At 36.8% G+C, this 144,179-nt stretch overlaps 2 protein-coding genes, 3 long non-coding RNA genes and 2 pseudogenes across 5 annotated transcripts; 4 read left to right on the forward strand and 3 right to left on the reverse strand.

Annotated features, from left to right (window-relative positions):
- Positions 1-18,086: 18,086 nt before the first annotated feature.
- On the reverse strand, positions 18,087-56,171 carry LOC109100932 (matrix metalloproteinase-15-like). Its single transcript, XM_042761033.1, is given in 11 exon segments — positions 18,087-19,508; positions 20,987-21,105; positions 21,994-22,144; positions 24,988-25,123; positions 27,469-27,629; positions 27,632-27,694; positions 29,340-29,501; positions 41,359-41,666; positions 41,765-41,887; positions 44,222-44,370; positions 55,097-56,171. Coding segments are annotated over 11 exon segments (1,974 nt in total). The 5' UTR covers positions 55,229-56,171; the 3' UTR covers positions 18,087-19,038.
- A 4,883-nt stretch (positions 56,172-61,054) lies between these two features.
- On the forward strand, positions 61,055-67,789 carry LOC109107194 (adhesion G-protein coupled receptor G1-like). Its single transcript, XM_042761034.1, has 11 exons — positions 61,055-61,169; positions 62,221-62,365; positions 62,450-62,588; positions 62,796-62,912; positions 63,016-63,138; positions 63,224-63,263; positions 63,666-63,766; positions 63,901-64,409; positions 66,065-66,173; positions 66,267-66,544; positions 66,675-67,789. Exons 1-8 carry the CDS (start codon positions 61,097-61,099, stop codon positions 64,042-64,044), a joined length of 882 nt encoding a protein of 293 aa, XP_042616968.1. The 5' UTR covers positions 61,055-61,096; the 3' UTR covers positions 64,045-64,409; positions 66,065-66,173; positions 66,267-66,544; positions 66,675-67,789.
- Positions 67,790-79,043: 11,254 nt separating this feature from the next.
- LOC122145478 lies at positions 79,044-79,516 on the forward strand. The gene is made up of 3 exons (XR_006160363.1): positions 79,044-79,074; positions 79,171-79,207; positions 79,304-79,516. It is a non-coding gene; the product is annotated as an uncharacterized LOC122145478 (long non-coding RNA).
- A 5,063-nt stretch (positions 79,517-84,579) lies between these two features.
- Positions 84,580-85,396, forward strand: LOC122145479. The gene is made up of 4 exons (XR_006160364.1): positions 84,580-84,644; positions 84,796-84,954; positions 85,111-85,241; positions 85,356-85,396. It is a non-coding gene; the product is annotated as an uncharacterized LOC122145479 (long non-coding RNA).
- A 1,686-nt stretch (positions 85,397-87,082) lies between these two features.
- LOC122145480 lies at positions 87,083-87,514 on the forward strand. Its single transcript, XR_006160365.1, has 3 exons — positions 87,083-87,124; positions 87,253-87,367; positions 87,473-87,514. It is a non-coding gene; the product is annotated as an uncharacterized LOC122145480 (long non-coding RNA).
- An 11,248-nt stretch (positions 87,515-98,762) lies between these two features.
- Positions 98,763-100,494, reverse strand: LOC122145481 (annotated as a pseudogene).
- A 5,065-nt stretch (positions 100,495-105,559) lies between these two features.
- LOC109086979 overlaps positions 105,560-144,179 on the reverse strand; it is a 48,282-nt pseudogene continuing 9,662 nt past the window's right edge.

A 144,179-nucleotide genomic window follows, 5' to 3' on the forward strand; every position in this document is an offset into this window, starting at 1 on the left:
TGATAAGCCTGCTTGCAGACATAGCACGTCTTAAGAAGTGTAAATGTCTTAAGAACAGAAACAGACCTCTTTTGTCTTACTTTTGTCCCTCCATGCTGAAAAGATTATGTTTTGGATGCTGGTCTCCAATGTGGCTGATGCTGGGTGTTTCTACAATCAGGGGTGAAGTGGGGGTAACAGATAAACCTGATGTTTTAGGCATTTGCAACCTCTTGACCAGACAAGTGGGAGAGACTAGAAAGTGTTGGGTGATCGGTAATATCTGGAAAACACATTTTATTGCAAAACTATATATATATATATATATATATATTTTTTTTTTTTTTTTTTTTTTTAAATTAGCCACCACATGTGCCACAAAAGAAGTCAGGAAAGTGTAATAGACCTGTTGCCAAAGTCTGTATCTTAACTATTGAAACGTTTTAAATCAGGTTGTAGACAGGAACATTCAAAATTGAATTTGCTGTATATCCCATGAAAAAAATGTTGAACCTGATTTGAGCGAAACACACCAAGAGTTCCTGTTTGATAAACAAAAATGAAGCTGTAATAGACTGAATAAATTATATTAAGTATTCCACTTTGTCCCATTGCTTTTGTACTCTGTGTTTGTATTCACTGTCATAGGCCTTACCCAAATGCACCCCCAAGCTTTCACGAGTCCCAACAATTGAGCGCTCTTTAGAACTTTCGCATAAAGAAAAGCCAGCTCGTAATCTTCTGGTGAAGCTCATTTGATGTTGTGGTAGGCTATATACAGGTCCTTCTCAAAAAATTAGCATATTGTAAAAAAGTTCATTATTTTCCATAATGTAATGATAAAAATTAAACTTTCATATATTTTAAATTCATTGCACACCAACTGAAATATTTCTGGTCTTTTATTGTTTTAATACTGATGATTTTGGCATACAGCTCATGAAAACCCAAAATTCCTATCTCAAAAAATTAGCATATCATGAAAAGGTTCTCTAAACGAGCTATTAACCTAATCATCTGAATCAACTAATTAACTCTAAACACCTGCAAAAAGATTCCTGAGGCTTTTAAAAACTCCCAGCCTGGTTCATTACTCAAAACCGCAATCATGGGTAAGACTGCCGACCTGACTGCTGTCCAGAAGGCCATCATTGACACCCTCAAGCGATAGGGTAAGACACAGAAAGAAATTTCTGACCGAATAGGCTGGTCCCAGAGTGCCGTATCAAGGCACCTCAGTGGAAAGTCTGTGGGAAGGAAAAGTGTGGCAAAAAAAACGCTGCACAACGAGAAGAGGTGACCAGACCCTGAGGAAGATTGTGAGAAGGACCCGATTCCAGACCTTGGGGGACCTGCGGAAACAATGGACTGAGTCTGGAGTAGAAACATCCAGAGCCACCGTGCACAGGCGTGTGCTTTTTGAACCAGAAACAGCGGCAGAAGCGCCTGACCTGGGCTACAGAGAAGCAGCACTGGACTGTTCAAGGTGCATAGAGTACTCACAGATGTCAATGCCCCTCTAAACTAATTAGCCATGCTTAGCAAGTATCACTATTACAATTGCTAATATTTAGGTTTAGAGGTAAAGTTTTTGGTTTGCAACTAATCCTGCAACATTTGTGCTACCAACTTGAATTTTGATCTCTTAGATCATCTCAAATCTTGCTGTTTTGAGTAGAGGTGTGCTATGGCTTTTTTTATAAGCAAGCAGATTTACAATTTCAGCCTAGTGATAAAATAGACATTCCTTAGACTTGCATGAAAAAAAAAAATTCCAAGAAAACAACATTTTAGTTGATGGTTTTCTAGGTTTCTCAGCCTGTTGTCATATTTGAAGTAGCATGCATAGTGATATACTGTATAGAGTACATAGAGATTGTGGTATTTTATAGTCTTGAACTATTTATAGTCTTTTGTTTTATTTGGCACTGTGACAGCTTTTGATTCTTAAACATATGTCTTTTGATTCACACAATATGCCGTTTTGCGGATCCTGAATCTGTAAAGGATATGTGAAGTCCATTAAAGTTTTTTCTTTCTTTTGAAAATACATTATGATCAAAAGGTTCTGTCTCTCAGGACTATCTTGCTCCACTCTATAGTCATAAAGAGTGATCCACATAAATCAAGACCTTTAGTGAATATAATCACAGAGTGTTTTTGCATCCTGTGTCATGGGAGATGGAAATTCGATAACGAAACCAAGGCCACGACACGTTAGCAAGGAACAGCTACTAACATACTGGCCACTGCATATAGTCAAGTCCCATTTATTTATATAGTGCTTTATACTATACAAAGGTTTCAGAATACTTCCCAGATTACACAGAAATATGTTCTAAGAATGTTTTGCTACTGTATGAAAACATTTCTAAATGTACTCTAAACATTCAAAATGCTTTTTTTTAAATGTTTTAAAATATTTTTAAACTTACTTATGCAAAACTCTAAGGGAACATTCAATTCTCATGTTGGAAACAATCTGAGAATGTTACTTTTAAGTGTTCTATTAAATTCGGTGACATTAAAAAACAATGTTATGAATGAATGCAAATACTCTAAGGTTTCAGGAGGAAAAAAACCTTAAGTGAATGATGTTAAAAATAAGTTTTGTGCTAATAATATTTCAGAAAATCATTGAAGATAGAGAATTTTGAACAAATTTGCCATGAAAAGTACTGGAAATACCATTTGTCTTTAACTGTGAGAGAACCTTCCCAGAACGTTACCTAAAGTTATGAGATTGTTCCCTGTTCACATTAAACAGTAAAGAAACTTTTATCTGCTGGGTGTCAATGTTAGAGGAGTATTACTGTTAGAAAAGTATAAATGGCTTTCGAAATTTTATGTTTATTTTGAAATTTTTTTTTTTGTGTTTTTCTTAAAAACAATAACGCAATATGCAATATGAGCTGGTATGAAGACAAAAAAAATAAACACAGAAAAAGGACAAAGTGTAGAACACTGAGCTTGGTCTTTGAGGATGGTAAGCATGTGATGAGATGTGTGTGTGTGTATCTCCAGGGTGCTACTGCCTCAAATGTCTCAGACACAGGGAGGTTCTGGAACTAAACCAGTAGAATAAGAAGCTGTGGTGAGCAAAGACCTCGACCTACTTCAAGACTTTTTCTCAGGAAACCGATTGACTACAAAGGACAACTGGACCTGTCAGTCCCGACTTCCCTCTGACCTCTGCTAGCACAACACCACCACATACTTATATGTCCGTATGAGGTGATGCAATCCTCACCCATGATGCTCTTCTTCGGTTCAAACCTCCAGGACAAAACACAAACACATCTACTGGTTTGATTTTTTTTTTTTTCAACGACGAGGAAAATGCCTTTCAAAATAAGCAGATGGAAGACGAGAAGGCAATACTGCAACTACAGGTGATGCCTTTAGCTTATAATTTAAAACTGTAATATTGTTGAAATTAACATGCAATTATGTGTCTGAAACAGCCCATTCACATTCAGTAACATATTATACTTATGTATTTTCTATTAAATTATAATAATTTTTCCGTACTTTTTAAAAAAAAGGATTTTTCTATTCTTTATAGTGCTTGTACTATTTTTTTCAGAAGATTTTTTATCTTTCACAAGATAGAAATAATATTTTCCCCTAGCTATTTCTGTTAATGTTGCTTTCCACATCCTATGGCTACTACCATTTAGCAGATGCTCTGTGAGAAAAGCATGGCTTTACTGGCAATTCTGAAGGCTTCCCTGCATTACAGCTCTACCGGAAGGTCATTACAAGCAAGAATCTCATTAGTTGATCACCTACAATGATAATTTCCACTAATGTGTAACATATGGATGTCTTCAGCAGCCATTACACCACCAGCCATTAACCAACTGCCTAAATGACCTCAGATGTGGCTTTTTCAAGACTTGAAACTCATTAAAGCCTACTTGTCACTTCTTACTTGAAAGAGATTTTAATTCTTCAGAAAAGCCAAAAACTGCTGAATCATTACTTCTGCAGAGCTTCTGCACCTTCAGATTCTGTCTTTGCAGATATGTGTAGATTCAACATGGAAACATGTGAAAGGTTCTGTACCTTTTCAAATAAAGACAATTGCTGTTATCCTTTTTTTTTTTTTTTTTACTGTGCACATTTGATTAAGATTAGCTGTTTTGTGAAATAAACACTATGTTCAAAAAACTACCCTCTAAGCATTACTGCACAGTGGATGTGATATATTGTCTACTTTTTTATTATTGTTGTGTTGTACATGCGTATGCATAGATTACTTTTTGAAGAAAAAAAAAAAAAGCTGTATGCTACAGCACATTATTGTCTTAAAACTACTGTACTTTTTAAAAAGCAGTTGCTTCATTCCACAGTTCATTTATTACAATGGAAAAGGAAAGTTGAGTAGGGCTCATTGCATTATGGGATACAGTGTCCAGCACAGTGTTTTCAGAAACTTATATTAAATGCAATTACGCTGTAAAAAAAAAAAAATTGAGATTTTGCAATTTCAAAAAACTTTTTGTTTGTAGACATAACTATTTTTTTTTTATAAATTGAAATTTAAGTTCCCTTTCGATACTTCACTCATACTGCGTATGGGGAAAAGCTCCTTTTTCCTCGATACTGAAGCCTTTTTTCAATAACGCAGTGCAACTGCACTGCCATGTTTTAATATGTAAATTTTTTTAAACCAATGACAGCGCTGCGTAGCTGCGCGAGCCTGTGGCGATGCAGCGCGTTTGCCCAAAGCCCGCCAAAATGGGCGGGGGGAATGGCTATATAAGCAGGCAAATCGCCAGAGGAAATCAGATCTTACTCCTTCAGCGACGACTTCACTTCGTTGGATCTTTGCTGAACGCCTTCGCCTGGAACGAGCTCTCGCTGTCGAAAAGGCACCGCAGCGGACCAGCTGAGACCGCCTGCAGCGCCGGCGTTCTTGCAGACAGCTGCTCTTAGCTCCGTTCTCGGGCCGCCCGCTTCCCGCTTCCGGCCGCTTCTCAGCGATCTCCTGCCGCCATCCGGCGATCACAAAAATAACTTTTTCCAGCGGTTTTCACCGCTCTAAAAGAGCGTTTCCAACGAGCCCCTCTGCATGATGATGACGGCCATGGTGAGTGTGTTTTCTGCCTGGGTAAATCCCACGCTGAGGCTGCACTCACTGAGACCTCATGCTGCTTTTGTGAGAGCATGAGTCTCGCTTCTCTGCGCTCGCGGATCGCTTTCTGAAAGCGATCCCGCCCCTCACGCCCCCCCCCCTGTCTTTTTCCTCCACGAGCCGACGGCCAGGAAAAGACAGCGGGGAAGAGAGGGGATCAGCAGCCCGGATTTGGGTGAGCTCACGCCGGCTCAGCACCCGCGTGCCTCACCCTCTCCAATGAGAGAGCCGTCCCCTGTCCTTTTCTCACGCCCAGAGCAGCGTCCCTCGGCTGAAGCGAGCGACCTTGTCTCTTTTGGCGGATCGGAGGACAAGCTGCTTGATGACTCCATGTCACTCGTGGCTTCTGAAACGGAAGATTGGGCCGGTGATTCTGACCCCGCCCACTTGCCGTCACTAGAGCCCATCGACGCCAAAGCTGGGATGGATGCCGAGCTTCTCCGCATCCTCTCCAAGGCCGTTGAGGAACTCCATCTGGAGTGGGCCCCTCCTGAAGAGCTGACACGCGGCAGGCTGGACGAGTGGTACCTGCCAGGACCCCGCCAGCACTCTGCCCCGTTCTTTCCTGAGGTTCATGATGAGCTGACGAAGTCGTGGCACGCCCCCTACTCGGCCCGCCTACGCACTTCCTCTGCAGCTCTCAGCTCAGTAGACGACTCTCAGGAGAAGGGCTGTGAGCAATTGCCGCCCCTGGACAAGGCCGTGGCTGCTCACCTCTGCCCCCCCGCAGCTGTGGGGTGGAAAAGCAAGAGAGCCCTTCCTTCCAAGCCCTGCAGGACGACCTCTGCCATGGCTGGCAGAGCCTACACCTTCTGCGGCCCAAGCCGCTTCAGCACTACACACCATGGCCATATTGCAAGTGTTCCAGGCAAAGCTTCTCCGTTTGCCTGGATGACTAGCCCTAAGTGAACCTGCTTTTCGCGACCTCCGCAGCACCACAGATTTGGCCCTGCAGGCCACGAAAGCCATGGCCCTGACCATTGGACGATCCATGGCCAACCTGGTTGTGCTGGAGCGCCACCTCTGGCTCAACCTAACAGAGATTAAGGAGAGCGACAAAGTGGCCTTTCCGATGCCCCAGTCTCTCCATCCGGTCTCTTCGGGCCAGCGTAGAAGGGGTTTAGAGAGCGCTTCACTGCAGCACAGAAGTCGTCCCAGGCCATGCGACACTTCCTGCCCAAGCGCTCCACCTCTGCCCTGAGTCGCCCCAGGACTGCGCCGACTCAGCACCAGAGCAAACCTGTCCCTTCTACCCCCCAGGCAAAAAAAAAAAACGGCGCCCCCTAAGGAGCAGCACCCAGCTCGCCCCACTAAGCGCGCTAAACCGCCTAGACGTCAGGGCCCCGGCAAAGGATTGTGCTGGACCCGACGCCCTCTAAATCCTCCTGATCGTTGGGGAAGAAAGAGGGAAGGGGCAAAAGTCCCGCCACGGCCGGACCACCCCAGAAGCTCTCTCGCCTGACTGCTATGCGACCCTGGCCCCCACCGTTGTTGCGTCCACGCAAAAAGCGACATTGTTATGGCAAACACAATAAATATTTCACATTTTCAAAAAGAGAGCAGTTTTCCTCTTCCACACTCGTCAGTGTTCAGGCCCCTAATCAGCGGCCTGCCATCTGACACTATCCAGCCTCTTGTCACGCGGGCCGAGGCCTGGCAGGCCATCCCCGGAGTGTCCAAGTGGGTGTTGGGGATAATAAAACACGGCTACTCACTGCAGTTCACCCGAAGACCCCCGCGTTTTCGTGGGATGATTCCCACCTTGGTAGAGCCGGATGATGCTCAGGTCCTCCGCACCGAAGTGATGACGCTGTTAAGAAAGGGAGCCATAGAGATGGTTCCACCCTCAGAAAGCGGATCGGGGTTCTACAGCCGTTATTTCCTTGTCCCCAAGAAAGATGGCGGTCTTTAGACCCATCTAGACCTCAGACACCTGAACCTCTCCCTCATGAAACGGAAGTTCAGGATGTTGACATTGAAGCAGATCCTCACGCAGATTTGCCCCGAGGACTGGTTCTTCTCGCTGGACCTGAAAGATGCTTACTTTCACATCCAGATAGGCCCCCCATCACAGACGATTCTTGAGATTCGAGTTCGAGGGTGTGGCTTACCAATATACAGTCCTTCCCCTTGGGCTGTCTCTAGCTCCCCGCACTTTCACGAGAAGTGCCCATGAACGAGGCGCTTTCCCTCTGAGACAGATGGGAATCCGCATTCTGAACGCCCAGTCACGAACGAGCTAGAACACACAACAGATCCGTGCTCCTGAGCCACTTAGAGTGCCTAGGACTCAGGGTCAATTTCGCCAAGAGCTCACTGCTCCCCAGCCAACGTATTACGTTCCTGGGAGCGGTTTTCAACTCAGCCAATATGAGGGCGGTCATATCACCAGAGCGCGCTCTGGTACTTCAGCAGCTCACGGCCTCCGTCAGGAACAAAGCCTGTTTCCCTCTGAAGTTCTTTTTTAGAGGATGCTAGGGCTGATGGCTTCTGCCTCCCCAGTTTTACAGCTCGGCCTCCTACGAATGCGGCACCTGCAATACTGGCTGAAACTCCGGGTCCCACCTCATGCTTGGCGGCACGGCCCCGCTTTGCATCAGGGTCAACCACGGCCTGTCTAGCAGCCCTGGAGCCTTGGATGAACCCTGTTTGGTTCAGTCGTGGAGTACCCCTACAGGCGGTTTCCAGAAGGACGGTGGCTCTCACAGATGCGTCAAACCTGGGTTGGGGTGTTCTGTGCGAGGGCAGACCAGCCTTCGGCTCGTGGTCGCACGAGGAAAGCCATCTCCATATCAACTGCCTCGAGATGCTGGCAGTAGAAAGCCTTCAATCCTTTCAGGCGATCCTGGAAGGGCGCCACATCCTAGTCCAGTTGGACAGCATGACAGTGGTGTCCTACATAAATCACCAAGGCGGCCTTTCGTCCAGCCGCCTCTGCACACTGGCAAAGCGCCTCTTGGAATGGGCATTACCCAGGTTGCGATCGCTCAAGGCAACACACATACCTGGCAAGACGAATCTGGGAGCAGACATGCTTTCACGGAAGCAATGTCCCCTCGGACGAGTAGATGCTCCACCCCAGACGGTTCTCATAATCTGGGAGATTTTCGGGAAGGCAGAGGTCGACCTCTTCGCCTCAGAAAACAACTCTCATTGCCCAACTTATTTCTCAAAGGACACAGATGCGCTGGCCCACGACTGGCCCAGCCTCCTTCTTTATGCTTTTCCCCCGATCGCTCTGATCCCTCAAGTCATCAGACGAGTCAGGGAAGACAGGCACAGAGTCCTCCTGGTGGCCCCACTCTGGAGGAGCCAAGTTTGGTCCTCAGAGCTATTCAGGCTTTCCATGAAAGCCCCATGGCCGATCCCCCTGAGGCGGGACCGCCTCTCTCAGGCGAACAGGACAATCTGGCATCCACAGCCAGAACACTGGGCTCTGCATGTATGGTCCCTCGATGGGAGCCTCTGAGCCTCCCCGGGGACGTACTACACACCATTGCTCAGGCAAGAGCCCCGTCTACAAGAAGCCTCTACGCCCAGAAATGGTCAGTCTTCGTTGACTGGTGCTCAGCACAAAACGAAGACCCTGTTGAGTATGACGTATCTCCGATACTATCATTTCTCCAAGAGCATCTAGAGAGCATACGCAGTACTCGTTCCGTATCTCAGGGAACCGAGGTTACGTTCGTAACCGAATACGTTTATTGGTTTAAGCTGAAGATGAACTTTGAATTTGAATGAAACTAGTATAACTGCCATCAGTGATTCAACCATAACGTTATGAAGCGACGAGAATACTTTTTGTATGTGAATAAATAATGACTTTATTCAACAAATGGTCTCCTCTGTGTCACTCCACATCAGCGTAGCACCATTTTGGTGAATCTGAGCTGTACGCAGGCAGCTTACCACTCTTCTGTATCAAAAAGTATTGTCATTGCTTCATAACGTTACGGTTTAACCACTGATTGCAGATGGACTATTCTGACAATGTCTTTCATACCTTTCTGGTGCTTGACACTGTTATTTACTTGGCAGTCAATGGGACAGTCACAAGCTTCCCGGTTTTCATCCAAAATATCTTAAATTGTGTTCGGAAGACGAACTAAGCTTTTACAGGTTTGGAATGACATGGGGTTAAGTGATTAATGATAAAATTTTGATTATAAGGTGGAGTATCCCTTTAAGTATATTCATGAGTGTTAAAAAACAGCCATGAAAGTGCATAAGTGGCCTTTTACTTCATTAAAATTATATTATCTGAAAGTACAGTTTTTAAAAAATATATATATATTAAAATTTTAGTACACTACACACACTTAAATCACCCTTAGATTCCATATTGATCTTGAATTTCCTCTTCCTGTATGACTTTTGTTTGAGTGCTAATGCCTTCAGTGTGACATACACTAAGTGGACTTTGTTGACAACATAACTGAACAGGAAACAGTTTGAAGACCCTTAAAGGAATAAAGTTTCCAAAACATCCTAATTGCCACCTTGTGCTTAGCCATTGTGTCACTGTTACTTTAACTCATTGTGTACCTTCAGAGGTGCCAATCAGTCTTTCAGCTGGCCTTGGGCAGAGAAGCTGACGAAGCATTTAGTGCCTTCTAGGGTTACATGCAGTACATGTGGTCATAAGTGTGTCAGGTTAGAAAAACAGGCATGTCATCGGAGGGTTCATTTTAAAGGAAACACCTCAGAGCTGCAGGTGTTCGTCTGTGTTGTGAAATTAGTTCGCTTTCGACATTCAGGCAAAGTACACCCATGGCTCGCATTAGACATGAATATGCAGTGTGCAATTAAGGTGTGTTAAGCTGTTTTTGACCGTGATGTTTACAAGTTAGCAAAGGAAAACTCTAAGCTGTTCGTAAAGGAAACCATATGAATACTAAAAGAATGTGCTTGCTGGATCTTGTTAGAGTCCAAAAAGGTTTTATGGAGAGATGTTATAGTGTGCGATAGTTGCCCACCCTAATCCTTCTACAAATAAACACCCCACACCACATGCTTTCTGCTAAAAACACTGACCTCATTCCCCAGCAGGGACAAAGACAGATGGAACAGAGTAGGGGATGGTGTCAAAAAGAAACAAGGTATATAAGCGACAGTACCAGACCCACCTGTTTTCTTCAAGATGATCTGTTAGGAAATAGCAGGTGCCTGAAGGAGGAGTGAGTGTTAAGTGCATTTCTTTAAAAACCACCAGCTGGGGATCTGAAAGTAATTAACTCAGGATTTAGCTGAATCTTATGGCAGAAATAATAAGAATAGTAGACTAGTATGTTATGAATTCAAGCCTACGTGTGGAGTGCAGTTTCAGTTATTTTCTAAAACATAAAATTGGTAATTTTTTATTTTAAAAATAACAGTTCCAAAAAGCAATGAAAGAAAAAGGCCAGGACTGACACATGGCTACATGCGAATGCTTAACCAGATAGCACACGCACATCTGCAAGATGTCTGTTAAAGTTCACTTCATCTGGAAAGCATCTGCTGTGTACAAACATCTGATAGACATCTTTAAGATGTCAGTTTTACATACATTCTAAATAATAAACATCTTAAAGACATCTTCTAAACGTCTATTTGACATCCTATAGACGTATTGCAGATGAGCAAACACTCACATCAGATGTAAATGCATATGTCAAACAGACGTCTCTGAGATGTACGTTTGCTATCAGGATCCCAAAACTGATTTAAGACAGACTTCTGAGACAGCGTAATAGTTTAATGACCTACAGTATGTCAAAACAGAGAGAGCTTTGATGATAACTAAGCACATATTTAATTACTACAAAAACTAATTTCTTGCTAAAATGGCATCAAAAGTGGAAAAGGTTGGTGAAATACGTACATTTACACACAACTGACCATCAACCACAACTTGTGGTCAGGAAGTGACACTGTGGCTGCGTCCGAAATCACATACTCTCTTGAGAAAGTAACGCAAAAAGAGTATGTTCTATTTAGTATGACTGTGTATTATTATAAATGTAATCTAGATGTACTATATTTGCCATGGTGACATTATCATGTGACCTACCAGCATCAATTGTGTCGCATCATAAATATAATTTATATATATATAAACTTTTAGTGGAAGTACAGGGCAAATTTTGGAATGGGAGTTTTGTAAAAACTTTTTTTTTTTTGAGAACTCAAGTCACAAATCTGACCTAAACTTTCATCATTTAAACATGCAACACACTATATTTATGAAGTGTAATGGTAGAAATAATGTTTCTCTGAGAAACAGAGTTGCTATTCAGGCCAGAGAGTTGTTGAAAAACGTTTTGTAATCAAACTGTACTATTGTGAAGTGCCATTGGTTTACCATTTAGTTGCCAGAAAGTAAAACTGGCAGTGATCCATAAAGCTTCCTTTACAGATGATAATAATTAAAACTGTATAAAAAATTAACAGCACACTCAGGATATACTGTTTCCACTTGGATTCCTGCAATCCGCTTTGTGCCACCTGTTCTTCATGCTTCGATCACTTGTTTCTCTTCTTTTCTCTTTGTGTTTCAGCAGACCTCTATAAATATTCCACCCACTCTCCCATGGCCCATACGGCCCTAATCTTTCCTGAGGGAGAGGAAATGTAGGCTGATTCAGGGACCCGATCTTTCTCCTGGGAGAGAGGAGAGTCCAGCATTGGAGGTTAGGAAGGATATGGCTTGTTTACAGTGGAGATCCCTGGAGGTTTGCACTGTACAGTTCAGTGTGGACAAAACATTCAACCATGAAAGGTAAGCACCATCAATGAACATCAGATAAAAGCGAAACAACACTTTTTTTCACGCATACTCAAAAGTGATTAGCTAATGATATTAGGTCAGTTCTGAAATTCACGTTAAAGGGATTCTTCATACCCAAAAATGAAAATTTGATTGTTTATCTGCTCACCCAGGGCATCCAAGATGTAGGTGACTTTGTTTTCTTCAGCAGAACACAAACAAAGATTTTTAACATAAACCATTGCAGTCTGTCAGTCTTATAATGGAAGTGGATGGGAATCATGGCTAAAAAAAAACACACAAGCAAAACCAAATTAAACCCTGCGGCTCGTGATGATACATTGATGTTTAAAGACACAAAACGATTGGTCTGTGCAAGAAACTGAACAGTATTTCTATTGTTTTTTACCTCTGATTCACACAATGTCCGAACTTTTAGAAATCTCCTGAGCGTGTTCTCCTGAGCGCATCCTCCTGAGCGTGTGTGAGGCATCTTCTTCTTCTTGCTTTATGGCCAGATCGCAGATTTATAAGTGCATTACTTCCACCTATCTCTCAAGTTGACCATTGACACTCTATCCAAGTCTCAGCCTGCTGCTGAGAACGCACTCAGGAGAGTTCTAACAGTTCGGACATTGTATCAGAGGGTAAAAAAAACGATATAAAACTGTTTCAGTTTCTTGCACAGACCGATCGTTTTGTGTCTTTACACATCATGTATCATCACGACCACAGGGTTTAATTTGGTTTGTGTGGAAGGTTTTTTTTTTTTTTTTTTTAGTTTTAGCCGTGATTCCCATCCACTTCCATTAGGGCCGCGAAAGACTGACAGACTGCAGTGGTTTGTGTTAAAAATCTTGGTTTGGTGTTTTACTGAAGAAACAAAGTCACCTACATCTTGGATGCCCTGGGGTATGCAGATAAACATCAAATTTTCATTTTGGGGAAACTATCCCTTAAACTTTGAAGAGCCATGTTGGCATGTCTGTTAAAAAAGGCCTATATTCTTGATTCAACAGAAAATAGGAGACTTAATTCTTTAACATCTTTTTTTTTCTTTTATTACTGTTTACATGTCCAGCATGGATTGTTAAACACACTCAGAAGATGTGAACAAACACAAATGTATAAAATCCTCAGTTTTCTACATAAGAAAAAAATCAAAAACACAAATCGGAATGTTATTAACAAGGTAAAAATCTAAAAACCACAAAAGAAAAAATATTGAAAAGGTACTATTTACAATTTTAAAATGACCAAATTTAAGACAATATTAAGAAAAAAAATATTAACTGAAAATACAATTAAACTAAATTTAATTTTACCATCATTAATGAAGATGAGTAGGTTTTTAAGAAAACACTGCAGCACAACTTTGTGCACATTAACAGCATTGCTTTAAATGTTAGTGATTTGCTACAATATTTTGTCTGTAAATGCTTTGTCTAGTTTTAAACAGCATGTTTTTTGTAAGGCTCATTAAGATTCCCTTCAAGACAGTGTGCATGGCTAGATGCATTGTTGCACAACAGGCCGATTTGATACTGAATCTGCCCTTGACACAGAACAATGCAGACAAAAGCAAATACACGGTCTCATTCTACTCAGCTGATTCCACAAATGTGAAGACAACATATTGTCCCAACCTTTTTTGGCTACTTATTTAGTAAATCAAACAATGATTGCAGTCGAATAACTGCAACTGGTTAACAAATGGTGTGGACGGATGTTCCTAGAGGCACCTCTGATCAGAACTCAAGTTTATATCAGGAGAATATACATACACACAGAAGTCACCCTCTGCATATGTAGCATCACTGTACGGTCCACTTGGGTGGTCAGACAAAGTAGCAGTGGTCCTGAGCTGCGTTTATTAGCAACGGTGTGACCAAAACTGTCAATGTCCATGATTCACACCGAAAGCCTTCTGAGCGGAGGCTGTTAGTATGCAATGCTAGTGTGAGGGCTGGTGGGAGGAAGCTTTCTAGCCCTGGCTGAGAGCCCAGTCTATCTTCCTGTTGGCCAGAAGCAGTGTGCAGGACAATATGAAGCAAGAGAGAGGGGCCATTGTTATAAGAGCCAGTCAAAAAACTTGGCCAAGAGTTGATTTGAGATGGCAGAGGAAAATGGTTAGACTTATAAATCTACAGAATCACATACCAACAGATAAACAAACTGTTTTGATTATTCATCAGTCACTGTCTACCACAGTTTTGTTTAGTCACCCTTATCATCTCTGAAAATCAAAGAAATCTGTGTAGAAGCAAACATACCAAGTAATACTCTTATTCATACTAAACTAAGTCCCTTACCACCTTATTGTGATGGTACACTGAATGTATCCAATATATATATATATTACACGGCTCTGTGGAATACTTGATTCTGATTGGTCAGTTGCGACATTTCGAGGCATGTTATCCCTCGATAACAACCGGAAAATGCTAATAACACAGGCTCATCTGGGTAACAGCAGTCAGTGCTGTACTCTTGCTTGAACTATTTTTTCTTGGTGGAAGCTTTGCGTTTGTTTAGCTATAAAGTATTAAAACTTGATTCAAAATGGTTTACAATTATTTAATTATGTCATCCTGGTATCGCGGACCGCTCTTGTTTCATAAAAACGCAGATGCTGCCATTTTGCTAAGATTATATAGAGAAACTAACACAAACTGGTAAACCTTTAAAACATTTTTTTTGTCTTAAATCTTTTATTGCCTTAATAATTTTTGTGGTGAAATGTTGTGTAATAAGTGGTTTGACTCCACCGTTTCCCCTAAATGTCCGTCTAGTTTGAATTTGCCGCTTGCTCACAACTGCTGTCTTCATGGAAGCTTTGCGTTCAAATATTTTAACTCAAATCAATATTTCACGTCTATAATATTTACTTATGTGGCAAGTAGCCGTGTAATAAGCGGTATTTACTTATGTGGCAAGTAGCCGTGTAATAAGCGGGTCCCCTTCAGGCCTGATACAAGAGCCCTCTGCTTCGCGTCGGGGTCCTGATCACCCTGTCGGGGTTTATTCTGAGATAATAACTGGCTGGATGTACATTATCTGTTACATATACCCCAGGACTGGATTATGGACTGGGCCAGTTCCCAGGGCCCTTAGACTGCCATGGCCATCAAAGCCTAAGACCATGCCAAATACTGCCTAAAGGACTGCCTATGATACTTAACATAGCTCGAGCTGACTACTAGGGCACCAGGCCCCCTGGGTGCACACAATTGGACATGACCACTAGGTGCCTGGGCCCTCCCAATTGCATACAGTGGGACATAACCACTGGGGTAATGACCTGCCCAGCATATACAGTGAGGCATTACCAACAGGGCCCCAGTCTACAGTGGAATATATTACCACTATTTTCATTGGGACCATCCAGCACATACTGTACAGTGGGACATGAGCACTAGAGCCCCAGCCCCCCCTTGGTGCAGGGGATCTACGGCCTTGACCCACCCAGCCCATACATTGCAAAATGTGATTGTTGGGGAACAGGTTCCATTGTTGATTAAGTTGGGTTGAAACAATTGGGGCAAAGCGTGTGCGGGACATACACTGGGACATGACCAGTTCTAGGCATCTCCAGGCACATGCAATGAGACATTATCACTAGGGCCCTGGGCCGCTCAGTACATTAGTGGGGACATGACCACTAGAGCACCCAGGTGCTTACAGTGGGACACTGCAGCCCCTAGCCCCTTGACGAATACAGACCAAGCTGACTACTAGAGTCCCAGTCCCCTCACTGCATACAGAATACAATGACCACTATGTCCACTCAGTGGCTAGGGCTACTGTTGTTTGTCTCACCTAAAATTATCCTAGCAAAACATGTTCCCTAATTTTTGTTGCATAATGCAGGATAAGAGGTCCACTACTAGAGGTGGAACTAGGAGGGATGGGGCTCCAAAGATGCTTGCCCAGGGGCCTCAAGGAACCATGATCTGGCCCTGAATGCAATGCTGCATGATGCTGTACTGTAGATGATTTTAACTATAAGGTACTTCAAAGAATACCACTGAATTTGGTTTTGTCCAAAAAATGGTATTACCATGGTACTACAGTATGTCCAAAATACTAGGCAAATACCATGTAAAAAGTTGTGATTATGGACAAAAAGGCCATAAAGGTGTGTGAAAATCAGACAAAGAATGGGCTATGGTGGGAACCAAGATAAGGCCTGGGTGAGCCCCTGAGAGTGAGTGTTTCAGATATCCTTCAAGCTTGTTTATGTATTCCTCATTGATCTGGGCGACTGGAGGAGAAGGTAGAGGGCATTGGGGGAGGGACGGAAGAGCTTTTATGTTTGATTAACTCTCCTCCAAATCTCCTCAGGAGCACTGTGAGGAGGGGCAGATCGCCTGGCAATGATTTTCGGTGAGATTCATCAGTTACAGCATTCCGATCATGACTGTCCTGTGTCTCCCTTACTCTTCCAATAATATTTATCAAAGTGCTTTCTGCTCTACCTTGTCTGACAGGACAATATTTATAATACCACTCACTTTCGTTCTCTCCTCTATGTCTGCCTCTCCCACTGTGAAAGGAGAAATTCTCTCACTGATTGTGAAGAATAAATGATTGAGTTTTTGTCAGAGGCACTTTAAAAAGTGGCGGCAGTTTGTTTCTTAATGCTTTCCGTGTCTGAGTATACTAGCTGAGTTTATGTAGGTTAGACACTAGACTAAGCAAACACCACAGAAAGCAAACACAGACCTACCTGACAGCAGTAATATCTTACAATATTAGGAAACTTGCCTAATTTGTCTACTTTGCCTAGTAGATAACATCAGCATGAATAAGTCGTGAATGAAACAGGGATCCTGTTTCCACTTCTGGTCAAGAAAATGCGCTCCAAAAATAACTGGCAGTGGATCCTGGCAATGTGGGCCATGGGACTGTGTGCCAGCAAGCTCTCATATAGGGATGATATTGCTACATACACTATCTACCAAGCATCTCAAGCTTGGGCCAAATATATACTCTACGCAAGTATGTTTACACAAATGTGAATGCTAGGCCAATGCACTGCAAGTGGACTGTCTCTTCAGACATACTTAATGTGCATTCAAATTCAAACCTCAGTACTTAAGGTAAGGTGGATTTATCTTAAAACGTCAAGTATCAGTGAAAGTTTTATTCAGGTAGCTCGCTAGAAACATGTTGACAGTTTAACTAACCTAAACTTGCTCAGCAAGATTCTCTTTTGCTGCCTAACAGTAATAGACTTGGAAAAAACACACAAAAAAAATCAACATCTATCCCTAGAAGAAATTCATTCCTGTTTGGAAATGAATTCACTTTTATGTTTATGCTAATATATGCTATAGCACTCCTTGTGGCAATGCTGAGAATGCAACATAAAATTGAGGTAACTAAATAAACATGTCCACATACTTGCGTATGAGTATGTTTCAGCCCGAGAGGGAGCTTGCTGTGGGTTTATCCCACTCCTGCTTGTTTATTACAACCCCACCTATAAATTATCCCCATCACTGTAATACAATCCAGTTCATACTCTTACCAACACACCATAAGCCCTTTCACAAAGACTTAAGATATAAGGTTTCTGCATCTAAACCCTTTTCATTTGAACTCACAGTTGTCCCTGATTCTTTCCCTCTTTTCTCAACCGACTTCGTTCAATGCGAGTAGTATTTCTTAGAAAGGGAGAGCTTTGGGTTGGGGTAGAAAGAGGTTAGCAATGGCTTTCACCCCCTGCTGTTTTTAAAATTAGACTATTACCTAACATTCCCTACAACAGTGGGCCCCTACTAAGGCTTTTATTTATAATTGGGCCTGAGAAGCTTTCTCAAGTGTATTTTACTGAGTTTTAAATTGGTATACACTAGTGGTATTCATTTTATAGCTCTTTTGTTCAATCAAATGAAAATATGAAAATGCTATTATATAAATATACACTCAGCAAATGCTATTATATAAATATACACTCAGCAAATGCCTTCAGCACCAGCAAAGTAAGATCTTACTCAATGCCTTAGATTTTTTTCAAACCCGTTAAATGAAAGCAGCCTAAGTGTTGTGTTCCTCAGACAATAAAATGTATAATTGCCACAGTGTCACGGGACTTTTGGGAGATAAAAACACAACTTGCAAGAAAGAAATCAGTAGGGCTCTACAAATGTAGACAGAACCACATAAAACATGTTTGGCTGGCACGACCAAGGCACAGCTGATAAAACAGGCGGGCAATAAAATCGGACTTTTTTGCTATGATCGCACTAGGTAAGCAAATTTTAGAGAAAAGTCCCTATTTTATGACATCAAAACAAATAGCAGGTAAAATTCAGTGAAATGCAACTGGACATAGTTAATGATTGAATAACCAGGTCCAGTTGTTTGTGAATTAACTGCAAAAAGGAGGTTCGAAAAGTCGGAGACATGTAGTTGAAAAGGTTAATGTAATGGTTATTTTTTTTTATGCAATAAATGCTTTCTTAAATTAAAATATTATTAGCATAATAGTTTGAGCTGAAAAATTAACATGAATTTCTTCACGCAAGCTGCATGATCAAATATATATTAAATGATTTTAAAACTTCCTATTTATTTTTAGGTTTCAATTAGATTTTGAATCCCAGACTTTCAATGTGTTCTCAGACGTTTGTACCTCACTGTATATCAACATATTATCAACAAGTTATGATTCAAGTGGCCACAGTCCTTACAGTTTTAATGATGATACATAATGACTTGCCTGGTCAGTTGGAAAACCACAGCTGAGAGTCCTGAGAAAAGGAGAACAGATGCAGAAATATTCCTAAGATATTTTCCTTTCTCCACTTTCCTATTCCTCTCTTTTTGCTCTGCAAGACTTCCCGTTATCATTAAGCTGTGATTGCAGATGACTAATTGTGACATACTAAATATAGAAATTAAGAAAAACCCACAAACAACTGATTCAATAGAAAATAAAATTATGAAAAGAAAAACCAAACACCAAAATCAATGTGCAAACTTTCTGATATAAATAGACTAGTCAACATGTTAGGAGAGCACCATGGGAAAGGAAAAAAAAGGGTGAACATGAATGTGTGTGTCAGTATCCGTAAGCATGTTTATGGTGGTGTTTTGTGTGTGCAAAGTTTTTGGACGTGTGAAATGAAAGGGCAGAACAGGGATCGAGGGTCATTCTGAAAGGTTAAACCCAGTCCTGCATTGACCGTCTACAGTGAACTAAATACTTGGGTGCTCCTTTCCTCTGTAATGTGTTAATGATTGCGTAGATCAATCCCAAGATGCACAGCACCAGGACCAGGGGTACCGTCACCATGATGATGTTCATGGTACGCTCGGTCTCGTCTACCTTCAGAACCACATCCACCTCATTTGTTTTCTCTTCCTTCTCCTCTTTAGAGTCAACATCATTGGTTTTATCTTTCTCTTTGTCCTTTTCCTTGTCTTTGTCTTTGTCTCGGCCAGCATCCGGGTTGAAGGGTGGCCTATCAGGCCACTTGCGTCCCGGATCCACATCGGTGTCTCTGTCAGGATTGAGGTCCACGTTACAGCCCATGAAGTCTCTAAGAATGGACTTTGGGTAGCCCGGCTCGCTCTTCATTCTGTGGTTGTCAAATTTCCAGTACTTTGTACCTTTGTAGAAGTATGTATAAGCTGTATGAGAGACAAACAAGATTGGAAAGGGGGGGAAAAAATGTGTTAAAGTGGATCACTGACATTACATAATAACTAAAGATTATCTACCAGATAGCTTATCTGGTCAATATTTGCTGACTGAAATAACAGCAAACTATAAAAAATAATAATAATAATCTGGCCAAAAATATATTTTAATTATAGGCTAAATATATGTTGTAAACAGTGAAGCTGAATAAAATCCACTTTTGAAATTGAAAATATAGTTGGTTTCAACCTTAATATACCAAAATATATTTCAAAATGTATTTCAGGGGCCAAAAAAATAAAAATAAATTATATATACATTGAAATGCTGCACTTTTTTGGAACATTGTGAAGTATGTTCCTTGCTGATTTTTATTTAAATGTGTTATATGTTTACACGTTATATAGACAACAAATTAATTTGTTCTTCAATTGTGACAATAATGTATTTTCTTGGATTGAAATATATGGAGGAAAAATATATTTGTAAATGTATATATATATATATATATACACATTTACAAATATATTTTCCTCCATATAATGAATGTGTATACACATTTATTTTTAAAAATTAAAAAAATAAATAAAAAAATTAAATAGACAAGAAATAACCAAAAAATATCTTGATTTCCATTAATATATTTTGAAACATATATATTTTTTTAAATATATTGGCGTATAGGTTGAGGTTAAGTGAACATGAAGCTCAACTGTAAATGTTTATAATTATAATGGACATCTATGGGATGAACGTTAAAATACACACTTGGACTATTTACATTAGTCATCTCATGCTTCTCGATCAAACAGACTGCCATCTCAGGTTAAATTTACAGCTGACCATGTAAATATGTACAGTATAAACAAATATAAACCCAAACTACTATTTTTGTGGTATATGCAACAGATTTAACTTTCATGCAATGGCAGACAGCTGAGGTAGTCCTGAGATGGTCTGAATAATCTGATAGCTTGCGGTCTCAAATTTTGTCATGAAACTCCATACCTTTTGCGCATTACCTACAAGAATACCAGAATGGGACCAATTACATAAACAAATCCAGCCACTCGAATTACATTGGTAACAAATAATTTAATCTAAAACAAAGACAATTTAGACAGGAATTTACAGCTCAAACAACATTAAATAACACATTTTTGCTTTAACAAAACTACAAGCTGAACATTTCTGCTTTTAAAATTCGATGGCCATTTACATCTATTCATTTAGCAGACGCTTTTATCCAAAGCGACTTACAGCTGAGGAACATAAGCAATTCATAATAGTAAAAGTGTTTCCCAATAATATCACATTATTTCCACAAATCATACATTTCATACATTACATTCTCTCACTTCCTTTGTTTCACCGCCTGATTGATTTGATTGTTCTGCATCCATCCTGTACATTAAGGTGACAGGCACTGGATGACCCCTCAACCTCACACAGCATTTCACTCACTCACCTCCATCATCGCTGAGGAAGGCCCCCTTGGGGGATGACGGCACAGAAGTGTCCCACACACTAATTGGCTTAGGGTAGTCCTGATCAGCAGCTCTGGAGTGCTCATTAAAGCGCCAGTACCTGTAGTTTATCAAACACACCTCAATGAGAATCATTTTGCCTTTTCTTGCAGTTATTTCAGCAACAACACAGTGATCCCATTTACACATGCTATTAACATTCATCACAGATGATCTGATCACAAGGGCACAGTGCAGAAACCGCTAACCATATTCAATGTTGTCACTTATCATAAATGCTGATGCAAAACAAACACTTAAAAATCCTACTTATGTAGCACTTTATCATTGTGCCAAATCAAAGGATTCAAACTTTGTCAGATATGTATGGCTTTAAAAATAAACAATTAAATAAAAAAATAAAAAAACATATGAAAAAGTTTGACATTGTCTGTTTATAAAATTTTCATCAACTTTTTAAATTTAATTACATGTGTTGCAACCAAGTATAAAGTAATGACATTTTCTGAAAACCTTGAATACATCTGAGCACACACATATTAACTATTTTCTAAAAATTTTTTATAAAAATATTATTAAATTATAAAATAATAAAAGTATAAATTATTATTACAATTTTTTAATGATTTTTTTTTTTTTGGGGGGGGGGGATAACACCATGTCTTTTTACAATATAAATAAATACTACTGTCACAAATGTGTAATTATCAGATTTTTTAAAGAGAGTTGTTGACATTAACACTGGGTGTGCAAGGCTTCTCTCTATGAAATAATTTCCTGTTTTTCTAAATGAATTTAATTTTGCAGAAAGGTAACAAGACATGCTAATAGCATGAGTAAACTTCAGTCTGTCTCGTCTGATCACTTGTGATCAGGTAACCCGAGACTGATGTTAATACCAGGTGTAAACCACTCAAGGGAATGATTAGACAATAAACATTAGAGGTAGTATTATTTGTGGAACAAAAAAATAAGACTATCCTCTCACCAGTCTCCTTTGAAGAAGTAAGTGAAGCCAGAAGGTTCCCACCAGATGGCTGTCTCTATCTTGTCATATGGGATGTCTCTGCCATAGTCCATCAGTTCTTGAGGGTAGCCGGGCTCCAGGTTGGCTTCTCTGAACAACCAATACTGACTTCCTACAAGTGGAAGGACATGAGAGAGAGAGGCGGAAGTAGTGATAATCTGACACTTTTTCATAACGTATATATTATTTCAGCCATTCTATGTTTAGCTGAGTCCCAATTCAGAGGCTGCATTCCAAGACTGCATGCGTCACAGCGGCGCAGCATAAGGCTGTCCCAGTTCAAATACTCCTTCAAATGCGGTCTTTGTTTCCCGGGTCATGAAGGAAACAAAGAATGGATCCTTTTCAGCCCAGACTGTCTCAAGATTCATTGATGACGACAGGATTTTTTTGGGGGGGGTGGGTCAGGGGTGCTGGATCATACTTTTAAATGCAAGTTTCAGCTCTCTCAAATATTTAATGTAACAAATGTTTTAAGACAAAAAAAAAAAAAATCTTGTCTTACCAAGATGTGATTTTATAGATTATTTTATTATGTACATAAATGGGGAAATGGGGGAAATATTATGTACATATTTTATTATATACATAAATGGGGAAGTCGTGGCCTAGTGGTTAGAGAGTTTGACTCCTAACCCTAAAGTTGTGGGTTCGAGTCTCGGGCTGGCGATACCACAATTTATGTGCCCTTAAGCAAGGCACTGAGCCCCCAACTGCTCCCTGGGTACTGCAGTATAAATGGCTGCCCACTGCTCCGGGTGTGTGTTCACGGTGTGTGTGTGCACTTTGGATGGGTTAAATGCAGAGCACGAATTCTGAGTATGGGTCAGCATACTTGGCTGTATGTCACGTCACTTTAATTTCAATTTCAAATGGACCAAGGTGAACACACTGGCCACTTTATTAGGTACACTTTGCTAAGTACTGGGTTGGACCTCTTTTGCCTTCAGAACTGCCTTAATTCTTTGTGGCATACATTCAACAAGGTGCTCCAAACATTCCTCAGAGATTTTGGTTCATATTGACATGATGGCATCATGCAGTTGCTGCAGATTTGTCGGCTGCACATCCATGATGCGAATCTCCCGTTCCACCAAACCCTAAAGATGCTCTACTGGATGGAGATCTGGTGACTGTGGAGGCCATTTGATTATAGACAACTCATTGTCATGTTCAAGAAACCAGTTTGAGATGATTTGAGCTTTGTGCATTATCCATTTAACAATGCTTGGTTCAACTTCTCCGACTTAAAGGTGTGGCCTTCGAAGTCTACATCCTTTGAAGGATATGACCCCTGAATTGAGACACAGCTTTTGTCTCATTTGAGGGCATACAGGTTTATATATCGGCCATCCGTTGAAAACAACATATTGGCTAACCACTAGTTCAAAAGTTCAAAAATGGACATCAAGAGAGAGAAGAGAGGTTGAAAACAATGGCAAGGAAACAGAAAAGACAAGAAAGTGGAGGCAGCAACACTCAACTGGTAACAGGATTTCATGGTGCATGTAGAGGGACTTTCCGACCTTTGGCACAGTAATATAAACTACAAAACTCACCCACAGATTTGTGTTTACTCTCTACTATAACACAAATAACTGCATTATAACACAGCAAAAGATGCACCAACAATGTGGGTTTGGTTTGAATCCCACATTTTAGCGGTTTACAGAAACACTGGGATAACGCTTGTATTTTCTTATTTGACAGTATGGCAGACACTGAGGCACCATCATCATGGACCCGTTTGATTCAGTGGGACCATATCCAAGTCCAACCGTTGCTGTCAGCATCTGGTAGAACCGCTAGCTGACGCAATGGCCTCACCTCACTAAGAACAGATGTTGCTCCCCAAAATTTCTGGTCTCCCGGGTTCCTCCAAAGGCAGAAATCCAAATTTTAAAGGGCCTTGCCACTGACATCACTTGCTCTACGCGGTTTCCTTATGGGAGCCAGCTTTCCTCAAGTCTTACAAATTTACATTCATCTTCACAGAAATCCTCACCAGAAAGTTATTAGATGTCTGTTTCAGGGGTGTTGATATGTAGAACTAATGTAGGAAACATCACTGTGGTTTGAGCAGGCTTTTTCTTTTTTTTTTAAGGTAAAGTTATCTACCTGGATGTTAGTATGGATGTTGTTGAAACTGAAAATATTACCTTTAAAGTTTCTGGAAGCTCCAGTAACAATGGATTAGGCAAAAAGCAAAGTATGTTTATGCATGTATAGGTGTAATGGAGTTACATTATTGTGCTTTTAAAAAATCATTAAACAAAAAAAATAATTGTTTTACATTTTTGAATGAAAAAATATATATTTTTACAAATCTGGCAAGTACAAAAATAAAATACTAAATACTAGAATAACTTAATTTTGATAATAGGACAGTTTTTATTGAGAAACTTTTAATGAAAAAAAAAAATAATGACAAATTTAAATGCTAAAAAAACTATTTTCAGTAGCTGAAAATAAGAAGTAAAATATATATACTATATATAATATATACATATATATATATATAATATATTATATCATATATATATAGTATATATATATATATATCTATATAGAGAAACTTTTAATGAAAAAAAAAAATAATGACAAATTTAAATGCTAAAAAACAATTTTCAGTAGCTGTATATATATATATATATACATACTGAGTTTTGCATCCTTTGCTAAATTTATGGCCAAAAAGTCATGTCTACCTGTAAAATCCATCAGACTAAACACATAAGTGGTTGATGGAAACTAAGGGCACTTCCTGTACTAAATAGGACAAACGTCAAAAATGGTTGTGGTTGTTATAATGTAAAAAAAACACTACAATGTGATGTAATTCTACCAGCCTGGGTAATAATTTCTCTCACAAATATAACATTTTTATGGTCTATATTAACTTTTAAGAGCACAGAGCTATATCAGTTTTCAAGTGCATTTGGAAAGAGAAAATACCTTTGAAAAACACAAATCTCCCAATCATGTTTTCATATGCAGCATCAATGTCTCCCGGCAGACCCCTCCAGAAGTGTATAGGCATTGGGTAGTTATCCAGCACTCTGTTCCTTCTCACTCTCCAGAACCAGCGGCCCTGAGGAGGCAATAAGAGATGAATCAGAGACCACATGATATAATGGTTGTGTATTTCTGTCCTAATGGTGGTCAGGTTTATTAGTGGCCCAGAACCCTCAGTTGCCAAGCACACTGCTTAGAATAGGAGGGTTTCTGGTTCTCCTCCAGACCAAGAGGTCTTCTCACACTTCTAGGCCTACAGCCTGCCTTGTGCATTCTCCAAACCATTTTCCCTTAAAGGGATTGTTCACGTATGAACTATATAAAAAAAAACATTGTATAGTTTATATAAACAATAAAATGAAGTTTCTGTCATCATTTACCTACTTTCCAGTTGTTCCAAACCTTTATTAGTTTCTTTCTTTTATTTAGCACAAAAAAAGAGAAGATATTTTAAAGAATGTTGGCAATCAAACAGCTGATGGTAGCCACTGACTTCCATAGTATGGAAAAAAATACTATGGAAGTCAATGGATACCAGCAACTTCAAAATATCTTCTTTTATGTTCAACAGAAGAAAGAAATGCATACATGTGAATGAGCAAATGATGACTTTCATTTTTGGGTGAACTTTCCCTTTAAATGTGTAACAGAAAGAGAATCAGGCAACAACAAGGGACCAAAAAGATAGAAACTTTCAGATTTTAGACTACTTAGATTATCAGTGTAAATGTGTCTCCTTTTTTGCTCGGCAAAAATTGTACACCTTAATACAGATTGTTAACAACAATCTGACATATCATTCAAGAGGTGCAGGAAGAGTTATGCACTGAAGATTAATATTTAGGACACCAGACCCTTAATATAAGCTGCCCTAGTAGTAATGCTTGCAAATGCAAACAAATCATGTACACACTCTATACAGGTAAAGACAAACACATCAGGTACATTCACTCAATGTATCATTTACACCAGGACTTTCAGTACGCTCCAAACCAAGCCCAGATTAAAACCAGAGCCGACTCTGCGGCCAACACATTATTAGCTTTCTCTCTACACACTCCTCAACCGTACACCTCATCACAAACACACACACACACATACACCTTGTTCTCGCATGGGGGAACACAATCCTGTATGAGGAAATTTGTAGGGCTGTGTTACATGGGGAATGGCCTTATTTCAGAAACCTGCCTTTTTAAGCATGGGAAATGCAGATTACTGTTGGGTGGTCCTTCACTCAAGGGCATCTGATTGTTGTCCAATGGATAAACTTAACTACTGTGGTCAGTTAAACAGTAACACCTGTAACAAAAACGCATGAATATTTGCCAACAAACTGTGATCGTCCAGTAAGTTCTGCCTCTGGCTCATCACATCTACAAATAAGATGGCTAAAAATAATTTGAACTGAATAAGAATGTTTTTTTAATGTTGTTTATTATAATATTGTTGTATTATGAGTGTAAAAATATATATATATAAAATATATATATATATAAATTTTGTGCAAATTATATATATAATAAAAATAAAATAATTATTATTATATGAAAAACTATTTTAGAATAAAAAATAAAAAAAACACATGTAAAATTCACAATTTATTCATTAGTCAAAATAAGCCACTCCCAAGTGTCCATGCTATGTTGGTCCCTAAATATCTATCTGCAGTAAAGTTAACTATGGCTGTTCAATGACATCATGAGGATTTTTTTTCAAAATAACCTAGTGTAGTATGTTTTGTCAAGCATTTCCAAGTACAAATATCTTTTCATTATTTAAGATACTGTATACATTCCTTCTAATTTCTCCAACAGCAAGACTAAAGCATTTTTCATGTAATGGAAAGAAAGTGAAAGATCACATGATGCGGTCAGTGTTTTTCCAGATAAGAAGAGAGAGGAATTAAAGATACTCTGCCATAGACAGTACTTCTTCCATGCAGGAACAAATCACATGACATGACCACAAAACCACAACTCCAGCAAAACGGGGCAAAGCAGATGAAGTCTGATGCATCTGCTGATCAACTCCAGACTTTAAATATAGACGACTCCTTTCCTCTTTATGGAGCTCTGCCCCATAACAAAGACCAGCACTGGGTTTTTTTTATGGCCCATTGCCTAACAAAGCTGATTGAGAGCAGCCCGACCTCAGCAGGACTCCACCTGCATGTCAGGGCTTTGACCTGGAAACACTGAATGTTATGTTTCGCACTTGACCTGATCTGATTCAGAAAGCTGAGTGAATCTCACGAAAGCCTGTCAAAAACATGCCTGGGACATATATAATCCAATGGGGGAGGTTTTTTTTGTTGTTGTGGTTTAGTTTTTAGTGGTTTTATCACTATAAAGATACCATAACACACACACACACACACACACACACACACACACACACACACACACACAAAAAGCTTACCTTAAAAACAAACATTTCTCCCCTAAGCATGGTGACTGTGTCAAAATTGCCCTCGCAGATGTTGGGGCCATAGTGATCTGGGCGATCGGTAGTGCGAGGCCTGTCCGGCCGGCGAGGGGGCGCTCCGGGAGGGTTCTTAGGAGGATGGGGTGCCCTGGGGTATGGAGGGGTGGTCGCCGGGGGGTCACAGTGGGGAGAGCCTGAGTGGGAGAACTGCTAGGGGGTCCTACAAGAAACCAACAAATACAAATTACTTACAGAATTTGTACAAAGAAAAAAAAAAAAGGATAGCATTGTGGCAACCTCTTAGTTCAGTCTATGATAAATATAATATGGAGAACTAAATTTTATGTGAATTTTACAAAACAAGTCCAGGTCATATTTCATCTCATAAAATAAGAAAATATATTTTAAGTAAAATAAATAAAGCCTAATTTATATAATAATTTATATAATATTTATATAATAATTTATATATAATTATATAATAATAATTTGTTACATTATTTCCTATTACAATTGTCTTATATATATTAATTAATTGTATTATTTGTTATTTTCTTTTTTTAACTTTTTTGTAGTATTTGTTGTTATTTGTTTTTGTGTATTTATGTAGATTTAAATAAAATAAAAATATTATAGTATTACAGTCATTAGATTATGCAATGCGTAATGATAATATAGAGAGACACCACTTGAGAATTAAAGAAAAAAAAAGGAACCATTACGATAATGAGAATTTGGGGAAAAATTTTGCTTATTTGCCATGAAAACAAATGTCACAAAACTTTAAATCCTATTGGCCCAAAAACTAGGCTTCATTTTCTGCATGCAAAATAGAAAATATTTTCTTCTATTTTTAATGTATGAGCAACAAGTGATGCAGGCCTTCGCAAACTCCAAAAATAACTGAAATGATTAATGAATTTGCCATGACATAACCAGAATAACTTTCTTCTAAAGTGGGAGTGATTGCATGCATGTTGTTCTCACAGCTGTTTTTTCTTCATGATGAAATAATAAAAACATTTATTTATGTAGTCAAAGAAGAAAGTATTTTTTAGAAGAATGGCCTGGTCAAATGCAAAGTAAAACAACTTAATGCAAAAAAACAAATATTAGAAACTTTACACCATATGCCTGAATACCACTTAAACTACTTATTGTAAACAAGCAAACAAACAAACAAACAAAAACTTTTACAACACCATGTTTATAATAACTCTGTTCCAGACTGAACCAGGAAACTAACAGCTAACAAAACTTAATCGAAAGCTGTAAAATCTATAAAGTGCCTACAAACATTTTCTGCACTTCTTCCTCATAGGAGAACAACAGATAACAGGATCTGGAAATGAAATACATCAGACCTGAACAAATGTTGCACATTGTCTCAATGCACTAACAGCTATACAATAACTTCAACTTAACACTTGTTCTGTTTTAAACTGCACACTTAATGAGTATGGAAGCTTATTTCCACCATGGAACAAAATAAATAAACACAAATGATTTTGCAATTCTGAAAAAAGCTTGAAAATTTACTTTGTTCCCCCCTCTCATTTTTTTTTTTAAGATCTCACAATTCTGTTTATATCTTCCAGATTTTCAAGAAAAAAAATTGTGGGATAAAAAGTTGCAATTAATTATGCAATTAATTATATATATAATTATATATATATACTATATATATATATATATATTAATATATATATAATATAAACCTATTATATATATATTTTTTCTTCCGTTTTTTTTTTTTAATTATTATTATTTTTTTCTGTGATGGAAATCTGCCTCCATAGATCAGAAGTAATATGCTGCAAAATCCATGCTTCCATGCCATGTTTGACACACAGGTGTCAGGTTACCGTAAATCTGCTGGACCCCACGGAGATCATCCTCAGGCAGCTCAAAGTTTTCTGTGTCCATCCACTGATAGAAAGGAGCCATAATAGCCAAAGGATTATTGGAGTGTTCCAGTCCAAGGGCATGGCCCAGCTCATGTACGGCTACCAGGAACAGATCATTACCTACGGGGAGACACATATTAAATATCACATGCTGTGGAATAAGAGAGATCTGATGGTCAGCAATGAGGATAAGAACTGATTTACTGAGGTCACTAGTAAAGAATGTCTGATACAACAGTTTATTAATCTTCATTCGCTCTGGGAGATCACAGATGCATTTTATGGGCACTCTGACTTAAGGACACATGATATACTGCGAATCAACTAGAACATTACATTTGCTGCAGTTAAGTGTGCACATTTAAAAACACCGCTACTAGTCTTGCAGAAGATATAGAAGGGCAGCTATATTTAATTGACTGTAAATAAGACATGAGTGAAGAGAAAAGTGTGGAGCATTTAAGGGGAAGTTGGGAAAGGGTTCCCTCTGTTAGTTCTTGCTCAGTGCTGAGAAGATGTGCACTTTAAAGGGTCATGAAATAAAAATGGACTCTCCTTATCTTAATACATCTTCCTGACCTAAACAGTTCATTGGTGCACGCTATTCCAAAGAAAATGTCTGTCTTTGTGATCTCTCCAAATGAGATTGAAATTACTTTCCTTCTTGGTTGACGTCACTAAAACTGCTTACGTTTTAACCTGTGAGTGCTGGCAGGTATTTCAGGAAAGGAAATAGTCCCAAAATTGATTGCATAATCTAGTATGGATCATGTATGGTAGTATGGAACACTTACAAAAATCCAGTCAAGTTCTGCACTATCATTTTTCTCACTGAAGTTTCACTAAATACATCACTGTACAGAAGTAAAATGTGTTTGCAAATGATGCTTCTCTTTGAGTTTAAAGTAATTTTGACGCTTGGGTTGTTTGGTACACAACAGAGTTTGATCCCCACAGATCCATCTCTCCCCATTATGTCCACCGAAGGCAACAATGGGAAATGTGTTATTACACTATAAAAGGCAAATAGTTTATCAATATTGGTTAACAAACTAGGCTGGATTGCTTTCATGCCAACAATGAACCATGACTACATGAACTGTACCCCAGACCTCCACTTTCTAGTGCACACAAGTTTCTCAAAACCACTTTTAAACAAATCAAACTGAAGTCTGACATCAAACTGACTGTAGCCCAGACCAAACGTGTGAAAACAGCCTCAATTTGAACTTGGTTTGTAATATTACCCTTGTGAAAAATAAGTACACTGTAGCACAGTTTTAAACAGGGTTATTATAGTTAACTAAAACTGAAACTACAACCAACCAACCAAAAAAATAAAAAATTGTTACTGAAAGTTAAATAAACGATACCTATATATATACATATACAGTACAGGTCAAAAGTTTGGAAACATTACTATTTTTAATGTTTTTGAAAGAAGTCTCTTCTGCTCATCAAGCCTGCATTTATTTGATCAAAAATACAGAAAAAAAAAGTAATATTGTGATATATTATTACAATTTAAAATAATTGTTTTTAAAATTATTATACTTTAAATTATCATTTATTTCTGTGATGCAAAGCTGAATTTTTAGGATCATTATGACATGATCCTTTAGAAATCATTCTAATATGATGATTCATTATCAAAGTTGGAAACAGTTCTGCTGCTTAATATTTTTTCAGAACATGTGATACTTTTTTTAGGATACTTTGATGAATAAAAAGTATAAAAAAAAAAAAAAAGATGAAGCTATGTTTTTAAAATATAAATATTTTGTAATAACAATATACACTACTGGTCAGTAATTTGGGGTCAGTGATTTTTTTTTCTTTCTTTTTTTTAAATAAAATCAATACTTTTATTCAGCAAGGATGTGTTAAATTGATTAAAAGTGATAGTAAAGAAAATATATTATTAGAATATATATTATTAGATTTTAGAATTTTTATTTTGAAAAAATGCAGTTCTTTTTAACCTTTTATTCATCAAATATATTAGACAGCAGAACTGTTTCCAACACTCATAATAAATCAGAATATTAGAATGATTTCTAAATGATCATGTGATAGACTGGATGTTACATGTGACACTGAAGGCTGGAGTAATGATGCTGAAAATTCAGTTTTGCATCACAGGAATAAATTATTTTTTTAAAGTATATTCAAATAGAAAACTATTATTTTAAGTTGTAATAATATTTCACAATATTACTGTTTTTTCTGTATTTTTGATCAAATAAATGCAGGCTTGATGGGCAGAAGAGACTTCTTTCAAAAACATTAAAAATAGTAATGTCTCCAAACTTTTGACCTGTATTGTATATATTTGGATAAAGGCATTTTACTTCATTTTTTTTCACCTCTGATTCACGCAATGTCCGAGCTGTTAGAACTCTTGTGAAGTAACAGCTAACAGCTCGGACACTGTGTGAATCAGAGGTGAAAAAATAAATACTGTTCAGTTTCTTGCACAGACCGATCGTTTTGTGTCTTTACACATCAATGTATCGTCACGAGCTGCAGGGTTTAATTTGGATTTTTCTGTGCATGTTTTTTTTTTCCTCTCATAGATTCTGTGACCATTGACAAGCATTGTAGACTGAGAGACTGCAACGGGTGAAGTTAAATAATCATAATTTGTGTTCTACTGAAGAAGCAAAGTCACCTACATCTTGGATGCCCTGGGGGTAAGCAGATAAACATCAAATTTTCATTTTTGGGTGAACTATCCCTTCAAGCACGTAGAATAACATAATTGGCCTTTGAACGATTAATTGCCACTTTGAATGATTACGTAATTGAGGCATCCATAATTGTAATCGCGATTAGAAATTCGATTAATTGTGCAGCCCTACCTGACAGTATTTTTTTTTAACAGCAAAGATTGTTTGCGCTGGTGCAAGTTGCTAATAAATCTGGCCCTTACTGTAAGCAGCCTTTCATTTAATTAATATTACATTATCTGCAGTACATTTAAAGAAAAATACTGCAAGTGCACATTCAATACATATTCATATGAAAGTAGGTTTTGGATCAGTGACAGTGCAGAACATTTGCAATTATCTGCACACTACAGAGATTTATTGAAACGCTCACAGTGACAGTGCACTCAGTCTGTGAAAAATTTTAATCATGTTCTGTCTCAGTTTTCCAGCTGTCACAATGATCTGTGACTCTGCAGGTGTAAATGGCTCAATGCAATTCTTAAATCCTGATTTCAGGGGGGAAAAATTATTGACTGCTTCCTTTTAATACTGACGATATCCATTATTATCTAGTGTGGACAATCCAAACCATCTATGCAGGACGTCTGAAGCCATCAGACAGAAATGTTGCTTGTTCAGAGTTTTTTTTCAGAGAGGCAACATCATTAGGGCTAATAACTGTGCAGAAAAGAGAAGTACTAAACTTGCTGTCCTAATGCATTCCGACAGTTCAATCAATGACGGCTTTCACAGACAAACGCACTCATCATTCAAAGCTGCTCTAGTGTGAAAGCCACGACTGTTAAAAGATGCAACTTCAGGGCAATAGGAGACATCTCTCCTCACAGCTGTGTCATTGTGACCGAGACTTCAACTGTTGCTAACAATGATGATCCTGTAGCCAGACATTAGAAACCTATGGAAATAGGTTCTGGAAAATCCTAGAGATTTCTTTTGAAGTTGCATTATGCACGTCCTCTATGAATGCTGCAGTCAGTGTGTCGGTAATTAATCAAATGTGTCACAATGTAATGATTCATTAAAGCATTTGAAAAACTAGACATCCCCTGATTAACTTTTGATGCTTTTATAGACTGAGAGGCCTTTCCAAGATACTTTAAAAATCAGGAGCCGTATTACTGCATCTTCCCGCCTTAAGGCCGTGACACACCAAGCTGACTTTGGGGAATTGTCCAGGGGGATATACCCCAGCGACTTAAGACTGGTTTTGTGCTTCAGAGTCACATATGACTTACAAACGGAGATGTTAGGCAGAATTATGTAATTCAGTTACTTTTTCACATGTCTGTCTGTCATCTCATTTTGTGTGCCAAATATTTTTATTTTCTATTTATTATTTGTAATTTATTGTATAATAATTGTAATTACATAAAATGATTTGCAAAAGCTGAAGTGATTACCTTTATTTATTTGTTAGAATATATATATAGCTCAATATTTTAAATAATCGCAAAAGGTGAATAATCAAAGTCTCCTGATTAATCAGTGAAATAATCAATGTTTTGTTGATTAATCATTGTAATAATCATTAGATTAATTGATTATCAAAATAATCATTTGTTGCAGCCCTCTTCAAAACCATCAGTACTAGTTGGACAGCTTTGAATGTTGAAACGGCATTCTGTTTATTATAAGCATGCAGCTTTACATTTACATTTAGTCATTTAGCAGACGCTTTTATCCAAAGCAACTTACAAATGAGGACAATGGAAGCAATCAAAATCAACAAAAGAGCAATGATATACAAGTGCTATAACAAGTCTCAGTTAGCTTAAATGCAGTACACGTAACAAGGGCTTTTAAATAATATAATAAATAAAAAGAAAACAAATAAAATAGAAAAAGAATAGATCAAGCTAATGTTAGAGGTCTTTTTTTGTTGCCTTTGTTAATTGTATAATAAACGAAAAGAAAACAGATAGAATACAAAAAGATAAGAAAGCTAAGTAGATTTTTTTTTTTTTTTTTGAAAGATTAGAATTAGAATAGTGAGTGCTAAAGTTAGAGGGTCAAATAGAGAAGGAAGAGATGTGTTTTAAGCCGATTCTTGAAGATAGCTAAGAACTCAGCTGCTCGGATTGAGTTGGGCAGGTCATTCCACCAGGAGGGAACATTTCATTTAAAAGTCCGTTAAAGTGACTTTGTGCTTCTTTGGGATGGCACAATGAAGGTTCACTTGCAGAACGCAAGATTCTAGAGGGCACATAAGTCTGAAGTAATGAATTTAGGTAAAGAGGTGCAGAGCCAGTGGTGGTTTTGTATGCAAACATTAATGCCTTGAATTTTATGCGAGCAGCTATTTGTAGCCAGTGTAAATTGATAAATAGAGGTGTAACGTGTATTCTTTTTGGCTCATTAAAAATTAATCTTGCTGCTGCGTTCTGGATTAATTGTAAAGGTTTGATTGAACTGGCTGGAAGACCTGCCAAGAGAGCGTTGCAATAGTCCAGCCTGGACAGAACAAGAGCTTGAACAAGGAGTTGTGCAGCATGTTCCGAAAGAAAGGGCCTGATCTTCTTGATGTTGAATAAAGGAAAACTGCAGGACCGGACAGTTTTAGCAATGTGGGCTGAGAAAGTTAGCTGATCATCAATCACAACTCCAAGGTTTCTGGCTGTTTTTGAAGGAGTTATGGTTGATGTGCCTAACTGGATGGTGAATTTGTGATGAAACGATGGGTTTGCTGGAACCACAAGCAGTTCTGTCTTGGCAAGGTTGAGTTGAAAGTAATGGTCTTCATTCAGCAAGAAATGTCTGTTAGACAAGCTGAGATGTGACTAGCTACCGTCGGATCATCAGGATGGAATGAGAGGTAGAGTTGAATGTCATCAACATGGCAGTGGTATGAAACGCCATGTTTCTGAATGACAGATCCTAATGATGCCATGTAGACAGAGAAGAGAAGTGGTGCAAGAACTGAGCCCTGAGGCACCCCAGTAGTTAGATGTTGTGACTTGGACACCTCACCTCTCCAAGATACTTTGAAGGACCTATCTGATAGGTAAGACTCAAACCACTAGAAGTTCCTGAGATGCCCTTTGCCAGTTGACAGAAGGATCTGGTGGTTAACAGTGTCAAAAGCAGCAGACAGATCAAGCAAGATAAGTACTGAAGATTTGGATTTCACTCTTGCCAGTCTTAGGGCTTCAACAACTGAGAGCAAGGCAGTCTCAGTTGAATGTCCACTTCTGAAGCCAGACTGATTGCTGTCAAGGAGGTTGTTCTGTGTGAGAAAGGCAGAGACTTGGTTGAACACAGCTGGTTCAAGTGTTTTTTGCAATGAAAGGAAGAAGGGAAACTGGTCTGTAGTTCTCTAAAAGAGTTGGGTTGAGGGTGGGTTTCTTAAGTAGTGGAGTTATACGAGCTTGTCTAAATGTTGAGGGAAAAACACCAGTGTGGAGGGATATGTTAATGATGTGAGTGAGTGCAGGTACAACTGCAGGAGAAATGGCCTGAAGGGGATGAGATGTAATAGGATCAAACGGACAAGTAGTAGGATGATTAGAAAGGATGAGTTTGGAGACTTCTGCCTCAAAAAAAGTGAAGAGAAGGATGTGAATTAGTGTATGTTTGTTGGTGAGATGTGCTTGACGGATTGTGGTGTGGAAAATTGTGCACCGATGTTTTTAATTTTATTAATGAAAAACGTGGCAAAGTCGTCAGCTATTAGAGTTGATGCAGAAGGGGGAGGAGGAGGACAAAGGAGCGAGGAAAATGTTTTAAAAAGCATGCGAGAGTTAGACGAATTGTTAATTTTGTTATGGTAGTATGTCCTTTTAGCAGTGGAGACATTAGCAGAGAAGGAAGAGAGGAGTGACTGATACACATTAAGATCAGTAGTATTTTTGGATTAGCTTTAAGTGGATTCTGATTGGCTGTCACTGTTAGAACTTGAGTTAAGATGAAAGTCCCTTTAAGACAAGTCATTTCACTCTGCGGCCATCTTTAAAAATGCCTCTTGGGCATGCAAGTGCAGCTCCTGTCTCTTTGAATGAGAAAACATCAAATTCTCCAAAACTGTTCACCAAGAGTATGATTCATATTTCATATTTGAAATCACCGATGAAATCTTACAACAACTGTCTCATAAATGTTGTTTATTTTGCTCAAATAGCGTCTCCGAATGCTAACTGTTTGTATAGAGACCAGGACTTCTAACTGCAGCTGCAGTGACGTGAGGACTTTACAGATTGGGTCTTTTACTCAGAAGGCTTTGTTCAATAGAGCGGCCATATTGAGTGTTGCATTTTTCCCCCATACAAAACTATTCGAGTGACATGTCTTGGGTATTCTAAGGTCTTCGGTTAAGATCTAAGAAGGTAATGTTCTAAATCAGATCCTATACTGAAATCAACATGGTTACTAAACAGACATGCTAAGTTAGGATATTTCTGTAATATGGCCCCAGGTTTTAAACTTCTGACCTTTTGTACAGTACATAGCTTCAAATCTCTATATCTATATCTATATCTATATCTATATCACAAAGTTTCCTTTCCATGTTTTTCAGAATCCTAAATCATCAGGTCTGTGTTTTAAGACTTTGGACCCCACTGTACATTATTGTTTATCACATACTTCAAAGTACTCTACTGCAAAAGAGTCTCTAGGAATGTCTGACCTTCTAAATACATCAACATGCTGCTCACTGGCTCACATAGTCACTCATCTGTCTCAAATGATGTCACCCGCCTCCACAGGACCATGAAAACCTCACAATAGCAAATACAAAACAGCTATTAAGTATTTAGAGTGAACACAAAAATGTAGGCTTGCAAATGTGACCTTTTCTTTTTGTTTGCTGTTGATTTTGCAGAATAACTTGGGTCGACACAGGTTTGATCATTAGACTCTACAGTAAGTAAATATGGTTGTTTTATGATGGGTTTATGAAACAGTGAGATAGAGATGCTGCAAGTCATTTAAAAAAAATTACAGTACAACTCTTAACATTGAAAAGAAGAAGAAATGTTTGAATGCTAAATCTGCTTAACAGAATGATTTCTGAAAGATCATGTGACACTGAAGACTGGAGTAATACCTGCTGAAAATTCAGTTCCCTTTCAAGGGAACTTCGAACTGCGTCCTCTAGGGGTCGCTCTCCTCTTCTTCCCCCATAGCGACCCCTAGAGAACTGCGTCCTCTAGGGGTCGCTATGGGGGAACACCTCGTCGTGACCCGTGTCTGAAGCATACAAATGAAAAAACACCAACAACGAGTTGGCCGGCGACAGCCTCTGACGTCACTACCGGTGCGACTATAAAACAGGCATCGGGAAAACACGTCATTCTCTTCTTCGTCTTCAATGACTGTTTTGTTTGAAGCGTGCATCTGAAAGAACCGGTAAGAGCGCTCTTTCTCTGTCTATCATGGCGACTACTAGCAAGCGTTTAGACAATGTATGCATCCGTGTCGGCGTTATTTGACACCTGATGACACACACGATCTTTACGTGATTTGTTTGGGTAAAGAGCATGCACGCGATGTCTTTGAGGAGGCAATCTGCGTGCATTGCGAGCATTTTTTCAAGAAAAAAGCTCCGCTCTCGTTTGTCTCTCTTTCCGAAAAAAAAAAAAAAAAAAAAAAAAAGCCATCTTCTTCCCGCGGTTCAGGACCCGCCGTTGCTGAGGCACGGAGGAGAATGAGCTCGTGAGAATTTCAGGTGGATCTGTCTGAATGGTTAAAAAAAAAAAAAAAAAAAAGGGACTTTCCCTTTCGCGCTCAAAATGGCGGCGGACGAGAGAGAGCCTCGGGAGGATGATGTTATATCTTTAACACTTTCTGATACTGAGGTTAGTGCTCTGCTGGGTTTTTACCCAGGAAAAGCAGGAGATATTTGAGGATGGTGAAGAAGCTGAGGCTGAGCCTTCTCAATTCTCCTGCCCTGCGTATGTAGAGCTGTTGGAGTTTATGGATCGCGCCTCAATGAGCGTTATCTTTCTTTCCATAGCCCTCCAGCTCAGGTGAGCCTTCCCTTTCTGCCTGATCTCCATACAGAGATCGAAAGGAAATGAAAGAGGCCGTTTTTTCTTCTCGCATCCATCGATTTCAGCATAAGAGTTTTGCCGACATCGAGGCGATGCGCGAAAACGGCTATGAGAGGATGCCCCCTGCAGAAAGAGCTTTCATTCTGCGGGGGAGACATCCTCTCTTAATCTCCCTCCTTGCCATCTAAGCCCCTTCAAGCAATGCATCTTGCTTAAATGGCAAGGCATACGCAGCAGCAGGTCAGGCTGTGGCTTTATTACAAAATAAATGCTTCAAGCATATCAGACTGATCTGCTGAGAGACCTGGATAGAGGCGAAGGCCTTTTTCCTGATCAGGTAGCCGAGCTGCGCCGCACCACAGGCCTCTCTCCGGGCTACCAAGCAGGCCGCCTCTGCCAAGCGCAGGACTATGGCGGCCATGGTGGTGGCGGAGAGACATCTGTGGATGAACCTGGCAGACATCGGGAGGAAAGAAAAGGCTTTCTTCTCGATGCTCAGGTTTCGCCTTCTGAACTTTTCGGTATTTCCGTTGAGACGGTGATCGAGAAGTTCGGGGAGACGAAGGCGCACTCCGCTGCTTTCAGATCCTTCGTTCCACGAAGGTCCAGGTCTGAGCCCGAACAACATAGGAGTCCTGGCCTGTCTCGATCTGAGGATCAAAGACGGGCACAGAAGGCTAGTGTCGCGACTCACGCTCCTCCCCCACCTGCGGGCAGTGTTAAGAGGAATTGTGGGTCACAAGGGGGTAAGCAGAACCTAAGGGATGTGATCCAGACGAGGCAGCGTTCTCGTCTGAGTCAGAGTGATACTGAGGTATGTACTCGTTCCCTTTAGGGATTTTTAACTTCTGCTTTTATCCTCCCCTTCCTAATTCCCCTGTAACCACCAGCTCTCCACCTGATCGAGGTTAGGTGGAAACCTCTAACGCATAACAGTCTCCTATGCTGGACCTATAATGTTTTTGACTGGTTCTATGTTCATAGCAACCACCTTACTGATGGTCCGGACTAAAAGGAGGCGCCCCTTGAGCGGGGCTCCAGTGCAGGAGGGTGGGATATAAAAATAACCCTTTCTGTATATACTTATGTGTAAATTGCTGGTGGTTATGTGTCTACTAATAAACTCTGTGAGTTTCCTTTGCAGTGCTCAGTTACAGTGTTTACTAAACACTCGTCAGCACCAGCCATCCGGCTTCATGTTCCGGTATTAGGCGGCTGAGATCACAGGTTTCTGCGGGAGCCTCCTTGATCATCAGGCCTGGCACAGCACTGCAGGGAATTTCATGGATGTCCGGCCAGGTCACCCTGAGGGGTCTCCTGGCCGCTTAGGTGCTGTCGCATCCAGCGGGAAGTGAAGGTGGCAGTTACAGAAGTCTTCTTGTATATGCTGCCTCAGGTGATGCTCCTCTCGCTAGAGGTTTATAAAATTTGAGCTTGCCTCTCCCGTGCGGTTCAGCGCCTCTGCGATGCTTAGGAACCTTTAGGTACACACGCTAAGCTCTGTGTACTTTCTGAAAGCCACATGGTGGTCAGTGTGCACGTGAACACTTTGCGCACTTTCTAAAAATCCACGTATTGGTAAGTGTGCACGCAAGACTCTGCGCACTTTCTGAAATCCTGTATGGTAAGGGTTACGCGCTCCGCCTCGTTCCCTTTCTTGAGATGATTAGAGCTTGGTTCCTTTGGCTCCATTCAGCCAGTGTGTATTTGTTTATACACCTCAAGCATCGCTTCCCTCAACATGAGGGGCTATTCGGGCGATTCTCGTGGTAGTTTAGCAGCGCTCCCCTTTTCGAAGAAGGGTCGCCTATGAGCGTGCTTCTCTGTATTCAGGAGTTCTCCTCTCATATGAGACTGAGTTCACTGTTTTTCCCAGAGCGCTCCAGCATTATTTCCACAGATCGAGTTGATGACTCTCAAACATACTTTTTTGAGATGCACCATTCCATCTATGAGCTGCTCTATCAGAGTGCCACGAGAGCCCTTCCTTAGAACAGTATTTGAAAATCCATGATATGGTAAGTGTGCACGTGAAGTCTTTGCACACTTTCTGAAATCCACACTGTGGTAAGTTCGCACGCTAGTACTCTGCGTTCTTTATAAAATCCTATATGGTGAGGGCTTCGCGCGGTTGCTTCGTGCCCTTTCTTGAGCTGGTAAAAGCCCCGTTCATCTTGGGCGCCACTCCACCCATGTATCCTCGGATACCTATCTAAACAGGGTGTTGCTAGTGGAGATCTGTTGAGACAGCTCCTTCAGCAAGCTTTTGCGGAAGCAAGCTGTAGCCCCTGTGTGACAGGCTAGACTTAGTATAAAATGCTAGGTTCCTAGCTGTATCCCTTTAAAGGAATCTTTCCTGATTCCAAGCCTTTAGCTCTACCACCGGGCCGAGGCCCTAACAATTAAGTTGGGTATGTAGCTTAGGCCTTTGGCCGTAAGGGGTATTGTCACAGACAGCCGTCTAAACGTCCCGGGGGCAACTCCCATTGAAATGGTAGAGTTGGTACTTAGTGTTCGCCATGATTCTGGCCTGCACTCCCCTCAGCATGGCGGCGTGGGTATACTGTTCCCCATAGCGACCCCTAGAGGACGCAGTTCGAAGTTCCCTTGAAAGGGAACGTCTCAGGTTACGAATGTAACCATGGTTCCCTGAGTAGGGAACGAGACACTGCGTCCTCTAGCTCCCTGCCATGCTTCGGACGCAAGCTTCAGACGAAGAAGTGAATGACGTGTTTTCCCGATGCCTGTTTTATAGTCGCACCGGTAGTGACGTCAGAGGCTGTCGCCGGCCAACTCGTTGGTGTTTTTTTCATTTGTATGCTTCAGACACGGGTCACGACGAGGTGTTCCCCCATAGCGACCCCTAGAGGACGCAGTTCTCTAGGGGTCGCTATGGGGGAAGAAGAGGAGAGCGACCCCTAGAGGACGCAGTGTCTCGTTCCCTACTCAGGGAACCATGGTTACATTCGTAACCTGAGACAAAATTAAATCACTTGAATAAATTACATTTAAAAAGTAAAAAAAAAAAGAAGAAAAAAAAGAAAGATATTTTAAATTGTATTAATATTTCACAATAATGCTGTTTTATTGCATTTTTGATCAAATAAATGCAGCCTTGGTAAGCGTAAGATACTTTTTTCAAAGATATTAAAAAAGCTTACCAACCCCAATTTTTGAGTGGCAGTGTATGAATGTAGTTTTACGTATATGTATATTAGATATTATGTAATAAAAAATGCTCAGGTCCTTTTAACTCACCATGTATGTTTTCTGAACCAATGGTCCAAGGTTCTTCTGAGTCAAAGTGAGTATCTCCACCCATCCCTGGACCAGGGAAGTAAGCATGTGCCAGGAAACCTCCCTCTCCGTCAAACGGGGAACTGTCACCATGAAAACCAGATGCAAAGAAGATCATAATATCAGGTTCCTTCCGACGGCCGTATTTCACCTCATGAAAAGGGATCTCATCAAATGTCAGCGGCGTCACTTTCTCCCACACTTTGAAGGCCCGTCGGATGGCCTCATATGAGTTGTACTCCCCAACCTTTGGTGTGTAGTTCTGAATACTGTAGCCATGGCAGATACAAGAACACAGTGTTACAATTACAATCAAAATCACTGGAAATGGTGATAATATGGACTGAAGAGTCAGATCCAAACCCACCTGAAAGTTATGTGGCTCTTGTCCCACTTGTGGCTAGTGAGGGCATAACGTTTCCGTCGTACATTGGTCTTGATCTGACCCCCAAACTTGTCTGGGACGCCACAGCGGGGTCTCTTCATGGCCCTAAAAAGGAAGTATAAGATGAAGGCTTATCGTAGAAAAGGAACCTTAATAACAAAATAATGGCATGTTAAGAAAGCTGAACAAATGGAAGCCCCTTTATATCAATCACTGTGAAGTGTGGTGGTTTTTGATATTAATTACTATGGCAAACATCTGAGCTATGTTGTCTATTATCATAGACAACAGGCATTTATAAATTAAGCTAGCCTCAGGCCATCCAAAATGTAAATGAGATTGTTTCTTCATCTGAACATATTTGGAGAAATTTATCATTACATCACTTGCTCACCAATGGATCCTCTGCAATGAATGGGTGCCATCAGAATGAGAGTCCAAACAACTGATAAAAACATCACGATAATCCATAAGTAGTCCACATTACTCCAATTCAAGTCTTGTGAAGTGAAATACTGTGTGTTTGTAATAAAAAAGTCTATCAAGTTGTCTTTAAAGGTGCCATGTGTAAAAATTGAGGTAAAAATATCCAAAAAATGACCTACACGCATCAAAAGAATGAGAAGAAATAAGGGCGATGATGTCATTAAAAAAATGTCACGTTATAGTGCTGCAGAGATATCAACCTTAATTAGCATTAGCATTACTAGCCCCGGCCCGACAGGTGTCGTAATACCAGTTTCGGCCATGGGAGGCGGTATGCGGGCAACATAACCACCAGCCAACCTGCAATACACGAATAACTCGCACGGCTTGTGGGCGTACTGGAACCTGATGTCAATCGTGAAACAGTTCAGTTCAGGGAAGGGAGCGGAAGGATGGCTGAAGCCCTTGGCAAGAGACACCTACCACCACCACCCGCGCTCGGAATCACAAATCATATCCGATAAGAAAAGGAGCCGAACCAGAGTAAACATCGGCACTGCTTTCCATCGCTGGAGACAACTGATGGACTTGAAAGAAATGAGGTTCGACTCCGAACTTGCAACATTTCTTTTGGATTGGTAAGATGCTGTTAGTATTTCGCTAGAAGTTTGTTTTATATGTTTGCGTATTTTTTTCGGGAAGTTATAACATAGAAATGTATCGAAGGCTGTTCGATAAACGTGCTAATGTTTGCGATGGCTAACCGTAGCTGCGTTTGATAATTAGCTAGCTATAATTTACCCACAGATCCGATCCGGTTTTCACCTGTTATCTACCAAAGCCCGTCTCTACCAAGCTGATGCTAAAATGTAACATTACCTAAGAAGCTTGAAATGTCTTTGATAATGAACCCGAGAGAGAGAGAGCGCCCCGGCCCGCGCGCGCGCGCACTCACTCACTATATTCGGAGCGGTCAAGTTTTTGAAAGCGTGTGAAAAGAGTCAATTGCGTGTGTCTCACGGTGAATGCTTGAGAGTTGGCAGCTCTGGTTACGTTGGTTGGCGCTAGCTTGGTTGATGTTGACAGAATGCTGTCTGTCAAATTAATTTAATTCAAATAATGTGTATATACAACTCAAAATGTAATATGAACAAAACGAATATGAACATATTCACTGGTAAAGGTGAAGGGGAGTAGCTTGAAGATGTCATGTTTCAAAATCACTTGACATCACCCAACGTTGCTCTGGAGGCAAAACGTCCTTTAGGCTTCGGCTATGGCTCTAGGGTTGTTGTGAAGGTAGGGGCGGAGCATAGAGACTATGCCGTTTCTCGTTTGTTACTCTAGAGTAGACCAATTCACTTTATTGAGGCATACTGCCCCCATCTGGTATGGAATGTGGAGTATGACTTGATTTTTTTGCCAGACATTACACATGGCTCCTTTAACTTCCAGCAACGATCCATAATATTGCTTTGTGGTGAAAATTTCTCCAAATCTGTTCTAATGAAGAAACAATCTCATCTACATCTTGGATGGAGGGTGAGTAAATTTTAAGAAACATTTTCAGCAAACTTAAATTTTTGGGTGAACTATTCCTTTAAATAGGCAACTATCGCACTGTTTTGAAAGTGTAACAAAAACATTTCCACATTATGTCTTGTGTGTTAGTATTGGCTGTTATTATAAATTGGTGCAAAAGAATCGCTTATAAACCCTTGTCTGTGGAAATTTAAAATCAAACTCATGTCATGACCAGCTAAAAAAAAGGGTAATGTTAACAGTGATAATGCATGACCACATGATCCTCCACCTAGAAAAGTAGTTCCGTAGACATTAATTAACCTGCAATATTCCTTCAAGGTTCTTCTTCTCTATAAGGTGACCTTCATTTTTCTATTCAATTACAGGTTTAGAAGGATATAAGTGCTTCATGAAAATAATCTTTTTAATTAAGGTGAGCTGAATATGAATTGGTAGTAGCTCTAACTAGTGATGTAGTGAGTCTCTTACTCGATGGTGGCAGGGTCCAACACTCCAGTGATCTCCAGCCCGTAAAAGCGCTGCATGTCGCTGATGGCGTTCAACAGGATTTGAGCTGAGCGCATGGTAGACATCTGCTTGCTGGCCTGCGGGAGGTAGCCGTACTGCCGTAGCCATGACTAAGTGAAAATCACAGACAAAAGGAATTAAATAAGTGATATCATCAGAAATCTAATTTTCTTTGATCTTCTGTAAACAGGGATGTCCATTGTTATTGTTATTATTAATTTTGTCAAAATGTATATTAATACATATTTCACAATCTTAACAGTGAAGGTTTAATGTAGAATGAGTATTTTCTATGCATGTTATTATTAACAGTAATAATTAAAATAAACTGCAAATTAAATTCACTAATTAAATACACTGGACTGAAAACTAATTTCTTATGTATTTAAAGTAAAAAGTAATCTAACTGCATGACATTTGGTTAACTGATTATGAAAATTCAAATTGACTTTCCTATTTGAAATATTTATGAGTATGGATACATAATGCAACTTTTAGAAGAAGTTTTTGATAACATTTTATAACGTATTCATCAAACAGATTAATACATTAGCACATAGTGGGTATGAGTATGCAGTAGAAGCACAAAAGAAAAAGAAAAAAAAAAGAAAAAAATACAGAAGTTTGATCTGTTTTAACAAAAGCTTTGAAAGTGTGCCAAAAGACATAAAATGACATGTCATGCGGCTGACTTTCACGGACAAATAAACTGAGATATCTGTGTGCAGGTACACATTGTTCATTTACAAGTATTACAGAAACTGTAACAATACAAAGCTGGTTGAAAATCAGCAAACTTATCCTTTAAGGTTATGAAAAACTAAATTAAGGCCCCAAAAAAACCCATAAAAGTGGCATAAAAAATTAATTGCTGTGCCATAAAAGAGATCACGTCATCAGTCTGTCACTGCCATGAGAATGAAGGAGAAAGAAGATATTGTCACAGACCGAAAGACCGTCACACCTGTTATATGTGACATCTAATACTGGTCCAGACTGTGTGAGAACACTTAAGGCTGTGACCACAGATTGAGGGGTGACGGCACCAGAAGGGCAGGCCAATTTATAAGGCTTTAGAAGCAGAGAGCAGCCACTCTTCCCTCACTGCTGGGGGACTGTCCTCAGGGCAGAGACATGCATGGAGGCACAGCTCCAGCCCCAGCTGGCTCTCGCGTTGGATGCAGTGGGCGATTCCAAAAGGCCAGAGGGTCCATTAGAGGGGATGAATGCCTGACATGATGCTCTGATTTGAATTAAATGTGGTTAAACCTACTGCTTATCCTCATTAGTCAGGTAATTGGCACAAATTATGTAATTAAACTTCCCCATTATTAAGCCCAGCCTGTGGCAAAAGTAAACAGGCCGTCCTTTACAGTGTTACCACTGAGATACTATTTTAGTGTTTTTATATATATATATATATATATATATATATATATATATTCATTTTCGCCTTAGTTTGAGTAAATTTGCTGGGGTTTTTTTTTTGTTGTTGTTGTTTTTTAAATATGTCTATATAGTTTTTATTCATTTTTGTTTTAGCTATTTTTGTACATCAAGTTAAACTAAATGAAAATGAAAAAATGTTGCCTTGGAAACACACACACACACACACATATATGTAACAGATGGAGAAATCTCTTGCTTCACAGTTTAATCTGAAGAGGTTCAAATAGTATGAACAATATCACAAATTGTTCTCAAATTTGTAAAGATACCAAAGTCTACAAATGTCACATTCTCATCAAATACTAAGGTGAGTTACAATATATTTTATAGCTATCTTACTTTGTCAACAATTGGCTAATTTGTTTCCATTTTATTTATTTTTTTCTAAATAGAACCATCTGAAACAAAATAGATACTTCATAGATACTTAAATGAGAAGGCTAGGCTAGCAGAAGGCTAATGTGTTCATCCCACTGGACTCGTGCGGTTAGGGGTCGCTATGTCCCCTTCTTTTCTTATCCTGTAACCAGGGCCCGTCACAAAGGCCTTTGTGCCCTTCTGAGATGTGAAGGCAGCTGAATAAGAGTTAAACAGCTGAATAGCTGGCCCTGTCCTGGGCCAGGTTAATATGCCACTGCACCAAACCAGCTACTGTGTAGAAGTGGAAAGTCACTATAACCCAACATGCATAACTATTTCTATGTACTTATGGTTTCAGAACAAATGCCTTACCATAAGTATTACACTTTTACACCAAATTCATTCTGCTACATTCGTGCTACAGATATGAATGAAGCCTCAAATAATGCAGCTAGTACAAGTCATCAGATTAACAACTCTTGTCTGTTTAATGATACAGTGCGTGAAAATTCCATAGATTACACTCTCAGAAATAAAGGTACAACCGCTGTCACTGGGGCAGTACCATTTCAAAAGTTACACTTTTGTACCTATTAGGTTCTAATACTAATGTACACTTTAAGAACTAATATGTACCTTTTAAAAAGGTACCATCCAGCTGTTGTACCTTTATTTCTGAGAGTGTAGGGATCAAAACTGCAATATGATTTAGTGCGACTATCAAATCATAAGGACTGTGATTTTATTAGTTTTATGATAACAAAATTATTAAAATATTTAAATAAAATATAATATAGTACAATTGAATTTTTGCTGCTAAACTGCTTTTAGATCTTTGTTTTCAGTTGTTTCTGTGATGTACTGAAATATAATTACAAGCACTTCATAAGTTTCAAAGGCTTTTATCGACAATTACATGACATTTATGCAAAGAGTCAGTATTTGCAGTGTTGGCCCTTCTTTTTCAGGACCTCTGCAATTCGACTGGGCATGCTCTCAATCAACTTCTGGGCCAAATCCTGACTGATAGCAACCCATTCTTTCATAATAACTTCTTGGAGTTTGTCAGAATTAGTGGGTTTTTGTTTGTCCACCCGCCTCTTGAGGATGGACCACAAGTTCTCAATGGGATTAAGATCTGGGGAGTTTCCAGGCCATGGACCCAAAATTTCAACATTCTGGTCCCCGAGACACTTAGTTATCACTTTTGCCTTATGGCATGGTGCTCCATCGTGCTGGAAAATGCATTGTTCTTTACCAAACTGTTGTTGGAAGAAGTTGCTGTTGGAGGGTGTTTTGGTACCATTCTTTATTCATGGCTGTGTTTTTGGGCAGAATTGTGAGTGAGCCCACTCCCTTGGATGAGAAGCAACCCCACACATGAATGGTGCCAGGATGCTTTACTGTTGGCATGACACAGGACTGATGGTAGCACTCACCTTTTCTTCTCCGGACAAGCCTTTTTTCCAGATGCCCCAAACAATGGGAAAGGGGCTTCATCGGAGAATATGACTTTGCCCCAGTCCTCAACAGTCCATTCACTATACTTTCTGCAGAAGATCAATCTGTCCCTGATGTTTCTTTTGGAGAGAAGTGGCTTCTTTGCTGCCCTTCTTGACACCAGGCCATCTTCCAAAAGACTTGGCCTCACTGTGCGTGCAGATGCGCTCACACCTGCCTGCTGCCATTCCTGAGCAAGCTCTGCACTGGTGGCACTCCGATCCTGCAGCTGAATCCTCTTTAGGAGACGATCCTGGCGCTTGCTGGACTTTCTTGGACGGCCTGAAGCCTTCTTTACAAGAATTTAACCTCTTTCCTTGAAGTTCTTGATGAACCTATAAATTGTTGATTTAGGTGCAATCTTAGTAGCCACAATATCCTTGCCTGTGAAGCCATTTTTATGCTCCGCAATGATGGCTGCACGTGTTTCTTTGCAGGTCACCATGGTTAACAATGGAAGAACAATGATTTCAAGCATCAACCTCCTTTTAACATGTCAAGTCTGACATTCTAACCCAATCAGCCTGACATAATGATCTCCAGCCTTGTGCTCGTCAACGTTCTCACCTGAGTTAACAAGATGATTACTGAAATGATCTCAGCAGGTCCTTTAATGACAGCAATGAAATGCAGTGGAAAGGTTTTTTTGGGATTAAGTTAATTTTCATGGCAAAGAAGGACTATGCAATTCATCTGATCACTCTTCATAACATTCTGGAATATATGCAAATTGCTATTATAAAAACTTAAGCAGCAACTTTTCCAATTTCCAATATTTATGTAATTCTCAAAACTTTTGGCCACAACTGTATACACTGCTTGATATATCAATAGGATTTTGGTACAATAAAGAGTCAGATTTTTGTTTGTGTGGTTTTTCACATCTTTTTGGATAACTGGTATCAATCTCAGACAGATTTGTTCAATAGTTTGCCAGGTCTTCTTAGGTAAAAGGAAACCCTACTTGAAGAGGTTGTTCCAAATTATTAAGCAAGTCACAGTTCTCATGAAATACGGTGAGGAAGAAAGATCTTTCTGAAGATGAAAAGTATGAAAAAATGCAATGTCTTGCAAAAGGCATCAAAACAAACAATATTTTGAGAAAAGCAAATAGAGATTATTGAATTGTCAAAAGATTTGTGAGTGACTTAGAGCACAGAAGATCTTGGTCTGATAAAGCTTTGTAAAAATCGACGCGTTTCAGAAGGCGGGGCATAGAGGAGAAACAATAATGTACAGTATGTGGAAAATAATGTGTTTTTTTTTTTAACTTAAACCACATAAACACATTGCATTACACCAAATACACAAAATAATGTTATTTTTAGCAACATATATGACCCCTTTAATAGCAGTTCACTTCTGCGATTTGGTACAATTGCGTTCATATCAAGGGCAAATTGTACCGAAGTTTGCTTGAACTGTGTCCCAGTTTTAAGCGTACTTTTAAGCGTACTCTGCTCCAGTTCATGGGTGCGCACCCGAGTTCGAAAGACAGCGTTCGCATCATCCAAACTTACCGAACTATGACGTCAGTCGAACCTGGGTGCGCACCAAAAGTGCTAGTTTGAAAGCACCCTTAGCTGCATTTTTTAGAGTGGAGTGTGTCACTGTGTTCCTTTATACGCAAGCAGCTCATGATCCAGTGTTGTCAGTGTCTCAGAGTAGCTCATTTCACATACAGTATGGTGCTCAACACAAACTCACTGCTGCAAGTGCTCGGAGTTTGGGTTGCTTATAATGTGCATTTGGCATCAACAATAGTAATATTTCTTATTTTATTTAGTGAATAAACTTTTTTACTTGTTTAGTAGTATTAACAAATAATAAGTAAACAAATGGATTAATTATTGTCATTATTACTATTAGTAGAAGTAACCCCTAAAAAAGGACTCGACCCAATAACCACAATTAAAGAGACTTGGGCATGGACTCTTTGAACTTGGGCCAGTAAACAACCACCTAACAACTAGCAACCTACACTATAAACTGCATATCAACATGTTAAAAAACATCCATAAAACCTTAGAACCTCTAGTAACTTTTGTTCAGTCACAGCATTTACTTTGGAAAATATATAATTATAATTAATACATTTTTCTTCATGCAGTCTTTAGAAACCAGGATTTTTTTTTTTTAATTATAAAATTTTTTTAAATAAAAATGAATTGAACCAAAAGGGAAAAAAAAAAGTTATTACAATTGCTAAAAATCTTGGCGATCACTTATGGCATCTAAAATCTACAATCATGTACATTTATTACATAAAAAGTGTTATTTCCACATCATTTGTCAACTTGTATTTCCATACCAAATCCAACAATCCCCAGCTTTCTCACTCTCCCTGAACACAGTCCTCTTTGTCTCTCCCATAGGGCTGTGATAGAGGGAAGTGCTAAAGGGCTGCGCAGGGCAGGACACACCTTACCCCCACAGATAAGACTGCCTCGCTTTCAGTCACTCAGAGCCCTGAGGCTTTTAGCAGGGCGAGAGTTGGGAGGGTGTGTGTACTCCCACTAGAGAAAGACATTACCCTTGTGTTCTGCTTACTGGCTCATAAAGGACAACAACGTTCTTGCTTTCATGCTTTATATGTTCCTTCTTTAGGTCAAGGGCACCTGGAATCATTCTGCTAGATATGCGTCGCAGGCTATCAAAATGGATTAGATAAATGAAGCTTTTAAAGACTGAAGTGTTTCAGCATCCATCCCACCATCACAACATCCTATGTCATGCATACAGAGTAAGGATCTGCAGAGAACAGAAGCAAGGAGAGCCATCTTTCTCTCCCATCAGCCCCTGTGCCAGCGCTAGCTCAACGAGACCTTGAGAGCTGCTGCCAACAGCACGTCCTCCAGGAACCTGTGATTCACAGCGGGTCGTGAAAAGACTTGGGTTTAGTGTGTGTGTGTGTGTGAGAGAGAGTGTGTGTCCAGAACAATGTCAGCCAAGAATCTAACGACTAGAGAGCGCTATTATTCCTGGGCCTTGGGTGCATGCCATTTTTTGGTCATTAAGTGAGAGGGAAGGGGGAGCGAGCGAACAACATCAAGTTAAAAAGATTAAGAGGAAGACAGGATAACAGAACATGACGGAGGAGGGGAGAAGTAAAAAAAGTTAAGACAGACTGGGTTTTTGGCACGATTCTGGCTCTGATATCTCAGGTAACTGGTTTGGGGAATAATGCAAAGACAAATTTCATTTAAACTCCATGTGGTTTTCACTCTCTGCAGCTCTGCACATCCAGTATACTGGGCCACAGGGAGCTGCGTCACTGCAGAAAATACAATAAATAGATTTTAAAAATATATTCAGGCTACAGTATATCCTTAATGGCAGGCAATTGGGTAATGAGACCCTAAGCAAGGTCAAAGGACAGAGCACATAAATTATTTGTCAGTTTCATTTTCCAGCTGTGTAAATCAATAACCTTAATCAATGATAACAGAAATGCCAAACTAAATTACACAGACAAATGTGGAGTTATTGGAAGGAGGTGGAAGTATCACCAAAAGAGATTATTTAGAAAAATAAAACTGACTAGTAGCTATGTGTAGCTCTAGTAGTTAGAAAGCATTTTATGAAATGCACAGTATATCTGTATCATATCGGCTATCAGACAAAATTAGTGTTTTTTTAATTAATTATTTATTTATTAATTAATTAATTTATTTATTTACATTAGTTAATATTGAATATATACTGTATTAGGTAAATATAGAACATTTTATTGTGGATGTTAATCTTAAAGCATTAAACAATTAAAACCATAAAAAATGCAGTAGATTCTAAGTAGATAATAAAATAATCATTAACAGGACTACAATGAAAAAAACAACTTCAACATTTCTCATTTAATTTAGTTTAATTTGGTGTATTAAAACTTTAGTTAAAAATAATAATAAAAACTACATGGACATTAAAATACTATAAGAAAATGACAAAAAAATATACATATATAAAATTTAAATAATTTAAAATTAAAAATATAGTATCTAAAAAGAAAGAAGAGATACTAAAATAACTGATTATGATAAATAAGCGTATTTAAAGCATTTTAAAACAATTTTTTACATTAATTATATTATTAACTATTTTTAAACCAAACAGAATTTTTATATCGGCTGTACCATCAAAATGTAATTAATTTTAATTTAATATAATTGTATTTTTTATTTAATTTTAATATTAGTACACTGTGTATTATCAGCAGCATTGCGGCTGTCATTGAAGCAAATGATGCAAAATAACTAAAATTATTACGTTATAGTATAATTTTTATACATATATTTCATTAAATACTCTTTAAATATTCCTTTAAAAAATTCTATTAAATATGTATGCATTGTAATTTATTTATTTTTTTATTTTTTTATTTTTTTATTTTGGGCAACATGCACCAAACATTGGATTTTCCAACAGTCGCTGTCTATGAAGAGCGTTCCAAATTAATCACTTATGATGGTTCATTTCTGTGTGGACAAAGCAGCTGCTTATGTGCAAGGCAGGCCTAGCGAATCTGGCTCAATCCCCTCATGACCGTACAGTAATTGAGCTGGTGAATGTGGCCCTGGTTCTTAATAAGAGAGGAAGTAGACCTACCAGTCAGAGAAAAAAGTACAAGTCATCCACTGAGACATGGACACAATTAGCAGTTAATGCGGTTCCACGGTCCAATCACATCTCATTATCCCTCTCAGTCACAGTGAGGCAGCCCAGACCCCACACAAACAGCTCGCCACAAGTTTGTGGGAAATCACAAGGATCCGACGTTCCACGGATACAAAGAGGGCGGATAAAGAACATGAGGAAAAAGTGGGACTCCAGGGTTTAAGTGCAGGATAGAGATATGGTTGCAGGAAGTGATAGAGTGGGCTCCCAATGAAGTACAGTCCTCATAAACCCCCTCCTCTCCCTGCTCCTTGAGCTCTTCCTGTCTCTCTATCTCCCCGCACCTCTGAATAAAGTCAGCTGAACACAAGAAGTCTCATTGTTGTGCCTCAGCTGCCTGAGAGCCCTGCAATCCTAAACATCTCTTAACTGTTTCTGTTTGTGGCCTATTTAGAAAACAGCTGTTGCATTCACCGATCACATGCAGCAAAGAAGAGCAGGCCAACACCTCTACGCCCTCCATGCAACACTCCTCATAGTTTTTCTTTATAGATATGGCATATCCAGAAAAGACTCTTTTAAATTGCCAAGATAAAGCTATCTGAAAAGAAAGATTATCCATGAGGGAAAAGACAACGGCCAAAAGCAACCTTGTTGCCAAGTCCCTACTCCAGGAAGTACATGTTTATAAGACACCACTTTGAAATCATATATTTGTTTGAGAAAGCAAATGCTTTTCTATGAAGTATTGTATTGTAAAGAACTGAACGACAAAAGGCTCTCAGAGCAACACCCACACAGAAACTCACAACACTCCCTATCCTCACTCAAGCGTCTGCATTGTTTGTGTTCTGCAAGCTTTGAGTTTGCACTTTTTCTCACTCCTAAGGGATCATCCAAAACATGTAACTCTACATTTACTGCTCACTTACTGAACTGGTTTTGAGGATGATACACATGGCACTACTTGAGGATCTTGCTGCTCAAGCTCTCTCAGGCAGGGGTGTCATATTTTTGCTCACAGTGATAAAAGGCTATAAAAGAACGGTTGTGTGGAAAGCCCTTAAATGGAGAGAGCTTGGGTGTGTTTTCTGCAAACTACTAACCTCAGGCACGTGGACGCTCATTTAGAAAACTCAAATTCATTAATGTTAGAGTAAGGTTAAGAACAAGTACATGCCCTAAGCTATCGTGCTTATAAAAAATAATTAGTCCATTCATTTTGAATGAGACCCTGTTTTTATAACATTCATATTCCTAATTGACAATCTCGAATGCAAGTTGTAGGCACAACACCTATATTCTTAAATCCAAAACACCATGTTTATGGACTCTAAGTGCTAGATGAAGGGTCAGCTTCATAATCACAACCTTTAAAGCTGATGTACTATGGTAAAAGAATGCATGCATAGTAAACTTTTCTATAAGGTTTAAGAACTGCATTTGAGCCTTTGTCCTCACAGTTGTCTCACCACACCCAAATCAGTCAGTCAGTCGTACAGCTTTAACACATAATCCCCCAAAAATCCATCTACCACTAAGGCATGTGCAGTCCTATCTGCTGTCATTCAACATTTGTGACTGATAGAATTACTGAGATAAACCGCTTCTTACTAAAAGGGTTTGGGTCAGCTGTGGGTTTAAAGAAAGCCCAGCCTAGAGATCAGGACAGTGATGCAGACACACAGATGTTTCAAGAAGTGCACTGATAGATGAATAAACTGAATTGAATTTTTCAAAGAGTACCAGCACACCCTCAGAAAAAAAAGGTACCTTTTCAAAAGGCACAACGTAGTACTTAAAGGGTGCATATTTGAGACCATAAAATATATATTAGTACCTAAAAGATACAAAGGTGTACCATTTGAAAAGGTACCGCCCCAGTGACAGTTTTTATACCTTATAAGAGTGTCCTTATACATAATGGAAGGAAAGTGTTTCCGTTTTGTTAGTAAAAACTCTAATGGCCATCACAGCAAAAGTTGGCTGCATCACAAAAGTTGGTGGGCAATAGTATAGGCGATGTGATAGCCAGGTGTGTGGGAACTGGTGTGGGAAATTTTGAGGTCAGTGTTATATCCAGCCCAGAGGAGCACATATAGTTATTATTCGTGTTATTCCAGATGATTCAGGTTAATCTAGGTCAGAAATGATGCAAAAGATTAAGAAGGCAACAGATACCTGAAAGGATCACTATGAGGCTCCCTGCCAGATTTGTGAAACTGATGAGTAAATTCATCACTTCAGAGAGAGAGAGAGAGTTTATATCTTTGGCTTCTGTCAGTCTCTTAGCTGAGTGCCAGACCACCAATGACAGGGTTTGGGCCACTGCAGCACTGCATACATGGGGTGGCACACCACTAACAAACCTCAAACCACACAGACTACAAACTCTTCATACCTCCAACCACTTCAAACTAAAAACCTCCCAAAGTTTGACAACAAGAATTTAAGAAGTAAGAACTTTGGTGTTTTAAAAATCTTAGTTACAAGCTAAATAACAACTTTCTAATTTGCTCTCTGATGTCACTGCCATTTACATGCTGAGTTACAAGCATTCAGCTGAAATCAGCTGTCCTATAAAAACCAGACCTGAGACTCTGCTCTAGAGAAGAAATACTCAGTGCATTAATCCTAAATGAGAAATAGACCATATAGCCTATATGGTTGACACTTGTTTCAAACACAGTCAATAGAGAGAAAGAGCATTAAAATCAACATCAATATACAGTTGTACAGCCCCACTTATGTAATGTATCTCTCTCCCTATACATGTATTATAAAGCCTTCAAATTGGTGCCCATATATTTAGTGACCAAAACTTGTTCTCACCTAACTTTAAACAGCATCGGTTCTATTATATGAGCAATTTGTGATACAAAAATGTGTATTGCATTGATCTTTTGAAATAATTACCTCTCCATTAAAGGTTTCATCTCCAAAGGTGCGCGCTCCACTCATCAAGAGCACCAGAAGATAATAAATTACAGTCCGTCTCCAGAGCAACCTAAACGGGTCATCCCATAATACTGCCATCATCATCATCATGGATCAGTGATAGAAGATAAAACTCTTAACAAAAGTGTAACCGAAGAGGTTAAAATCAAATTGTCCGCAACTAAAACCACAAAAGGTCCAATGCTTTAGATTAAAAACAACATCATTCTGGGGTCTCGTCTAGTTGTGTGTCCTTTCTGCAGAAGCGCGCGGCTCTCCAGCGCTACAATCATTCAGTGCGATTTAAACGCCAGTCCCAGGAGCTGCACCAAGAGTCAAAGAGGTCCGATGCCCTGGCTGAAGTTTCTGAGTGTGTTAGGTATCATATCCAGCGGGTGTGCCCACTTAATGGTCGTTTCATCCCACTCACGTGGTGCCTATAAATTAATTGCAGCAACAAACTACTTCAGAGCAGAAGCTGTGCAAACTTACGTTGCAATTTCCTCTTGTAGTATGACTCGGTAAACGAAGCATGAATAACAGCTGGTGTTACTGTAGTGGGTGATTCAACTGAGATTTGGCTTTCTTGGGACAGGAACTCGCGCGCGAACGGTGCCGTCAGTCCTCGAGAGCGCTCAAATTATTAGCAGATGACTGACGCGCTCTGACACCTGTCTTGGATCTCCGCCCTGGTTGTAAAGATTTAATAGTTACTTCTCGATCAAATCCACGTTTTCTCTCAGTTTTTTTGGGCGGGCTCCAAGTCGTATCCGCCGCGTGCTCGCTGGTGGCTTGTTGTGACGCCCCTCATGTGCGCAGAGAGTGACTCGGACTTTGTCCCGAATCCTGCGGCGTGTCCCGCTGCCTTGTAAAGCTGGAGGAGGGGTCACAACAAGACGGACACCAGTAGAGTATCCAGTGCCACCTCCAGTCTGAACACAAAGACATGTATTCCTGCTATGCAGTGCTTTTGAGCTCTAGCTTTTGCAAACTATCGACCAGACATCCAGAAATATGCGCAGGTCAAACTCAGACAGGTAAAACTATTAATTGTTGTCTATTTATTTACACAATGCACGAAATGAACAGGACGCCATTGTATGGCAATTTACTCATTGTGACCAAGACAGCTGTTCTTTTGCTTGTGTGAAAACTAGAATGAGATTGAGCAGCCTACTGAAAACTGACATTCACATCGTGTGACACAGCGTCTCCTACAGGGCAGTTTTGTTGCTAGATTGAGATGCATCCCCGAGCATTTGAATAATTCATTTCATAATACATAACGCACGTATAGTGCGCTCCATCTTCTCAAACCGAATTTGAATATTTACATTTAGTCAATATACGCGTTTATCCCAAGCGACATACAAATTAGGACCATAGAAGCAATCAAACCAACAAAAGATATGTAAGATGTAAAGATAAGTCCTGTGACAAGTCCCGGTTAGTCTAACGTAGTAGATGTACCATATATATACATATATATATATATATATATATATATATATATATATATATATATATATATATATATATATATATATAAATGGAAAAGTATATAGAATAGAGACAGCTAGTGTTAGAGGGTCAAGTTATTTTTTTTTTAAACATATATATATACACACACTATCTCGCAGAAGTGAGTACACCCCTCACATTTTTGTAAATATTTTATTATATCTTTTCATGTGGCAACACTGAAGATATGACACTTTGTTACAATGTAAAGTAGTGAGTGTACAGCTTGTATAACAGTGTAAATTTGCTGTCCCCTCAAAATAACTCAACACACAGCCATTAATGTCTAAACCGCTGGCCACAAAAGTGAGTACACCCCTAAGTGAAAATGTCCAAATTGGGCCAAAAGTGTCAATATTTTGTGTGGCCACCATTATTTTCCATCACTGCCTCAACCCTCAGTCCTCTTCCACTCCTCCATGATGACATCACGGAGCTGGTGGATGTTAGAGACCTTGCGCTCCTCCACCTTCTGTTTGAGGATGTCCCACAGATGCTCAATAGGGTTTAGGTCTAGAGACATGCTTGGCCAGTCCATCACCTTTACCCTCAGCTTCTTTAGCAAGGCAGTGATCGTCTTGGAGATGTGTTTGGGGTCGTTATCATGTTGGAATACTGCCCTGCGGCCCAGTCTCCGAAGGGAGGGGATCATGTTACAGTACATGTTTGCATTCATGGTTCCCTCAATGAACTGTAGCTCCCCAGTGCTGGCAGCACCAGACCATGACAATCCCACTTCCATGCTTGACTGTAGGCAAGGCACACTTGTCTTTGTACTCCTCACCTGGTTGCCACCACACACGCTTGACACCATCTGAACCAAATAAGTTTATCTTGGTCTCATCAGACCACAGGACATGGTTCCAGTAATCCATGTCCTTAGTCTGCTTGTCTTCAGCAAACTTTTTGCTGGCTTTCTTGTGCATCATCTTTAGAAGATGGTTCCTTCTGGGACGACAGCCATGCAGACCAATTTGACGCAATGTGCGGCGTATGGTCTGAGCACTGACCTTGTAACACTAACAAGTCACATGACACCGGGGAGAGAAAATGCCTAATTGGGCCCAATTTGGACATTTTCACTTAGGGGTGTACTCACTTTTGTGGCCAGCACTTTAGACATTAATGGCTGTGTGTTGAGTTATTTTGGGGGGACAGTACATTTACACTGTTATACAAGCTGTACACTCACTACTTTACATTGTAACAAAGTGTCAAGGAAATAGAGAGAATGCTAATGTTAGAGGGTCAATTATGGTGTGACATTTTTAGATTATATGTGTGACGTTATATTAATCATAATTTAGAAATGTAATTTTTGGATTTCATGAATGTGAAAAGAAAAATTATTCTTATTTTGTTATTCTCTTTTTTTTTTTGAGATGCAAACTTGAAATAAAATGTATATTGAATCTATTGAGTTATCTAAATACTTTAAAACATTAAGATCACTTTGTTTAAGGGCTTTGGCACTTAATCTAGACAAAGACTGATGGACCCTGGCCTGTTGTATTATAACAATGATGAAAATTGTTTTGTTTTCCAAGCATTTTTATTAATTAATTAACAAAAACAAACTAACTTAAATTCTGATTTTGAAGCAAGAAAAAAACTGAAAGTTTGTCACAACAAATTAGAAAAATTGGAGATGTATATTAAAAATAACAATAATAATAATAAAATACTAAAATATAAAAACTCCATAAAATCACTGTTTGTAAAGTAAAAGAAATGGTTATTTATTTGTCCATTCACCCTTAAAAGATGTTCCAAACCACACTTATCTGCCCAGAGGAGCAGAACAAGCACAACCAAAACAATTCCACGAGATGCATGCTGTTTTATTTTAACCAAGGCCCAAAAGTAAGGTCACTTTATATACTGTGAGTGTTCATTTCCAATTTTTGGTTTATCTCATAGAAACATATTTGTTTCTCTTATGGGCAAACACAGCCTAGTTAAATAATTGTCTTCTCAATAATTAATAATTGGAGAATACCAACTACTGAATTCAGTTAAACATATCTAATAAATGAGTATATTTTCTTATGGTTTTTCTTAGTCATTACCTTTGTGGTCAAAATGACCATTACTACAATACAGAGTGTTCTGTATATTGTTTAAAACCATTACATTTTTTGAACCTTTGCACATTTGAATGATAACAGCTGTGTCACGCCGATACACTGTTTCCATTCAGATCTGTTTATGTGAAGATCAAATAAAGATAAGGTGTGATGTGGATGAGGCATGAGGGAGTTGGTACAGAGGATATTATATAAAGTGGATATTGTGTGATGTGGAGGAGGGGTGTTGTTGAATTTTTTTTTTTTTCTTTTGTGCACAAAAAGTATTCTCGTAGCTTCGTATGATGAATCATTGATGTCACATGGATTATTTTACAGATCTCCTTGCTATGTTTCTGGACTTGGGAACATTTCAGTTGCATTGCTGTCTATGCAGGGTCAGACAGCTCTCAGATTCCATCAAAAATATCTTAATTTGTGTTCCAAAGATGAACGAAGATCTTACAGGTGTGAAACGACATGAGGGTGAGTAATTAATGACACAATTTTCATTTTTGGGTAAACTAACCCTTTAAAGATTATTTGATTAAAGATCAAGATATAGAGGGCCAAACCAGTTCTGGATGTTGTTGAAAGTGAGCTAGAGTCTTGTTTACTTGATATGTCAAAAAAATCACATGAGTATAATAATAGAACATCCTGTTTTGGTTATGATAACACCCAGAGATCACCCATTGTAACATGTTTTGAACATTAATTCTTTATGTTCATCAATTCATCAATTCTTAATCATCATAATGATGATTATAAATTGTTTTGGGACCGTAATGATGATTATAAATGACATGAAATCATGTAAGCAAATAATTTAAAAATGAAGATATTGCTTATTATTCCCTGGGCGCCGCAGCATAAATGGCTGCCCACTGCTCCGGGTGTGTGTTCACGGTGTGTGTGTGTGTGTTCACTGCTGTGTGTGTGCACTTTGGATGGATTAAATGCAGAGCACGAATTCTGAGTATGGGCCACCATACTTGGCTGTATTTCACATCACTTATTTTATGCATTTAATGCAGTAGTGATAATTATTAATAATAATTTCTGCCCTAGTTGGAATATTGTAAAATACCACAAAATAGTTATATGTAACACAAAACATATTCCACTTGTAAGTCTGTTGTTATCCCCATTTAGCTGTTAAACAAAATGTATTGCTATAGCATGAAATAAAATTGGTTACATTTTCTAAACACATTAAGTGTTCTAAAGTATTTATTTATATGTTTGTTTGTTAGTTTCCAAAGCTGTGCTATCAGGTTTTCCACAGTAAGTCAAATTATTATTTTGCCCTTTCCATCATTTACCTCATTTATTCAAATCAAGTCTTTGGGAGGAAATTGTCATCTTTTTATCTTTTTGTAGAGAAATATATTAAAAAATAAAAATATTTAAAAAAATGTAAAAATATTATTTAAAAAAAAATCTTTTTATAGAGAAATATATATTTTAGCACTGTGTGGTACAAGTAACATAAAATATCATGATAATACCATGATATTTGTGCTTTTTGTAAGTATAAAGTTTTATTTTCAAGGTTTGCCTTACCGTAGTGTTTTATTTTTATTGTTTTGTTTATCTGAGATAAAGACTTAAATGTTTGTAATGATGTAAAATAATCCCAACTGGCTATTGGGAACTACCAAAATGAGCATAGCATTACAATATGACCAAAACGTGGCAGTAAGTTGCACTTAACCCTTAAGAAACAGAACTTCTGATGATCTGGTCATATCATATAATATCATATCATGTCAGTTAAAGTCATTTCAAACAGTAAATCAGCCATTTTGTTCTGTCCATTGCAATTTTTCCAATTTTATATAGATGTGTACACAGTTTGTGTATTTGTATGTTAATTGTATGCAGAAAACCAAATGCGATGACAAGGCTTGTCATTGTGCTCCATCATCACTAGAGCTCAGTATGTGTGACTGAAGCCACAGAATTTGATTTTGGTTCTTCATTTCTCTGTGTGAATTGTAAACATTCCACAGAGTTGTCACAGCTTCATCCTTTGATGACTAGAGAAACAGTAAGGTAAGAGAAGAAAGAACACATCTAGGTTATGTATGCATTTAAACAGAATTATTAAAACAATTGTAAATATCTGTGTTTGGATTATATATTTACGCCTATAGCCTACAAACAGTATGTTTTTATTCATGTATTTATTTGTAGAGTGTTCTTTATAAACTTTTTATCAATGAGGGAAATTAAAAAATTTTTGATTTATACGCATTCTAAAATTGTGTATTTAATATGTTGTAACTGATTTTTCTTTTTGTATTTGATTAATGTCTGTATCCTAATTTCATCCACAGAGCTGAAGATATGACACTCCTGCTACTTTTGATCATGAACCATGTAATGGATGTTTAAAACAACTAAAGATGCTACTTTGTCACCTAGTCTACCTACAGAACTCAGCACCTGCACGTCCCGTCGTAAGTTCATGAAACCCTCCTCAAATCAGACTATTTCAGCATTGTTAGACTTGTACTTTAGAGCTAAGTATTAGACAAAGATACCGTTTTCCCCATCACCATGAAGAAATTTATTTGTATAAAGTCTGCATGTTCATGATCCACTATTTTGTAAACACACTACTGATCAAAATGTTTTAATATTTTTTTAATGTTTTTGAAAGAAGTCTCTTAATGCTCACTAAGGATGTATTTATTTATTTTAATACCATTATATTAAAAATAAAACAGCAGCGGGGGCAGTAGGATTAATGATTCAATCCTAAAATCTTAAAATATTTGCTTATTTACAACTTATTTTTATTATTTATTTAAAATTGTATTTTATTTTTATTTAAGTCTCTTTTGTGGCAACCAAGACACACGACCATTCAAAAGTTTGTGCTAAGTATAAGAAAAAAATAATCAATTAATAGTTTTATTTAGTGAGGACACATTAAATTGATCAAAAGTTACAGTAAAGATATTTATAATGTTACAAAAGATTTCCACTTCAAATGTCACATGAAGGATCATGTGACACTAAAGACAGAAGTAATATCTGACGAACATCACAGGAATAAAATACATTTTAAACTATATTAAAATAGAAAGCAGTTATTTTAAATTGTAATATTTTACAGTATTATTGTTTTTACTGAATTTCTTGATTAAATAAATGCAGCCTTGGTGAGCATAAAAGACTTCTTTCAAAAACATTATGAAAAACCTTAATTATTCCAAATGTTTGACTGGTAGAGTAAGTTCATTACACAAATTAATATTTTCAATTTCATGCTAATCTGTTTTCATTTGTATTTTTCCTTAAACAATTCAAATAAATACAAAATAAAATAAATAGACAATAAATACAATTAAAATAAACCTTAAGATTTGTTTCTTTGTGAATTAAACAGTTAATAATAACAAATCTTTTACCAAATCATACCGTCTCGCAGACCTAATGTGAAAAAAATGAGTGTCTGATTACTTACAGTCTTTTTTACTCTCTTTGCTTTTGTACCAAATTCAGCATGTGAGTTCAACACCGAGTGTTGTAACAGAGCAACTGAAAGCTCCAACACGTTTTGCTCCAAGTCAGTAACGGGTAATGATCAAAAAAGTAATGACTGCTCAGGAAAGCCTCAAAATGGCGGAACTTCCAAAGCCTGCGATAGGTATCAGTCTTTTGTTTAAAAACCTAAACTGTATGAATCTTGTGTTGATTTGGTTGTATCCCTGTTAATGACATCATTATGCAGTGCAGAGACAGAGGCCATACACAACATTATAAATACAACGAAGCAATCAATGAACTGCAATTTTATGGATCTTGCTATTAATGTGGTTAATATGAACTCAGTCCCGAGACACGGTCATGTACAAATCACCGCTCCAAAAGTAAGACTCTTCTCCCAAAATTCCAGAGACAAATGACATGATTTTGTAAAGACTTTCTTTAAGATGACACTGATAATATATAACAGCTTGCAGCTTCAGTTTTTGGCACTGTTTAAAAAGGTCATATAAAATCTATAATAAATAAGAATTCTGAGTGTTAATGATACAGCAAAATTGCATAATTCATTTCTTTTCATTTTATTTAAGGTTTCTAATAAAACTCAAAGTGTACAGACATGGATCCCAGTGGAGGCTTTCCAAAATGTCTCTGATGACAAGCAAAAAGTTGGAATAGTTACCTACAATTCCATTCAGCAGTTTAATGTAAACTTTTTCATTTTGTTTTAGAAATCTGTTGGAACTGTTCTTACCCCTTTTGGTCTTTATTATATTAACCTGCATGTTGTCTGTGGTTGTGTATTTGCAGACGAAGAATGTTTCTATAATGTCCGATGTCATACGGATTGAAGTTTTTGGGCGTGACATTGTGAATTTGACCAATCCACTTATAATACATTTCCCAGTGAATAATTACACAAACCTCTCATCCGTAAGCTTACCTTTTCTAATGTTCTCAAAATGTCCAAAACATGGTAATAATTCTGTTAATTCTTTTTTTGTGTTGATATTTGTAGAATAGCTACATATATTCCTGTCAATACTATGATGAAAAAGGTAGGTGGAAACAAAAGTGATACAATAGTTTACTCAAAAATGAAAACTCTGGTAACATTTATGCACATTCGTGTTGTTTTTAATCCATATGCTGATATTTTTAATTATTTAATTTTTTTTCTGTGGAACACATAAGAAAAATTAATGGATAATCTTCATGCACTTGTTTTCCAAGTAGTGTGTCAAGCTCCAAAAAGGACAAGAAATCTGTAAAAGTGCCATAAAATTGGTCTATATGACATACTGACTGCAACTGTAGTTATTCACTGAATATTATTTTGTGTGCACTCTCAGAAAAAAAGAGAGTGCCTTTTTTCTTTTCTTTTCTTGTCTTTTCTTTCTTTCCTTTTTTTTTTTTTTTTTTTTTTGCATTAAAATGTATTAATAATATGGAATATGTAGGAAATAACACCTGGAAGGATGATGGCTGTAACACCACTCAGATCAGTGATGACGTTGTGGAGTGCTCCTGTGACCATATGACTGCTTTTGCTGTGCTTCTAGTGAGTACTGAGCCATTCATCCAGCCCATTACTAATCGTGTAAGGTAGCAGAAACCATTCTGTGCTGATATTGTTTTATTTTAATTTCCTCCTTCACTACCACATTTCTTTTGTCCCTCCTACACTCTGAATAGGTTGAGTTGGAAAACTTTGATGGAAAGCATTGGGAAATCTTGTCATACATCAGCTATGTAGGCTGCGGTCTGTCTGCAGTCTTTTCTGCTTCCTCTGTCTTGTTGTTTATTTTCAACAGGTGCTGTAATCTGCATTACATTTAATCAATGTGCATGTAAATTTATTAAAGCAGGTACAATGGGTGGCAAAAATGTGAAAAACCACCATTAAAATTCATGTACAGTTCATGTATTTAACAGGAACGCAAGGTCAGAAGTGTCCAGCAGCATCCACGTGTCTCTGAGCGGCGCTCTGTTTCTCCTCAACCTGAGCTTCATGTTCAGCGAGTGGGGCGCCACACTGACAGTGAAAGAAGTGTGTGTTTTTATTGCTGTGACTATACACTACAGCCTGCTGTGTTCTTTCACCTGGATGGCTATTGAAGCCATGCACCTCTACCTTCTTCTCATCAGAGTGTTCAACATTCACATCAAATACTACATGGTCAAGTTGTCCTTGATCGGATGGGGTGAGTATCAAGACTAAATGTACAGTAACATTACAAAATAGACTCATAGAACAACTCGTAAGTCAATGGAGACATCGTTTGTAACATAGGGGTTAAAGCGTGAAACGTTTAAACGCTTAAACTCGATTGTAAGGATTTTAATTATTATTTCGCCATAAAACTGATCAGCCAGACCAAACCGTAAGGTTTAGAGACTTGAAACTTGGTCAGATGGTAGTAGGTCATATAGTCATATAGTCATATACAAGGACTCGGCCAATAAGGGGCGCTACAGCGACCAAAATTGCGAAATCACTCATAACTCCTAAACCAGGGGTGTCAAACACAATTCCTGTAGGGATGGAGCCCTGAAGACTTTTGTTCTAACTCTGCTCCAACACACATACCGTGTAGTTTTCAAATAAGCCTGAAGGACTTAATTAGTTGGGTCGGGTATGTTTAATTATGGTTAAATCTAAACTCTGCAGGGCTCCGGCCCTCCAGGAATTGAGTTTGACACCCCTGTCCTAAACCGTTTGTCATATTTTCAAGTGTCTCATATCATGAGAATCCTTTGATCAAGATGACTAAGCTGTGTAAGATTTCATTTCCGCCATGAATGTTAGCTCACCATTCTAAGAAAAGTCAGAATTGTGAGATATGAACTTGCAATTTTGTGAAAAAATACAAAAATGTGATATAAAAAGTTACAATTACAGTGAGTTTAATTAATTTTTATTTCTGTCATGTGTACTGTGACAGTTTCGTAAGCAGAAACAAAAAAATACAGAATTGCAAGTAAACTCAGAATTCTGAGGGAAAAAGTAAGAATTGAAAGATATAAAGTCGTAATCTTGAGAAAAATGTTGAAATTGTGAGATTAAAAAGTATATTTTTTGTTCAATGGCAGAAATAATCTTCCATAGAAAACTGCTATAAAATCAAAGACACATCTACACTTGTGATCCAAATTTGAGGTTGATATGTCAGATAATTAACTTTCAGTAAGATTTTGTTTGGGTTTAGTACCAAACTTTTCCACTAGATAACCTCTAGAAAGTCCAGACTCCAATAATGCAGTTTGAGCAATGAGAACCATGTATTTCCATACTATTTATGAAGCAGACATCATATTTAGTAACAGAATGGCCAGTATTGCAGTATTTTATTTTTATTTCAGTATTATTATTTGTTACAAAAAAAAAAAAAAAACGAAAAGAAAAAAAGTAAAGAGTATGGAAGATGAAAGAAATTCATTAGTTTGTGTTATAGATATGATGCATCATAAATGGAGATTCTGCCTATATATCTTTATTGTTGTTTTTTTTCAACACTTTTAGACACAAAACTAGAATGAATGTCACAAAACTCTTGGCATGCCAACTAATTTTGCAAGATTTTATATGCATCTCTATTTCATAATAAAGGTCCGAACTTGGCTTTTGACTCTGATGCGTATGTGTCACTAATGAATAAATTACTTTCCTTTATCATGTCTTTTGGAACTCAGAAAATCACCAAATTAAAGAAAAAAAAAAGTGTAACAATGAGAGTTTACATTTTAAGTATTACTTAATAGGTCAAAAAAAGAGACATTATGCTATAATACTAGAAACATTAAGAAATGATGATTGAAGTGTAGATTTGCTTACCCTACAGTCTTTTCCTCTTGACAGGAGTCCCTGCTGTTCTTGTTGGAAGTTTGCTGTCAGTTCAGCAACTCACACATCCATTCTATGGCGCCAGAAATGTGACCTTATCAAATTTGAATGCAACAAATCCAGTGTGAGTCCTCATATTATAACTTAACCTTTTCATTTTTACCTTGCTTTTAGCCCTTCTTTAGCTTTCAGGATTTTTTTATTATATTTTGTACAGTTGCTGGATCACAGAGCCTCTCATCCTGTATGGCGTAAACCTTTCCTACTTCACCATCGTATTCCTGTTCAACACAGTAGTTCTAATCACAGTGTCCAGACAGATCTTTAAGCTAAACAAAGTGGACAACAAGCATAAGAAAATACCAGTGAAGGATGCCAGCACAGTGCTGGGCCTCATGTGTCTGCTGGGTACATCATGGGGTTTGATTTTTCTTGGCTCTGGATATACCAGCTACCCAATACTCTATGTATTCTGCATCTCAAATACAACACAAGGTAGGTTTACTCTCATACTGAAGGTAAAAAAAAAAAAAAAAAGATAGAGAGAGAAAAAATATGCCTAAATGCATGATGTTGTACAATATGATAGTACAGTTGCTTTGCCAATCAACTTTATTGTTGACAGGGTTTTCTATCTTTCTGTGGATGTGTCGGACAGCAAGGCCAGACAAACAGAATGAAGCTCTTTCCAAGTCTTTATCCACTGTGGATACCTTCATCATTGAAAAACAAAAGGAATAGCCAATGCCTAACATTTATCAACCAAAATGACCAAAGCTTGTTAAATGGCATGAGTTTTTTTTTTTCTTTTTTTTTCCCATTCCATATGGTGCCTCTAGAGGAGAAACAATTCCACACTCTGGCTGTGTCTGAAATCCCCTCTACACCCTTATCCACCTCATTTTGCAATGCAAAAGTAAGCTGTTTTCTTTTAATGAGTGATTAATTAGCCGCTATAAGTAAATAACCAGAAGAATAACAAGTGCAGTAAACAATAAATCCATTTGCACAACAAACTAGTACGTTTATGATCATGACAGTGAATTAAAATAATATATCTAATACCAGTTTACAATATAAAGCAGCATAACGTACTGCTTTTATAAGGGTAAAATAACTGGGAGTGAATAACACAGAAAGCCTCGCAAATTCACGTTACAAATCACCGAACCCGCTCTCATGATAAAAATAGGGTGAATACAGTGTACCATTTCAAGGGGACAGCCTTTTGTTGTGGTTTCTAAAACCACAGTGCTCATTCAATCCCACAACGCATCACAATAACAAGTGCACCACTGATATACACTCAATGGCTAGAGAATACCTGTAATACACTGGAAAGGCCCCAAATATTTAAAGTGAAATCAAACTGCTGTCACATTTCAAACAAACTAAAACATCCAAATACTGTTTTTTGCATACTATATAGTACATACTTCATATTTGAATGCAACGTCACTGTCTGAATTCACTACTCATTTTTATTTACTCACTGGACTAATGTGGGGAATAGTGAATCAGGGTATGGGGCGATTTTGGATACTTTGCCATCATTTCATTTGTTCCAAATCTGTGTGACTGACTTTCTTCTGCAGAACACAAAATATAATATTTTTTGAACTATTATCAGACAACTGTTTTGACTATACGATATAAAAAATGAGTGGGGTTCAAAAATAACATTTCAATCTTGAAGAACACTTCAATCTTTAGAGGCGTTTCACTATATTTACAGTACAGATGTGCATTGCTAAGTATTTCCTTCATGCAATTCATAGTAAATCAGAAAACAGGTAATGTGTAACCTACCTTTTTTCTATACTGTACATTTAGTTAAATTGTATGTTTCATTAAGTGTTAAATTTAAAAAATAATGGATTCTAATACAAAATTGTAAATGCACTTTTTTTTTTTTTTTTTTTTTTTTTTTACATTTAACAGTAAAGTCAAGTTTAAAATGCTTAGTTGATGTGTGGGTCTGTTGAGTCCAGTAGCAACACAAAATATTGCCAGTACATATTAACAAGTGTTACTGTAGCTCAAACAGTACAACATGGCACCTAGCAATGGCATCAACATGGGTTTGATTGCAGCGAATGCATAAACTGATAAAATGTATAACACTGATGCAATTTAAGTTGCTTTGTACAATATACCTACAATATAAAATGTAGAATGATGTTGATTGGTGATGAAAATAAATAATTTAAACATGAAGCTAAAATTCGCGTATGCCTAACAACGCCCCTTAGCTTTTATAAATTCACTGTAAACCATGGGTTCTGACATGATTTTAAAACTGTAGGTACACAAAACATGTCTACCACAATAAAGCAGGTTTGGGTAACACTACAACTGGTGAGCTGTACCTCAACATCATCTGTCCTCAAACTGCTTGACATGTCTGCTGCATCTGACACTGCATTCGACAGATATGTTAGTATGCCCATGTAAAACTTTTTTATCAGAATATTTGCATATATGGAAAACGAGAGATATCTAAATGTCAAAACACCAACATGCAAACAGTCATGACAGAGATGATGTTATTCAATTTCTTCCTCGAACCGTACTATGTTTGGACTCAAATTTTGTGACAGTTTTTTTTTTTACATATCCCAACTAATGCAAAAAAAAAAAAGAAAAAAAAAAAAATATTAGTTTTTGTTTGTGTGTATTTTCTGTGAATTTACATTTAGATTTAGCAGACGCTTTTATCCAAAGCGAGTTACAATTGAGGACAATGGAAGCAATCGAAATCAACAAAAAGAGCAATGGTATACAAGTGCTATAACAAGTCTCAGTAAGCTTAAACACAGTACAGGTAGCAAGGTTTTTTTAAATCATATAATAATATAAAAAGAAAACAAACAAAAAGATAGAATAGGAAAAGAATAGAGCAAGTTAGTGTATAGGCCTTTTTTGGTTTTGATATAATAAATAAATAAAGAAAAAAACAAATAGATAGAATACAAAAAGATTACAGAAGCTAGTGTTTTTTTTTTTTTTTGAGAAAATAACCTGTTAGTAAATAAATAGTGCAAGTCTAAAAGGGGCATGTTTTTTTAAGAATAGAATTAGAATAGAGAGTGCTAGATTTAGAGGGTAAAATAAAGATGGAAGCGATGTGTTTTTAGTCGATTCTTTAGTCGATTCTTTTGCAATGACCTTTTGTGTCTTGCCCTCTTTGTGCAAGGTGTCAACGGTCGTCTTTTGGACAACTGTCAAGTCAGCAGTCTTCCCCATGATTGTGTAGCCTACAGAACTAGACTGAGAGACCATTTAAAGGCCTTTGCAGGTGTTTTGAGTTAATTAGCTGATTAGAGTGTGGCACCAGGTGTCTTCAATATTGAACCTTTTTCACAATATTCTAATTTTCTGAGATACTGAATTTGGGATTTTCCTTAGTTGTCAGTTATAATCATCAAAATTAAAAGGAATAAACATTTGAAATATATCAGTCTGTGTGTAACGAATTGAATATAATATACAAGTTTCACTTTTTGAATGGAATTAGTGAAATCAACTTTTTGATGATATTCTAATTATTAGAAAACTTTTCTGTTTATGTGAACATATTCACTGTTTTATTGTGTATTTATGGCTTGATGTTATCTTTTTTCTATAATTTTCTTGCTGCTGGTAAGGTGACACTTTCTACTTGCTAAGCCATGTGAGGTAACCCTTAAATCTTTACGACATGATCTGAAGAGATCTGTTTTAAAGCGAAAAATTTTCATTTCAAACAATGTTCAACAATGTAAGAAGATGTGGTTCCCTTTACCAGCCACTAGATTGCACTAATGACGTCTATCATTCAATTATTGCCACAGTCCATGCCAGTGTTCCACTCATTTGTTTCACCTTATTTTGCTTTATTTATTTATTACTTCTAGGTTGCACAATTTGATTCTAACATATCTTTGGGAAAAACAACAACAGAAATAATTTAACAAAATTTAAAGAGCTTAGTCTCTCACATTTTAACACAAACTTTTTGATGATATTCTAATTATATGACCAGCACCTGTAGTTAATAGGTTTAAAATGTTCATATTTTTTAGACCTAACACTGGGGCTTTTATTACTATCACGACTGGCAAGTGTGTGTTTTTTGGAGCATCATCATTTCAGGACCTATAATCACTTACACTACTGTAGAAATGTATTCTTTTCAGTTGTGTTTATTTGAATAAGAAAGTCGTACACATCTGGGGTGACATTAGGAGTATTTTCATATCAAGTATCTACAGAAAAGAAAGCCATATTTTGATTGATACAAGGGTAGCTTACATAACAGTGTAGATGACAGAATTATTTCCCAAGTAACCAAAAGGCCATATGCAAATTCATTCAAATATTGCCAATAACAATTTGCATTGGAAACATTCTAATCAATAATTACCAACATATTTTTTCCTGGAAGAAAAAAAATTCAAATGATTTATTTTTTGACCATCAAGGCAAGATGGGATACCAGAAAGATCACCTCCCATAACAATATTTACTCATCAAAAATTACACTGACTTTGGAACAGCATACTTGTACTCTTACAATGACAGAACTAGTAACAAATATGCTAGTCTGAATTTAGCCCATATCTTAGTCTCAGACTTCACATCCTCAGGCCACTCACAGTCTGTGTACTAAATGTCTAATGCATACTGCATACAACACTAGAAGTACAAATAGCTTCTTTTTTTTTTTTTAGTCTGACAGTCTTCCTGTCTAAGTGGGTGTTTGTTAACCAGAATAACCTGCAGTTTGCAAGCAACTCTAGGTGGTAGACCCACCCTGATAAGGTCAAGAGACACAATCTGTATATTCCGCGACTAATTTAGGGCACACAAAACAAGCAGAGTCACAAAAACAGTGGAAAGTGTTTTCTTCTTCTTCTTCTTCTTCTTATTCTTCTTGCATATCCAAACCCCAGACCAGGATTAACTCTACCATCTCTATTAAACCACCAACCAATGACAAGTTCTGGTGATCCAGTGGTGGTCAATAAATCTCTCAACTATCTAATCACAATTAAATGTTTGCTTTTAAAAGAATTTGTCTACCCTCAGGCCATCCAAGATGTGTTTGTGTCTTCAACTGAACAGATTTGAAGAAATTCACTGCATTACATCACTTGTTCACCAATGGATCCTCTGAAGTGACGTCAGAAGGAGAGCCCAAACAGCTATCACAGTAGTCTGCAACTAATGTAAGGAATCCACTAAATGCTAAAATGTGATTCCTCTATCCATAATATTGCTTTCTCCAATAAAAACAACATCTAGTCTGAATCAGGAGTGAACCGTTTACAAGTGAAAACAGTCCAAAAATGTACTAAACTAATATGTTGTGGATGTTGTTGTGAGAGGACAACAGGGAATGGACATATTCACTGGATGAAGTGTTTATTATGGATTATGGACTGGTATTGCGGCCAGAAGCAGTGGGCTTAATATAAAATGCCTTAATGTTTGATTTGTTTTTTCCATACCTCTTGAACATCATAAAAACGTTACTTGATGGACTCTTACACATTTACATTTACATTTAGTCATTTTTTTGCAGACGCTTTTATCCAAAGCGACTTACAATTGGGGGATACATAAAGCAATTCTTCTTAAAGAGGCAAACAGACACAGTAAGTGCTTGTAATACCGCGTTTTAGGCATTGTTCAAATAAGTACAAGCTAGAAAGAGAAGGAATGAATAAAGAGAAAGTAGCTTCGAAAGAGATGAGTTTTCAGCTGTTGCTTGAAAATTGTCAGGGATTCAGCATTCCGGAAAGGGGTGGGAAGATTATTCCACCAGCCAGGAATGGTGAAAGGGAATGTTCTGGAAAGTGATTTTGAGCCTCTTTGTGATGGTACCACGAGGCGTCGCTCACTAGCGGATCTCAGAATTCTGGAGGAGATGTTGTTTTGTAGTAGTGAGTGGAAGTAGGCGGGGGTTGAGACTGTAGCTGTTCTATATGCAAGCATCAATGTCTTCAACTTGATGCGAGCCGCATCCCGGTAGCCAGTGCAAGGAGATAAAGAGAGGTGGGCTCTTTTGGGCTCGTTGAAGACCAGTCGTCTTCAGTCTGTTCTAGTCAGTAAAAGTCCCAAACATCATAATATGGTCATGATAGTCATATACAAAGTGCTGATAAGGCTTGTCGTTGTGCTCTGCTGTCATTGGAGCTAACTGGATTTATCAGAATCCATAAAATTTGAATATGGCTGATAATAAACTCTCAGTTTGAGTTCTGAACCATCTATACAGAGCTGCCACCACTTAAACCTGCTAGGAAAACAGAAAGGTAAGTACATTCTTTTAGGATCATTCTGAGTTTTCATTTTGAGAATTTTCAGTTCTTATAATTAAGTTACTAACAGAGATGAAAATGTTGTTAATATATTGTGTTGTATTAGAAAAAATGTTGTAAAAATGATTCATTTTGGGGTATTTTTCTAAATGAACAAAGATATTTGCAAAAATATATATATTATTATTCATAAAAATGTATTCTTACCTCCATAAATCCTAAGATGTCCCCAGAAAGCTGAAGATATTATACTTCTTCTACTTCTGATCATGATGTATGGTCCGAATGGTGGAGAATGTAAACCGGGGTAACTATTTAAAATCACTTACCTTCTTGTAAAAAATAAAATTGATATGAAATTGATTCCCATTGCTAGTTTTAACTACAAATGATTACTAAAACTCAAAGAGGTAATAAATGGATTAAATCCCTCTTCCTGAAATAAGAAATACTTTATTTAAATTTCCTTGTATTCTGAATTTGTACTTTGATACTTTGGTTTTGTTCTAATAAGGACAATATTTGCATACAATTTCCATGGACAATCTCATAAAGTAAATAGGTTGATTTTTTTTTTATACAGTCATGGCCAAAAGTTTAGGCAGTGACATTTTGTGTTTTGCAAAGTTTGCTGCTCAAGCTGTTGTGGTGTTCATTTACATTGTTTCTAGATTATTGTGTAGAGTGATCAGATGCATTTTTAAATAATTGCTAAAAGTTTATCGGCCCAAAAAAATGACTTTTAACAAAAAATAAAAATAAATTAATTAATAAATCATATCAGCAGCACATGTGAAAGTGTGAATGAGTATTAGTCAGGTAAAATCACTATCATACTAATTAGATTGTAAGAGCAGAGTGGTTGCTGTAAAAGGAGGGAAGAAACGCTTCCAATCATTGTGTTCTTGTTAGCAATGGTTACCTCCAGAGAAACACTACAGCCATCATTGCATTGCATCAAAATGGCCTCACATGCAAGGAAATTGCTACAAAGAATATTGCACCTGAAAGAACCATTTACCGGATCATCAAGAACTTCAAGGAGAGTGTCTACATGCACAGTGAGGCCAAGACTTTTGGACAACGGCCTGGTGTCAAGAAGGGCAGCAAAAAAGCCACTTCTCTCCAAGAAAAATATCAAGGACAGAGTGAAATTCTGCATGAGGGAAAAGGACTGGACAGTAGAAGACTGGTGCAAAGATATTTTCCCTGATGAAGCTCCCTTCCGACTGTTTGGGACATCTGGAAAATCGATCATTCGGAGAAGCAAAGGTGAACGATACCATAAGTCATGTGTTGTGCCAGCAGTGAAGAATCCTGTGACCATCCATGTGTGGGGTTGCTTTTTAACCAAGGGAGTGGGCTCTCTCATAATTCTGCCCAAAAACACTGCCATGAATAAAGAATGGTATCAAAACGTCCTGCAAGAGTGACTTCTTCCAGTGATCCATGAGCAATTTGGTGATGATCCATGCATTTTTCCAGCATGATGGAGCACCATGTCACAAAGCAAGAGTGAGAAAGAAGTGGCTCGAAGATCATTACATTGTCATTTTGGATCTGTGGCCAGGCAACTTTCCCAGATCTCAATCCCATAGAGAATCTGTAGTCAGTCCTCAAAAGGTGAGTGGACAAGCAGAAGCCCACAAATTGTGATCAACTAATAAGGCAAGAATGGATCGCCATCAGTCAGGATTTGGCCCAGAAAGCTAATATCCAGCATGCCAGAGCGAATTGCAGAGGTTATGAAGAACAAGTGTTAACACCAAAATATTGACTCATTATATTTTTGCCAATAAAACTTATACGCTTATCACTGTTTTTTAGTATGCTGTGGAAACATGTGGAAAGGTAACCTACAAATACTGAAGCAGCAAACCTTGCAAAACACAAAATTTATGTCAAAACTTTTGGCCATGACTGTAAAATACTGGGGAGACCGATGCTGGTCCTCAGGCTTCTGACATCATTGAATAGTTCTTTTAGGTAGTAGCATTATTTTGGAACTCAAATTTTGTTAAAGACTGCCATTTAACATCTATTATAGGATTTTCATCTATATATATATATGAAAATCCTATAATAGATGTTAAATGGCAGTCTTTAAATATATATATATATATATATATTATATATATATATATATATCTATATATCTATATATATATATATATATATTATATAACAGTATATTATAAAATGTATTATAAAATGTAACCAAAAGATTAATTTTTATAAATATAATATAAATGTTTTATAAAATTGCATTCTGTAAAACTGTAACAACCTGTGACCTATTCCCATTCCATCCTGACATTTATGAGTGATACTCTTGTCCTTGCCAGTGTGATATACAGTGTTTGCATAATGATTAGGCAAGTCAATATTTTGCTTATATTTTTTTTAATCCATTTCCATTTATATCCAATTATGAACCACATTAATCTTAATTAATAGTATTCATTTTGTATACTGTCATAATAAAGTGATATAATTGTTAACAATGGTGAAAGTAAAAAAACCTTTTATATTTAGATGTGCATAATTATTTAGTAAAATGGACCAAAAAAGAGAGTAACACACTGAAAAGTCAAAAATGATAAAATGCCCATGAGAAGGAATGGACTATAGACACTGGCAAAATTAAGGTCTGGCAATTGGATAAGAAATGTTCACTGAAAAAAAAAAAGGACCGGATTGAGAATAAAAGAAATTAATAGCAAAAAAACTTTAAGAATTTAGGTGAAGAATTGGGTGTTAAACCAAAAATTTAATGATCAGGACCCCTTTAGTCTCAAGAGCCACCATTTCCTAAACCACACACTTCCTGGAGTCTATAGAAGTACAAAATATCAGATTGTCAGAGACTTTGCTAGGGCAAGGAATCCTGAACATGGCCCGCCACTTAATAAGAATCACAGGCTGAAGTGTTGTAAAATACATAGGCAACCCCCCTTTACAGACAGATAACCCTAATGACAAATTCCCCATGTGACAACTAGCCCCGGTCTCCCCTACAACAGAACTTACATCTCTTTTAACTTATCAACAGAACTTAAAGCTCTTTTTAACACTTACATTTCACTGTGTAATTGTGTATTTTCCTTTTGTCATGTCAAGCACATCTAAAACTGATAAATAAGGACAATGAGATGAGAATCTCACTTGAATTTTTAAACAATCCAACTTTACTGTTTTGGACCACTGTGGGAGAGTTTACCTCTGTAATTCAACAAGAAATCCGTGTTATATTGAGTGCTCCTACCATGATTTTTCCCAAACAAAAACTTCACACAAACAGAAACACTGAACCTGAAAATAAATTCTAGGAGTCCCACAACAGTTGACTTCAGTATAGTAAGTAAATATTATTTTCTTCCATTAAATTTAACCAGTTACACAACAGCTTTATAAGAAACGTGCACTGAGTATGATCACTTGGTGGTTCTCAGAACATAACTTTTCCTTTTCATCTATTAACTGTAGATCAAACATTATGCAACTGTACTGTGGTAGAATGCCTGCCTGATGACATATAAGTAATCTCCTGAAAATGAAAGAGAAACAACATGAATATGCCACAAGACATGAGAAACATTCTCAGTATTAAAAGAATGTGTGAAGATCCATTCGTCAATGAAACTGTTTTGGATACCTACATTAGGTAAATATAGATTTTAAAATGCACAAGTCTTTTAGTGGACATTCAGTGGTTCCAAACTCTGTTTTTGGAAGCACCTAACAATAAATCAGGTGTGTTTGATTAGAAAATGTGCCGTTTTTTGGCGGTCTCCAAAAGCAGGGTTGGAAGCACTGCTTAGAACTTTTTTGCCTTTTTTTGTTTTTCATGTAATTTATCTCCCCTTTGTGCAGAGTGGGAAAAGAAAGCCATCCACAACATTATAAATCTGAATATTTCGGGGGAATCCAAGAATTACTATCATGAGGGGATCTTTCCAGGACTGTGGGTTAAAGATGAATTTAAGCACGACAGATGATTTTCTAACAATCGCCACTCCAACCGTAAGATTCTTGCCCATACTTATATGGTCAATAAGTCCAAGCTGACATAATTCTGTAAGCTACTAAACTGCTGTAAGTGATTTCTGCAACACCAGAAGTGCCCTTGGAAATATTTTTTCATTTTCATTTTTGTCAATAGGGACTTTAAAAAAATTCAAGCATTAAGCAAACTAAGCAGCTCTGAGGTGAATCGTATCATTACAAACTTTGGTTTGAAGTAAAAAAAAAAAACATTTAAAAATCTCACAAAAATACAATTGTACTTGCCTTTCAAGGAAAGTCAGTTCACTCGGCGCCGGCAGCCATATTGGCAATGCCTTCGAGCAGCTATTTTGGTCATGTAAGACCAACTCTTTTCTATTTAAAAGGCGAAATACCAAAATCTAAAAAAAACTTTTTGAAATTTTCAGTAAAACATGACATGAACTGTATCATAAATGTTGTTTCTTTCAATCAGATAGCATTTAAAAAAAGTGCTCACTGTTACATTTAAATTGTTGCTGTCAGTACTAATAGCCGTTTCAAAGAAGGTCTCCATTAGGACCCCAGTATGTTAGTAGGGTACAGCGGGGCTAAAAGTGCACCTTAAGAAAAATTGTGCTATTCACTGCACCTAAAATGTATAATTGCAGAAAAAATACATAGCTACACTGTACTGGACATTAATGGAGCATTTTAATAAGTAAAGATTTGGAAAGTATTGAAGGAGATCCAATAATAATTTTTTATTTTTTTTTTGTAGTAGTAACAAATGATATTTTATTATATGACATGATTAATATCATGTTTTTAAATATGATGGTTTCATTCTAAACATGGTAATTATCTCTAATATGGACACCCAACATAATATATGATATTTAGCATCTGAATCTTACCATGTCATGTCAACAAACTGAAAAGTCAGGCATCTATTACTGTGCGCCTTTAGCCCCAACAGCAGGGGTGCTTTTTACCCCAAATACCATATTTTTACATATTACTTAGTTATTGATTAGTTGTTGATTTTATTATCTTAAACAAAACTGAAAATCATAAAGAAGACCTTTGTCTCAAAATATATTCATTAATTGTATCAATTCTCATTTGCTACTTAAATCTACAACATTTTAAAAAACATAAAATATTAGATCAAGTAAGCACAGAATCAACTTTGCGTTGCTGCACGCGATCCATCAAAGATCAGACAAATACACATGTGCATCTTGAAAAGCGGATGTCTTGGAAAGTGCTACACCAAGTTTTTGTGGTGGTTTTTCTGCTTCAAGTGGGATGACAACTGTTCTGCACAGCATAGCATATCATCAATTCAAAACACAGCTGTACTGATTTATAGCATATAGGGAGCTGATGGAGACACATCATTTCTTTGGGAATCTGAGCTTCTAACAGCAACTGAAGTGACTTTGTCAACTGGTGTTTGGCTCATTTATTTAGAAAGTCAAGAACTTATTTTAAAAACGTGCCATATTGTGCATTTGATTATGAACATTTGAACATCGCTTGATTTCACATTTTTCAAGTCTGGCACCGCAAAGCGGGGTTAACACCTCATAACCGCAGGTAAAATACGGTGCTAACCCCACTACTAAATTACAAGTGTGTCAGGGGGTAAAGCAAGGTTTAGAACAATGATCACATGTGGTGTGAAAAGCCCTATAGTGATACAAGTACACTGTCTTGCTATATAAGTCTTTGGAAGTATTCTTGCATAGTGGCAGCTCTCATAAATTGCTGGTCTCTTTACAATATGCCTGTCTATTTGAAGATAAAGTCCTCTTTATACACCTTTGCCATAAAATGCATGATCACATCAACATACTTCAGCATAATTATGTAGCCCCTTGTTTGTAAAGGTGCAAACCCTTGAAGGCCAGATTTTGGGTCATTTCCATAATATGAAAGAATGATAAAATTGTGTGAAGTAATATAACTACATTAATCATAACAAGCAGTTATTGGCTATCACAGTCCAATGCCTCTTAAATGCTCTCTCTCAGACAGGAATGACATTTGATGTAATGCATAGTGTTATTGCTGCTTTAGGCTATATTTAATTTATTTCCTGAATGCATATGTTTTTATTGAAAGGATGAAATGGCATTTCGTGTCTCTTGAACCTGTTTTTCCATCCCAATTTTAAAGGGATTGAATGTCCTGGCTGAATCATGCCACTGTATTTTATGGGTGATATTCCTAAAAAGAAATTGCTTACAGCAGGTTTTTGATAACAACTGGTTGCAGCTTCATTTTTTGATACTTCTAAACAATGTAGATCATATATAAATGTATTATATATAAGAATGTAAAAGATGCTGACTTTTTATTTTTTATTTTTTTGCTTTTAAGGTATTAAATTCTGATAATGAAACTGATATACAGATCCCGATTGAGCCTTTCAGAAATGTGAACCAGACCACAACTGGCATAGTTGCCTACTATTCTGATCAGCACTTTAAGGTTCAAATCACACCCCACTCTTAATGTTTTCTATTGTTCTGTCCAGTGTGTCCCACAGTTTCTCAATTTTACAGTAAGCAAATCAGCCTATGGTCTTTTTTACAGCTTAAAGAGAAAAAATACAATTTTTTATCTCTAAAGTCATACGGATTGGAAGTCCCTGTATTGTGACATTAAAAAATTTGAACAATCCACTTTAAAATTAAATTCAAATTTAACTACACAAAGATCACAAATGTAAGTGTAACTTGAAAAATACAATTTAAAATATTTGCAAATTGCCTAAAAATATCCTGCTAATTATTTATTTCTGTTTTGTATTTATATCTAAAGGACTACAACCTGTCCTGTCAGTTCTATGATGAAAAAGGTACAGTAATGGTTAATGGTTTCAATAAACGATGATCTTATATGTGGCACATATGTCCTTTAATGCTGTACTGAATTTTTATTTACTGTTAAATAGGAAGCAGAACCTGGAAACCAGACGGCTGTCTCACCAACATAACCAGTGATGATGTTGTGGAGTGCCTCTGTGACCATATGACCCCTTTTGCTTTGCGTCTAGTGAGTACTAAGCCATTCATTCAGGTCATTACTAAACGAGTAAGGTAGCATTCTGTGCTGATTCTGTTTTAATTTACACTACCACATTTCCTTTATCTCTCCCAAACTCTAGACTGAGGTGAAAAACATCGATGGAAAGCATTGGGAAATCTTGTCGTACATCAGCTACATAGGCTGCGGTCTGTCTGCGTTCTTTTCTGCCTCTAGCTGTCTTGTCGTTCATTTTCAACAGGTGCTGTTCCTTCTGTTTTCATATAAACCAGTATATAATCTCTGCTTTGATTCACATTATTGTTGATATAAAAAATGTGACTCATCAAAGCCAACGATGCTTCTTTTGCATCCATTTATGCCCAGAGTTTTCAATAAAGATTGTGTGTGTTTTTGCAGTAATGCAAGGGCAGAAGTGTCCAGCAGCATCCACGTGTCTTTGAGCGGCGCTCTGTTTCTCCTCAACCTGAGCTTCATGCTCAGCGAGTGGGGCGCCACACTGTCAGAAAAAGAAGTGTGTGTTTTTATTGCTGTGACTATGCACTACAGCCTGCTGTGTTCTTTCACCTGGATGGCTATTGAAGCCTTGCACCTCTACCTTCTTCTCATCAGAGTGTTCAACATTCACATCAGACACTACATGGTCAAGTTGTCCCTGATCGGATGTGCGGGTGAGCATCTAGATAAAATGCATAACAACAAAAAAACCATAGCAGCCAAAATAGACACCCCCCAGGATGCATTAAAGGGATGCTTCACGTAACGTAAAATTTGAATCTCAAAATGAAATTTAAAGGAATAGTTCACCCTAAAGTAAAAAAGTGCTGAAAATTTACTCACCCTCAAGCTATCCAAGATGTAGATGACTTTTGTTCTTCATCGGAACACATATGGAGAAATTTAGAATTACATCACTTGATCCTCTGCAGTGAATGGGTGCCATCAAAATGAGAGTCCAAACAGCTGATAAAACATGTCAATAATACACAAGTAATCCACACCACTCCAGTCCATTATCTAACACAGTGGTGAAACAAAAAATCTTTGTGTTTCTTATAAACAAATTCCATTATTAAGGTGTTTTAATGCATCGCTTCAAGTCCAAAATACCAGTTCTTTAATCCATAATAATGCATTCCTTCAGGGGAAAAAAAAAATCTATCCCCTGTTGTTGTCTCCCAGGCTTGATACTGTGCACATTTCTCTCCGGATCCTATACGAGACCACATTTTTTCTGGAGAAAGAAATATTATGGATAGCGAGACTTAAAATGTGCAGCTTTTTGCACAAGACGTTAACAGGCGGGCTGGATCTGTGTTGATTACTTGTGTTCAGTTAACTTTAACTTTTGCTGTGATTCCCAAAATGTATTTCAACTCAAAACAGAACACAAGAGAAGATATTTTGAAAAATGTCTCACTTTTCCACCCATCCATTAATTCTATAAACCGCTGGTCAAGTGAAGTCAAGACAAATTTATTTGTATAGTGTTTTTCACAATTCAAATTGTTTCAAAGTTTTTTTACAATGATGATCAATAAGGGTCCAGTGTTGCCTATTAAAAGGACAGTTGAAACATTCTTCAAAATATATTTACATGTCATACAGGTTTTGGAACAACATGAAGGTTAAAAAAATAATAATAATAAAAACGTGTGATCTTGTCCTCTTGACAGGAGTCCCTGCTGTTATTGCTGGAGGCTTGCTGTCAGCTAATAACATTTATGGGATCCAGGAGACGGCATTATCTGACACGAATGCAACAAATCCCTGTAAGTCTTCACCATTGTAACTTTGCATTAGATTACAGACAAATGTTGTTCAATATGTAGCACTCTTTGCCAGTCAATCACAGGTCGAAAATGTACCATATGATGTTCAGGCTGCTCACATTGTAAAAATGTCTTTCATCACAATACAGTTGCTGGATCAAAGAGACACTTCCGTCCTGTATGGCTGGTGAACATTTCCTACTTCTCCATCATATTCCTGTTCAACGTAGGAAATCCTAGTCAACGGTGTCCAGACAGATCTTTAAGCTACGACATGTGGGCAACAAGCATAACAAGACGCCAGTTTGGAAGGATGCTGGCACCGTGCTGGGCCTCATGTGTCTGCAGGGTACAACATGGGGTTTGATCTTCTTCAGCTTTGGATATATCAACTACCCAATACTCTACCTATTCTGCATCTTAAACTCAATGCAAGGTAGGTTTACCTCGGTTCAAGAGAGAATATGTGGGTTGATGACCATACTAGAGAGTTTATGATAAAATCCATGCCAATTTCTCAGACAGTGTACAGTATTCTTAAAGGGATACTCCACCCCAAAAGTGAAAATTTTGTCATTAATCACTTACCCCCATGTCGTTCCAAACCCTTAAAAGCTCAGTTCGTCTTCGGAACACAATTTAAGATATTTTGGATGAAAAAACCTGGAGACTTGAGACTGTCCCATAGACTGCCAAGTAAATAAACAGTGTCAAGGTCCATAAAAGGTATGAAAGTCGTCGTCAGAATATCCATCTGCCATCAGACGTGCAATCTGGGTTATATGAAGTGACGGGAACACAAGGATGCATTGTTTTATTTCAAATTAAACCTAAATACACGTAGAAAGAGTGCATCCTTGAGGCACGGATGATACGAAGGAGCATACACAGCATATGGTGATATGGAGAGACACAGAGGGAAGAATTATTGGAAAAAGGTCGTTATTTTTGTTTTCATGCTTCTGATGGCAGATGGCGTATTCGGAAGATGTCTTTCATACCTTTTATGGACCTTGACACTGTTAATGGTTTCAAATGGTTTTTTCAATACAAGTTTAAATTTAAATTTTGACTCTAACCATTGGGTACAATGTATAAACTATTTGCCTTGCATCTTAAGTAAATTTGAAGTTTACAAGTTAACAACATTTTTCAATGGAAAATGGTTTTTTAGAAATTGTATTAATTATAAATTCATGACTATGATAAGTCCTTCAGATAGTCATCTATGATATAATTTCCCGGTTTATTTTTATTTTTTATTTTCCTGCATGTTGGTTGTACCACATGATCTTGTTTGTCAAACCACATGACTGGATTTGACTTTTCAAAAATTAATAAGAAGTTTCGCTAAAATATTACACCAAACTACTTAATACCCCCCCCCCCCCAAAAAAAAAAAAAAAAAAAAAAAAAAACAGTAATTTTAATACCCGTCATAAAAGAGGTGTGTTCAAGTCAAGAACGTCATGGAAGACAAAGTGATGTGATCTTCGTTGGTTTGTTCTGGTCAGGTGAACAAAACCAGGGGAAGAAATGAGGCAGAAATATTAGTCACATCACAAAGATACGTCATTATGCGAAACTCTAGCATATTTTACTGCTACCAAAGTCAACACAAGTCTAATTATGAAGTCACAATTAGGAGGATGTGAAAAACAACAGTAAGGGTTGTTTGTTTTCCTGTTACAACCACAAGTAGAAGAATACAGTGACAGTAAACACTAGAGAAAAGGGGAATGAAAACTTTTTGAAAAACTAAACAATGGTGGACTGAACATCATGTTTGTCTGTGTTTACAGGGTTTTACATCTTTGTGTGGATGTGTGCCTTCAGCGAGGAAAAACAGAGAGCAATCACCTTATTCCAAGACTAAATCCACTCTGGACACCTCCAAATAAGCTCATCTCGTGCAGTTTTCTTACTAAAACGACACCTACCACAACATGCAACCAAAAAATTATTAAGTACATTTCATAATGGGCTGTTCAGTAAAATTTTTATTTTATTATTTTAGCATGAGAACTTCCTTTGCAATAATAACAGTACATCCAAAAAAAACCTTACTAAAACCTTATCTATGATCTAACATATCTAATCTTAAACCTACTTGTCATATCTAATAAAAATATTGAAAGCTGTGATTTGTAATAACAAATGGTAAATGCGCAGTTGTTCTATTATTTGTGTTAATGAATTCAATAATAATTAAATAATAAATCTATAACTCTGAAATATGTCTGAGTTTATTGGAAACATTACAATAATGCAATTTTATATATGTGCATTCAAAAGTTTTATTGCATTTGCTGTGTAATTAGTTATTAATTTTGAAACGTCTGGTTTCTTTTCACCGTAACATCACTTATACGTTTCATGTTGGTAAGTAGAAAGCTTCCAGTAAAATGTGTCATGGTTCTTTATGAAGTGATGGTAAAAAAACTGTTAGACAGGAAGCCACAGCCATCACACCTGAGAATGAGACCAGGTTGAGTGGCTGACAGTGGCTACATGCACTACAGGAATAGCAAGCCATCGAAGAGAGAAAATGAGAGGCTTGTTACTATTTTGTTTTTTGGATATTTCCAATTTTACCCCTCCACAATACAGAATGAAACACGTGAGTATAATATGCTCTACATTTTACATTTTCAGCTCCGAAATATGAGTTATAATCATGTAATTTTAACTTGAAAAGAGTGACTGTTGATTATAAACACATTTACTCTGTTGTGACATAGTAATATTTGAAATTAATGTTTTTTTTAAAATCTGCGAATAAGTGTTGTGATAAGGATTTGGATTGAATAATTGATTACAATGCTATTTAACTCCCATGATGATGATGTGTTTGCAGGTGTGCCCTGTTTTATGGTTCCACAAAAATGTACAGATCAAGCTAATGTTCCTTCGTGAGTTTTGTTTATCTTGTTAATCTTGTAACAACACAGCTAACAAAAGCACATTTTGCTAACTGACTTGGTGAACATTAGAGAAAACATTAAGGGAACGTTCCATTTGATCATTTTTTAAAATTACGGCAAAAAGTTACTTTTAAATGTTATCTGAACCATCTGAAACTAGTAAGTATTAGTAATGTATAAATGACATTTTGAGAATATTATTAAAGACCTTTGAAATGGAAGTTCTGTTAATGTTATTGGAAAAGGCTTGTTCATAACTTGTTAGAATCTTGTTAGAATGTAAGCCAAAGATCTGAGAACGTTCCCCGTTAGAAGTGAAAAAGAAAGAAAGTTTTTACATTTTTAAACATTTTTTAGATGTCATAAATGTATGAAATGGACAGGTTTGTTTTGCTGTCAGGTAATAATTTATTAATGTTTAGAGGAATAAAATGTATTGCCCCCCCCCCCCGTTTGAATGTATTTTTTAACAGGTGTATTGATGATGGATTGATTATTTAAATCCCCTAGGATGCGAGATCCAAATTTTTTCTCTAGACCAATTTCCTCAGAGGTAAGGTTCAAAGACAGTGGTTAATGTCTGACTGACTAACTTCAAGACTAAAAAAAAAAAAAAACCTTGTGTTTGTTGTCAGCAACATAGTCAGCAGTGCAGGAAGATCAATAAGGTCACACGCTGGATTGTGTCTTCACCCTTTTTACAGGAAATAGTTGATACAGAAAGAGGATATAAAATCCACGTCTCTGAAGAAGCATTACAGAGGAGCAGCAATAGACGGGGGAAAACCTATAAGGAAGTGGATTTGATTGTGTCTATTCTCAACGAGGCTTTCTTCAGGGTCAGCAGCAGTTCAGACACCAAAGTACATCGAATTATTGTATATCTGTCCCTCAAAGCCTTGTTTTATTTGTATGGCCCTAATTAAATGTGACTTGTATCCTCTTTGGGCAACATATGGCATGTCATAACTCTGTGTTTTTTCTTCTTTGGACCATGTGTTATCGTGGTGCTGACACAGGAGGGAAATGACTCACATGAGTCAAAACCAGTATTTTGCATGGGCAAAGTGTGTTGGGAGTTTGGCTTGGTGTGAAAGAAATTCGCAACCTTTCTCAGCCTGTTCAACTCAGATTCATAAACACCAATCAGGTAAAATGCTTTTACATCACACTATAATTGTAAAAACACACTGTGGCCCTTGTGGATTTTTGTTGACGTGTTGCTTATTTTCACTTCTGTAAAAGTGTGCTCTCATTATTGCAGAGTGAAAATGGAATTTGTGTCTACTGGCATATTGATAAAAAATGGCAAAGGTTAGTACATGATTTTTACACCATCAAAAATAAACCTATATAAAAACAAATGTACCATTCTCTAGAATGTAGTTTCCTTCTCAGATGGTGGCATTAGTGTGTGTGTGTTAATGTTTTAATTTGAAATTATTACTGCTAAACTCTCAAGAAATAATATTCCCATTTCGGGTCCAAAGTACACATGATGGATCTAGGACCTCAATAACACACAGTCATTGCAGTTCTTAAGGAGGTCATGAAATGCAGTTTCAGATTTTATATAGTGTTTCTCAAGGTTAGGTTATAAAGTTTGCAAAGATTTTTTCCACCATAAAACAGCTCCAATATTTGTAAAAATAATTTTTCACTCAAGGGGCATTACCTCTTGCAGAAACTGAAGTAAACATCTACTGCTGTTAAATGGCTAACTTCATCGCACAGGTATTCATGCCCTTCTTTACCTCATGTTGTGTGTTTTGAAAGTTGAGATGGCAAGCACTGTCTTAGAATCATACCTTTTGATTTTCCATTTCATGACCCCTTTAAACTATTACGACAATCTACAAAATGTGGTCAGATTAAAAAGCACCAATAGAATTTATGGTTTAGGTATTTTAACCTAAGCCTAACTGCTCCATTCTTTTTAATCCTGTCACAGTACAGCTTTCGGGTTAAATGTTACAAGGTTGATCAAGCAAGTTCTTCTGTAAGGGAGCATTTGCTTAAAACAGCTTTTGAGGGTTTTGAGATAAGGATCTTTCTGCAGACATGCACTTGCACGCTGAGGTTTGCTCTCTCAGACCCCTGCACTTCCGAAAAAAAGAGACGTCACTTGCAATCTTTTGTTCTTTTTTTTTTTTTTAACTGAATCTCTCAGCAGTTTTACAAAAAGTAGCCAGGTGGCCTATATGACATCACTTGCAATCGACACAAATCGTGCATGCTCACTAATGGGAGACGAGATGCTGTAGTGGTTAATAAAAACTAATTTAGTACCATAACGTACAGGGTCCTGCAAATCACCTGTAGGAAAAAAAGACAAGACCAGCCAAATACGTGGCCACAAAACAGCAGAATATGAACAAAATGCACAAAAAATGCTCTCATTAAGTGTTTTCCTCCCTTTAAAACCATAAACACTTAATATGGCTTAATGTATTAATTTGAATCTTTTAATAGCTTAATCTTAATACATTGTAAGCCATATTAAGTGTTTATGATTTTCTAAAAATAAAATAAAATAAAACAAAAAAAAAAGATTGCAGGTGAAGGTATCTGAGAGTGCAAGTCTGAAAGTTCAAGTGCATGTGCGCTGCCAGACTATTGGGGTTTTGATACGAAAGGAAGAACAGGCTCAATTTCAACCACTGAATGGTTAAGTTTCTTTTTTTTTTTTTTTTTTTGAGTAATGAGGTTACCCAAGTCTGGTTATTCATGGAGTGAAAGTTGTAAGAGTTGTGTTGTTGATGTCAATGAGAACGAGTGACAGGAGAGGTCTGCTGGAATGGTAAACTGGATGACCCATATATTTTGTAACTGTCATAATGAGTGTGAAAACTAATGTCATATATTACAGTTCTCATTTGAATATATGTTTTTGCATTGACTTTTTGCTTTGGTGAATGTATGTGTGTCTGTTTGTCAGGAAACTGGAGTCCTGATGGCTGTAAAAAACTACCATCGACAGTGGAGAATTTGGTGTGCAGTTGTAATCATCTGAGCTTTTTTGCAGTGCTCATTGTAAGCACATTTGTCATGTGATTCTCTTCAGTCAACTTTTTTGTTTTAAAATGTTCACTTTAAAATTAAACTTGTCTGTTTAGCAGTGCTTATTTGAATGTCCTCTTTGTCCTCAATGTTTCTGAAAGAATCCTGAAATTCCTGAAGAGTCCCATATTGTCCCCCTCAACTACATTTCATACATCGGCTCTGCCCTTACATAGCATTTACAGCCCTAATGATTATTATGTTTCTGTGCCTGAGGTAGGTTCATTTTTAAATCAAGATTTGACACACTGTTTTACAGTTTCAGAATAAGATGTCTGTGGTACAGATAAAAACAGATATCTCTCACAATCTTCCCCACAGGAAGAAGCAATGTGATCATTCAGCCATCATTCACATGCAGCTCTCAGGGCTCCCTTTTTCTGTTGCACACCTCGTTCTTGTGCAGCGTGGGGTTTTCAGGCCAGAGTGACATTGATTCAGTGTGTCAGGCTCTAGGACTTCTTCTACACTGGTGCCTTTTAGCCACCTTCACATGGACAGCAATGAGGGCTTCCACCTGTACCTGCTGCTGGTGCGGGTTTTCAACATCTACATCAAGAGATACTTGCTTAAATTAAGTCTTGTGGGATGGGGTGAGTTCAAATTCACATTTTTGTGTCAACAGTAGCTATACACTTTCTGCATTAATCAGCTATAGGGCCCTATATAATTGTGGTAAATGCGGATGAATTGAGAAATCCAGTTTTAAAAATGTAATTTACTGTATAATGTTGGAATGTCCATGAAAATTTGGCAAAAATTTGGATGAATAAATCAAAAGTCGGGCTGCACATTTAATCAAATTACGATGTGAATATAAAATTTTTAAAGATTGAGTTCAGCTGATTAGACAGTTAAACTATTCCTTAAAATGGAATAATAAAACTGATTTCATCCTTGACTCTCATTCCAAAAAAAAGTTTAAAACTTTTCAAAATTTTGGTTTATTCACTCAAAACATTCATTAACCCTCATGATATGCTGTTTTGATTAGCAAGCCTACGCTTTTGCAGAGTGTGCCAAAATCTGTATAATTTGCTTAAATTGATAAGCAATTTAAATGTGGTTTTGACCTACTAACTGTTCAGAGATCCAAACTTATTGTTTTAGAAAAAATTATTATTCAAGAGCTGAGTTAAAATTCTAATTTAAATTCAGCATCCAGCCTTTTTTTTTTTTTTTTTTTGTAACACTTTATTTCGATAGTCCACTTTAGACATTCTGCTAACAGTAAGTAACTCTGCAACTACATGTCAATTAGCAGTTAGTAAAGTATTAGTTGACTGTCTGCTTAATATCTTCTACACTTTCTGTCAACTTATTTCAACCTTATACTAACCCTAAACCTACCCCTAACACTAACCCTAAACCTACCCTAACAGTCTACTCTGAGAGTTAGTAGACATGTAGTTGCAAATTAAGAGAATTAGTTTGACATGTAGTTTGACATGTAGTTACAAAGTTAGTTATAGTTAGTATAATGTCTAAAGTGGACTATTGAAATAAAGTGTATTTTTTTGTTTTTGTTTTTACGTTCAGGGATAGAAAATGAATAAACGGATTGAATATTGGATCTCTGCATGTTGGAGGGAATTAAACGCCACCTTCCCACTGATTGGTCAACCAAACATGCCATGACCGTGCCATCATCAGCTGCTCCCCAGTTCTGTGCAACAGAATAATAGTCCTCCACTGCTACATTTGTACTGTTTCTTAACATGTCTATTTCCACTATATTTAATCTCTTTCTCTTCAAACAACCAGGCTAACGAATGCTTGAAACAAACCGTACCAGGGCAGAGCATTACAAGGCTTCTGTGTAGGCATAAATTCAGCTATTGTTGTCAAGAATATATTATGTCATAAATATAATTTACATCACATCTGCATCAACTACCCCCTTACCTACAGTCTTTGGCACATCTCCTGTTTTATTTTTTGCTGACCAACTATCAAAAACGGCGTCACAAAAACAGCACTAATTACTAGACAGTGCAGTGCAAATTGCTTTTGCACTATAGTGAAGTGTATTTATTTTAAGTGTATTGCTTTAAATGTAAATATGCAGGAAGTCACAACTTTTGTTATAGACAATACTCTGCATTTATTTAATTATTATTGAGTATTTAACTGATAACACACAAAATGGTGTTTTATTTTCTTTGCCAGGTAAACTTCCAAAGCAAAGTCCCAGAACTGCTGTGTGACTAACTCTCAGCATAGCACGCATAGTGGCATTTTTGTTCCTGAATCAATGAATTCAAGTCTTTGAATGGCAGAACTGTGCATCAAGGTGCATAGTTATTAATTCAGGGTTTTGGTATCTTCTTGTAACCGTAGTATAGTTATATCATATTTCATAATGGCTATTTAACATGTACCCCTAAAAATCTTTTAATAAAAAAATAATAATAATTGATTTTACCATAAACTACAATAATATGAAGTAATGTCGTCATTTTTACATGTCTATATTATTTCAACTTCATCCCTTGTCCAAAACAACAGAGATTGTCTGAAACAAAAGTTATGTATTTTACACTTAAATCGATAACTGGTCGTCTGCGCTCCACTACAGTGGCAAAATGCATTCATCTGTGCTGTCCAGTGAGTGCACGCAGCTTTGCCACACAGATTTTGATAGTTGGTCAGCTGAATAAAACAGGAGATGTGCCAGGGATGTATTCTAGGAGTTAGTGTTGTGGGTGCAAATGTTTGGTAAATTAATATTTAGAGAGATAAAACAGAAGACAGAAAAAAAAAAAAAAAAAAAAAAAAAAAAAAAAAAAAAAAAACAAAAAAAAAAAAAATATATCTCAGGTAGGTTGCTGAATTTATGCCTACACAGAAGCCTTTGTCTAGGCTCTGCCACAGTGACGTTTGTGTCAAGCCATTTCTTAGCCTGGTAGTGTTTGAAAATAATGCGACATGAAATATAGTTTAAATAAATGCACTAAGAATCCTACAACCTGTAGCAGTGGAGGGACCATTATTCTGTTGTGCAGACCTGGGGAAACAGTGATGACAGCATGGTTTAATGTTTGGTTGAACTGACCATTAAATATCATTACATTTAAATTAAACATGTATATGCTTGTTTTTATTATATTAATCTTTTCCTTTAGGTGTACCCACCATTACAGTGAGGATTATGCGGTGTGACTAAAGTGTTATGGCAAATATACCTTTTACACGGATAAAGAAGGCTCAACTGTTACACCTCTGTAAGGTTAATCTATTCAAAAATTGCATGCACTTTACTTCATTATCTCTCAGGCCTGTAACAGGAGTGTTTTCATTGGCTTCTTCTCGTTTAGATGCTGGATAAACACACAGATAGTGAGCTACATTACTGTGAATGGTTATCTCGGGCTGGTGATGCTCTTTAATATGGTTATGCTGGGGGTGGTGCTGGTTAAGATCCACAAATTAAGATCACAAACCTCTTCAGATAAAGACCACCGGAGGAGGGCATGGAAAGAATGGGTGTCTATACTCGGGCTCAGCTGTATTCTGGGAGTGCCCTGGATACTGGCTTTCTCCACCCATGGGGCCCCTTGAGTCTCCCTTCGCTCTATGTTTTTAACCATTCCTCTCACAGTTTTCAGGGTACGAATTTGTCACAGTGTTTATTTGGAAACAAAAGTATGTGTTAATGAGGTACAATCATGCATAACTGTCACTTTTATTAATAGGGTACATATTGCTGTCCCATATCACTTAAAAAAAAAAAAAAAGTATGTTGGAGTGAAAAAGTTAGATAAAAGGGACAAAACTTAGTATAGCATCATGAGTAGTATAGCATTACACAAAATGTTTTAAAAATGTAAATAAAGTTTTTACAAAGCTTTATTTACACATTTTGTAAGTTTGTAATATTTCACACTTTAAAATAAACTTCTTAATTTCTGTTTAGCAGTCCTTATACATGACAATTTAGTGGTGCTTCTAAGTACGTGATAAAAAGGAGTTGCCAACCTTTTACAAAATACACATAAAAAGTAGGGGTGGTCGATATGACCAAAATCTCATTTCACGGTATTGAAATTTTATTTTGACTTTACGATAACGATATGTACCTCAAAATAGCTATTTTTATTTTATTTTTGTTATTAAAAAATAAGAAAAGAAGCAAATTACAAGCACAAACAGAACAAATAAATATGAAATACACTTTTAAAACATGATTACCATTGATTCAGTCAACTGCAATGAGAGAGAAACTTCTGTCCCTTTAAGACCGACTCTGCACGGATACATTATACTGAAACACATCCTAACTGATTTTTACATTTATTTAACATATAACAGACTGTGTTTATTTGAATACCCAACACGACGGGAATTATGACATTATGTGTGCGCGTATTTGACCATTCAAGCACAACAAAACACGAAAGAGATTTTCGCGATCACATGCTGTCTGGAGAGGGGCTTTTTATTGCAACGCGCTTTGGCAGTGTGTCAGTTCAGCGCAAGCACTGCATTGAGTTCTTTTTCACTGCTTATTTGCACTTAACTCTACCAAGTGCAACCCCACTCTTTCTCATTCATTCATGTTTCCTTATCACTCATATAATGTTTAAGCAGTATTGTGTTACGCAGATATATTTGCATACCGCATAATACACTATATAGCAAAATCTCTTAACGATAGACACTTTATTTCACGGTAATGATACCGCCCCTAATAAAAAGTACTTAAAACATTTGAAAGTAGTGCAAAAACCCAAATAAGTAGGCTGTGAGTACTGATGTCCCCATCTCCTAATAATGAATGACTGACACGTTTTTGCCTCTAATTGAGAGAGTGCGGATTAAGTGTCAGTTTAAAGGCTCTGAGCTTTAGCATTTTTCAAAAACCCGGGACTTCCCTGTCACATCCACATGCCTTCAAATGTCAAAAGTTGAAAGTTGCTAAAGGCAGGTGAGTTGTTGTTTAAAAGTTGCTACATGTGTTGCATTGTTGTCATTGCGCCAACACATCATTACTTAACAACACAAAAATGTCACTGTGTAGCATACACAATGTAGATTACTCGACACAATACGATTTTCTGGGGAAATTAAATGCAATTAAAAATGGTGAATGTTGTAAACACTTTAAATATTTTATATGAATTTTGGTACTTGTGTACAACCGCTCTAAGTGCATAAGGTGACTTAAAAAAAAAATAAACCAATGATTACCATACTATCTCAGAAAAAATGATTGTATATAAATATGTAATGAATGGAAAAAATGATTGAATAAATTTATAATATGAATGGTTTATTATAATATTAAATTGTTAAATATTTAAAAATATTGGTCTTTATTTTTACCATAAAAAAGTAAATGAAAAGGTAATATATAAAACAAGATTTTTTTTTTCTGACAAAGATTTTTTAATACAATATTGAATTATTGAAGTTACACATTTTTTAAAAAACAATGACATTTATGGTGTTTTCTCTATATAATTAGTATTCTAAAAACAATGTACCGTTTTAAGCAGTGTACTGATAAGTATGATACACTCTAAAAGTCTATAAAAATAGGGCACGGTGTGCTGTTTTTTGTATTCAATTTTTCACAGGTGTTTTCTTTTTAAGTTACACACTGGTATTTTGTTTGTTTTTAAGTTTTAGAGAAACAGAAAATGTCCATAAAATGTAATGGATAATGTCCAGCAGAAGAAAATTATGGAGTATTCTTTTCCATGTTTTCAATAAAAAAAAAAAAAAAATACTAATAATAATAAGAATAATACTATTATACTAATAATGATAATATTCTACAAAGGTTTAAACTAACTGTCACCAATTACAGGTACAATCTTATCACAAAGGTGGTGGGCCGAAAATGAAAAGTTCCTAAATTGAAACAGTGCACCTAGCGAGCCTAATTCAGATGTGGATGGAGAGAGGATTTTATAGCATAAGTCCCTCTCTCCAGGCTGCTTGACTGGATAGCGGATTCAATGGTTTACTAGTTTTGTGTAATTTAGAGGGAAAATGTGTTGATGTTTTTAACGTCTTTTTCTGGTCCTTTTGTTTATGATTTGAGTCAACTTATTTTACAAATATTACATTTGTTTCCAGGTTCTTTTTTGGGGGGGCCGTTTCCTGAATCTAAACCACAAACTGGTAATTAAAATGTAGACCCTGGACCACAAAACCAGTCTTGAAGAGAGTCGCTAGGGGGTAATATTGGTAGCAATACCAAAAAGACCTTGTATTTGTCCAAGATTAATAGATTTTTCTTTTATGCCAAAAATAATTAGGACATTTAAGTAAAGATCATGTTCCATTTGAATATATTTTTGTAAATTTCCTACCATAAAATAGATCAAAATTTTTCATTTTGATTTGTAATATACATTGTGGAAGAACTTCATGTGGACAGCTTTAAAGGCGATTTTCTCAATATTTTGATGTTTTTGCACCATCAGATGTCCAATTGTCATCTAGGTGTATCGCGTCGAAATATGGTCAGATCCAAACAGACACAGAGGACAGCTCCCCCACTCGCACAGCGTGCGACCTCTCTGAGGGAGGGGTTCTCATCGTGCCCCCTCAGTAAACCATACTCAGAATAGCTTTGTTACTAGCGCGCTGACAGATTGCGACTAAAATAACACACGTGTGGACTTGTTTACATGGTCCTACGTGTGTTCTACAACAACATAAAAGATTACTGACTGCTCGAACACCACACGCTGGCACACACCACATGACTACACCAAATGTGTAGCAAGTGGCGCTAACGCGAGAAAACTCAGACCAAATAGGCATAGGACACCGTGTTACAGAACACAATTCTAAGGGGAATGCATATAAAGGAGGTAAATCTATTGACAAGTACTCAAGAAAGAAGTAATTCGCTCGAGGATCCGTGAAAAAAACCAGTAGAAACCACGAGAAAAAAAACAAGATGTACAAGAGGGGCAGCTGGGCAGCTAGCCATTTTGCTAACTAAGACGTAGCCTCCTGAGAGCGCGGTGTGTCGGGCTACACCAGAAGCATAAATTCCCTTTCCGCTTACAACTAAACAGAAGCAACAGTGCGGCGTGTGGCAGCACGCAGCGTATGTTTCACACACAGTCGGCCATCAAAGGGTGCCCACCTATCTGATTTGCCGACACGCTTTTGTCGGGTTTCGAACACGTGCGGGCTAGCTACGGACACGGAGCCCGGCGGCACACGAGCAGGCTAGGAACAAAATAGTAGGCTAAATATTGTGCACGATTAACTAGGGGGCCGTGGCCCTCGAGAGGATAAATTGTTGCGCTCCGAATTTACTAAGGAGTGGAGTGGGCCGCGAGGGGCTAAATCGCGTACAACGATTTATAAATGGAGGCAACGCAATTGTAAATTGTGCCACAATTTAGCACAAAGCGAGGGAATGAATTAGGCAAATCGAGGGAACGAAAGAGTAAATCGTGTGCATGTTTTAATACATCGAGGGAACCAAAAACGATTTAGTTATAAAGCGTCGCGCACGAAAATGTTTAAATTTTGTGCGAAGGGGTGGCTTGCATGGTCATGGTGCGGGGCTCCGTATTCGTCTGCCAGGCTCGGTGGGCAGATTCTCCTTTTTTCTCGTTGGTTTAAACCACGATTATAAGTCTGTTATGTTCGTTTGCGCATCACTAAACGACATTATATTGGATGACTCTACGCTAGAGAGACGTCCGTCCTGAGAACCATTATTATAAAATGTTTTTTGTGTTTTTATTATTTATTGTATTTATTATTATTACATTAGTTTGGAGCAATAAAGAAACAAAGGAAGAGGGGAAAAAAACATTTTTTGAAGAAATATATTTAATTCATTATTTTATTCTATGTCCTTTGTAGAGTGGCCTACGCCAGGACTAAGTTGATTCAAAATAAAGTATAATAATTAGTCATGAAATGTAATGGTATAAACAAAAACAACATTTTAATATTTTGTTTCTTTTTTTCAGTTTTTAGGTTTTCAGGGTAGTTATAACCAACCTTTGTACCAAGATGACTCTCACATATGTTATGAAAGATATAACAGAATGATTTGATATTTATACTGTATCGCAATATGTGTGTAAACACAAATTGGTATTTCCATTCTGATACATTGCATCTAATTTGCATATTAAATGTTTTCTTGTGGTTCAATAAATGAAAAAAAAGAAGTTGGTTATAATGGGAGTAATAACTTGGCAAAATTTCATAAGAATATCTAATATTTCTAGGAATATTGGGGGGGATTCTTATAATTCGTTTCCCCTATGGCTTGTTGTGTTTCCCCAAAATGCCTTATTAACATGATGTTTGTCCTGGTGTTACTCTAGCAGAAAGACATGTATGAAAATTAGGGCCCTGCTGTGGTAACCAAAAGTTATATGCTGATTTGAAACCCCATATCATTTTTTCATTTTTTTGATGATGTTTATTTACGACAAAATAATTTTGACCATTATTTTTATTTTATTTATTATTTATTTTAGTTTGTTATATTATTATTATTATTATTATTGACTATATTAAACCTTTGTGCATGAAGTGCCAGTTGTTTATTTATTTGATTTGGGTTTTTGGCCCTACAATTGGCCAAATTTGAAGCCAGAAGCGGCCTGATTTGAAAAGAAATGGCTTATCTGACATTAATACTTGTCCATTTAATCCTTGTAGGTGTCTTTATTTTCGTGTGGTTTTTGACGCTCACATGTCAAGCACGGAAAGTAGAACATAGCCTCATCACAAGGCACCATTCAGGTTAGCTTAAACAGTAATGAAATATGTTGAATACAACGATAACCAACAGCTGTTCGCGTCACATCACACACCGTGGAGTTTGCCAGGTTGGGCCCCTCCATTCTACATCAAAACATCATTTCTAGTTCTTTTTATTATTATGTTTACTCATTTTGGGGTCTGCAGAAACCCAGGAGGGACCGCAAGGGGGGGCGCCTAAAGGAAATCTGCATATAGTATTATTTGGGGGATATTTATTGCTAAATGCGGTGAACTATCCCTTTGTAATTATATTTCCCGAGAATAGGTTTGTTTGTGATTTTTATATCTTTTCATTTGCTCTGATTAGCAACCTCCTAATGGTGAGTTTATGTTAAAAAGACATTGTGGAAAAATGCTATCAAATAAATCCACATATTGTTTCGTAACAGTTGGGATGGGGAAAAAAACCCTGTGACTTTAAATATATTTGAGATCATATTTAGTGGCAATGAAAAAAGTTAAATACATTTGTTTAGGAAACACTGTATTTTGTGCTTTTTTATTACACATATCCAGTAAATGGGTTTTTATTGCAATAAAACAAATACGCTTTAATTTTTAAAAATGTTTTTTTTTTTTCATCATATTTAGGGTTCTTTACTGTTAATGAAAGCATCTGTCTAGTTAAAGTATTATATGTGCATTCAGAGATGGCAATTTTTGGCACCACCTAGGGTTCAGAAAACACAATTCATAATAGGTAATGTCCCTTATAATGAATAAATCTATCTATTTTTACCATTGTTGTATAAAAAACACTCACCCAGCCAAATATTTACTTTTAATTTATTTATTTTTTTATATTTTTTTATAAATTTAATTTGTTTTTTTTTAAAAATAAAAATTTTTTTTTTTAAATGTACCCTGTACTAAAAACATTTTTTTTTTTTTTTTCACATTGTTTATTTATTTTTTTATTTTTTATAAATTAATTTTTTATTTTTGAAATACAATATTTACACTTAACAAAATTTTTGTTTTGTCAATGAAAATACCATTTTAATGTGAGATTAATTTCAAGGTTATTTTTAAATTGAGATAAACAAAATATTAATCAATGGTAATATTCTGTTTATTGTTTTAATTTTTTTAAAAGTATAAAAACATTTAAAGTGTTTTCTGTTTATTTTATTTTCTTACTTTTTATTTTTTATTAAAACTTCATTTGTATCTTATTGTTTTTATGGTTAATTGTTACAGACATTATTTTGTTTGATTTATTAATAAAAAATACATAATGTTTAAAATGACAAATTAACTTAATGAAATGACCGTTCGATTCAGCTAATTATCTCCGTTATTAATTTAAGGCACATTGCTGAGGAATGTGCCACATTAATAGATCAAAAAACATTTTTCCCTGAAATTTGGTTCAACATCTTAAAAAAATATTTGCTCTCATGAACTTTTAATCTTTAAGAGCTTGATTTAGTCAACAGTGAAAATACCACTGTGACCGCAAAGTAAAAAATTATCCTGGTGAAGTATAAAAACAAAAACATTCTGTATTCAAATAAGACAGATTTTGAAATAAAATAGAAAGTTAAAAAGACAACTGAAATGTCAGCTTGAAGGCACCTGATGAGAATGCCCAATGGCAAACTCCATAAGATTTGCTAAAATTCAGAGCGTGAAGTCTACAACCGATTTTTTTAAAAACCCCTCAAGAAAAGAGCAATTCTGTCCACATCTAATTTCAATATATTGCTTAAAATTCAGAGCCTTAAACCGATTTGTTTCCCTCAAAAAACGGCAATTCTGTATATTTCAATAATCCAAACAGCAAAGAAAAAAAAAAAAAAAAAAAAAAAAACATACAAAAAGGCTGCAGTCAATACATCAAGGCTTGAAAGACTGTACAAACATCTTCGATTTACCTTTAGTGTACAATATTGAAACATGGAAAAAACGTGGGTAAAACAACACAGTGGTGCGGAAAGCCTGGTCAGACAAATCATCATTCAGTAAGATCTCTTACTTTCAGTATTATAACACCTCTCATACTACAACAACAACAACAATAAAATAAAATACAACCACAAACAGCCATAAAACTGATTAGGCTACCAAATACATTATGCATGCCCTCATATGCCATTGTGTAAATGATAACCGTTTTTAAATACTCTGAGATAATGTATTTTTTGCATCTTGGTTTTAAAAAGATGTTACAAACCCCGTAACCGTTTTTTTAATATTGGCAACATCTTTTATGCTCACCAAACCAGAAAGGAAAAAGAGATTATTACAAGCACACGTCCATATTTAGAACAAGCTGAGGTGAATTCACAATTGTGAATATTGTGCCCAAGAATCCTTGTCAGAAAAGCATGCATGTGTGTGATATAACTGAATGAATCAGAGCAGAAGACTGCAATAGGCTCTGAGATAAAATATTGTATTTGCCGTAAAAGTATACGCATCTCATTAATGCCTCGGCATAATGTTAGATAAGAAATACAAAGCACTTTACATTATTCATTCTGTAACCCGTCAAACTAAATGCCAAATAGACAAGTCTTTTTGTGCACTTGTATGGAAAATAAGATTATATTTACAAAACACTGGTAACTCCCAAAAAAAAAATTACAGTAATAATAAAAAATGGATTACATTTAATTTCCCTAACTCAGACCTATAAATATGTCCTAATGCCCAAATTTTCTCCCTTTTCTGTTATATAAAAAAGGTACAAAACTTACATTTACAAAAGAGTCATAAAAAAATACAAAAGCAATGGGGGAAAAAACTCAACTCATAAACAGTCATCTAAACAAAGGGGAAGATATCAGTGTGTCTACCACTGGAGACACAAGCTATGGGGCCTCAAACGAGACAGTTGGGAGGTGTGTTTTAGTTGGATCACCATGCCTCCTTCATGTCCTCCGGAAGAGGGGAAGGTTGTGTCTGTGAGATCGGAGAGTCTGGGGAGGATGCCAGAGCTGGGCGCTTCTTGTACCGCAGGGCTTGAAGAGACGAGGATCAATGATCACCTTCCCCGAACGCCCCTGTAGCGATCCCACAGCACACCCTTTTGCCTGAGGCATATTAGTACAGTGTTATTATTTACCTGCTAGTTGTTAGGCTGATAACTCTTAATTTAGCATATAGAAAAACGAAAGGAATACCTCTTCCAGTAGGACAGGTCGAGAAAGGAGAATCCCGCTGGGTTTGGACGCCTCTGCTTGGTCTACTCGATGTCCGAGCCGTCGTCAGACTGATTACTGTGGCTGGGGACTTGAGAGGGAGACATACTGGATGTGGTGCTGTGGGCATCGAATCTGTAAAGACATGCCAGACAAACATTGCTATCTTGCAAAGCTGTAAAAGTTTTTTTTGTGATGTTTTTTTCCAAAAACTGTAAATTTAACATTATTTAATTACATGGAATGTCTCATTAGCTTTCAGTTTTTCACTGAGTATTATGAAACTTACCATTAACTGATAACAGGGTTTTAACATAGCATTGTTACAGTCGGTATATGTTTTTTTTAATGTCTATAAAGTTTTTATACTATTAGTCTAGCACTTTATACTAGAGTAAACAATAAAACGAGCTACAAATTAAATAAAATATAATAAACATATAAAAAAAAAAATGTGAAAACGTATGTGTATACATTTTTTTGTTTATATTCACTTGCAATTCTCAGTTTTTCGTTTAGTTTAATACAAAGTACTAAAATAATTAAAACCTTTAAAAAGAAGAAAAAAAAAATTTGAGACATATTTAAAGAAAATGAAAAAAATAAATTAAAAAAAAAAAAACACCTAACATTAAAGTGCACATTGCAGTGCTATAAAAAAAGCTGTTTAAGAAAACTGCAACTCACTTTGTCTTTTAAATTTGTTGAAGTTTTCAGTTGCCTTTTCTTCTTTCCATCCTATTTTGACTTTCCTGGGTTTGGTCAGCTTGAAGCCAGGTCCCTGCCCTCGCATCCCACCACCTTGTGGGGGGAAACGATAAATAAAATATATAGTATTCTCACGATGGCTGTAAGGACAATGGATGATTCCAATTAAAAACAACATAACGGGTCTCTTACATTGGTTCCAGTTTTCTTTGATCCATGTGTTGGTAAATTTCTTCCAGCGTTTTTTACCAGCAGCACACAAGCATTGCAGATGTCTCCAACCCGATCCTACTGATAGACTACCCAACATATCACAAGATGGAAAACAGAAAATGATTTAGCCAGGACAGAACTGATTACTGTCGGATTACGGACTATAAAATGTGTAATCAAATATTTATTTGAGTTTATTACCTTTTTTTTTTTTTTTTTTACCAAATCTCAAGGGGATTATTCGGTATGATATATTTGCTTCTAAGAGGATTCTCAGTTGATTCATTAGGACTGGTTCCAAATTTGAGGATAGAAATTCCACCAGACATTCCCTTATGGAATATTTGGATTACAAGCGGAATTCGGGAAAACAGAACACTCACCCGAAAGCAGAGTCCTGAAGTTTTCCTCGTATCTGCTGCTGTTCGTGAAACGAGAGCTGGACGACTTGGTGGTTTTGCAAATACAACAGCCTTCGTTGCTTGCGGTAAATCTTGGATTATGGAAGCCGAACATCTGGGTCGGGCTCTAAGACATGAATGTAGAGCCCCCCGTGGGGGGTCCCCATTACAACACAGATCTCCTTCAACGGTTTTTGCGCGGGGGATCGGAAGGGGGCGGTCCAGGGAGTTCATCTCTTGGACAACTTTTCACACGGTGTTATTAATGTTGTAGAAGTATAAAAGTTTCGCAGAAAGAAAAAAGCCCAGAATCACAAGCGTCTTGCGTCTGGAAAACGTTCGCTGTTGGGATCATGTTGCGCCAGTCGCTGCAATGAACTACTTTTGATGTTTGACAAAAAGCCCTTCGCTGCAGTCCACCTTTAACAACAGCTGATCATGGAGTTTGGAGGCGGGGTGGGAAAGGAATAAAGGAGCATGTGTTTTACTTCCAATATTTTTATTTTGGAAAATTTTAGATAGAAATTATAATAAAAGTAATTTTGTACAATAATGGGGAACCAATATTGAAAATAAATTTAATCTGACTGTCCGAGTGTCATAATCCTTTTTTTTTCTCTCTTTTTTTATATTTTTCAAATCTGATTTGATTCTTTGATTATTTACAATCGTTTCAGATTGATGATCACGAAATCCTTACGGGATTTTAGGCAGAGGGGGAGGCCTGTCACAGCAGAAGCGGCGTGTAAAATCGAAAAGTTGTGGCCAATTACATGGGTGTCGCCTCTGTTCTCGAGAACGGTTAAGTTACTACCAGGAAAAGCCTAAACGCATCTTTGTAAAATACAAAATCATTAAGGATGATAATACTTTCAAAACGCCTCGCCCTCTGTTCTTTCGGACGATCTGTAATACACGCACATAACAGAACGCACCGCCTGCGCGCTTGACGCGTCGAAGGCAAAACGCCCTGTGAACGCTGGAATTGAAAACCCCTTCAAACCGGACAACGAGGACACTCATTCGTCCACGAAGGACTCCCTACATTTAGTATTAAATCAATTATACAGTCTTAACTTGACACACACACGGGGTGTGTGGTTTATTGTTTTATTAGTTCCGGTCGCAAGAACTTTTGTAATCTATGGAAAACAAAAGGGAAAGGGTTTAACGATACTGTCGAAAAATTAACATTTTACGTGCGTTCCTCTCTTCAATCAAAATGTTCGCGAAGTTGCTTCTAAACCCACACATGGCTGATATTTCAGTTAAAATAGGGGGTGAACGCTACTGTCTCGTCCGGTTCTAAACGTTACACACAACAGTGCGGCGAGCGCCAAAACGCGCGTCCCATTAACAGTAAACAGTCTAGCCCCGTTAGCGACGCGACCATGGTGTTGATTATTCCCACGCTCCACATCCAAAGCGCCGCAAAGCCCCGTTTTGTGGATGTAAATAAACCGAGCTGTAAACCAGCTAACACCACACATTCAACATGTTACACGACTCCGAGGATGCCAGGACGTACAATTAAAACGAGGTTGGGTGGGGTGCACATTCGTACTGTTAGTTCGTAACAATAACAAAGGACTTAACCGTCAGAAACTTTGAATTCCAGTCCGTTCTTAAACTCGTCGTCTGCACTGCGACATGCTTACTACGGCCACAACCATACACAGATGAAATGGTGGGGGCGGGGCCTGCGGTACAAGACATTGAGTGAAGGGGGTGGTTTGTCGGAAGGAAGACAATATAAGGACGCGTAACGCCAAGTAGTTTGAACAAAAAAATCAAAATTTGCTTTTTCAGCCAATCACTGCTCACCTCCGTCGTTCGTTTGCCATTTTAGAATGTTGCATCCGTGGAAGTACAGAAGCTGTCCTTGTCCATTACCCCCTCACTGCAGGACACATCCAGTGGGCGTGGCTGGAAGCCTCATCTAGCGGTGTGGTAGATTGGTAGGTTTAGGGTGTGGGGATGTGTGTGTTGGGTGGTCCGGGTTGGAGACGGCACACTGGATCTGGTGTTCTGCAGAGAGAGGACCCTCTCGTCCCGTCCCGAAGATTCTTCTTTCTTGTTGTGGTGTGAACGTGATCCTGCATGGATCATTTCCCACAATGCTTGAAATTCTTGTTATTAGCTTATATGTTTTTTTTTCTAGTGAGATTTAAGATCGAAACACGCCGAATGTGATGTTTCTGATAAGTTCCGTTTATTATGATTGAGTCGCAGGCGCATTATGTAAGGGTATAATTGCTGGGTATTTCGTTAAAAGAAACATTTATAATGCGATATCGTCTTAAAATGGTTACTAAACATAAAATGTCCACAAACTTTGAACATCATTCTAATTTTAAAAAATATAATATATAGTCCACATTTCTACAGTTCATGTTGCTTAAAAAGTAATATGTTTAAGGTCCACCAGCAATAAGAGATCTGAAATGTATATTAATATTTAAGAGTCTATTTAGTTTGCACCCAATTTTTCCTTATTTTTAATCCCCTTTTTGCTTTTACGTTATTACATTAATTTTTATAATATAATTTCTTAATATGGCTATTAAACAATAAAGCTTGATACATAATAGGCGCAAACTGCTGTTTAAACTAGTCATTAGAAAAAAAAAAAAAAAAAAAATTATTAAATTTAAATTTAATTATTAATTATTTTAATTATTAATATTAAAATAAAACCGATTTTGCTTCTTGAAAGTCAAAGACTTCATCACTCAATTGAATTGCCCCTGTAATACATTTTACACTGTACACAGTTGCTCAATATTCAAATTACATTACACTGTTTTGCTCTATAAATGTATCAAAGAGATAAAACACAAGAAAAAATAACTCCCAGAATGCTCATTGCCGCTGTGTTTGCGACAGGTACCAGAACAGGTATGCTTGAAATTGGCAAATGAATATGCAGACTTTATGTGATTCTCCCAGTTATTGTCCTACAAATTATGCTACACTCTAAAACAGAGTGAATGATATTTGCATCAATATTCAATAAGCAAAGTTTTGGAGCTGTAAATATTGCATAGCAGAAAACAGAGGGGATGCTGGGGGTTTAACTAAAAGAGAGGGACACAAACAAGCAACTGTGGCCTGCAAATTTTAATCTACTTCAGATTATGGCATTGAAGTTGGCCACAGTCCGAAGACTAGAGGGCTGAAGCAGATGGGAAATGTTACGGGTACTTTGAAAGGATTAGGTGAGACGTTAATGTTATCCTTTCTGTTTGACTGTTTTTAGTTTTTACAGTACCCTCTTCCTAAAATAGTGCTTTTTAGGGGATTCACAATAAGCTCAAGAAAGACAGTTCATCCATTTCCTGTGTGGAAAGCCAAAAAGCTATATTTAGACCAAAGTCCAAGGTTGCTCTTTCCCCATTGATTGAAAGTGGACAGAGGCCACGAGACTTTGTGGCCGCCATTCACTTTCATTCAAAAAGTGAAGAAGAAAGTTTGGATTTGGAATGACATGAGGATGAGTAAATCATGAGCAAACATGGTCACTACCAGTTCATAAGTCTTACGCTCACTTTTATTTGGATCAAAAAATACAGTGAAAACAGTAAATACTGTAAAAATATTGTAAATATTATTATATTGTTAAAATTATATATTTTTAAGTAATTTATTCTTGTTGACTCCAGAGCTGAATTTGCAGCAGTCATTACCTTAGTCTTAAGTATCATATGTTTCCCCCCTTCAGAAATCTTTCTAATATGCGGATTGAGTTGATCAGTTTATTAGTAAGTAATACTGGGTGCTCAATTAGTAAAAATGCGTCTTAGTATTATCTGTTTGGAAAACTTTGTTGCTGCCTTAATATTTTGTGGCTAGGGAGGGAGGTGGGGAGGGGGTGAGGAAGGGGATGGGAAGGGGGAAACATTTTCACAGGACTATTTTATAGAATAAAAGAAAAGTTCAAAAGAAACGAAACCGCAATTTATTTTGAAAATAGGAGTTTTTTTTTTCGTTACATAAATTCTTTTAACATGTAACTTTTTGGATACTTTTACTTGCACAACCCTGTTCTTGGAATAATAATATTCATTCTTTTATTAAAAACACTATAACGATATATCTCAAATGAAAAATAATCAAATTAATTATTGATATATAATTGATATAATGTTCAAATGAAAAATAATCAAATTAATTATTGATATAAGAAAGGACTTTCTGAAGGAGGCATATAAGGATCATTGTGACACTGACGGGGGGGGAACCCACCCCACACAGTAAAAGACCTGCTGAAGAAAAAAGAAAACTCTGGAAAAATGGAAATTATTCAGGTTTTTTAACAGGGGAAATATAAAATATATTATCAATAATAATTATATATCTTATAAAAGACACTTTTTTAATATATTTCAAGGGGGGGGACCCTGATGAGCAGGTAAGAGAGATCTCTTGAAAAATACATATAGAACCTATAATAAATAATCTTAATAAATTAAAAATTTTGCCGGCGGTAGTTGGTAATTTTTGTTGGGTTGATTTTGTCCCTAAACTGATTTGCATTTTAGTGGGAAATGACACACGTCCAGGGCACACTGTTCCATACAAATAAAAAGAGCCTTTTTCCATTTTTTTTTTCATCTTTCCTTGCTTATTTTAAGTAAACATATGAATTCCCACACAAGATGTACTTATAACGACCTATCTTCTAAAATCATTTTGCTTTCGAAACGCCTCTGGGCATTGTGACAGTATGGATAATTAGATTAAGAGCAACAAAGCAAACAAACCTCCCTGACAAATATCAAAAGAAAACTCTTTTTCTTTGGAAAAAAATATAATAAGCAGCTTTTCTTTACGTGTTTTTCCTTTTAAATATAGCCCATTGTCATCAGTCACATCTAACAACAACGGACGAAAATATTGAGCTTTTAAATAAATGGTATAGCACAGGTGGGGGTTTTGTCACCTTTCTGAAAAGTATGGATGAAAACAAAAGACATATTTGAAATGTCAGTAACGTCGCTGATGAAAATTATGACACGTCTGAAAAAACTAATTGCACTTAATATATGGCAAACATGGACAGTAGCCTTTTAAAAGGTAAGCCAGGGTTTATAGGTCATGTTCAAGTCGCTCCATATAAAAAAAGTTAGTCCATGGTCCCGCTGAATCTGTGTGTTAGTCTATATATTCATAGGACGGCTTTATATCCCGATCCCGTTGACGAGAGAGGCCTCCAGAGTGATATTGAATTCCTGCAGAGTCTGTAGCACTCGAATCAGAGAGGTTCACCAGTAGAATGGTCCTTTAAGAGCGCCATGTCCTCGTACATCTGTGCTGTGATTGGACACTCGGCAAGAAGCGCAATCCAGTGGTGCAGCAGGTGATCTCTGCAAGCAGAAAGACAAGATGGGGCGTCAACATATGTGACCAATCGATATGACGGAAAAGGTACAAAAAACAAAATCTCTCAAATGGCATCGCGATTCTCTTTCAATAATTAAAAAAAAAAAATCAGAAATCAGTTCTAAGGTTAGTTTTTTGTCCATATATGTGCGATGGGATTTGCACTAGAGACAATAAAAATTCTGTTTACTGACATACACACACAAAACCATCAAACAAGTATAGAAAATAGGATAAGGATTCATGTTTGAAGGTAAATACAGGCAATTGGTGGTCTCCAGTGCACACGATATTTGCTGTGAGAAATGTGATTTGCTTGACAATTGTGGATTCACCCAGCAGTATTTCAGTGTGTTATTACCTTCCCAAGCTATACCAACACATCCTTCATGCCAAATATTATTTCAAATGCTCACGTTTGCTTTGTGGTGCTTGTTTTTGAAGGGCGCTTTGCAGCAACTTTGCTATGCGTCGGACTTCCATGTAAGTGGTAAATGGCACTTGAATCACCAAATGCTTTAGTGATGCAAAATTAACTGTAAACACAGTTGTCTTAAGGACAAAACACCTGTGATCTGTGCCATTAGTGTGAATGTAGCTTATTAGACCTGCTGCTGTCTATGAATTTCATCAGTAATAATAAATAAATAAATAAATCAATAAACGCCTCTGCCTTTCCTTAGAAAACTTTCAGATTCACTTATTCATTCTCATTCTCAGGCTATGTTTACATGACAAACGATGTAGTCCAAAAACGGAAACGTTTTTCCCTTGCCGTTTGTAAAAAGTTTCACGGATACACGACAACATTTTCATTTTTCAACATTTTCTGTATTACGTATGCCAGGGCCAGTAGTTGGCGCTGTCTTGTTAGTAAACAGTATGTGTAGGAAGTGATGATTATATTTATGTATATGATGTTCTCCGCTGTTTGTTGTAATATTGGTGAAAGTAAAGCCCACACTTTGCTGAAGTCGCTTTAAGCAAAACTCTTTAGCAGCAACAACAGTGACCATGTACTCCGCCATTGTTGTGTATGTTTGTTTGGCGCTTGCCTTTAAAATCAACACATGCTGCACATGTCTACATACCTAACACGTACTAACGCGCATGCGCATGACGTCACCATTTTCAAAGATTCCCATAATGGGGTATAATAATGTAAACGATACAGGCAAAACGCATAAAAAGTTTCCCATTTTTGGCTGAAAACGTTGTCGTGTAAACGTCCCCCTTAGATACTGAAAAAACTTTTCCTTTACTGCTTGTAATGTTTTTTTAATCACCTTTATTACTTTATATTACTTCTATGTTTTGAAGCTATATTTTAGTTAGTTAATAATTCTAACATCCTAAACATAACATATATAACCATATTACCCCATAGTTTTGATTTATTTTTTTAATTTGTAGTTATTCCAAAAAGTACTTAAATAAGGTAGTTTAATAAAAATGCAAAAAAATAAATGTAATACTTCAAAGTCATAAACTCATTACTTAATAGAAAAATGTAGATCGAGGATCATTTTTAGAATTGGATTGTGATTTCTAGAGCCGGCCAAGATTTCCATCCCCAAAAAAGAGCAAAAGAGCATTGTTGGTTCTCAAAACTGAAAACCAACAGTTCAATGTAAATAATGACCACCTTGCTCCGAGACACACAAGCATCTGAAACTTCCCGTCTTTGCCAATGTTTCTGGGTGTGCTGTTGATGGCGCGCATGAAATGGCAGAAATGACGCACCCTCATCTGCCAGTTCTCATCCTGGGTCATCTGACTCTGTTCTGTACTCTCAAAGTAGACCTGTGCTTTTTCTGTGGAATAGACATGAGAGGATTTAGAAAAATGTGCAACATTTTGAGGTACCATGCATGTTCCTGAAAAGATTTAGGTTTGAACAAACTCCTAGTCTCCACTTCAAACTACGAACCACCCATAGTTTTTGCTCTTAATGTCCCTGATGCACTTCCCCCTCAGTGTACTAAGATTCAATCTGATATGGCTGTTTTTACAAAAACTCTGAGAGAGTAAGTAAGGGCACACAGGTGTTTTTTTTAAGCAGTCTGGGAAAACACTTTATGTTTCAGTGAGCCCTTTTGAAAATACACTTCGAAATACACTAATTTTTGTAAGCTTTTATTAAAATGAGCTGTTTCCACACTAGTGTGGTATACAAAGTTTGGAATAATTCATACTTTTCAGTGTTTTTGAAAAAAGTCTTTTATGCTCACCAGCCTGGATTTATTTGAAAATTCAAAAATACAGTAAAAACTATGGAAGCCCGTTCATAAATGCATGAATTAATGTGACTCTTTATCTCACCGTTCTTCTGACTTTTTTTCTCAGAATTCTAAGTTTAACTCTCATAGGTGTTGTCTTTATCTTCCCCCCACCATGAAATAAAAAAAATAAAAGCAGTATTGTGACTTTTATCTCATTTTTTTTTTTCAGACGATTGTGAGTTTATATGTCCCAATTGGACTGATTTTTTCTCAGAACTGCAAGCTTATATCTTTCAATATGACTTTTTCTCATCCAGAATCTCAATTTCAATGTTTTAAAAAGTCAATGCTGTGAGAAAAAACATTGTTAGAAAAAGTTATTTTTTTTATCCTATGGTGGAAACAAGCTTCCATCACAAAAAAAAAGTAAATATTGTTAAATATTATTACACACGTTTTGAAATATATGTTTTCTATTTAATTTATTAAAAATGTCATTTATTCTTGTGATGGCAAAGCTGATTTTTTAGCAATCCGGTGTCACATTGATCCTACAGAAATCATTCTAATAAATTGCCAGTCAAGCTGCTGCCTTTCCTGTCTAAGTGGGCGGTTTTCTTGACCAAAATATGCTAGTTGACCCAATAATGTATGAGCAATTTACAAACCACTTTTAACTAATGAGAAAAGAAAATATATTTTATGGAATGTTCACAGCATTGTTTGTTACCTAGAAAGTCCCAAATGAAGACATTCTTGTAAGAAAAGGCGAGGTGTACTTGGAAGCCCATTGCTGGTCAACACCTGCTCAAGAACGCCCCCATACTAAACCATACTCTCCACACAGAAGCAATGTGAGGCTTCCTCTCTACAACAGAACCGAATGAACGAAAGATCATCCATATGTGCCGTTCTCTTCACATTTGTCCTTTTCCGCTGCAAGTTTTCACAGAGAAAAAAAAAAAATACTTTACCCTCTTTTTCTGGCTTATGGACGTGTTTGACGTACCGTTAATGGCCTCTCCCACCCCTTCCTGGATCTGGCCCGTGTTTAACTCTGGTGGTCACACAATGGGAAATGTGCTTGAGACAACAGCAATAAGTGCAGTTATTCCATATCTGAGTGAGATATGACTTTTGGGACTTTTTATGAGATATTCCTAAATAACATACTTGGTTTGCTGTTATAGGCGAAATGGTGACAAATAGTGATGGTCGCATCATCGCCCAGGGGATTGCTGCATTGGAGGAGTCCGGCACATTGAAACTGTCCTCAGTCTCAGTCGTGTCAGGTGTCGCCAGTTTCGCCCACCAGTATCCTTTCCAAGCTGCCATCATCTACTCCCTTCCTTCCGAGCCAACGCCGAATGGAACCTACGCAACAACAGTCCGGCAGTCAGTTAAAGCTTCTAATATGAATAATGTGATTTATGGTGCTACTAAAATCTTTAGTACTCACTTGTAGGTGTGCCCTGTGATCCCCATTACGGGACCATTACACACTCTACTAGCCACTTAGCATACAGTCCTGAGTTATCATGGCCCATCTGTACTGTGGTCAGCTTCCCCAGGTCTCTGGGCACTGTGCAAAGTACAGACAGAATTATTCAACAAAACAGTTTAACACAACAGAACTCACTTTGGAGTCAATATCTAGCAAGTTGCCCCAAAATACAGCAATATATATATATATATATGATATATATATATATATATATATATCTATATATATATATATATATATATATAAAAAAGTAGGGCTGGGTATTGAGATATTATTTCAATCTCATTCTATCGATATTGATTCATCATTTGGATATTGTAAGCGAATCAGCAATCTCTCTCAACTAATGCTGTAAACTATAGAAAAACCATGTCATTTAGTGACAAATAAAAACCTTGAATCCTTGTTGAAATTTTAAACATTTAAACAGTGAATGTCTTAATTGTTTTCATGAAAGATTTGATCAAAATACACTGACCAAAACAGGTTAATTAGACAATATAATGAATGTGTTAATATAGTACATATATATTTAGCAAAATGATCCTTTTCTAGAGTTAACTATTGAGTTTATGGTCACTGAATGGCCAAAATATATTGTTTGAATTTTGTAATAAAATTGACAGAATTTGAAAGCTGAGACTTTGTTTCATATCAAAAGTAACAAAGCACAACGCTCATTGCGATCTTTTGGATGGGAGGCACTAAAAATAATTTTTTACTAAGTTTTGTTTAGGGATGCAATGATACCATTTTTTCAGAACCGATCTGATCTGATACCGACAAATTCTGAGTATCAGCCGATACCAATCCAATTCCGATACCAGTGGCAGTTTTTTTTTTTTAAATCAATGTAGAATTTCTATCCTTCCTCTGACCTGATCGTCACTCTTTTGTGTGTTAACTATTATAAACTAGGTTAGTGGATAATTCAGCAGCAAAAGATACTCTAGAAAAATAAAGGGTGCACAATAATTTTATAAAATCTAGTGAAACAAATAAAAGTAATGTCTAAATCTGGTAAAATGTTACACATTGCTCTTTGTGTTGCTGTAAAATACATTCATGAAAAAACAAGTAAATACATTTTTATAGAAATATATACTATACAATAATAAAAGACATTTCTTTTAAATGTATAGCACAGTAATGAAGGCAGCAATATATGATAAATAGGACATAACAAGAAAGACAATTAATAATCTTTCATTGCGAAGAGTAAATTATTATAATACTAAAGGCTCCAATATAGAGCGGCAGAAAGCGCTTATGCGCATCACAGAATAATGTGGCTTGAAACACACAGAGTCACAGTGCACAGGATGCGCAGCCCTCAGAGTCCGCATATTAAAGTTAGTACAAAAGGAAGAGGTATTAATATGTAATGTATTAAATATGTGCTTTTAGTTTATTGAGCCTGTTTTCTTTTAACATTTTAAATCTCAGTTATTGTGCGGTCTTGGAGAGAGTTTCATCATTTTGACTGTCGTAACTGAACGTGACATGCAGTTAGAATGCTGAATGGGGGATGACAGACAGCCGCAGCGGGAGAAGTGTTTACGTGCACTTGAATTTAATGACTTAAATATTAATCTGTACCACACATTGAACTAGGGAACAGCTTCAGAAGACCTTAAAATAATAGTTGAAGGAAAACTTTTTGGTGTTTATCATGTTTTGTGCATTTCTTGGGGCTCAACAATAACACAGAATAGTATACACACAATATTGGTTTTGGATCGGTCTCATCTGACCGATACCTGATCCGGGAAAAATGCCAGTATCGGAGCCGATACCGATCCTGAGTATCGGATCGATGCATCCCTAGTTTTGTTTCACGCATCAACTGAAGACAGCACAGATTTGGATTTAAGAATAATTATCTTTAAGAATCTATTCAAATCAAGAATATTTTCAAGCAAGTCATAATATATAGTGAATCTAGAGTAATGGCAAGAATATTTAGGTGTGTCGATATATATTGGTTCACCTCAAATGTAATCTCCAGAGTGTTTTTGCGGACCTGCAGGACCCCAGTCCTCAGCTAGTTCCCCTGACACACACACCCAAGGGTTGGCCGTAAACATGGAGCCACCTAATTTCTTACTGGGAATGATGACCACATGGGACGGTATCACTATGAACAACAACAACAAGGACAAGGTCAAGAGAAGAAAAAGCAGAGTGTAGAGTTTTTTTTGATACCAGAGTTAATGGATTCCTCCACCCAAAAATGAAAATTCCTCATCATCATTTACTCCCAGTAACAGTGTTTTTTTTTTATCTATTACTGAACTGGTATACCATACATATACATCTGAATCAGTGTGTTTGCTATGTCCGGTTTTCATCTAAATTATGAAAAGAAAACATTTTGGTATCAAGATATATATTGATTATCAACCCAAGGCTGCAAAATACAGAACTATACCCATTCTTCTGCGAAATGCAAAAGAAAAAAGAATATATTTTGTTGTAACCAACAGTTTTAAGTTCCCATTGACTTCCACTGTATGGTCAAAAAAACATATAATGGAATACAATGGGCCCAAACAAAACTGTTTGGTTACCAACATCCCACCAACAGATGTTATTTCATTTTTTAGGTGAACTATCCCTTTAAATGGTATACTGTGTGTTTGTAGTGAGAGTTTGGCAACTCTTACTAATCGTGGTGAAGACGTTGGTAAAGCAGAAGTAGTCCACAGCGTTGAAAGAGAGGAGATGGTAGAGGAACTGCTCCTTCTCATCATCACAGCGCAGGAAAGCGTAGCGCTTATAGAGTTTCCTTCAAGCAAATACAACCAAACACATGAAACCATACAGTACTAATCTAAACACAAAGCCTTTAAAAGGAAACAGTTGAAAGAAAAGTGCATAAAGCAAAGAGCTCGAAAAAATGAGTTCAAATGCATTTCAGGTCAGAAGAGGACACCACAAAGAATTCTTTAGTGAGGATGAGCCATTTTAATATTTAAAAAAAAAAATCTTAATTTTTAATGGTGTCTTATTCTTTGCTGTGCTACATCTCTTACATTTTAACCGTCTGATATCAAACAGTACATCTGATTCATAACACCGTCTTCTATGCCACTGAAGAACTAGTCAATAGGTCTTACTTGGTGAGCTCATGGTCAGACAGCAGCTGCTTCAGGTGCCTGGACAGCAGTTTCTTCTCCATGGAGAGACGCAACCCATGCCCTGGCCTTCCCCAACGTCTGTCTTGATCTCACTGATGTTCTGGATGTGCCTGAGGGATGACAGACAGTCAATTACAGTCACAAAACGGGACTTCAAATGCCAGTTTCCACCAGAATTAAACCAAGAGTTTCAGCATGTCCTAACCAGACGTGACACCGCGCTGCGACACGTAGTTAAATATTTTCCTTAATCATGAACATTTCTCCCAAGTTTATTGTCCTGACTAGCCGCAATGACGATATGCTATGAGCAACAGGGAACAGAGTTCAAATAATATTTTTACTTGACTATAATATTCTTTGTCAAAGTGACAGCTGCATAATTTACGTCAGAAAATAAAATAAATAAGAAAGTTCAAACTGTGAACTCTGAAGTAAACAAGCAATTGTATTTTAAAGACAAACACTGTATCAGTCACTGAGTGTGTAATTCAAACAATGTTAATATGGTTTAATCTGAATCTGAATTTCGAGACATAAGCGCACTTGCAGAGAAAGCCTGTCCCAATACTCTTCTGATTGGCTAATTGAATTGTGATTGATTTTATTGTGTCTTTTGTTCGTGCCATGTCTAGTGTGGACAGACATATTGCCTGTCACTGGAATCTAAGGTGCAATATGTCTGGCTTTGTGTGCAGCGGCGCTTCTTCTCATGAACCGTTTCAGAAAGACAGAAATGGGGGCACCGGGAGAATGGTTCACAGACTCCCGATAGAGCCATCAGCCAGACTGCTGTCATCGCGCTTTCAGACCGCTATCATGCATTGCCCACGTCCAGACGCATTCTGCTTCCACTCCACCTCTGTAGTCAAAACACCGTCTGACCTTCCATTACATAAATGTATTAATATAGCGTTTTAGTGCTGCCATTCCAGATGCTGGCCAGATTTGAATTTGTAGACCTGCAGCCATAATCATCTTAATGTACTAAACCATGCCATTGAATTTCCTATATTATGCTGACATCATAAAAAAAGCTTCTTTCACAAATACTATTAACTGAAACAGTATGTTTATCAGTAAAGCATTTTCAGTAGCTGACGTGGCTAGAGAGAGGAATGTCCATGCTACGGCTTTCCCCCCCGCACTGTGCATGTCACGGCACAGCTCAGCAGGGCTCTGGTGCTAATTAGGCTGGAACATAATGTGGCGGACATGAAACGTCTGAAGCGTGGTGCTTTTCTTCACGCAATGTGAGGAGTCGACCTCCATTCCCATACACTCCACTGCACTGCAGCACTCTACCTACAATTTTCATAACAAACAAACAAACATGTGATCTCATATTTGGCCTTGGATTTCAGGGTATATTTTCACAAGGAAGATTCCTGATTTGTTTTTAATTTTTTTCAATAGGTTTTTCTAATAGTTTTTTTTATACAACAAATTTTATTTTGACATTAATAGAGAACACTTGAAATGACTAATGTAGCGATTTAATGTAGTATGTTATAATTGATCAGACATCCTGTATCCTATGTTGTTTCTCCATGTTTGCAGTAATGTTTGCAGCCACAAAATTTTTTTTTTTACTTTCTTTAAGTTTTAAAGCGCGCCCATATTGTGTTAATTAAAAGTTAATATTTTAAAGTAAGTGTTGGAAATGTAATCGCTCCTTAGACATAATTGTATATATATGTATGCCAGTACATAAACACTAATGATGTAAGACTAAACGCCACTCATAACATACTGCCAGAGTAACAGCGAAGGGCATCCGCACTTCTCTGTGTAGTGTGATTGTTTCTTTTTCATCTACACTATAATGGTTTGTTTATTCTCACCTCATGTCCTGTATCAAAGAGACCTTGAGCGGCCCGGCATTGCACAGCCAGCATCCTGACGTCCGTCTCCTCTGTGTCATGAATAATGCCTGAGGGACACAAAACAGGGACAAAATGCTGAAAAAATCAAACCTATTCACATGTTTTTCAATGAAAGCCAGTTATCTAAGCACTATACAAGGCACTGATCCCAACCCTAGAAGAGCTGGCTACCTAGAAAGCATTTTTTTGGCATCATCCTTTTTTCCTAATTTTTTTGCAAAATTCCAACTGCAATACATATATCCCAGACTGCATTGCCACGAAATAAAAAAACACTATTATATATTGTAAAGTCAATATTTAAAATGTACATGTAAGTCAATGTAAGATGTTAAAATGTATAAAAAAGATTTTAACGCTATACGTGTGTGCATTTTGTGCTTTATAGAATGAGTATCATTTGTATACTATTATAGCATTTACTATTATTGAATGTATTCCATATTTTAAAATAGTTTTTCATGTTAAATGTTTTTAGCAGTCAAAGTTGGAACAACCCATTAGATAACGTGAGACATTGTTCTATTTTTTTGACTAACATGCCGCCTGAGAAGAAGAATTCGATCTAGGCAGCTAGATGTATGGAATAGCACAACGTTTGTATCTCTGTTAGTAGTTTTACCAGGAGGGCTGAGGCCTGCTGGAGTACGCAATCTCTCTTCTCTTTACTTCTCCTGAAGAATGTCAGAGCGGTGCGACCACACCACAAGGCAGATTTTCCCCCTGCGCAACACAAATCACAGAGCAGGACCAGGTCAAACAAGCTGTACCACATTACGCCCCATTACCGTATTCAGAAGAGATGCCCCTTGTATGCCCAGTCTATGTTGTCTATGTACCTGCTTGACCTGCAGACCGTTGGCTCCATATTCTTTCCAGCAGATCACACAAGCTGGCGAGGAGAGTGTGTTCTCCTCCACTCCCAGTGATGCTCTGGACCTCCCCGTGGCCCCAGCTCCACCGCTTTCCCGTCCCATCTTCTCCACCAGCATGCGTTTGGTCTAAGCCAGATTCAAATGGGTTTGTATTATAGCTTATAATCCTGATCTACCCGTGCTCACCCGGATGGATCAATACCAGTTTTATTCATTAAAACATAGAGGAGGATCAAACACGCACCTTATTTCTGCACATTCTTTTAACAGTTCCCTCTACAAACTTCCAGTTGGTCTGTGCGATGACTGAAGTGGTGACAGTGGTCGGAGAGTTTGGGCTGCCGGAGAGTGGTGCCCAGGTTCCTGGCCTCACTGGATGTACTTCTGCATTGACAATATCAAAAAGTTACACGATGCCCAACAAATGAGTTTGATGTAGCTTGTGGCTTTTGAGTTACTTCAAATTCAGAGTTCTGGTGGGTTAATAACCCCAAGTCCACTGTGTTTAACTCCACGGTGAACACAGGTGGTTTACAATATATATATAGATCACCTACAATACTTACACTTTTAAATGTTTAAATCTTGGTATTGTGTAAAATTAAATTAACCACAAAATTAAGACTTATCTCATGTGAAGAAAAATAAATCACACATAGAAAAAAAACAGTAAAAATAAAAATAAATAAATAAAATAAAGAATAATATACGCATACCACAAAAAAAATTAAACCTATGTTAAGGACCACCTAAGATTTCCTTAACATGCAATTTTGATTTTATTATTATTTTTTTTTCATTTTTTGATGAAAATTAAGACAATACTTTTTTCCAAACCCCACGTGATTGTTTCTTCCGTAGGGGCACCAAAATACAAATTTTAAAACGACTTCTGTGTTTCGTCATTAAAAGTACACTAAATTAAGACGGCACTGTCTAAAAATCACACAAAAAGCACAATAAAAGGATCCTAAAATAAAATGAAAAATGGTCCACGAGACTCACGCACTACATCTCAAGTAGACATTTATGATACTTTTTTACAAGATAAAAGCAAAACTGACAAATGAAGGAGAGGGGGTTAGAATTAGCTTAATATAATCAAACACAAACATGGCCAATACAAAAATCTTTGATAAATCTTGATAAAAGTCTTAATTTTATATGCAAATTATTATTTCTAATTTCTTTCGTTTGATTTTGGGGCAACATAAGACCCAGACCTAGTTTTTTTTTCTGCAGTAAATATAAATGACTTTCACAACCTTGGCTGTATTCACTGGCCAAATAAAACATATAAGGGGAGAGATTTCATTTTGAATTTGACAAAATGTCAAAAACAGGGAAGCTACAGACACTGATGGGGATGATGGGCTCAAGCCTTTCAAGATGGGAAAAGCATGGGGAATTGTTGGTAGATTGAGTGTGGCCTGATCTCTCATCTAGCACATACCACATGCCACCTTGACAGAACTTTAGACAGGGCCTGAATGGACTGCGAGAACCAGTAGTAGTCCAGAGCCAGCAGAAGCTGAAGCTCAGGACAAACAGACCTCCACATGCTGAGAGTGTGTGTGTTGTGTGTTTGTGTGTGTGTTTGTGTGTGTGTTGTGCGTGCGTGCGTGCAGTGCGTGTGTGTGTGTGTGTGTGTGTGTGGTGTGTGTGTGACAGAGGAAGACAAGAGAGACAGACAAGTTTGAAAAATAGGGGTGAAGAAAAGAGATCCAAGAAGAGAAAGTTACAAAAACAAAAGAAACACATAATCATGCTAATGAAAGGAACTATAAAATAAAGACAATGACCAAATAAACATCAACAGAGTGTACAAAGAAAAATAAAGAATAGGAGGGGGAAAGCATTGAGAAAACTAACTAGCAAACATGCAACAAAACTAACAAACAAGTACACTACAAATTAAAAAATTGGGAAACAGGTGTGAATAACAAATGTGAATAGGAATAATATAAAACTGTGAAATGAATCCAAATGGATTAAACGGATGTTGTGACCAAAAGTATGTTTACACCAAAAATATTTGTGACTGAAAATTTACTTGCATGCTGACTAATCAAAGAAACCTTGGCTGCTTACATATACATAACACATATTTATTATGTGTATACTATCAGCTAAAAGTTTGGAATAATTAAAATTGAATGTTTTTGATATGAAATTGAAGGAAATGTCTTATGTTCCACCAAGTCTGCTTTTGGTGAAATTTATATTACAAATAGTGACAGAAAATGGGTTCTCTATTTGAATATATATAAAAATTGTAATTTATTCTAAGTGATGACAAAGCCTGAATTTTTCAGCATCATTACTCCATTCTTCAGTGTCACATGATCCTTCAGAAATCATGTCTAATATACTGATTTGGTACTCAAATATTATTTTTGTTGCTTAATATTGTTGAAAAAAAAAACTGTGATACCTTTTTTTGAGGATTCTTTGATTAATAGAAAGTTCAAATGAAACAGCATTTGCTAGCATTTGTAATATATATAAATGTCATTTTGTCACTTTTGATCAACTGATGTGTACCCTTTGGCTGAAAATAAACTATTAATTAATTAATTATATATATTTTTTTTATCATACTTACCCCAAACATTTGCATGGTAGTTTATCACAGTTTTTCCACGAAAATTTAAGCAGCAAAGGTTTTCAACATTGATAATAAGCAGAAATGTTTCTTGAGCATCAAGAACACGATTTTTGTCACTGAAGCCTAGAATAATGGCTTCTGAAAATTCAGCTTTGCCATCACAGAAAGGAACTGTATTTAAAATATATTAAAATAGAGCATTATTTGAAATTGTAATAATATTATGCAATGTTACTATTTTTACTGCTTGGTGAGAATAAAAGAATTCTTTCAAAAATGGTAAAAAAAAAAAAATATATATATATATATATATTATATATATAATAAATAAATAAATTCTATAAATAAAAATAAAATTCATATGTAGCCACAATTTATATTTCATTTTGCATTCTGTCCATACCTCTCTCTGGTCATTGTCCAGATAGAGATGTTCAGTGTGTTGTTTCTGTCTGTCCTTCCTCCGCCATTGCGCCGGTGCACTGCGCTTCGCCCATCTAACACACCACAACAACAACAATAGATTAAAACTAAAATCACAAACTGGCCCCCAAAGTTTGCATTTGGATGACGAGAACCGGTCCCAATGCTTGATTTACCCAAGCAAGACAACTTCTTGGATCAGCATCCTTACTGGTCTTCAAACAACCTTAATATGATATAATATGATCAAATATTTTTAAGCCTTCTGAAGATATTTGATATACAGTACTGTGCAAAAGTCTTCGGCCATTATTATTTCACCAATGGTTAAATGGTTTTAACCCAGTTATTTATATCTTTTGCTGTAGTGTGTCAGTAGAAAATAACAGTTTACTTTTCCAAACATTCATTTTGCCATTAATTGTAATAATACAGTGAATTTTTTTGCATACATAAGGAGTCTGACAACAACCTGTGCTCCACCCAGAGATCTGATCTCATCATCATCCAGTCTGTCTGGGATTACATGAAGAAAAGGAAAAACTGAGACAGACTAAATCCAGAGGAACTGTGGCAACGTCTCCAAGATGCTAAAAGAAACCTTCATGTAAATTCAACCTTTATTTAAATAAATCAGTCATTGAGGCAGATTCAAAATATTTAAAGCAATAAGTAAGAGTCTCTCTACTATGGAAGCCTGTTTTCGCCACTGAATAAAAAATAAAACAAGGTAATTGCGACTTTTTATCTCACAATTCTGACTTATTTTCACAGAATTGTGAGATATTAGTGCTGCACGATAAATCATAAGGAAATCGAAATCACGATTAGGCCGAGGCTGTGATTGTCATGCTTATCTTTCAGTGAAGCATGGTTCTGTGATCAGTAGTAAATCTCCATCCGAAGGCCAGAGGGCGCTCTCAAGCTGAAACTCCAAATACACCTGGCAGAATAAACCCAGGAAATACCTGTAGGTTGCTAAATAAAAAGAAGATTTATATGCTTTTATTCATTGAACGTGACTAATAAACACACGACTATGGCAATATATGGTTCATCTGAGTTCTTATGATTATAATTTTCATTATAATAAAGTATATCTATAATACAGTGCTAATCGACATAACCTTTATCACTGCTTAGAATGCTATCAAATATGTTGCGTGTCTTATTCTGTGTAAGAAACCACATCATCTCACAGAAGGATTTATTTGAAACACTCGACTGACGTTATGAAGTGAGTTTGGAGTAGAAACATGTTTTTAAATGTGGTACTTTCAGATGCTTTCAGATGGAGCAGCATTTACTACGCAGAGCAGTAGTTCACTGAGAAGCTACGCAAACAGCTGTTATCACAAATGATTTTTTTGCGTAGCTTGTCAGTGAACTACGGCTCTGTGTAGTAAATGCTGCTCCGTCCGAAAGCAGGTGATGGAGATTTACTACTAATCATGGAACCGGCTTTACTGACGAGATGTGCATGACAATCGCATTCGATCAATCGTGCAGCCCTACGAGATATAAACTCGCAATTCTGACTTTTTTTCTCAAAAACTGAGAGTTATAAAGTCAGAATTGAACTTGCAATTCTGAGAAAAAAGTCAGAATTGTGAAATAAAAAGACGCAATTTTTATTTTTTATTTAGTAGCGGAAACGGGCTTCCATACTTTACATACCAATAAACAGTCATAAATATATTTATTTTCCTACATATATTTAATTTTTTTTATTTTAAAGCATATAAGATGCCACACAGGGCAACATTTTTAGTGCCAAACTAATTGTTTATAGTTTGGATCAATTCACTGAAAAGGGGAAGTTCAGAAGCACTGACTCACAGGATTGAATCCATCCAGACTTACTAGACTCGCGTCATATTTTAGGAAAGTCATTCCAGGACCAACAAATGATGTTGATCCTAAAACACGAACAATTTAATCACGTTGTGCCAGCATCATAGGAACTGATAGACTTTGTGCACTAGTTACTTAATTAATTGGTGTCTCAATACATCTAGGAAGACCCAAGCGATTTATTCTCACTTGTTGCTGGTGGGTCCAGAGGAGAGAACATCGGACTGTAAGTGAGGGAAAAAGCCCGGCTCATAGCGGCCCTGACCGATCTTCATGTCCAGCAGGTGGGGATGGAGAGCCGTGTGGTCGATCTTATACAGTCTCATCTCAATGGCCTTTTCTAAAGTGGCAAGAGAGGAACACGTCACACACATATTATTGATGAATCACAAAAACCCCATATGGTGTCATCAAAAAAATGATGAACCCATCACAGAGACACAAAACCCACATGGTGGGAGGAGTGTGCGTTAGTGATGTGGTAGAATAAAAGACTGCTGTGAACCCACATGCCACACTCAAAATATCTCTTACACAACACAAAATCTATCACCCATTAGAGATCCTACCGCGAGAGCTGTGAACAATGTCTCAACATTAAAAAAAAATTACAATTATTCAACATTTAACAAAATTAAATATTAAATTCAATTCATTTTTAGATACTAATGCAAAATACAGCTTGATATGGCAAAAAAATATTTCAGCAAGTTATGCAAAGTATCATACTTAGATTCAGGGGTTTACATCTTAGCAAACACCACCGATAAAAAATAATTCTTCAAAATAAATGAAATGCAATAAACTAACTTTCTAATGAGTTCGATGATGATAAATGAGAGCCTTTAAAATGGACATCTTTTAATCAGTCATTATTCATGTTAATAATTAATAACATTTCCATTTGGCTCTCTATGCTTGAACTGTCCTGTTTCATCAGCAGAGCTAATGGAAGAGATTTGAATTTAATGCACGCGATTCAAGAATCCTATCCATAATGCATTGCAGGAAGAGGAATTCAGGATGACTGTTGCATGGAGTGAGCCGTCTGAAACGTATAGATTTTCTTATTAATGAGGCGCCATGAGGAACACAGATCAACTTCCTGGTAACATTTTAAAAGCAAGGTGTCTGGGTCCATATTTACCAGTAGATGAGTGCAAAATGCAACCAATTGGCTTTGGCGAGTAAACTAAGTTTAACATTTAACATAACAAAATAACCACATTACATTTTATATAGTAGATTTTATAAATATATATAATTTAAAAATCAAAGAAAACCTTTTATTTAATTTAAAGCTGCCAGATATAAGAAGATATTTTGAAGAACGTTGGTAACCAAATAGTATTTTTTCCTTCACATTTTATTACTTACATTTTTCAAAATAACTTATTTTGTGTTGAATGGTAGAAAGAAATTCAGACGGGTTTAGAACTTGAGGGTGAGTAAATCATGACAATTTTCATTTTTGTGAACTATGCCCGTAACATTTTTTATGAAATAATGCAAAATAGTTCAAAGACCAGTAAAATGTTAAATTTGTTACATTTCAGTTCACACACTTGTATGCAAGTATCCCAAATGGTTTCATTTCTAAAATAGTCACTAGTTTTAAACCGTCTCACCTGCTTCATCAATGTTGGTGCATTTCTGGTACATGGAGGTCCGCAGGGTGGGTGTTCTGACATTTAACATACGGATCTTGTCAACACGGGAATCAAACACTCTCAGCGTGTGCTCTTTGTCCTCGTCATCGTGGCACAGGATCTTACTGTCGATGAAAGAGGCAAACATCTGCGTCTCCAGAAAGCGGGAGAGGAACGGCAGGTAAGGTTCGGGCTGATCCGACAGGAAGGAAGCCTGCAGCGGACAGAATTCAGAAATGGCAAACACATGAAACTGCTGTGGTACAGAATCCCAAAACTTCTTAGTTACTCTAAACTTACAACCCTATAAAAGTAGTTTTATTTGTTCCAAAACTGGTTTCTGTATTAGTTTTTCTAGGAAAATTTTAACAATTAAAAAGAATGTTTAAACAATTTAATTCATAAAACTTTAGCAATAGAACTTGTTGGTTGTAACACAGGAGGCCATCAAGCTGGTCAGAACTGGTTGACCACCTTGCACTGGAAATAAGATGATAAGTTTTTCTAGCAGGGAAGTTCATAAATGGATAGTGAAGCATCACCTTGTCAAAGTTCTGCATCTGGTCTCGGTTGCTGAACCAGGCCTCTTTGTCTTGGCTGGGCTGAATGACAAACACCTCATAGTCAGAGAACATCTGCGTGAAGCGGTTGGCGAAGACCTCTCGCACATGAATGTTCAACTGATGCTTTTTCAACTCTTCTTCATCACAATGCACTTTTGAATCCTTATTAGTGCTTGTATCCTCCTTAACATCCAGCTGTCAAACACACCAAAAGAAGAACACACTTATAAACAGGCACAGAGATGAACAAAAAAAAGTGTCACGTTACTTTTTTTTAAATTAAAAACTAAGTGATGGTGGGATTACTGGCATAAGAACTAGAGGGACTGCTGGTTGAAATTACATCACAAGGCAAAGATGTAGCTGATGAATAATAATCAGAACTGAAATGCAACAAATTTATTATGATTAAAAATACTAAATAATTAATTAAATGATACTTCTCTCTAATGCAAAGCACAATACAAAAAAGCAGCCAGACAAACAGACAGACAACATTTTTTTCTAACAATTTCAGTTGCAAGGTTTGTGTTTCTGTCCAGTATTCATTTAGAATTATTTTGATATTTTCACTTTCAGTTTAGTTCATTGTGTAGTGTTTTTGTAATTTATATTAGTTTTTGTTTTTAAATACGTCTATATAGTATTTATTAGTTTGAGTTATTTTAGCACATCATCTAAACAAAATGAGAAATGCTTGCCATTTTATTTGTTTTCAGTTAACATTTATAATAATTTTTTCATGGTTTTAATTTTAGTTAATGATAATAACCAAGTTTCTGTCACATCACATTTCATATTTGCCGAAAATGTTATTTCATTCCTTCATGCCACGTTTAGATTTCAGTGCCGGCAGATGTACTTCCTCCTTGAAACTTTGGTTTGGACACAGTGTCATCCTAATATAATATAAGGGATAAATAAAATATGTTCCTAATACTAAATTACACTCCAGACATTTTCCAGAAAAAAAAAAAAGTTGAAGTTGCACGAAAAAGCAAAAAAAAAAAAAAAAAATCTTGAATAATAAAAAAATACAAATAATTGAAAAAAATAAATGTAAGGCAGGACTTGGATCTGTCCATTGATTGTTGATTAGATGGAGGAGGAAAGGAAGTGGCGGGTTATCACAAAGAGTTATCACATTTTATTAAAAGGTATAAGCTCAGTTTTTTATGCTTTTTTAGAATGAAACATGAATGAATTGTTCAGAATTAGATCAATAACAAGCATTTAGAAAATAGGGTGAAATCTCATTTCATGTCAACACTAATAGTGAAGGAATGAGTTAAAAGAGAGGAGGAAAAAGAGAGTGGGAAAATGTGGCAGCAAATATCAGCACACAGCTTTCAGAGCTGATCTGAATTATCTACTCTCCGTGGTAACACCCTGAATGGAGAGCAGGGAGTGCTGGGAACGGAAGTCTACAAATCTGCCTTGATTTATGAAGCAAGTGAGGCTCGTTCCCAAGAGAATATAACCATACAGAGCAAGCAGCAATACACAGAGAGCGAGAAAAGCAAACAAGTGCCTGACAGCTCATTCTAAACATGGGAATCACTGAATATCAAGTCAGTATGATGGAATTTAACTAGTACAGCTTTAAGGCTGTGACAAACTCTCTCTAATTGCTATATTAAGAGGTATAGTCCTAGTCTTTAGACAGAGTGTGTCCTTAAGCTGCTTAATGTCACTGAGAGAGACCTCAAGCTTTCTGAGAATCAGAACAGAGCGTGCAAACAGCCATTTGTTCATCTTTTCATTTTCTTCCCACACAATAATTATAATTGTTGCAGACACCGAAAAGATCTGTTGTCCATAAAGCAGCTGTAATCACTGCTGAAGTCACTGTTCAGTTTAAAAAAGAAATGATTGAAATCACAGCAAATCCCCAGAGAAACCAGATGAACTTCAAAACACAAGAGAAAATGTTTTTGTCTGAGAGAATTTACAGCATCAGGAAATCAGCTGTGGAACAAATGTGAAATATTCTGGAGGAAATCAGAAATCACATTTACCATATGTATTAATCTAATAACATAAAATACATTTTCTATTAAATAATTTATTATATATATATATATATATATATATATATATATATATATATATATATATATATATATATATATATATATATACACATACATATACAGTACAGGTCAAAAGTTTGGAAATATTACTATTTTTAATGTTTTTTTGAAAGAAGTCTCTTCTGCTCATCAAGCGTGCATTTATTTGATCAAAAATACAGAAAAAAACAGTAATATTGTGAAATAATAGTATAATAAAATATAATATAATAGTTTTTTTTTTTTTTATTATTATTAAAAAAATAATTTTTTATTGTTATGAAAAAAGTGATTTTTTGGAATAATTGTTTAATAATTTATTGTATAATGTTTCATCCAGTCTATCACATGATCATTTAGAAATCATTCTAATATTCTGATTTATTATGAGTGTTGGAAACAGTTCTGCTGTCTAATATATTTGATGAATAAAAGGTTAAAAAGAACTGCATTTATTCCAAAAAAAAAAATTCTAATAATATATTTTCTAATACTATATTTTCTTTACTATCACTTTTTATCAATTTAACATATCCTTGCTGAATAAAAGTATTGATTTTATTAAAAAAAAAAAAAGAAAGAAAAAAAAAAAATACTGACCCCAAATTACTGACTAGTAGTGTATATTGTATTACAAAATATTTATATTTTAAAAACATAGCTTCTTTTTTTTTTTTTTTTTTTATTCATCAAAGTATCCTAAAAAAAGTATCACGTTCTGAAAAAATATTAATCAGCAGAACTGTTTCCAACTTTGATAATGAATCATCATATTAGAATGATTTCTAAAGGATCATGTGATAATGATCCTAAAAATTCAGCTTTCATCACAGAAATAAATGATAATTTAAAGTATAATACATTTAAAAAACAATTATTTTAAATTGTAATAATATTTCACAATATTACTGTTTTTTCTGTATTTTTGATCAAATAAATGCAGGCTTGATGAGCAGAAGAAACTTCTTTCAAAAACATTAAAAATAGTAATGTTTTCAAACTTTTGACCTGTACTGTATATATATATATATATATATATAATATTACTGATATATATATATATATATATATATATATATATATATATATATATATATATATATATAATATACATATAACATAAATAAATAAATAAATAAATAAATAATAGCTTGTTGCTCAGTTTGTTAAAAAAAAAAGAAAAAAGAAAAGAAAAATGCATTTAAAATAACACACACACTTATTTCTGTCATAAATATTATTCAAGGTAAGAATTAATGCATCCAAATTGATATTAAAATAGTTAAAATACAAAAATAATATACCAGTATTTCGTGCTTGTTTTTGCAGACTAAAAACTGTCCATAACTCCTTGTGTTAGTTGGGTAATAATGAATTAATGAATTCAGATGCAGACACCACCAGTAGGGGGAGAGTGGGGTGGGGTTGGTTGGCATAACTTAATGTAAAACATTAATTACATGAATGCATTATTGTAATAAATTAATAATATATAATTTGGTAACACTTTATTTTAAGGTGTCCTTGTTACACATGTTACATGTACTTAATATTATAATAACAATTCATTATGTATAATTCTATGCAAGTAACCCTAAGCCAAACCCTAATCATAAAGTTAGTACATTTAGTTAATTAATGTTACTCAGTACTTAAATGTAAAATTACACTGTAACAAAGACACCTTAAAATGAAGTGTAACCCATAATTTTATGATGGTACCGGTATTATTACATACTTTCCTGTTGCAAGCAAATTACATAACTTTAGTGTGTAGTATAAGTATGTGAATTGGGATGCACCCAGAATTTGGTGAATTTTTAAGGGCATTTTTTATTCTTAGAGAGATTTTGTTAAAGCACTATTTTATTTTTGTATTTTTTTTTTGAGGCGGATAAAATTCTGATTATGTATTAATTACCCAAGAAACACTGCTGTTAATAGTGCTTAACAAATTTTTATTTCACGTCACTTCCAAGTCCTTGTTATGTTATCCTAATGTGAATACCTATCAGTGTGATAATCAAACATTGTAAATGGTTATTCACTTGCCTGCTAGCTAAATGTTTTTCATAAATTTGTGATAACAAAGGGACAAAATGAAATTGGCATCTGTGGCCTGTTGTCGATTATCACAGAAAATCTGTGTATATATATTACAGAACATTGCTTTAAAGAACCATAACAAACTTTTGAAGAACACTGTTTGAGTCAATTATGTGCGTTAGGTGTACATTGTGTCCTCATTCCCATGCTCACCTTCTCCAGACTGACTCCAGTCCTCTTGACCAGCGCTTGCAGACGAGCTATGGTTTGGTTTTCTCTCAGCAAGTACGAGTTGAGCGGTGAGCCGGCCAGGTTGCCGTTGCGCTTGTCAGAGGCCATGTCACCCGAGCGGAACCCCCTGAGCTTGCTCTGGCCATCACTGCATTGTGGGTTTGCCTCTGAAGATATACCAAACGCCAACAGAACCTCCGAGATCTCCTGGATGAACTCCAGCTTGTTGGGGAACTGAGGCAGGTCCTCGGGTAGCTCGATAAAGTGGTTGTCAATATCGACAAAACAAAGGTTGGCCTGAAGGGTACAAAAGTAATTTCATTACAAACATTGATCTATGAGATTATGCAAATGAGAAATTTCTGAAAGAGATTATGAACTTCCAGGACAAACTAACAAACCAAAGACAAAAGTAAATTTTTTAAAAGTGCACATTGCAGTGATCCATCAGAGATTTTTTTCTTTCATAAGCACTAAAAGAAGAAAAGTGCCAGTGTAGCTGACAAATGTTTGAGAGAAGATTTACTCCAAAGGAAAAAGGGAACTCCACATGAAAAGCTGTTTTTTTTTTTAGGTAGATGAAGAAGACCAGAAGGGTTTTAAAGGGAGATATTGCTCTGTACTCTGAATAATATACTCCAGAATGTATTTTACAGTTACATTCCTATTTCTATAGTATTATAGCTATATATGGTATACAGTATATAATATTCAACTAACATTATTTGGACATCACGTAGTGCTAAAAGATATTTTAATAGCATCTCTGTTTTATACACCAGATAGTTTTAAGAAGATATATATAATGTTACTTTTTTTCAAATAAATGCTCTTCTTTTGAACTTTTCAATTTTTTATATTATATATTTACATATATGTATTGAATTGTTTGATTGGGCAGTGTTAGGATTTCAGCCTAATAACCCCATATCACAAAATCTTATAGCAGGAAAATGTTGATGCATGAGCTAAAGAGATGTAAGCATTAGTCTTTTCTTTAACTGAGATGCATGTGAGGCAAAACAGACCATTATGATCACCACCTATAAGGCTACAGCACTATTTCTTTTGGAAAACCACATGACATCGTGAACGTGAATTCATCATCCTGTACTAAACTGCAGGATGAGTCGGCTCTCTGGGAGTGAGTGTGTGTCACGCACCTCTTGGGGAAGTTCCAGCTTGGTGCGGTCATCCTGGCCGTTGGAGTGCAGACCCATGAGGTAGGGCACAGGCGCATCCAGGAAGTGGAGCAGTGAAGCGGGCAGGATGGGCACATACACATGCTGCCATTGGAAGGGGAACATTAAAGCTGTGATGCTCTCCGCGACCGTCATCAGCCGCTGGTAATCTGGTCAGCAAAAAGGACACAGACACATTCAGACACGTCACTCTCAAAGCAGGGTTACTCTACACTGAGTATAAGATGACACACAGTCTGTTCATTCACCCAATGCTGCATATTACTCACAAAAATGGCAAGAGCTGTTTGAAATCACCATCTATCTACATCATCATATACATCATCATTTTCTCACCCTCATGTTGTTCCAAACCTGCAGGAATTTCTTTTATGGAACATAAAAAAATATAATTTGAAGAATGTTAGTGACAAAACATCTCAGATTCCCGTTAACTTCCATTGTATTTTTTATCCATACAGTAGAAGTCAATGGGAACCAGAATTGTTTGTTTACCAACATATCTTCATTCAAGTTCCACAGAAGAAAGAAAGCCATACAAGTTTGGAATAAAGTGAGAGTGAGTAAACAATGACACAATTTTTATTTTGGGTAAAAATGCTTTTATGAGTATCGACAGTCTTTACTCTATGATTCGATTTTTTAGTACTGTAATTTGTGTGTGTGTGTGTGTGTGTGTGTGAGAGAGATCGAGAGAGAGAGAGAGAGAGAGAGAGAGAGAGAGAGAGAGAATGTTCTTGACATTCACTCATTTGGTTTTTGTAGAAATGCTTAAATTGAGTGCTTCTTAAGCACACAATGCATTTTCAAGTGGGCATTTTAAACTAAAAAATATCACAATACAGAGGATAATTATTCTGTATTATTCTCATACAAACAAAACCGAAACAAAATGGGATTTTTTTTTTTTTTTTTTATGATTTCACCCTGCAGTCACAACTGTCAGAGAGACAGGAATACTAAACCAGTCTCTAAGCACCCTGAGTTACAACAACAGGCCTATTCACACACACACACACACACACACACACACACACACACACACACACACACACACACACACACACACACACACACACACACACACACACACACAGAGAGAGTCCTCACATACTGATAAAAACTGGTTTAGAACGTAAGTGCCCTGCGAAGTGGACATCACAGGATATTCTGCCATGATTCAAATTCAAAGTGAACGTATATGTTCCATTCAAAGTGTATTGAAGTGAGCAAGACGTGAATTCAAATTGTATTTATTTACAGAGGTATATGATGTCACACTTGTCTGTGTTTGAAGACGTTGTGCAGCGCAAATCCGTGAAAGAATGTTCTAAAGTGAAGTAAACTTCAACAGATCTCCCCTGCTCAGGGAGTAGGAAACAATGAACACTGTGTAGGGACTATGTCAATGGGAACACAGTTCGAGCTGATTATCTGAATCAGGTGTGTTAACAGAGAAAGATATGCAGAGCTGGGGGGGCGCGAGGACTGGAATTGAGAACCGCTGGTGTAGAGTAGGGCTTGTTGTTTATCGTTTCATCCAATCACAAATGCAGACATGGTTTTATTTACACGGAGCGCTTCAATGCAATGCGTAAAAACACAGTATAAGTCATTATAACCCGGAATTATGTCCCCAATGGATGCAACAAATGGCCTGTTTGTAATGAGATTTATTGCTTTTTGTCTTTTGGCGCCGGTGTTCTGACCGGGACACGCATCACAATATGGCAAGGGGCGTAACATTTCCGTCACACGCTTGAGGTATTCAGCCAATCACAACGCACTGCTTTTCAGAACGATGAGCTTTGTAAAAAAAACTGCACGTTGCAGAAAGGCGGGGCATAGAGGAGAAACAATAATGTACAGTATGTGGAAAATAATGTGTTTTTTTTTTTATCTTAAACCACATAAACACATATCATTACACCAAATACACAAAATAATGTTCTTTTTAGCAACATCATATGATCCCTTTGACCAGCAATTCCAGTTTCATTGATTTTAATGATAAAAATCAGCAAGAGTCAGGGGTACTCTAACAAACCTGCTTTATTCATTTCTACATTAATAATTTAATTTAATTTAATTTAATTTAATTTAATTTAATTTTATTTTATTTTATTTTATTTTATTTAATTTAATTTAATTTTATTTAATTACTTTATTTTACCTAAAGAAAATGTGTTTTCAAAAATATTAATAATTTAAACAACTGAATACTATTTAATAGGAATTAACATTGCTTTATTAAGTTATAATAATATATTAATTCAAGTAAGAATCTTTACATCAGAAGACACGTAAAGCTAATTGATTGGCAGCAGTCTATATAGAAAAATGAGCAGTAACTGCCAAACATCTATTGATCTAGCAGCAGATTCATGTCTCAAGTATTCACATACCTGGTAAAAGGGCCAGGGTATTTATATATGCTATTTATAGAACAATGTAAGCTATCTTGATTTTTAGAGCTCACACCCCTGCTGTGTGTGTGTGCAGCTCCATCTAATGACATCAAGTCATTTTCTTTCTGGACTCTCACTGTCCACAAATATTACACTATAAGCATGAGCCTTCTGGATACAGAAAAGGATGATGTAATTTCTAGCCAATCATATTTATGCTGCATCACCACCATCCTCCTTATCCGGAGAATGGTTGCTAAGCAACACCACAGCAATGCATCCACCCAGCCCCCTGTCGCTTTGTAGTTACCTCCTGTAACTCGCTCTTCCTTGTTAATGTAATTGATCCAATCAGCACATCTGCCACTGAATCGCAAAAGAATATTCCCATGCTGCTTTAAATTCAATCTAAAATGGCCTGGTAAGAATTTCCACCAGGAAACTGCCAATTATATTGCATTTAACATGTGAATCAAACAAAGTACATATAAGTGACATTTTCATAAATCTAATGATGATATTTTGACATATTGTGAGACATATTGCGAGATTCTACGAAACCTTCAAACATATAACATATGCAATGAAAAACAATTTATTCAATTTTAATCAACTTCTAAACGCATTCACCTCAATACTCCACAGAAAGCTTTGAGTTTAATTTGCAAACTACCAGGAGATTCTGAGAAAAGGGTGGGCTGTGAGTTTGACAAGAATTATAGAGAACAAAGCGCTAAGATGAGCTCACATGGACACTGAGATGGAGAGAGAGTGTGAAAAGAGAGAAAGAGCATGTCGCAGTACACTGCAATATAACCGCCTGTTTATTCTCTTGTCTAAAACCAGCCTGAACTAAACAGAACAAGCCAAAATGAGCAAAAAATCTATGTTTGAATGACATTTATTTATTCAGTTATCTGTCAAGTTAGATTAAGGCCGTCAGATTTAAATTGGCTTTCATTTGAAAGAGCTAGTTTAATTTGGCAGCAAAAAGCAATACTAATTAATGTCAAAAAGCATTCACTAAATTAAAGTCTCTGCATGTACTCACTTTGGACTATTAAGAACAATGATTTATGACTTTGAGCAAATTACAGCCAAGTCATTAACAATTTTCAGAACCTTGATAAGATTTTCCAGGTTTCCTATTATATGTCTTATTTAAACAGCAAGCTAGTATGGGACATATGGAAGGGCTCATCCTTTTTAATAAAACAGCCAATGGCCTTCAGCTTACATTACAGCCATAGTCCAGAATTTGTTGTTCTTGTTAGCTGGTAGAATGCAGGGGGTCAAGGTTTGTTTAGTTAGCATTAACAGTCAGCTAATGCTGGTAGATGCCATAACTACACCACTACAAATAGATTTTTTCTCCAATGACAATCATTCAAAAGTAGTCATGTATTATATGTAAGGTTGCAAAGGAATGGTAAATTCCTGAAACTTTCCAAAATTTTCTGAAAGTTTTCAAAAAATCCTGCAATGTTTCCTAAATTTAGGGGCCGTTTACACAACAACATTTTCAGCCAAAAACGGGAAACTTTTTATGCGTTTTGCCTGTTCATTTAGACAACAACGGCATTTTGGGGACTGAAAACGCATATTTTTGAAAACGGGTTTCAAAAGTGCAAGTTTTGAAAATGCCACTGTTGACGTTTCCGTGTAAACACCCAAAACGGGAATCTTTGATAATGGTGACGTCATGCGCATGCGTAGTACGTGTTATGTATGTAGACATGCGCAGTACGTGTTCATTTTAAAGGCAAGCGCGAACAAACATACACAACAATGGCAGAGTACATGGTACTGTTGTTGCTGCTCAAGAGTTCGGTAAAGCTTCTTCAGCAAAGTATGGATTTACTTCACCAATATTACAACCAACAGCTGAGACACATCATATATACACGGCAACAGGTTCTGTTTACTAAGAAGGTGACAGCGCCAACTACTGGTCTGGCATATGTAATACAGCATTTTTGGCCGTTTTCACAGATATGTGTAAACGGGAATCCTTTTGAAAACGTTGTCGTGTATACGTGAAACTTTTTAAAAACACAAGGGAAAAACTTTTCAGTTTTTGACTACATGGTTGTCACGTAAACGTAGCCTTACTCTACTCCTAAATTTAAAAAAACATACTCAAACACTGTTAAAAATATCTTCAATATAGTATGGGAATCAATTTTTCAAACTATTAGAAACAGATTTCAAATCAGCATGCCTTAAAATGCAGTCTTTGTAGGCAGCTTACTAGGTTTTATAAAAAAAACTACTCACAACAATTGGATCTGTGAGTCAAAACAGAAGTTTCAATTAATAGGCTAAACTCATGTAGCCAGACTTTTGAGTTTCATTTAAAAAGTCTGGTACACTTTACACTTCTGGCCAAGAATGACTGGTGGAGGAGGAGGCCATCTGACTGACATGAAAGGCCCCCAACATATGATAACTGGCGTTTACATGTGAGCTACTAAGTTTCTAAACCCAAAACCCTGCTGGGCATCTTTAAAAGGCACCACAAATCTTGGTAACTTTGTCAAATCCAATTTCTCCTTTCATAGGAACAAGTCAAGCAACACAGATTTCCTGCAGACACTTTCCCTCCTAGAAATTGCGTAAAACCAAACAATCAGATTTGAGCTTGCAGTTTTGAGAAACCCCTTGCCGTTTTTGTGTGGAATTTCTCTGAAGCTGAGATTAATCATACGCAGGCACTAGGTCTACAGAAGTATGAGTGATAGTAACTCACATTGCGAGTACAGAAGGATCTGGATCTCCAGTAGTGCACAGGTGAAGAGCTGTAGCACGTTCTCCACACCTAGCAGCTCAAACACCTCCTGCAGGGGGAAGTCAAAGAGGGGCAGCTCAGCCGTGCTGGGTCTCTGACACACCACTGGCCCGTATACGCCCGAGAACTTCAAGGAACGCCCGGCCGGTGGTAGCGGGACCTCGTAGAGGACATTGTAGACGTAGCTCTCCAGCGGCAGCGGCGGGGGCTGAGGCGAGGTGACAGCCTGGTGCAGCTGTTCCAGAACCCTTCTGCAGGCGTGGGCGAAGCCCATGGGTGTGATCAGACAGATGCATTTGGATACATAGAGAGTGTCTCGGCTGATGTCGTAGGAGTTGAAACGCTGCAGTCGAGACAAGGAGGGAGCAGCGAGCAGTTGATGAGGGGTGGAACGGGTGTCTTCTGGACTGCGAGGTGTGGGTGGTGTGTGCAAGATGTCGTACTGTTCTGCATTGTGCATGTGGTAGAGCGTCTGCATGGCACTGCAGATCTGCTTGCTGGTCACCTCCTCAAAGAAGGTGAGGGCAAAGCCGTAGGTTCGGGAGCCATCCTCTCTTGTGATAATGAAAGAGTGGAACTGGGGCCCACGGATGTCTGTCTGGGTGCGGAAGGACAAGCCCTTTGGCATACAGAGCTGTGGGGGAAACAAAAAAAGGGGGGTCTGAGGATCTACAAATATTAAAAATACTCTTTTTGACCTTCAACAAGTTCCATTAATTTGAGCCACTTCATATCTCATTTCATAGACCAATATAGCAGTGGTTCCAACCACGTTCCCTTGAAGCCCCCCAACGCTGCACATTTAGTAGAAACTACTGTAATGGGTGTGTCTGACAAAAATTTTGCAAGACATGCCTTTAGGACGTGGTTGGGAACCACTTCTATATAGCACCCGTGCATATTAAGTGTATGATATGGCCATTTCAAGACTGTCAAGTAGCATGCATGTTTGGACAATTAACAGATGTCTGGAGAGTGCATATTTTCTATTTTCGTTGCAGTAAGCTGTGCTATATTCTAAATACAGTGTGGGCAAAAGGGCGTTGTTAGGCATGACCAGCAGCACCACCTCCTGTGCCTGTCTGCTTTATAACAGGGTAAAGATACAGGACGGCTTGGTGTGTATCCCAAAAAGAATCACATTTTTGAAATTCTGAGGAATCAGGAATTGTTAGTTGACTCTAAAGCTGAAAATATACTCGTCCATGGCTGTCTGTGTGACGTAATTGTTTTCATCAGCACAGTCCGCTGTTGTCCATGCACAAAAAACGGCACTTCTGAGTCCTTTAAAAAAATATGGTTCACTAGTCGCATCTATCCATGCTCATGATCAGAATCCCAGGTATATATGACTTCCTTCATTCAGACGAATAAAAGCTTTGATGAGAATATGCTAGTCTCATGAGAACCAAGTTTTGTTTTACAGCAAAGGAAAACCAGTCTACACTTAGCTTATATCAAAATCCTCCATCATTTTTTTTTCAAATCCTCGTTTTGTACTTCTAATTCATGACCGGTGTTTTGTTTTGCTCTCTCCTCTGCACTTTCAGGTTCATCATTTCTCTCCGGAGTTTACGCTATGCCTACGTCCTACATCATCCGCTAGAACGCCATTCACTCATGTACGCATGTATGACAGTTAGCAGAAGTTAAAATTACAGTAATAAAGTTTTAAATATGTATATTTTTCATACACAAACACATCAATTTGCTTCAGAAGGCCTTTATTAACCCCCCGGTGCCATGTGGAGTGCTTTTTATAATGGATTGATGCACTTTATTGGACTTCAAAATCTCAACACCTATTCACCACCATTATAAAACTTAGAAAAGCGAGGATATTTTGCAATATAACTCCAAATGTATTCATCTGAAAGAAGAAAGTCATATAAACCAAGAATGGTAATTTTCATCTTGGGTGAACTATCCCTTTAAAAGTTGGAGTGGAATCGACAACTTGTTCATTCACTGATTAATTTTATGACTCTTTCTCCAGGTTACTTTATTTTTCCAATATGTGGCAACCAGTGAGTGTCTTTTTGAATATTATGAGTGAGTCTTTAAATCATTCAATCAAAAGAATGGTTGACAGTTGTTCAACTTCACTCAGAAAATGCACTGAGCCATTTTTTCATCAAAAAATATAGTGCTTGACAAAAAAGGTGTTTTGCATTAAAGGGGTTTTTATATTGTAGAACTATTGCATATTTTCATTGCATTTGCTGGTGGCCACCTTGTTTTCTAGAAACTAGAATTAGTTTTTGAAAAGCCCATATTGGTAGACCTCTATGTGTGTCACTCACCATGCCCACTGCATCCTGGTCAAAAGGGTTCCACTCCACATTGTCGGGATAGTGTGCTAGAACTTTAGATTTAAAAGTTCTCCGCAGTGGACTCTGCTCAAAATTCTCACCTGAGATGTGGACAGAAAGAGAAAGAGAAAAGAAAAAGATAAGCTCAGAAAGCTCTTTTCCAGCAATTATCCTTAAGCCTTCATGGCAATTCAAGCAAACCACATGAAAAAAGTGATAGAGTGGTATATATCTTAACATTAAATATATACAACAATCTTCTGGAAGAAGACATTTGTTTAGAAATTTGCAAAAAACATAAGAAAACAGAAATCAAACCCAGTCAAAGCCAAAAGTGCTAGAACAGATGAAGCAGAGAAGTGTTGCAACGCATGGAAAAGACGTGCCTCGAAAATAATTCCAAGTGAAGTAGTTACAGCCCACCAAGCGAAGCTTGGCAAAAGTTCACCAAGCAGTGACTGACAAACAGTTTGGAGTGCTAATAAGTTGCTGCTGCTGAGAGAGAGAGGAAGAGGAAAATGGAGTTGAAGGGATAAAGGGCAGGAAGACCGGTGATCCCACGCTACCCAACCACGCAGCCTTCTCACACATGAGCAAACAGCGGTGCTGTGAAAGAAGTGCCTGGAAAGGTTAAAGGTTAGCGGGCACAGGCCTATGGAAGCAAATTAGTCTCAAATATAATTCACGCAAAAAACACCATTCACACATGCGTAGACAATTTCACATGCATGAAACCTGAATTCACTTACACACAAAAAAAATTCACGTTCGCAACAACGTGCGTGAAAAAAAATATATATTCACAAAAAGCAATTCACATGCGGAAAATAAAATTTATATATTCATAAAATACATTTTCACAAATGCAAAAAACAATTCTAGATATATACAACTGTGCACAAAAACCTTTGAATGTTTAAAATGTACGAGTGTCTGAATGTCAAATCGTCATTTACTACGAATCCACTCGGATTTGTGTGTGTGTGTTTTTGAGACGTTCCTGGCAGAGCTCTCTTCCCAAGTGGGTCTGTCCCGTACTCTTTAGCCAATCAGATGCGAGCTTACCATTCAACCAATCATTAATAAGCCACTGAGAGTGCATTCAAGGAGCACGATTCTGCGCACCTTTTGCGCAATATGGATTATTAGAACGGAAATTAAGCCTTTACATCAGTAATCCCATAGACAGTAAAAGAAATGAACACAGCGACCCAATTGGAACTCAATTGAGACAAGTGAAGCCAATTTTTAGCGATTTTTAGCACTTCCGGTTTCTGACGCGCAGCCTCAAACAAAGGAAGCTTCTGCCATTATTGTGACGTCATCGGAACATGTGCAAAACTACTCTCCTTGAATGCACTCTCAGTGGCTTATGATATGATTGGTGAATGGTAAGCTCGCATCTGATTGGCTAAAGAGTACGACAGACCCACGTGGGAAGAGAGCTCTGCCAGGAAAGTCTCAAAACACACACAGCACACAAATCCGAAGAGTGGATTAGTAGTAAATGACGATTTGTACATTCAGACACTCATACATTTTAAACATTCAAAGGTTTTTGTGCAAAGTTGTATATCTACGAATTGGTGTTTTGCATTGGGTGAAATGTATTTTATGAATATATAATTTTATTTTCCGCATGTGAATTGCTTTTTGTGAATATATTTTTTTTTTTCACGCACGTGAATTTTTTTTGTGTACGTGAATTAGGTTTCCTGCATGTGAAATTGTATTACGCATGTGTGGAATCGTGTTTTTGTTGAGTGAATTATATTTGAGACTAATTTGCTTCCATAGGCCGAGCTGTGGTTGATTGTGATACAAACAGGAGCACTGACTGCAGGAGTGGAGAGCATAGTGGGGAATGGAGGTTACCTTCTTCTGCACCCGCCAACTGTCCTCTGGCAACATCTCTGAATTTAGTAGCCTGTATATACTGGCATAAAGCTACACAACAGATAAAACAGTTAATCACTGACATGAGAAGGGTGAGTAATCTTCACTTATTACTTATAGACAACACCATTAAGGGCACTTCTGGAAGTCCATTAAGGAGGACAAGCAGTTTCGCATAAAAAAAATATTTAAGTAAATTTATCATTGTATAAATTAAAAAATAAAATAAAAGGCTAATTATAGTGTATTAAATGTCACCAAAACAATACTAATCAATCAATCAATCACTTTTAAAATAATAAATAAATATACATATAAAAGTATTTGATTTAATGTTTAAACAATTAAAAACAATACACCAAAAAAAAAAAAAAATAATAATAATAAAAAAATGCATTTGACATTGATTTCTTTAACCATTTGTAAATTGCTTTTTAAATGTTTTCCATCACCATGTCAACTTATACAATAGTTCACCCAAAAATTAAAATGTGCAGGTGATTTATCCACCCTCAGTTTCTTTATATGAACAGATTTGGAGAAAATTTGGCATTTCTCACTTGCAAATCCATCATTGATGTTTTAAACTCTAAACTGATTGCATCTAGGCCAAATATGAGTCCATAATACATACATAAATCCATAATACAGGTTCCTCAAGTGAAAAAGTCAGTCCTCCCTGTTGTCCTTTTGTACATCAAAACCCACCGACAGAATTGATTATAATAGTTTTTGCTTATAAAAACGGTACTTGATCTATGCATATTTCTCTCCTGATTTAGATTAATCAACTCTATTACTGGAGAATGCAATATTACAGATAAGGGGCCGTATGTTTGCTGGAAGCAGTAGTTAATTGATGGACTGGGCATTGTGTGGATTATTATGATGTTTTTATCAGCTGTTTTTTACTCTCATTCTGATGGCACCCATTCACTGCAGAGGATCCATTAGTGAACAAGTGATGTAATGCTAAATTTCTCCAAATCTGTTCTCTATCTTGGATTGCCTGAGGGTGAGTAAATTTTCAGTGAACTTTCATTTTGGGGTGAACTATTCCTTTAAAAATGTCTTAAAACCCATCTGTTCCATTCCATTGCATTCTGTCCATTGTTGTGGAGATGTTAACTCATTTTTCTGATCACAGATTCTACAGATTCAGTGTGGGTAATTTTGTTTTTGAGAAGTTCTGCTCACAGTCACACACATTAGGACACACAGCATGTTGAACCGAGACTGAAGGCGATGTGTGCCCGCATGAATGTCACTGGTGTTTTCCTCTCCTCTGCTGCCCACACATTAAAAACTGACTCACTTAGAGCTCTTCAGCTTCTATATCAGAGACAGTTTAAGATACATCCAACTAATCATCATGGATAATGAACAATACAGCCTTGATGCAACAAGAACAGACTTGTCTCTGAGGGATATGTCCCTGAGGAATGTGTTCAGGTTTAAGCGGAGGGTAAGAACGTGTTTATTTGTCACCAATCTACAGAGGCGTTCTTTATGTGTGGCATTTAAAAGACGAGCAACAATTTAAATCCTCTAGTTTCTCCAGTCTGGGATCACTACAGGAATAAAGCCACGAATGTCAACAATTTAAATCCTCTGCAACAAAACACCAGGGGCTCCTGGGCCGGTGTCAAGCTACAAGTACCCACCAGAGACAACCATCACAAGCATTATATGACAACATGCTACAATATTTAGTATGTTGCTAAATTAGGATTTTTCTGTTCTTCAGTTCAAGTTTCGTAATCTCTCATTTTTCCATGAAAATCTTATTCCCATATAGGTTATTGTTCTCTTTCCTCTCAACTTCTTTAGAATGTGTGTAAAATACTAAAATATGAGATTCAGTTGAGAATTGAAAATAAACTAGTAAAAGTGTTGTCAAACGACTGAAAACTCCTAGGGGAATGTTACATAACGCCTGAGAAGCAAACACCAAAAGGCGGATGCTAAAATCTGTTACGTCCGTGGACAGCCCAAATGATTCTCAAATATTATTAAAATATTATTCAGCTTTCAACTCTCACACTACAATAGATATCTAAAGAATTTTTTTTTATATATATAATAATAGATTCTTACACCTTTAAGAAAAAATACTGGCATTAGTTGAGATGTGTTGTGTAATATTTAATATTCAGGGCTCGCAAAATCGCTAGCCCGACATCCCAGGGCTATTGTGTCTTCCAGTCGGGCTACCAAAATATATCACCGCCCTGCCGCTCCCACGTGTCCCTAAAAAGTCTTCAATTTAGTCGTATCAAATTTAAGACCATAAAAGTCTTAAATACCTTAAAAGGCATAAGAAAAGTCTTAATTATAATAATAATCTATAATTATAATTTCAAGAGGTCTTACATTTGAAGACGGAAAGACAAGATTCACGATATGGCTTAATGTGATGATTAAGGCTATGATTTTATTTCATAAACATGAGCTGCACGTCTCAAATGTGGCGTGGGTGTTTTTTATATATGAGCATGTTAGACTCTAAAGGGAACCGACTGTCGTCAGAAAAAGTTTTCAAAGGTTTATTTGTTTTCATTTCATCTTACCTACAATGCCTGATAAAGCAGTGGCTTGTTTTGTATAGTATACAGCCGTTGTTAATTGGGGAAACCTAATTTATAATGTTCTGACCATTTCAAAAGCTCCACCTGCTTGGCAGAGAATGAATGTGCATTTTCAATTAGCCCGTCTGCTGCTTTAGTTCAGACCAATGCGAAAATCGACCCATGTTTTTATGTAGCAAAAAAGAAGAGTTGTAAATGTGAACGAAGCTAATGTACCTTCTAAAGATCTCTAACAATTAAGATAGAAGATACTGTATATATTGATTTTATGTTTTAAATTAATATTATTTTTTTTATTTTTTAATATGTTTTATTGTGAATTTTTTAATTTTATAAGATTTTTTGTTTTTGTAAAAGCTGGTCACTTTATGGTTTAATATGTCACCATAGACATTGCGTCTACCCTGCTCACAGTATTAACTTTTTATCTGTGCAGGCCATAAAAAGGATAATAAAAAGCCTTAAATTGATTTTTAAAAATCCTGCAGATACCCTGTAAATAGTAAAAAAAATTCCTTCCTTGATATTTGTGCTTTGAAAATGTTTTTGATTGGCTTTTTTCTATATTTAATAAAATTATCTTTTTTTTTTTTTTTATCTGGGCTAATTAAATGTATTTATAATAATATATATCCATTAATTATAATTTCCTGAGACTAACATCTCATACATTGTGACATGTATGCAAGAATAATGATGACAGACCACTAAATCTTCAATTCAAATTGAATGCAATTTGAAGTGGTTATGCAAAAATGCTTCTCATTTACCAATGATTAATAGACACAGTTTATATAATTCACAACAAAAAAAGCTGAAAAAGGTCAATTAATGGAACCATTCCTAAACCAAGTATGGGACTTGATTTTGTGGTATCTATTTTTTTATAAAATCTGAGCATTATTTCATGGAGTAAACATGGGAAAAATGTCTTAAACTTTTTACTGCCAGAAATTTAAATTAAAGCTTATTTATTCAGCTTAAATCTCAATTTAATGTATATATATATATATATATATATATATAAATGTATACATACATACATACACTACATATATATACACATACATACATATATATATACATAATATATATATATTATATATATATATATATATATAAGCATATATATATACACACTATTATACAGTACCATTATTGTACAATTTTTTTACGTTATAACCAAGACCCCATATGTCAGCCATAACTATTTAGTTATACATATTTAGCATTATAAAAGCATATCTAACGCAGAATGTTAACCATATTAAGCTTATTTTATTTCACTTATGCAAATCCTACATACAAAATAGTTCCGCAAGCAAAATTGTGGTCACAAGTATCCATGACATGTCCCCATGAAAAACTCACAATCACACCATTATGATTCATGGGAATGCCTTCCATGTTCTTGAATCAGAGGCAGTGGAACACACGCAGAGGCAGGCAGGAGTGGAGAAAAGCAATCAGCTCCTGCTGAAAGAAAAGACTTTGTCATGGTTCATCTGCCTTGTTAATTCTGCTGCCAGCACCTCACACATGATTTGTTTTGGTCATGGGACTGTCAGCACAAAAGGCCTCAAGTAAGGATGAGCCAATGGCAAATGAATTGTCAATGAAAAACTAAACAATCATCATTTTGTCAACAGCAAACAAGCATTAGATATTATGAACTGCAAACAGATCAGCAAGGCCAAGGGTGAAAAGCACTTGTAAACAAACAAACCAAATAGTACTCCACTACAGGGTAGCCAAAGGGGGTCAGATTCAAACCACAACAAAACAACGGCCCCCAAATATAATTTTCAAAAACTTCTCCAGTGGTTCTACATTTCTATATGTGTATTTCTTTTTTTTTCTGTCTATAAATTATTTGCTTCTGCATTTAAAGCCCATGCACAATGATTTTATTTATTATAAAAACAGCTGTAAAAATTGAGTTACAAAAAAAGTGAGATATTAATCAGTTTGGAATTTTTTTCAAAAGTTGATTCCTCGCATGAAATTACCCCTGAAAAACACTTTGGTACTTTTACAAAGAGCATCAGAGCCATAAGAAACCATGAAATAATGTGAAGACGGGAAAACGGCTATGAGAGAAATAGTGGTTTTCTGAAAGGTCAGTGCTTCAGAAAAAAACAAATAAGCCTTATTTTCTGACTGCATTGGGAAAGAGAGCAGACAAGATGCCACATCCCAACACATTTAAAATATCGGAGTGGTTTCAACAAACCATGAAGTCCTATACACTGGAAACACACACAATGCCTATTTTGGCTAATTACAGCGGAGCTATGATTTTGGTTCCCATTAATTTCTGTCAGCCACCATAGTAAATTTTTACTAAGCCTATCAATATTCAATAAATATATGTTAAGTCTGCATTAAATGGAAGGTTTCTCGAATGAAAATAAAATGTAGGGTGGGGCTTGATGATTGGAATTGTTTTGCATTTCCGCTAACTGCTCCAATTTGCTTTTTCTCTGCAATGTCATCGGTAACTGACTTTATTTATGAATATGGTGATATTCATGGAGGCTTTAACTATTGGTTTCTTTTAACAAAAAAAAGACCTCAAGTTGATATAAATGTAGGAAAAAAAAGATGGACTGTAAAAAAAGATTCCTTTTAGTATCCAAACTAACTGCTTCCATGCTTCTAGGCTAAGAGCAAGAGAATAAACCTTATTCTTATATAAAGTACTTCTGTATGGTTGGCTGAAAAGCTTTGCGTCTGTTGGACCAGAGAAGAGAACAGCCAGAGGCTCACAGGCCGGATGTAAAAGGCATGAGCTCTGCGGAGGAGGAAGAGCGCGTTAGTGATCGCCGCACTTTTAGACAGGAAAGAACAAAAATTACCCCTTTAAAGTCTTCTTCGGTATCACACATTGACAGGCAAATTTCTAAGGCCTCTAAATTATCAGCTCAAAACTTTCCTGAAAAAACCTGATGTACGCCAATCTACATGTCTTCTGTCATCATTGTTAGTTCATCCTTTTTTTAGCATGTCAAAAGGCCTTTAGTAAAACTCTGGTACAAGTCGTCTTCTTGCTGTGAAATTCTCGTATGAGTTTTTATTAGAGTAAACGTAATAAAGTTTATTTTTGTTAGTAAATATTTCAAGATGGAATACTGACTGGACTGAAGCAAATAGGTTAGCAAATATTACTTGCTTATCCACACATAATTTTTTAGAAAATCATTTCTAAAATATATGCGGTATCTTCAGGCTTTTGAGGAATGTTTACTTGTTTATCTCTCAATTCTCATTGTACTGTATTGCATTATGAGAAGAAAAAAAAAAAACTAACAAAAACCTACAGAGCTTTGATCATAAAACGAAGAATTAAATACAATCTTCCAAAGATATATTAATTGATAAATTTAAGGTGAAAACTGATATTTATATGCATTTTATGTAATTGAGTCTGTTATACTGTTAAAGATCACTTTTGATTTTACCAGTGCTTCCCACACATAGATTTCACCTGGTCGCCCGAGTATCATATGGTAACACCAGTTTTGCAATTTTCTTTATTTTTATCCTCTTATACTTTTTTATCCAAGATGATGAAACCAATCGCAATTCGATTTATAAGGCCATTCACATGTAGGGTTCTAAAAGTTTCGAAAAAAATGTCAAAAGAAAATTTCAGCTACAGATTAAAATGAGATGTTCAGTCTTTGCATTAACTATACTACTAGATATAGTTATGCGAATGATGAAATAATAAATAAAAACCTGTACAGCTATAATCAGCTGTTTCGTCCATCTTGATTAAAGCTTTTGATCTCTGTTTGCTATTTTGGCCATAATAATATCCAGCAAACTGCCACCAAGTTCACAAAAAAAAAAAAAATTGTTTTTTCATCCTAAAGTATGAGCTTCACGTCTGCTCATATAATACTACAAGAGCCATAAAAAAGCCTGATATCAAATATGCAAACTTTAGAATTTGTGTGTAAAGGATCAATAAAACTGTTCCCTAAAACGTACATATTTCATATGTAGTAGGCTCTTTTCAGACGCAAAATACTTCGAATTTGCAATGACAGGCCCTGAAGTACCACCAGTTCCCAATAGCAATGATTTCAAATGCATAGAGCTTTGACTACTAATTTCAAAGCAGCTGCGCAGGAAAATAATACTGA

The sequence above is a fragment of the Cyprinus carpio genome, chromosome A7, assembly GCF_018340385.1.
Source record: "Cyprinus carpio isolate SPL01 chromosome A7, ASM1834038v1, whole genome shotgun sequence".
NCBI lineage: Eukaryota > Metazoa > Chordata > Actinopteri > Cypriniformes > Cyprinidae > Cyprinus > Cyprinus carpio.

Bases quoted from the DNA above. Each gene is read 5' to 3' on its own strand.
- LOC109107194 (XM_042761034.1), top strand. From the start codon at position 61,097: ATGTTTAAAACAACTAAAGATGCTACTTTGTCACCTAGTCTACCTACA. The intron at 61,170-62,220 runs GTAAGTTCATGA...TACCAAATTCAG, and splicing joins CAGCACCTGCACGTCCCGTC to CATGTGAGTTCAACACCGAG. The intron at 63,767-63,900 runs GTGAGTACTGAG...CACTCTGAATAG, and splicing joins CTGCTTTTGCTGTGCTTCTA to GTTGAGTTGGAAAACTTTGA.